General features: G+C 37.7%; 1 protein-coding gene across 4 annotated transcripts; it reads left to right on the forward strand.

Annotated features, from left to right (window-relative positions):
- The first annotated feature begins 9,915 nt into the window (after positions 1-9,915).
- On the forward strand, positions 9,916-110,025 carry SIPA1L2 (signal induced proliferation associated 1 like 2). 4 transcript variants are annotated; one of them, XM_066315721.1, is made up of 22 exons: positions 9,916-10,240; positions 37,567-39,254; positions 45,363-45,496; positions 46,916-47,104; positions 50,903-51,077; positions 54,657-54,760; positions 60,934-61,091; positions 62,615-63,191; positions 68,441-68,715; positions 79,532-79,789; positions 83,394-83,477; positions 84,952-85,055; positions 85,284-85,387; positions 86,814-87,202; positions 88,688-88,912; positions 90,544-90,697; positions 92,689-92,908; positions 99,593-99,724; positions 105,085-105,138; positions 106,087-106,210; positions 107,841-107,922; positions 108,784-110,025. In XM_066315721.1, exons 2-22 carry the CDS (start codon positions 37,790-37,792, stop codon positions 108,928-108,930), a joined length of 5,154 nt encoding a protein of 1,717 aa, XP_066171818.1. In that variant the 5' UTR covers positions 9,916-10,240; positions 37,567-37,789; the 3' UTR covers positions 108,931-110,025. The 4 variants fall into 4 exon arrangements, with proteins under 4 accessions (XP_066171818.1, XP_066171819.1, XP_066171820.1 ...); XM_066315722.1 differs by having other exon boundaries at positions 9,916-10,226; positions 37,550-39,254; XM_066315723.1 differs by lacking the exon at positions 105,085-105,138.
- The last annotated feature ends 34,154 nt before the right edge of the window (positions 110,026-144,179 follow it).

Here is a 144,179-nt window from a genome sequence, read left to right on the forward strand (position 1 = left end):
GTTCGCTGGTGTTATATGTGGCTGTTACTCCAGCTTTTCAAATAGTGAATATCTGTAGCAATACTCCAGTTAAGGGCATTTATGTAAGTTCAGAAGCAGATGGCCTTTTTCAATACACAAACTCAGGGTCTATCCTAATGAAGGAGATAAAACTACTATTTGTGGCGCATGGAGAAGTGAAAACATTAGCTCAGCTAATTATTCAACAATTTAGAAATGTATTTTTTTATTTTCCCTAGGCAGTAAAATCTAAAAAAATCCCTGAAAAACACTGCTTTCACATATTTCTGGTGCAGCAGGCAAGCCTGGTTCTTCACAATTTTTTGTTTTACAGGAGACATGCTATTATCTGTGCCTCTCCTCATCTCTCTTCTCATACAGTAGTGCCTTTGGAGGCTTCTAGTTTGATTGGCAGGCTGGCATATTTAGGCATGTCTGAAATACAAACAGTGTTTTTTGTTCAGAACCATACGAACTGTGCCGTATTTGAAATAAGTTACTGAAGTTTCATCTGCAAGAACAGTGACCTTAAGGATTTAAACTGGAAAATTTGTACAGTCGAAAGTCTCTTGGTAGATTTTTATTTTTTTGTAATAGAAGAGAAAAGATATCTGTCAAACATAAATGGAAAAGGAATCAAAATGAGGTAATCCTGACCAGAGACTGAAGTTTAGTTTGAAGTTGGCTTTGGTTTTGCCATTCAGTAAAGAACAAAGGTCTGCAGAACAGCAGTAGAGGTGTAATTGTAATTGCTCACATTCAAAATGCTTTGTGAAGGAGACTTCTCTGCAGCTGTATCAGGGAGCTGGGGATGGAGAGGAAAAGAAAAAAACCCAAAAACCCAACCAAAACCAACAACTTCCTCTGCCCCCAACAGGTTAAATCAATTATTTATTTAGTAACACTTCAGGAACTTTGGTTGAGTGGAAGGGTGGTGAACAATCTTTTTTCCTTTTTTTTTGGTCAGGCAGAGTATTCCCTACCTAGGCTGTAGTGTTATGTATATTGGGCTCTAGTTGAAATGGGAATCCAAAATGTAGTAAAAATGTTTCCTTAGTCAAAAATAATCCAAGAAGAATTAATTTATAAATTTTTAGAGCATTTAGTAAAGAACTACGGTTCCATTACAACTTCCCAAAAATGTTTATTCAAATCGAAGTTGTTGCATAAAATTTACACTTCAATGGGCTTTAGTTTTTTGTTGTTGTTGTTGTTGTGGTTTTTTTTTTTTTTTTTTTTTTTTTTGTTTTGTTTTGTTTTTTTTGTTACTATGAGGCAGCCACCATATCCTGAAACATCTGGTGTTACAACCTTCAAAAAAGGAAAAAAGGTGTTTTTTTCCGGTTCACTTAATGGGTGAAATGACTGTGGTCTATGGCAAACTTTCTTTGACTTCTGTGAAATTAGAATAAGCATGTGCCCAAAAATCTGTCACCAAATCCTGCTCATCTATGGATATAGACAAATGTTACTTGGGATACTGAAAGTTTTTGGGCTGCTTCCAAATTAGCCCCTCTTGACCAAAGAGGGATAATGTTCTTGTTACAGTATGTTACAGTATACATACCAGGTCTTGGTATAGCTTGAAAGGATCTCTGTTAATTCTTTCTCTTCTGTTGTGTATTTGCCTTGTATATTCCTCTTCATTTTGCGTTGTGTGTGTTTCATCTGGTCTTAAACACCATGTAATGTGTGTTGACTATAAAAAGCAGTGGTAGTAAACAGTAAGACTCATGTTCTTGGAACTTGATGACCAACTATGCTATTTTTGCCTCTGATGCTCTGAGGGAAATGGGAGACTGCATTCAGATGCAGTTCTGGGCATTGTCACTCTTTTCAGTTTTGTTTCAGAGTTAAGGTTGAAAGAGAACTCCAGAATTTTTTAATAGGATTGTCAATCAAATGTGTAAGTTCAGTGTGTAAGGAAAACACTATGAGGCTCTAATTGAACGAAGAATTAATTTCAAAGTTCTGCAAACTACTTGATTTACATTACTGGATATTTCAGTAGGAGGGCTGGATAAAATGTCTTTATGTTTTAACATATTTATGTTAAATATCTACTTTTGTTCCCTGCATTTCAGGAGAGGTGTTGAGAAACTGGAGAGCACCAAGAAGGGTGGAAGGCCCTTGCTTGGAGCAAACGAGATGGCAGGAGAAGCTGACAGAGCTAGGCTTGCTCACTCTGACAAAGAAGCAGCTACTGAGTGACCCAAGAGTATCCCATAGCTGCTTGGGGGTAGTTCCAAAAACCAGTGGTGGTGAATTTTTCCCACTGTTGCCAGATTGGCCGCAAACTTTGTTATGGTGTGTTCGGAAGAGTGCTGCCAGGAGGCCAGCACAGGCCCAGAGCAGACTGCATGGAGACATGGCTGGATTCTCCACCCCTGGAGATCCTGAAGGCTCAGCAAGACCCAGCCATGCCTGACCATTTCCAGTGCTGATGAGAGTCCTGCTCTGAGCAGTAGACTGGACTGGATGACTTCCAGAAGTGTCCCTCAGCCACTCCTAAACTTAAATGGATTAGGTTTTTGTTCATCCTTTAGCCCATTCTATTATTACCTCATTCTAAAATGACTGTCTCACGAGTGTGTTTGAAAAAGCAAGTGACACTTTCTAAAAGCATATCCTACAAACATTAAGGCACTCTTGTTTTTGGGAGAAAATAATAATAAGAAAATTCCTCTCCGCTGATTATCTTTGAAAATCATCTTACTTTTCATTCTTGATGAAAACAGAGTTGATAAAAAATCCTTTGGTTTTTTCCATTGTACTTAATATCTTTCTTTCTACTCAAAAACGAGAAAAAGTATTTTTTCCACCACAGACAAATATCAATGATAAATAAAATATTAAGCAGACCTATGGAAGAAATATAAAAAAGTATTAATCTTATTTCTGTGAGTAGCATTCACAGCACTGTGATTCAGTTATGGAGTTTTTTCACACCCATTTTATGACTTGTGAGTAATTTTTGTATCTTTCCTGCTTTTAAACTGTTGTCTTAAGTCAGTTCCCATGTTCCACTTACCTTTAATTGAAATAGTCAGATACTGCCTCATTATCCAGTTGATTTTTTTAAATCTGCTTTTCTGTGGATGAAGTCAATAATTTATGCCTTGTTTAGTAACTTCAGTTTCAGGCTGATCATTCTCCTTTACTGTTTGTATTTTCAGCATACTGATTTTCCTGAGGTTTCTAATTTTTTATGTTCAGGTGGTATCAAAAGCACTGCAAATGTCTTACTGCCGTACTCTAAAAATGCAAGGAATTTAAGAACCCCTGTCTTTTTCGTTGTGAGGTGTGGTACTCAGCTTTGCTGTGGTTATACCAGACTACTCAAATTTAAGTTCTTTATCTCTTCTGTGAAGAAGTCTGGCATAATACAAAGTTAAAAATAAACAAACAAGAAAAAGAATATTAGGGCTAAATGTTGCGCTATTTCTGAAAATAGCTATACTATTTAATCTCTCTCATCTATTGTATTTTCTATAATTTGTGGTCCAAACTTGGTATTTGGTAGTGCCAGAACTGATACTGTTTTGTGCTTTCTCTTTGTGATCTTGCTTATTACATGCTTTTGCTGCGCTGTCAAAATGAGGTATTGCAAAGGGAGAAAACGATGCCTGGAGCTGAACATTGTTTCATAGGAGAAAAATAAAGGTGGGAATGAAGATGATGTTCAGGTGATGTATTTGAATAGCAATGTGTGGAGTGTCATGTTGAAAATATAAATGATAAAGATTAAGCTTTATGTTTATTACCTTTTATTAAAGATACTTATGTTCCATATTAGTTGCAGATTTATTGCAAGTTAAAAGAGATCTATGGAAATTATGGGCGTTGTGGGGTGTTCTGTTCATTTCTGACAAAATAATTTTGATGTAAAGCACAGATCCTTTCCCATTTAAAAAGCTAGTTCAAAAGGTGAAGCTATCATAAGCTTACCTTTTCTGTGTTTTCATAATAAAATTGTTCTTTACTTGGGGTTATATTCTAAATGTGGTAGAACTCTTTCAGGTTGGAGCAGGGTTAGTTGATTTTCTGTTATATTCAGGATGAAGCTATAGTTGGATTTGAGTGTATGTAAGAAGATTCTGATGGCCTAATGATAGATCTATTTATGGATAGATCTTATATTAGAGAGTGTGTCAGTAGTGTACATTTACTGTTCACCTTACGTGTTTCTTAGCAAGTGCTCTTTGTTATCTTTCTCAGAGAAAGGATCATCCAAAATTGCAGGTTCTATAAACAGTTTTTCTCAGCAGTCAATCTGAGACTTAAGCAGACAAAAGATGAATGGATATTGCTTTTCAAATTAGTGCTGCTGCGTAATTAATTGTGCTTAATTAGCAAATCTTTCTTTAAGTATCCACAATGCAGTGATGCAATTTGTTTTCCCAGGTAACTGATCACAAAGCATGGAAAGCTGCTTTTAGCAAACTCCCAGTAATTGCATGTTTCACTGGAAGTGCTTTGATTGAAGCAGTGGTGGTTTATCTGATGACCTTCAGTCTGTCTCGGGCCCATCCAATCCTTCCAGCTGGCTTACTGTTGCTTTAAGATATGAAATGGGTGTTTGGGCAGTGTGCTCTCTGATAAATTAGTGTTGTTCCCTGTGCTACTCAGCTAGAACAGTTTGGAAGTGTATACACTGGGAAGGCATCCCTCCTTTGCTGCTGGTACAGGCACTGATATGTAGAGCTAGGAATAGGTTTTACTGTGATGGGGTAATATCTGTGATCTGACCTGTAGCTGCTGAGGTTCAGCCAGCCTGGATCAAATAAGGTATCCCTTCCACAGAGAGGCAAATATAACCATGTGATAATATTTCTATATTTTATATGATTTTATATTGTGACAGCATTTGTGATAGGTGTGCTGTGATATTATGTAATAAAGTTCTCAATTTCCTTTAGAACTGGGTGATATGTGTGGCCTACAAGATGATTAGTGCCCTCATGTGCTTAACTTATAGAATTTAATTTTTCAACACACCACTTGGCAATAGAGAATTGCAGATCTTAGAGAGATGAATGTAGTTCTTACTATGATGAATGTTAGTATTTCTGAAACTGAAAAACAAGTGTACAAATGGAGATGCCATGCATCTTGAGCCAACACAAGTTATTTTTCATTGTCCTTGTCACTTTGGTTTAGAATAGGCATTTGAAGAAGGGTCTGTTACTGGGGAATTCCATTTTGGGTTTTAAATGGACATTGTAACATTGCAGGCTGCATTGGTATTAAAATCAACTACCTTGTCAAATGAGGGAGGAGTTTGGTATTGTTGTTGTTTGTGTTATTTTGGAGTTTGAATTTTTTTTGTCAAAGGGATCTGGAATATTATCTCTACACATCTATCTGGGCAGCAAAAAAATAAGGAAGAACTTAGGGATTTAGAAGGAAAACCCAGTTTACAAGTCAATGCGTAAAATAATTGTGGTGTCCAAAGCCAGGGATTTCATGGGTTTTACAGCAGTGGTTATTGTATATCTTTGTTCTGCTTCACAGTAAAGCATGCTGCTACTTCCTTAACTGTATTGTTTTCTTTTTCTCAGTCTGTATTTCAAAAAGAAGCAGCATGTTTGCTCCCTGAAATGAAGAATTAAAATAGATTTCTTGTATGAAACACCTGCACAGTAGGAAGTGAAACAGAACTTTTTAGCTCTCACTGTTTTATGGCAAGATTTCTGTTCCCTTTCCTTCCTGTAAACAAAAGGAGTCACTTAGAGAGTGGGAAACAAGCTATTTACAGGATATTTTCTGTATGAAAGGAAGGAAAAGGCCTTTACAGAGATCAGTCTATTGTGTTGGGAATATGGAAAGTTGTATGGAGTTAAATTGAGTTTAGTACTTAGAGAGGAAATACATGGCAAAATACATGTAATCACTTCTGTCTTGACCCTGTGAAGTGCTAGATGCCCCCATTAGTTGCTGAAATCAAAGCAGGAGCTCAGACCTGGAGCTGTGGTTTGATCCCAAATCCTATGTGTAATCTGTAGTCATTATAAGAACTAGATCAGAGAGAGACTACACGAAGAGCAGTATGGCTTTTGTTTACAAAAAAGCAGTTTTAGATAGATGTTTAGATAGATGTACTTTTAGATAGATGTTCAAGTTACTTTTGCACATCTGGTTTTCATCTGTCTCTTTGAAATACGGTTGTCTTTGCTAGACAAGTGTTGTAATTGGATTTTTCATGGAAGTAATGGTTTCCAGTGTACTTGTAGAGTGTATATATTTTCAAAGTTCTGCTTCACATATGAAATATATTAACTACAATTCTGGTGTGAACAAGGCAATCTTATTCTTGCCTGTGTTTCTGTGAATAGCTATTTTATTTTCATTTACCTTCTGTCGCACCAGCAAGAGTCTTTATCACCAGTAAGAATTGTGGATGAGGTATTTAAACTCTGCTTAAGCATTATGGAAAATTATAGCTTTCTTGAAACCTTGGGTGTATAAGATGATAGGACTGACAATAGCTTTGCCAATAAAATTGAGCAGGTAGAGAAAAATCTTGTCATTAGTTGTATCACTTTTATCTGCAGTCCTTGTACTTAAGTCATACTTGAAAATGGAAATTTATTGTAGCAGTTTTTGTCATTTCTTTTGCTCCATATATTAAGTTCAAGATTCCTAGTACTTGAATATCATGAAACGGCAAATTTAAGTATGGGAAAGAAGAAAGTTAAGAATCTTGTTTGCTTAATAGATACTGAACTCCATTTTTTGACATGGGTACTTAAATACAAAAAGCTTTAATATTTAATAAGCAGTATTAGCTGTTAAAGAAATGATGTTTTTTTTCTTGCATGATGGGTTCAGTTCCTCGCACAGAAATCCTGATGTATGGGTATTTCAGCTTAGTTTGGCAAACAAAGCTGCCATATGTGCACGTGTGTTTGTAAAAGGCAACTGAGAGTGATGTATCTTTTCTGGCATGCACTGGTGAAAGAAGAAGGTGCCCTGTCTTTGTTCCAGCAGAAGAAAAAGAATGATTCCTTTGCTGCCTGTATTTGGGTTTGTGTTTTTCTAGGCCAGAATTGTCAGTCTGCTTGTTTGTTTTTTTTCTCTGTAGTTTTCTAGTTCTTTGTTCTAGGCAGGGTCTTACCAAAAGGGTACTGCAGTCGTGAATGAGACTTGGTCTTGGTGTAGAGGAAAGTGTAAAGTTTCTTCTTGAAAGTTTGGAGTGTTGAAGACACAAATGTTGATAGTATTCCCCTATCTAAGACAAATGACTTGACAAGATGTTAGCCAGCCTTTGTGGACCTTGGTGGAATTTCTGTTTTTTCCTTGGATATCCCATAAAAAATACAGCTCCTACAAAGTAAATTGAGTGTGTCCAGGGTACATCGGACTTACCAGGTGGATTGACTGTGTAAGGCTGATATTCTGGACATACTGAACTTGCTGTGGAACTTAGCAGTGACCCTCTGTAAAGTGTTTTGGAGCACTAAAAAGCTGCTTAGGACTAAGCTTTTCCTGGTGAGGATGCTGTCTCGGCCCATTCTTTCTGGAATCAGTTTCTTCTCAATAGACAAAACTTTTTGGGTAGCAAAAGAAAACTTGCCCAGGGAAAATGAGAGATCTTGTACTGATATTATTCTATCTTTCTGCTTTTCCTCCAACAACAAAATAGGGAAAGAAAATATTAGAAGATTGGGACATAAGTAATACCATATATTCATGAAAAAAATATTTTTTGCAGTTGAAAATGAGGTGCAGTATATGGCAGGCCACAGTTATGAATGTCTGACTTTTTTGCCAAACAGGGCTAGTAACAAGGATTGATATTCCTGTGCAGGAAGTATTTCTACCAGCATTTCAAGTATCTTTTGATGTGAACTCTTCTTTGCATTGTCTTTGGCCAACTTGACTTCCTCTGTGACAATCCCTGTAGAAACAGGGCACTGGTTTTCCATTTCAGTGGACATACAGATAAAGATTAAGAAACCAACAAATGAAACCCATTATTATGTCCTGGAGAATAAAGCAACCCAGATATGACTCCATGAGTAGTAAAAGATGAGATATTCAGGACAAACAGATCTGTGATAATCACCTAATGCACTGCAGTTTTATGATGTCCAGTACTACAAAAAAGTTTTGAAGTACATGAAAGAAAATAGGCATCATTATTTCTGATTTTTAATTTGTTATTTTATGTGAGTTTAAAGGAACATATGTTACTTGAAATTTTGAGTTTGTTTTTTTTTTTTTTTTTCCTATCTGTAGACCTTCATGAATGTAGGGGCAAGATGTTATAAAGAAAACACTTGAATACTGGTGAAATAATGAATTATTCTTAGAATATATAATGTTATTTTTCTTCTCAATTCTTAAGTTCTTTCCCTGATTCAGTATTCTATATAAGAACTTCAGATTAAAGAAAAAAATTAGCATGTGGACAAGGCCTAGTGTTTTCCCATTTGGCTGCCTCACAAAAGAGCAACATAATCCTCTAAATCCTACTTTACTGCGATCATCAATTGATTCTACTTTCTCCTCTCATAAACAGACAATTTATGAATTGTCTTTGAGACGGATACTTGGAAGCTTGCTTTTCCAGTGATTTGAATAAGTGATTACGTATTTTTTGTGAGAACGACAATGCTGATAATTATAGTATTCTCATAACCTTATTTATAGGAAACTGGAAGCAATTTCTATTGGAAAATGGACCAGATTCCATAGCCATTCTAAATAAAATTGTTTTTCATGTCTGCAATTGCTTCCTTCTCAAGTTTTTACTTTTGACTTTCAGTATTTACTGTGGCTTTAGTTTCAGATTTTACTGGAGTGATGTTTACATGTGAAATTTGTCTTCATCAGATGTAATTTTTAGGTTAGGAATGAGAAAATTCTGTTTAATATCTTGGGTTTTTTTAATTGTGCCTTCTGTTGGCAAACAGATTACCTGATGATGCTGGTCAGCACTACTGCTGAAAGAGTTTAGGGCGATTTTTAGCTCTTCCATGAAAACTGCACTGGCCAGGGTGTTAGCTCAAGGTTTAGGTTGTAACTACACCAGGAGTTGATTTGGGGTTTTTTTGCTAGTGTGCACATACTGGTGAAAGTAGACTTAAGTGGTTGCCCTAGTTTTGACTAGACATAGAATGAGGACAGTGGTAAACAGTCCTGCATTCCATCTGTATAGGGTTTCTGTTTGTTTCTGTTTGTGTTACCAATGTCTATAATACCTAGATATGCAGCTGATGTAGGATTTTGAGGCTTTGTGTTCTTTTCCATTGTATGCACTGTTCTGTAAAATACCTATTAGAATTATTTTTGTCCCTATGGTGGTGATTTAGTACAGGAAATAACATCTGTTCCTGCTGTGTGTGTTCTTTTTCCTTTCTTTCAGTATGAATATAACATTGTGTATTTTCAAGCCCGATTTTACTGTCTGAGATCATGGTAAAACAAACTCCTTTTGAAGTTTTGTTAGCTCAGATATAAAATAGCCAAATTGCCTTGCTGGTACTTGATAGTTTTCTCTCTCTCTAATGTTGATCGGAGAGACCTAGCTAAAATATTTTTAATTTACGTATGCTTTTCTTTACCTTTATTCAGAAGCAAATATAAAATTGTTAAATGTAAATTTTGCATTGTTAGATACTTTCTGGGCTGTAAGTTGTCCCACAGAATCTCGGAGCATGTTTCTAAACCTTTTTGATCAACTCACTACTCTTTTCTCCCAAAACGCTTTATGGAACTTCATGACTTTTTCTCCTCCTTGTAATTGAAAATATTATTACACTACTTGCTTTTTGCAATACTGTTCTAGGAATAGCTGTGGACCCTTTATCATGACCTTTGAAGCAGAGCCATAATGAAACTGTCTGTTGGTTCAGCACCTACTGGCTCATGACCTTTTGCCCTAGCAATGCTTTTTTTCAAGTTATTGCCAGGAACTTGCACAGATAACACCTTTAAATTCTGTGTTGCAACACATACATAGAAACTGTGCTGATTTTTAAAGCCAGTGAGTTGCTCTTGATATTTTGTTTGTGTGTAGAAATGAGTAGGTTTTCATTTTACACTAGTGTTTATTTCAGTTTGGTTTTGTTTTTTTTACTCATCTCTTAATATCATAACATGTTCACCTAAAACCAGAAACAATATACCTTTCTCATTTGACTTGCAGGTATCTTCATTTTGTTGATAACAGAAAAAGAGTGACTGAAGTTGGCATCCTTTGTGAACCCTTCTAGCCAAAGGTGAGCATTAGTTAGTGGCAAATATGTTCTTACTGTGTTTGTAATGTTACTCTACCTTTTAAAGAAAAAGGCATCTGTGCTGCTGTCTTTCTTGATGTTTGACATCCCACAGACTGAATTTCCTTGGGGTACCTAAAGCACCCTAAAAAACCCTAAGATAATAATTTGTATGGCTCAGCATAAAAGTGAAAAAGAATCAAAGCATGCTTTGGGTTGGAAGGGACCTTTAAGGTCATCTCATTCCACCCTCCCTGTCATGGGCAGGACACTTTCCACTAGCTCTGTTCAACCTGGTCTTTCACAACTTCTCAGGATGACCTGTTCCAGTGTTTCACCACCCTCACAGTAAAGAATTGCTTTCTTTCAGTTTGAAGCCACCCCCCCCTTCTCCTATTACTGTATGCCCTTTTAAAAGGTCCCTCTGGCACTCTTGTAACCCTTTTGCCTAATGGAAAGCTGCTCTTAGGTGTCCCCAGGTGTCCCCTGTCTTCAGGCTGAACAAAACCTGTCTTCAGAGGAAGTTCAGGCTTTTTTTTAAAATCTGTAACTTGACAGATTGCTTCTCATTAATACTGAAGTGTAGGGTACAATCAACATTACACAGCTGTTACTATACAGAAGGATTATGATATTCTGTAGTGTATCAGACAAGCCAAATATAAAATCATTGTTTTGATGATTTGGAAATTCTTAGCTTGGCTCTCTTCTGGAGAAGAGCTACTATGACCAGAAATAGACACTAGCATTGTAGGACGAAAGAATGTCCTTTGTCAAATGCTAATTTAGCTGTTTGTAGACAATCCTTCCAGTCACCAAAAGCATGACATCTAGATACTTTCTGCACCAGGAAGCAGGAGCTGCAATTACCATTCTGAGCCTCCTATCTCTATGAACTCCTTCATCTAGTTCAGCTGGATTGGTTTTAGTTCCAGGGCTATGGCTCAGGCTTAGAAATCCTTCATGTTAGCAGAACACAATCTGTTATCTGAAGACATTCAATGTCGTAATTCTCTGTTTCTGTCACATTTCTGACACCAATTACATACTGTTTCAAGGAGGAAAAAAAATTCTGAAACAAGAATTTAAAAAAATACTTGTCTTAAATTTATCATGCATTCAGAGATTTGTATGAAGTAAGATAACTGGTTTTTGTCAACCTATTCAAAGAATCATAGATTTAGGATAGTCTGAATAATTGATCCTCCTTGCCATGTTTGCCATTTGCTTTGATGCAGGAGAAAAGATTGAACTTTGTGTCCAGCCACCTGAGCCCTTCAGCCCTCCATGTGCTACAGCAGTTAAACTAGGTGGATGCTCAATAGCTGTGTTGTTGTTTATCAGATTTTAAGTGGCTCCCTTTGCTCACATCAGGCTAATAGTTTTTTTTCCCCCTTCTTATCTGAGACTCCATTTGTTCGATAAATGGTCAGTTCTGTAATACAAAATAAAATCACTAGACTTCTGTGTTACTAAGCCTGATGAAGCTCTGCTTTATTAATGGCAGAATAGAATATATCTCTGAAAATTTTATCTACTACTCTTCATATAAACGATGTGCTTTGTTTATAGGCTGAGAAGCCAGGCTGAGAAGATAATACTGTAGCATTGTGTGTTGTCAGTAATAGCTTTATTTGAATAATGCTAATGTAGTAAAGTGAACTTAACACTAGTATTTCTAGTCTCAAATTGTGTGCTAACCACTTCTAGTATTGCATTTGCTTTATCTTTTGGCTGTACCGTTGACCAATGCATAGTAGATGTTTAAAGAAATCTGAAAGAAGCTGAAAAATATAATTCGTTTTTTTTTCCCTTTTTCTCTGGTTTAGAGTAATAGTAGGTGTAATATAATAATGCTGCAAAAAGAATCATGGTTACAGATGTCTAATCTTTAACAAGGTGCATTGCTTTTCTTTGATAATTTGAAAAGTATTTAGCCCAAGTAATATTGGTATTTAAGCTGGGAAAAGAAACTCATGGTGTGCTCACCTCTGAACTAAATACACAGTGATTTTTTTGGGAGGGGAGTTTGTTCCATATAATCCTGACAAAGCCTTTATGTCAAGATAATTCTTTTGATATAGTTTACAGTTATGGTAGCAGTGGTACTGATTAGCAGGTTTGATATTCCTGACTTTGAAATATGTAATTTTGTAGACCATAAAAGTTTATTTGCTCTTATCATAAATACAGGCATAAGAAGATAGAAGGGAAATTGTCTTAGTTGTAGGAAACTAATAGTGGTTTTATCTCCAAAGTTAAATAGTTAATCGTTTATTAAAGAATGGTAACACTAAAAAATAAAACATGTTTGATGTTTCTCTTTAAGGGTTATTCTAAAATTGGTTGCAGAAAACTAAATGCTTGAAAAGTGTTTACAATTTCAATTACTTTAACAGGAATCTGAATTACCTACATGAGGTTGTTCAGCTGTTGCCAACTGCACAGCTGCCTACATTACACTGTAGATGTACTGTTAAGGCAGAGGAACAGATAATAAAATTGGAGGCAATACACCCATGTAGAATATATACATTTCAGATTCAAGTGATAAACTTATCACATTTGCCTAAGTCATCATCAGCCTCTTGGGTGATGGGTTTTTCTTCATTGAGAGGATGTGTCCAAATATGTGACACCGATAAAGAATCAGTAAATCTAAATGCAGCATTTGGTTTTAATTTTGCATCCCGTGGCATGTTTCCTTTTCAAAATAATAAAGAAATTAAAAACTAAACCCACCCCTTTTCACCTCCAGTTGCTGATAGGCTGAACTACTAGTTACTGAGCCACTATTTCTTTAATAATTTTGATAGTTATTTCATAGGAACACATGTAAATGGGACAAACCAACCCGATCCTATGGTTTGGTATTTTAGAAAATTTTTTGGGATACCAGAATACATATTTTTGGAAGAATTTGTGGGAATGAACCGGCATCTAAAGGCTCATGTATTTATGTGAGTTAATGAAAATGTCATCTATTGACTGTTTGTGTATGTTGGTAGTTCTGATATGGGCATAGATAGGACGATGTAGTTTGGATATAGACATACCATATATTCAGAAACTAATGCAAACCAAAAATGTGTGGCTGTAAATTTGATCTGATAACATATGTATGGCATGATGCAACTTTTTCACAGAAAATATGGTGTGCATTTGGTGCAAAGAAAATTGTTTTCAGAAGCTGAATTATATTGCACAACTTATAGAATTGCTGAAATGGAGAGGCACCTGTTGAGATCACATAGTCAACCATCTCTGCTTACAGGTCAAGGCCAGTTGGATTTTAAATATCTTCAAGTGTGGAAACTCCACAACCTGTCTGGGCAACCTGTTCTGTTGTCTGACTTTCACAGTCAAAGGGTATTTTCCTGTGTTTAGGTGGAGTTCTGTGTGTTTCTTGCTTTATTTCTCTTTATCTTGGCATTGAACACACAAGAGGAGAGTCTTTCATGCCCCAAATTAGGCGCTGGTGAGATCCCCTCTGAGCTTTCTCTTCTTCAGGGTGAGCAGCCCCAGCCCCCTCAGCCATTTCTCATGTGAAAGGTGCTTCAGCCCCTCAACCATTTTAGTGGCACTTCTCTGGATTTGCTCCTATGTCATCCTTGTACTGGGGGAATACAGAACACAACACTCCAGATATGATGAGGGACTGATGATGGAATTTTAGCTCTAACCAGTATGTGAAAAATAACTAGCTAGAAATGCTGATAGGCACATACCATTTTTGTCAATAGCAATGTAATATATTCAGTAATTCTGTATGGTGTTTGATGTCTCAGATATGCCTTTTCAATCTCTAAATTATTACCCTTTATTTCCTCTGTAAGAAGAATTAAAAATATACTTAGATATAAATAAAATAAATAAAAATAAAAATAAAGCTGCTTTATAAAAATAAAGCTGCTTTATATTTCAAGGCATGTGTGCTTCAGTTTGGGAATGGCCCATAGTCTTAATAGTTCTATCACCTGCCACCTGAGTGGAAAGGTTGTGGGGTAAATGAACAAGTGTTTTGCTTAAAACTTATTGGATCACATACTACAAAACAGTAGTAATGCTATGGGTTGTTTGTGTGTATTTGTAAAATCATACCAATCTGCAGAGTTGGTCTTCCCAGTCTGGTTCCCTTCTGACTGTCACAAATCTGGCAGGACCAATCAGTTCAGGGAGAGGGCTATTGTGTTCCTAAAGGCAGTGAGCCAAAGAAATATCTGTGCTGTGTTATGTCTCTCTGCCCTGTGCTACACAAAGTCTTTGGTTCTGGAAAGATTTATTAGTTTGTTTGGATCTTTCCCTTTAGCTTACTGCAGCTTGGAAAGAAGCCTCACCTCTTCAAATGCTCTACCACTCTAAATAATAGAGAGATAACAGTAAGAGGCACAAGTTGACTACTTGTGAAAGCATTAGTGAGGTCCTCCAAAATAGAAGTCAAGGTAAAATATCATGCATGTTTATAAAATGGAAGAGCTTATTAATGTGCATTTTGCATTAGTGGTTTTGGAGAGGGAATAGGGGGGAAAAAAGAGGGAATGTTGGCAGATTGGGTAGGATAGTTAGGATCAAGAACTGGAGAGTGAAGAAAGAGACAGCTAATAAAAAAAAATTGGGAGAAGCTAGTGTTAAACTTTCTTTCTCTAATCCTCAGCTGAAGTAGTATTTATTTTCTCATTGAGGAAAAGGCTGATGCGTCACTGGTGCTAACTAGATGTAAGAAGAAACAACAAATGTCTTAAAAAACAAACAAAAAGAATTTTTATTTCGAAAGAAAGTTGTTGGGAGGGAGGGAAGAAAGGATGCACACCACCCTGATTCCTTAATTAATGCAATCTAATTTATTTCAGTAAAATGATTTGTGTTATTGTTTCATACAAAGTGAAGGATTACAGTAAATCATCTTAATTGAAATCCTTTGTTTCTGGCACATGCAGAAAAAGACTTCTAATAAAATATTTGAAATAATTAAGAATTAATGCAAATACTTTTGAAGATAAACAGCAGAATGGGTCAAAAACATATTCTATGAGCTTGTTTCTGGTTACTACTAGAACTGTACAGGATGAGTGAGAAAGTTGGAAAAAAGAGTTATGCATATATGAAGGAGAGACTTTTCAGAGAAAATTGGAGATACAGAACATGGAACAACATAAAAAAATGAGAAATTAAAAAAATTCAAGAATTTGAAAACAGTTCAAGGAGAGCCAAAACCATTCTGGCATTAAAGCTGGTGAAGGGGAACAAAAAACCTGTTGCAAGTACATAAGGAGGAGAAGGATGCTAGGGAAAATGCGAGCCCAGTGATAGTGGGGTAGAGAATTTGCTGACTACAGACAGAGAAAAGGCTGAAGTGTTCAACAGTTTTCACCTCAGTCTTTCCTGATAAGACCAGCCTTCCAGAATTCCAGACAGTGTGGGGCAAGGAAGACTTACCCTGAGTGAAGAGTGGTTAAATTAAGGGATATTTAACCAAACTGAGCATAAAGAAGTCCATGGGACTTGATAGAATGCACCCATGAATACTGATGGAGCTGACTGATGTCAGTGGGAGGGCACTCTTGATTTTCTTCAAAAGATCATGCGATTTGGAGAGGTTCCTGAGGACTGGAGGAAAGTCTCTCCAAGGATAGTCTGGGGAAGTACAAATAAATAAGCCTTGCTTGTCCCTGGGATGGAGCAAGTGATCCTGGAAGGTATTTCCAGATACTTGAAGGACAAGAATATGACTGGGAGCAGTGAGCATGAATTTAAGTGTGGAAAATCTTTACCCACCTGATACTCTTCTATGATGAAATGGCTGGCATGGTGGATGAGGGGAGATGGCCTTGATAGATGGACAGTGAAATAGACTGAAGGTTCTCTGAAGTGCCAGATTTAGAGGGTTATGATCAGCAGCACTAGCTCCAGTGGGAGGCCACTGGTGTACAGTAGGGACTGATACTGGGTTCAGCACTGTTTAATGTCTTTGTTCAGTGACCCTGTTGCTGGGACTGAGCACACCCACAGCAAGTTTCCTGATGATACAAAACCAGGAGGAGTGTTTTATATCCCAGGTTGTTGGGCTGCCATCCAGAGGGACCTCGACAAGATGAAGAGTGGGCAGAGAAGAACATTCCTAATTCAGAAAAGGACAATGCCAATTCCTGCAGCTGGGGAAAAGTGACCGCAAGAACCAGCACATACTGGAGGTCAGCCACGTGCAAAGAGCATTGCAGAAAAGGACATGGATATCTGGAAGGACAGCAAGCAGAACATGAGCCAGCAAAGTGTCCTTGTGGCAGCACTGCTGCGGCCACACCTGGAATAATGTGTGCAGTTCTGGGTTTCCTGGTACAAGAGAGATAAGGACATATTGGAGAGCATCCAGTGCAGGCCACAAAGAAGGTTAAAGGACTGGAACATTTTTCATAGAGTGAGATGCTGCTGAGTGAGCTGGAGCTGTTTGGCCCAGAGAAGGTGCAGGAGGATCTCATCAGTGTATAGATTCTTGGGGGGAGGGGGAAAAGAGGATGGAGCCAGGCTCTTTTCAGTGGTGCCCGGTGATGGGACAAGAGACCATGAGCATAATTTGAAATGCATGAAATTCCATCTGAACATAAGAAAAGACTTCTACTATGAGAGTGGTTGGGGTCTGGAGCTCTTTTACAGGAGTGACTGTAGATTCTCTGTTCTTGAAGATACTTCAAACCTGACTGGACATGACCATGAGCAGCTAATCTGTCTGACCAGTTTGAGCAGGGGGTTGGGGTAGAAAATCTCCAGCGATCCCTTCCAGCCTCGAAGACTGTGTGATTTTGAGAACATAGGAAAAGGGAAGAAACTGATGTATATTTTGCAAGCAGAATAAAAGCTAGAACATATTGATAAATTCCATTAATTAAAAGATTAACTCAAGGTCACCTGCAGCTCTTTCTTAATCAAATTGTAGGGAAAATGCACAGGTCGTTCATTCCTTGGTTAGTGAGCTTAGGTAGCAGGGCAATAGACATCAGAATATTTTTCAGGCTCAATTAATTAGAAGGGGAAAAGATTTAATGAGGTTTTAGAAGCATTTTTCAGGGTCAAAATTGATTGTCTAAGAAATCTATGAGAGCGTTGAATTTTCTGAAACTGGCTGTGCTGTAATATTTTCTACCCTGTCTATGCAAGGTCTAAGTTTTTGTTTCCAGTAAATTTTAGTCTTAAAATATTGGTAATATGATACAGATGACCTCTTGTTATATTTGATCTTCTCTTGGGTAGCCTGTCACATCCACTCCTATCTAAAAAAATGCAGACAGCTTAAAATAATCTCTTGCAGGCTGACCTGGTCTGGTTATTAACCAGCACACTCTGAGCCCTGTCTGTTTGCAAGGTTGAGGGGGGAGGAGGGGGCAAGAGGCAAGGAAGCATCTAGTTTCAAAAATAGAAACCCCCCAAGTACTCTATCTTTTATAGTCCTCTAAAAAGCTATTCATTTGCTCTGTATATCATTCAAATACTTTGTAGTTCTTAGCTGTTAGGCTTTTTTTTTTTTTTGCAATTTTTTTCTTTTGTTTTGCCATCTCACTTCTGTCATTTAGCATAGTAACCTGATTTGCTGCCTTGTCAAATTCTTCCCTGTGAACAGAGTGTGTACTTTGTCTTGCATGGCAGCCTGTGAGGAGAGAAGAGGAATAAAAACTCTCAGGGCCTCCACTGCATTTAGTGCCCGCTTGTTTACAGGTTTTCTGTTTTATCTTAATGTAAACAGAAAAAAGCAAAATGGATGGAAAGAAATAATACTTTAAAAATAAATAAAAAGGAAAAAAAAATCCTGAAATTTCTTAAGGTTTTTTGGTTGTATTTGGGACTGGTGACGTTAACTGCTTTGGACAGATTCAGAAAGGACAAGGCTACATGCCATCAAATGCTGAAGATCAAAGTCCACTGCAGCAACACAATTTTCTCAAAAATATAAACTAAATCTGTAAACAGTTTTTGAAGTGGTCATTTCTAAGGGCCATGGGAACACATTTTTCCATTTCATGTACTGTTGGTTAAGCATATATGCCAACTCCTTGGAATAAAAGAGAAGCTGAGACTTTCCTGTATGTGACATCCTTCCTTTAGTCATTTGTCTCTTGGGGATTGTAGAAAAGTGGTCTTTGTTATTGTTAATGATGATAACAGTTAATTATGTTTGGGTGACTGACAGATTAGATAGACTATTTCTATTTCGCCTTTCTTTATTTTTCAGTTGGCTCCAAATCACCATTCACAGATATTTACTTCATTTCTCTTACTTAGGGATTGATGTTATTGCTGTATCATTAGAAACCAGATACAAAGAATGTGACTTTGATTTTTGGCTCTATTTTCATCTTTCCCTGAACAGGAAATTTTTTTGTAAGAGGATAATGTTTAGAAATTTCTTCCTGCACGTTTTTTGAATTTAGAATACACCTGTAAATAGAATTCTTTGGGGTTTTTTTGCCTGTTTTGTTCTCTTTGGCAGGCCTTTTTAGAATTTTGAAGGTTGGAGTGGTCTGCAGGTTGAATTCAAAACTATTTTCCAAGGACAGATAAACTGAGGGCATAGTCCAGCCCTTTTGCTTCACATATGCTAATTATTAGATAACATTTGGCAGTTGGCTTTGTCTGAGCAGGAGGAAGAGTGTGGATTATATGACAGCTGAATGCATTTCAGCTAACTTTGTCTCCAGGGCAGCCAGAGTTTACAGTACTTTCAGGCTTAGTATGGTAAACTTAGGTTCTCTCCTACATTTTGACTTAGAAACAGTGTTAGTAAAGGAAAAATAATTGATTGAAATACTTTGTTTTTATTGAATGGGTTAGTATTTGCAACCATGGATTCTAAGCTAGTGTAGTATGATTTTACTGGATGAAGTAGGAAGGAAATTTGCTCTATCATAGGATTATGACCTATGATATTTGCATTGATTATTGACATTTTATCTAGCTAAAAAGTTAAAATTAAGTCAGTTTTTAATTGATTTTTTTTGTGCTAGCAGAGTGTCTCTTTAAAGAAGTAATTGTGAACATTTAAAAATGGACAAACTGCATACTGAAATTATGTTGGAGTTGACAAGTGTGTTTAATTAGGATGATTTTTGCCTTGAACCTCCATGTGTGTATTCCTGTTGCCCTTGTATTTTTTTGTTATTAAGTTCACACAGGAAGCTAAAATAAAAATTCTCCATTGTTTTAGGTGTGTGGGTACTATGAGGTTGTGTGCATAGCTTCTAGAACTGTGTACTAAAGGAATTATTTCATTGTTGGAAGCTTTGAGTTTCCTGATCTCTCATCTCTTTTCTGTGTGAATATCAAGGTGAAGTGAATGATGTATTAATGCTTCACTCCTCTGGTTAATTTGAAATTATTTTGGGGTTTATTCTTTTGTCTTTTACTGTAGTGCTGAGTGAAAAAATCTTAACTAAACTGGGTTGGGTTGTTTATTTATTTGTTCGGTTTTTTGTTTATCTTTCTTTTGTGAGAAAAATCAGTTTCTCATACTAACCCCTCAGCGCTGGCCATAAGATAAATGGATGGGTGATGAAGTGGAGAGGTTTTCTCCACTTTCTACCAGCTCTGTGCCTCAAATGTTAATATATACATCTTAGATTTTCTAAGTGACAGATATAGTTGTTCTTATTACTCTTATTGTCTTCTAAGTGTCAGCTTGGACTAGAATACATACTTCCCTTTCAACCCTTGATAACCATGCTGATTTGCATACAGACAGCAACCTCCATTTCTTAGATTCAGTTATCACCTTGATGCTCTGTCCCTTTGACATGGTGTGTTTTCTTGAAGTGCTCAGCCCACAAACTGCCCAGCTATGTTGGGTATACTGCTTAGCAAAGATCATATTAAAAACCTTTTTTACTTGTCTTCTCTAGGTAGCAGAAGTAGAGCTAAGCATAGTGTAAACAGATGCTTCTATATTTACATTTAAATTACAGAATGTTATCAAATTACCTTGTTTCATACCACTGGAAAGACACAGGCTCTGGAAAGTGGTATCCCATACACTCTGTGAAGAGTGTGGGGGTGAGTGGTTGGGTTTTTTTACGCACTTTTAGTTTGTGTCACCTTATAAAAAAAATCTTTGCAGAAGCAGGACAGAGGAGTCCGCATGTGTTCTGTGTATGAATCTTTGTAGCATATCATTCATACTTGCTTTATTCTGTAACATGGTACCTTCTTCATTCAATTGTTATGAAATCTGCTTTTTAATTGAATCAGAAGACATCTGGTTTTGATACTGATTCATGTTTAAAAAAATCTTTTGGTTGACCACATATGTGGTCTGTCAACTGGTATTCATTCCTTCTCTGGAAGCAAACATTTCCAGTAAAGTGCCTCCTACACATCCATTGCCCAGACTCAGGATCTGCTTCTGTTATCTTGTCTTTAATTATTAGATGCTGATTTTAGCTAGAGCTGTGAAGTTTTCTTTGTTTTACTATTATGTGAATAATTTAGTTTTTAAGTATTTCTGTATTTGGTGAGGGTGGAGGGTGCAAACTTTCCTCTAGATGCCTTCCCACTTCATACTAGCCAGTTGCTTGGTAGTTTCAGTATTTCACTAGCACATTGATTGCTGAAGTTCCATTTTGTAAATCCATGAAAGTTAACTCCACTAAGATTTAATTTACTTTCTGGTATTAAATAGAGGCATGAGATCTTATTTCTGACTAGAACCTAAATGCTATTACATCAAAACCAGGAATGCATAGCTTAAAATGTTACTTAGAAGGCAAGCTATATACTGAACAGACTGTACTCGTTTTTTAATCAATAAAATTACCTTTTTTCTAAAAACAAAAATCAAGCAGCTCTCCCCCCAAAAAAGCAAACCAACCAACCCACAAACTAAAAGACCCCCAAAAAATACAACCTTAACAGTACCAAAAGAAATCAAATTTATATCCTTCTCTGGGTATTTCACGGTAGGAAGGTGTTTGCTGTGTTATACTGTGCAGCAGTATTAGATAATTCTTTCTGTATTTGTAGTTTGGTTCTACAGTTTCCACAAAGCTGCTTTTCTCCAATGGACTCAGAATTTTTATGTTAATGTGTACTCTTTCGCCAGTTACTTCACACTGTCGCTGGGGTTCTGTAGAGTTCAGTGGAAATAATGCCTGTCTTGTTTAGCTTAAGCACAATATGCTACTATAGTAGTTTCACCCAACCTTTTTTTTTAATGTGCAAAGCAGTTTGCATCATGCATTGAATCCTGTCTCACTCAAAAGTAGAGTCGTTGTGTGTGTAGGAACAATTAATTGTATATCTGGAAATTGAATTCAATTTTTGTGTGTTTTTTGAATAACGTGCGTTTGTCTTAGCTACAAATGTTGCTGATACCTGCTTGGAAAGCTAGCTTTATTAAAATTTATTTAAAATTAAGAGATTTGGCAAATACTTCTTAGTCTTATAACTTGTTTGAGAACCAAATGTAGAAAGAACGCTGAGATTCTTCCTCCAGCCTTTCTGGTAGTAGGGGGAAACAGTGACAAAGGATGAGGGAAAAGCTGAGGTACTCAATGTCTTCTTTGCGTCAATAGGAAGACCAGTTGTTCTTCGGGTACCCTGAAGAACAGGGTTAACCTTGGAGACATAGATGGGGACCAGAATGAAGTCCCTGTAATCCAAGGGAAAATGGTCAGTTTTGCAGGAAGATGTGGCAAAATAATCTGGCATTTTTGTTTTAGTTTCAGAATGAGTTCTGGCATTCATGGAATACTTTGATTAAAACTACGTATTTCTTATCCTTGATACAAGTGTTTTTGGGTTTTTTTTTCCTCATACATGTTCCCTTTGTTTGAGTTATTTCATGGGTTTGATATATATCTTCACAATTTTTAAGTGGCAAGTGGTGCTTAAACATAAATATTAATTGGACACTTTCAAGTAGCTTTAATGAGTTTATGAGGGTATTTAATAATTAGGAGTTTCTAAAGCAAAGGCTATATATTTCTGTTATATTTCCTCTAAAAATAATAGCTGAAATAGGAAAAAGATTATTTTAAAAAGTATGATACAGGACCACAAAGGCTACTGTATATTCTGTTTTCCTTTTTTTGGTCTTGTCTAAGTTTATTTATACTAAAAATACATAATTTGTGATCTTTAGTGTCTTATCTGTTTACTTATTTTTGTAATTGACAGGGTTGATGACAGAGTATTCTCTGAAGGGTTTTGTTTGTTGGAATCTTCTCTAGGCTATTGTTTGAACTAGATTTTAAGAACATATTGAAGTACGTATTTGTTTTGCCTTGGTTTTGACAGGAGGTGGAGGAATGGATTATCACCTAAGAGTAACACATGGTATTAACTGTTGAGTGTAGGTACAAACCCTTCTTATTCAGAGGAAAAGAAGCATTTAAATAGTCACACAGCATAGTGAACATATAAAAAGAAATCTCATAGCTTTCCTAGTTTCCTGGGAAGGATAAAGGAAACCGAAGTAACTGATACAGGTACTGTTCAACAGTGTCTCAACTATACAACTCACTGACTTGGTTACCAAAAAGATATGTCCTGGGAGAAAAGAAAGGATTGATGATACTTTAAGAAGATACAAAGGAGGAGGGAAAATATTGAGATAAAGGAAGTGACAGTTGAGGAGTAATAATGATGTCAAAGAGGACAGAGCATTCAGAGAGGGAATGAATAGTAAAATGGCAGAATTAAATATAAGCCAAAGTGAATATTTCTAGATAAGGCTACAAGCATGCTTTTAAAGTCAGATGAACTTAAATGCTGTGTTGGAAAGCCGGAGTTTGGTCAGACTAATAGACATTGGAAAGGACAAGGAAAAGGATATTTATATAGGAGGAAGAAATGGGCTTGCATGAAGACAATGATATAGGATGTTTCTTTTCCTTTTTATGATCGTTTAAGGGTCTGAACTTACCAGGACCAAAGAGATCACTCCTTGATAACAGACTATTTAGAGCAAGGGTTTGGATTCCAGATGGTTTTAGGAGTCAGTGAGCAGAAACCAATTGTTTGGGGTGGAAAACAGAAAGAAGATGGAGTGGGAGCTTTTGAGTGGTGATTAGCAAAGCTGCTGGCTTTTGCCATCTCTGTAAGTGCCTACAAATTCAATAAATGGTTGATGACAACCATTACCATCCAGACTTTGCCTAGCATCATAGTTTACCTTATTGGCCCGTTTTCATTCTGCCTAGCTAGTCCTGGATAAGGGTCATCTGTGAGCATTCTCATTCCAAACCAAAGGGTATCATGAGCCTAACACTCACTTGTCCTCATTTAATGGAGGATGATATTGAGATGGAAAATATTGCATGAAGTGGGTATGATTTGGTGAATATGTGGTGCCAAGTATATGGAAATAGAGAAAAGTAGAAGTGAAGAAGCACTCTGGAATAAATATGGATGAGAACCACATCATGAGAGGCAAAGAATTCCTGGTGTTATGCACCAGACATGGCATGCAGATGTATGCTGTCCTTGAATGGAAAGAAAACTGTACCTATGCTATTTGTTTTTGATATATAAATATGCATTAAAAAGATCTTCCCAGTGAAATAGGGACAGCCTGGTTAATGGAGCTAGGTGCTGAAATAGCAATTCATGAGACTTCTTTGGCATTGGGGTTTCTTTTGCTCAAGACCTGTCCCTTTTTTTTTTTTTTTTTTTTTTTCTCTTTTTTTCTTTTTTAAATACGCATGTACATTAATTAAGTTTAGAAAACCTAGCTGGGCAGATTCCATAGAATATTATTTAAAATCAATCACATTATGGATTGCCCTAGGTAAGGATATTTTTGTTAAAGGATCATACATAATGTTGACATGAGTAGCTGAGACCCTTTGTAAGCAATTCATAATCTGTTGACAAATATGCAGTCAGTTATAAAGGTTATTTAGGTTATGAAGACTATAATATTTGTTTGATAATGATCTGTATTTTGGGGAAAAATAATGGATTTCATTGGTAAGTAGTTAAATGTGTATGGGGAAGGAGAGGAATGCCTGCCATTCAGATAGTTTATATATCAAATGTGTAGTTTCTTTTGTAATCTAATATGAGCTTTCTAACAGTCAGAAACATAGCAAATGTGATTGTTCCTTTCTAAATTTGGATTTTGAAATCGATCTGTAGTTTCTATAATGCAAATGTACTTCAAAAATGAGGGAGATAGGCACTGACAGCAAGTAAAAACACAGTTCCAGAAATGTGTGGTCTGTATAAATGATATACAGTTTGTTGGCTGACCTGAAACTTTGTGCTAAATCAAAGCCAATAATGAAATTCAGAGGCAGATTTTTTACAATGCCTACACTGCATTACTGTGCCTGTGTGTGAACACTTTGGATCAGTTAATTATACCCTCCTATTTGAACACTTTCATTTACATAAGGAGCAGAACTTGATAAATCAAATATAAAATTCAGTGTCTGATTTATTGGATGGGGTGTTATGTAATCAGAATTTTAAAAGCGAAAGTTAAAACAAAATTGGCCCTATAAAAGCAGACTGTTCCAGATGAATATGCATTTAAAATTAACATTCCCCATGCTTCCCAAAAGTGGACCAGTTATGTTTTTCATGGCTGCTAATAATGCTATTTCTTAGTGTGCTCAGAGATCTATTTAAAGGTAGATCATTGATTATTGAACATTTCAGTAAGTCACCTTAAAGCTTGACTTAATTTTCAAAAATTTATGCCTTTTAGCTCTTCATCGTAAGGCAGCAAAATTAGGAAGATGTTGGCGTGCTTATGGTGGCTTGCAGCTAAGAATCAAGAAGGGCTTATAGACGTTTTCTCTATGTATCTCTAACATAAAGGAATACAATTTTGAATCTGCATTCCTTAACCCCAGTCATGATGATGGCTTTGTCTGGAAAATACATATATACAACAAGGTGTCTTCTTTCCAATCTAGAAAAATGAGATCTTGGTCTCTGACTCATAATATTTGCAAGATGTGTTTCCACACTGTATTTTTGAAGACAGATTTTTTTTTTCTGTTTCAAATGAAAATATATTGCATACTTTCTCAGCAGGACAGCTCCAGAAAATTCTCAGATATGTTTTTTCACTTAAACTAAAGCAAACCTGTAGAGCAATGATAATGCAGTCTTTTTGTTTTGGGTGGGTTTGATTGTTTTTGTGTTTTGTTGTTTTTTTCATTCGAGAGGGAAGCAGAAGGAGGTGTTCCATAAAGTTGACATAAAGCTTTAACAAAATTATTTTCAATTATAGCCCTCTTAAGTCTCATTGAGAGGATTTTTTTTAGCTTTACAGCAATTTGTTTCGAGATAGATATCAAATGATCACCGAACAGATGGCAGTGACATTTTATTGCTGTCAAGTTGTGCCGCATTTGAGTGGACTGCTGAAGAATGAGGAACAATATTCTGCTAACAACTCCCTCACTCCAGCTACGGTTCTTCTCTTTATATCTGGAATTATGTAAAAAGATTGTATTCATCAGAGAAAGAACTGTTACTGTACTAAGCTGTGGAGAAACCAGCCTAGAGGGCTGGTTTACCCAAGCTGAATTGTTGAGTGCCAGGCCCAATTGCATATGCTTGGAAAGGTCATGTGGACGCAAGCTACAAACTTATTTGGTAAGTGCCAAAATATTTAATGGATACTGTCAATATTATTAAGTCTGTTTTCCAAATTTACAGTGCAAAATTAAGAACAAAATTGTTTTTATGTAGTAAGACTGCGTGAATCAAGTGCATTATGGCCACCATAGATTTCAGCATATTTTCTTTTTATATGGGACTCCTGCTCTTTTGTTTCAGAGAGAAAGGATAGAAAAAAAGTGAGACCTCTGCTCTCAAAATATAAGTTTTAAAAAAAGATCTTGATGCACAGTGATGCAAAGTGACATTTTACAGCTCCACAGTGATGCAGAAGTACCTGAGAAATTACTTGATGATATCTGAAACTGCAGATCCTCAGTGAGCTTGAAGCTAAGGTTCCAAATCCTGGCCAGTAATATTATCAGTTTGTACTACCTAACAATTCCTGCCAGTTGATAAGGAATCAAGGTCAAACTAAACCAGTTTCCATAAAAAACAATAATGAGTCATGGTCACGTTTCCTTTTCCTTTAAAACTTATTTTACTTTAATCAACCACTTCCTTCATTAATACTAAAAATAATTCAGAATTGTGATATCAGAGCCACTCTACTGCCAAATGGCATGGCAGAAAACCTATTTTCTGTTTTACTTTCTTGAAAACATAAGAAAGAGAAATATTAGCTTTGTTTCTCTTTTTTCCCTTAGAATGTGCTTCTGGACCTCATAATGAACAGTTAAGACTTCTTAACTAGAAGTCATAGGCGGTGTTTCTCTTGTCATAGAAAGTGATTTGGGGGTGTTTTTCTTTGCTCTGAACTTTTGCAGGGGGAGAGGTTGTTCAAATTCTCCTTTGCTTTAGCAGTGGACTCAAGAACTTTTTTTCCTCTAGAAATGAACTAACTTGAACTTCTAAAACTGTATTTGTCCACTTTCTGATTCCCTCTTGGCCCAGATGTTGCAGTGTGTTAGAAAGAGTGGTGTTAGCTTTGTGTGACCCTTTCTAATAGAAAGACTACAACAGAAATTGAAGCCCTTTGTAGACAAACTCAGGAAAGTGTATACACTTCTAGTGCATTGTAAGTGCTATTACAGGAAAACTCAAGAAGAACATGGACATATATTTCACTCCAAATATATAACCAAAATGTGTGTTTAGCAAAGTTTCTTAAATCTTATTTTAATCAATGCAGTTTTCGCTCTAATTTCTATGTACAGCAGAAAATTGGATAAAATATTATATATAAGTAAATACTGCAATTTTGTAGGCACTGAGTATTAGTATCCTATCTGTATATTGCCTGGTACCAAAAGTTTTATGCAATTGATAGATTTTTGAAAGGTTATCTGTAATATATATATATATTACATATGGTTTAAGTGCAAAAATCTGGTTATTTTGAGGCAGTAAGGTCTGCTGTAAGTATATGGAAACCTGCTGGATGACATACACATATCTCACGAACATGAGCAGAATGACAGTTTAACCTTTTATCACTTATCATTTAGAGTCCTTTCCTTTTATACCACTAAAACCCCTTTGGTATGCTGGTTCCCATTGGGTAATAGAAGTCTTATTGATGGTAATGTGTCAAAGCAGATGATTTTTGGAATGAAATAGTGCGTTTTCAAGCTGTTGTGTACCCATGACTAAAATCCATTTCTCATTCATTGACGAATGTACTGAGTGGGTCTTTGCTTTAGGGAGGCTCTTCCTTTCTGCTGCAAAAAATTAGATGCCTTTAAAGCTGTACAATTTCTGGTAGAAGTAGCATTATTGTTGTAGGAGGTTTGCTGTTTGGAGGAGTTTGGTGATCTCTGGATTTAGGGCCAGTGTTTGGGATTGCAAGGTCATACCATGGGATTTGAGTGAGTGCTGAGGTCTGACATCAGCGATGTGAGCGTGGAAGGCCTTGTCAGTGCTCCTGCCTGAACAGCATTTTTACTGTGAAACACAATTATAATGGAAATATGTAAAAGGACTTTCTTGTTCTGGCTAAAAATGGCTTTTTACATTTCAAAAGCTTTCTTGAGTAGTGTCAGCATCTGAAATCTCCTTCATGGAATAGACAGTCTCAGCTGTTTAATAGATGTATTGTTTTATCTTCTGAATAAATGGATGAAAAATCTTTCTTTTGGGCCTCACTGTGCTAGACTTATGGAAAGTGGAATTGCCTCATGAATTTTTGTGACATACTGACTCTGAAAAGCCAAAGCTTGCAGTCTTGTTCTCTCTTTCTAAACAATATCTCCTTTTGCAGTACTAGACTCCTTATCCAACCTCAGTGCAGCATCTGAACCTGCTCCCAAGTTCAACCTCGAAATGTGAAATGCCAGTCAAAAAGTTGGCACATCTCTACTTTCCTATCAACCTTTAATTAAAACCCATTTGTTCAGATAGCTAAAGAGGTACCAACTCCAGTATTCCTATTTTTTCAAAATACTCAACAGCAATTATATGCTGGGAACAGCCAGCATGTGGGAACAGCCTTACGTAGATATCCCAAAAATACCTGCTTTCTGTAGAAAATACACTTCTAGTGCATTGTCAAAAGTTTATCTGAGCATATTTTTCAGTTAAAAATCTGTCTCCATTAATGAAATTTTAAATTTTGAAGATTGATAATTCAGATATTGATGTTACTCAACTACTCATAGTTTTTCAATCCCATCATTCCATCTGTACCAATATTGTAAGGACAAAAATTCTTCCAGTGTGTCTGGTTTTTTTAAACAAAATGTACGTTTCTTAGTATTAAGTCACTTGCTGCTTCTGGATTTTTTTCCTCTGGTTTTCTCTATACCTTCTCTTGGGCAGAGTGCTTTTTCAATTGGAATTTCAATTCTGCTTTTGGGCAGAGTGCTTTTTCAACTGGAATTTCAATGCTGTGCAATGAGCTAGAATTAGAAGAAATAATTTCTGATGTGACTAATTATGGGAAAAGGTAGAATATGTTCTTTTCTTTGTTTTAAAATAAGCACTGCTCTTCTAAATCGCTGCGTTTTTGTTTCTGGCAGTATTTTATAAGAACTGCATAAAAGACAGCATTTGTTGTACTTAATGTTATTTTAATGTTTATTAACAACTGTTAATATTTATTGACAACTTGAAGATAAAAAGTTTGTTTTGAAATGGAGCACGTATATGTTCCTTTCTCAACATATCATCTGAGTATGCTCCTTTCTGTATTCTCTGGTGCTAGTTGATTTACAGGTGCTGTATTTCTCTTTTGGTGTTGTTATTTGGATGCAGATATAGTTGGTTTTCTTTTTCTTTGTCTTTGAATAATGTGAATGGGCTGCATGAGTCCTGTCTTTATCTTCCTAAGCTTTGCCTCTGACAGTGACTTGGTCCACTTGTTGTTTACCAAGTGGGTTATCACAGTGTTTGGCATCCCATGCAGTGGGCAAAGGAATAGTCCCTTCCTTGTGGATTATGCAGTTTAAATGAGAATAGATACATTCATGCAGGAAGGGGCAATTCAACAACTTTTTGACAATTTGACTTTTGACAATTTCTCAGCCTGGAGACTACTGTTTCTACTGAGGTTTCAGATGTTGTCCAGCTTGCTTGAGAAGACCACTTTATTTTTTGTTGTTTTTTGAGTGGAACTTGCTTCAATGCAGTGTTTCTCTATTATAACTGAAAATGAGTCATCTTTACCCTTTCAGAATAATTCATGCTTTGTCTAATGTGAACTCCCTTATTGAATTGGTTCTACTGGCTGAGGAAAAGTACATGTCATGCAAACAGATTTTTGCTCCCTTCATTCTAACATCTTGAACTACACTGAATATATAAAGTATTGTGCAAAATTTATTTGTATTTATCTCCTGACTGCTATTTTTTGTCTGAATCTTGTTTATGACATACCTGTATCATTGCATGTTGAAGACTCTTCATTTTCAAAGGTAAAACTAGAATTAAAATTCCACTTTACTAGTATTTTAAGGATAACTCCGTTTATTAGGAAATACTGTGAAAGGCTGGAGGAACAAGCATAAGTATCTCTAAATTCTTTAAAGTAGGGAAATGTCTTAGTATGTCAAACTGGATGATTAGATGTAAATTACACTTTGGGTGTCTTTTTAGTCTCCCTGTAGAAACCAGATTATTTAATACACAGTGAGCTGGGTTCTTATTTGTTATTCCTGCCCTTTGACATCTAGGTTGTTGAATGAAAAGAATGAAAGGAAAAAAGAGGGTTTGGAATATGTGGGATTTTTTTTTTAGATTTTCACTGATACCAGAATTTGACTGACAGGTCAGTTTTAAATTTTTATTTTCAGCTATAAAAGACTGTAAAAAATTTGCATCAGCTAATAATCTATCAGGAGTTTGATTGAATGTCCCCTCCCCCTAGAATAATAGGTGATTAATTTTTATAAATGTATGTATATATATATATGTAAAATAAGATATTTTTATATCTTTTCAATCCTTTCCTGCAACAATTCTTTGGTCTAAGACTACCTGTTACAAAGTTTCCTTTTACTTAATTATTTTATGTTGTCGGCTTTACTGTATTTTAAGTTTCGTAATTCATTTTAAAATAACTGAATTGGAAGAACATAAATGAAATATTCTCAGTGTTTTTGTTTTGTTTTTGTCAGTGGCAGTATTGCTATTGTTTAAACTCTGCCACTTTACATGGTTCAGTCTGAGTAAGGTGCAGCTTCATTTCCAGTTCTGTAGCTGAGCTCTGCGTAAGGGCTGTAAGAATAGGAGGATATCCAGTTGGTTCTGGAAATCAAATTAGCCTTAATGCATCTCTGTCAAATCTTGCATTAATGGAACAATAGAATATTGGTATAAATATTCTAAAAAATGCAATGCTGAAACAGTCACAAATTTATCTGAGCATATTTTTCATTAACAGGTGATTTCTAACATAAGGTTTAAAATTAATGATGGTAAGGCTACGGTCAGTAATAGCTCTGTATGAAACACTGATGTTCACTGAGAGAGAACCTAGGTTGCTTGATGAAAAGCTTAAATAATGTTTTTTAACTAAACAAAGCATGAATTGAGATAAAATGTGTAAGACCACATATTCAGGAAAAGTAGTAGAAGATAAGCTAACGGGAAGCTGCTGAAACTTTGTGATAGATATTCTTTGGTATAATGACTTATATCGAGGAAAGTGTATCTTTTATAATGGTCTTTTTTGGGTTTTTTACTGAATGGATGCAGTATATTTAAAAATGACCAAACTGATGCATAGTGTTGAGTTTTGTATTTAGCAGTTGGAAGGTGAGATTTGTTAAAATATTTTCTCTGGAAATGCCAAGATGGCAGGTGGAGGGATCCTGACCATAGGATAAACAAGTCTAGCATTTTAAAGGGTCTGTTTGCTATTACATCTTACACAATTATTTCTGTAGATGGTAATGAGATTTTTCTCAGCCTGTTGATGAAGGAGAACATTTATGGTTAGAGAGATCTCACCCTTAAAAGTGAAATATCTTTCACTGAGCAGCACCAAGCCGATGTGGAATGCAAAGTTCTGCTGCATCTCTTTATCAATATTTACGTTCATCTGCCATTTTCTTTGTTGGAGAAGGGAACTATGTTTGAAGAACAGAGCATGGTTTTTAATTTTTATTTCTTTTTTACCTAAAATCTTGTAGCAGTCCAAAACTAGTGCAATTCCACTGTTTTTCTACGAGAAGTGATGGTCTTATAGCAATGCTGAGAATCATGTAGGCTGTTGTCATTCTTAGCTGTAGATCCATCCCTCCCTCCCACTCCCCTTGATTGTTTGTGAATACATTTCTGTAAGTATGTTATTTCAACAAAGGGTTTTTTTCAGTTTCTACTCTGAAATTTCATTCACAGCAGCCATAAATGTAAAGAAATGCAGCACAGCTAAGGAAGTGTGCAACAAATATTCACTTAAGAGAATCTCATCTGTATTTCCATTTGTCAAATGAGGATCTTCCCATCCTACTTCTCCGTCTTTTTTATGTCTGCATATTAATCAAGTATCTAAAATATACATATCTGAAATAACCATTTATACTGTAGTAGTTACAGCTTTAGTTGTAAATTTGATGTAAAATAATTTGAACCATTTTTTTCATGAGCTCTGCTCATAATTTGTTCGTTGTATTATTTCCATTCCATTTTCCACAGCTGCAATCTGAATAAGTGGCTCAATTATAGTTTAGTGTTATTCTTTAATATTCACTGAGCCCTATGGAAAACTTTGAAAGAAATATTCTATTTAAAGACAATTATGCTTAAATATCATCGTTTTCTAAAGACATTTGCATAAAAAAAGGCAAAACCATGAAGAACTAATTTTTCTTTTTCATACTGCTATCTGCAGTAATAATTCTCCTGTGTGACATCACAATCAACTGTCATGTGATATGATATCAGAGTTTAGTGTGATCAGAATTCTCTTACTTGAGCACACAAATAGCATTGCATGAAAACCTGACATAGCTGCCGCTTTGCTTCTGAAAATTGTGTAGTTCTTTTAGGAACTATTAAGAATATTTAAAGAATCATTAAGAAATAGATGCTGTTAACAGATATATTAAAATGTGTAAATCTAAGAACACTTGCTAATGTTTTTAAAAAAACCCGAAGAAGTTTCAGCTTCAATTAAAAAACTTTTTTCTACTATTTTGTCATTTTTCAAGAAAAAATACTGATTTTTTTTTTATAGTGACGATCATAGTTTTGCGACAGATCTTCATGACAGATCTTGTGACAGATTTGTTCAGTGAGTTATCTCTTCTAGAACTTGTAAAAACACAAGCAGCTCAGAAACCATGTTAATTTGTCCCTTGCACTCCTCTTTTTCATTGCACTTGAAAGCATGTGCAGAAATTTTCTTGCAAACTTTAGATTCCCATGAAGTGGCCGTTGTGTAGCTGCTGCTCTGCTGTACTGGCCAAATACATAACACTACTAACCCACTATGTGTTTCTTTGAAAACTGGAAACTAACTGGAGGGAGACACAGAAAAATGCTGTGTAGAACCAATTGAATGCAAATTAAATGTTGGATCTTCAGCTTTTGGCATGTTATTACTGCCTATACTCCTGTTTTATCAAATTGCACTTCCCATTTTTTTAAGATTAGTGGAGCTTGAGAGTCATGGTGTATAGAATTGTCATCTTGATAAATAGTAGAGATTAATGCTTTCATCCAAATTATGCATTCTTTTTTAGGATGATAGCATTACATAATAATAGGGGCAAATTTCCAAAGTCTTGATCAACAAAATGATCACAGGAAGACTTCTTAAATAATTCATTTCCATCTATCAAGGCTGACATGAGGCAGCGTTACCAAACAACCTCCTTTTGACAGGATAGTCCAATAGCACAGTTCTTATTCATTGCGCTGCTACTGGCACAGGAACATTTGTGGGCACGTATCCAGGTCCCCAGGAAACTTGGAATCATTCCATGTTAAAGAACTGTAACTGTAGCTAACAAACCAGCTGCTGTATTGAGCTCAGAAGGAAGTCTTTGTAGCTGTGTGGAAGGAACTTAAGTTATTTGCATAACATCCAGCAGTCTTAGTGGCAAGGGTTGGCAGGAGCACAACAGCAGGGTAGGCATCCAGCTTTTCTTTTTTGACCTTATCTGTCACTGATTCCATTCTTCAGTGCTAGGGTGAGATGAAAAGAGAGGGAAGTGAAGAACTTTACCAAAAGAGCTGTACAGGTCTGAAGAGAAGAGTACTCATGATCATATTGATATTGTTCTTTGTGGAAGTGATATTTTATTAAATTCAACAACAACAACAACGTAATCAGTTTACAATAAATAGTTATCAACATCACTGCAATGTTTGTGAGTGTGTAAATTCTTACTGTGGAGAAGAAAATCCTTAACAACAGATCACATGCGACTGTAGTGCTATCCATCACCAAAAGTCAACTTTCAGCCAGAGCGTGTTGTTGTACTGAGTTACAGGAATTTACAGAAAGGGTCAGCCATGTTAAAAACAGGCAGATTTTTTTCAATTAGGCCAATTTCAGATTAGGGAAAGAAAATAACAGTATATCTTAAATATTTTGCATCTTTTCTTCAACCATTACTATTTCCAATAAAATATCGATCTGCATTTCCAAACTGGCATTTCTTTTATCTTCTGTCATACCAGCTTTGCATTGTAAAGAAATGAATTCTTGATGTGGTTTGAAAGTAAAACAAGTGAGAGGCTCCAAGTCAGAAATACAATTTAATAAGAAGAAAAGGAGGGAAAAGATAAAATAAAATAAATGCAATAATACAAGAAGATCACTGACAGAGTCAGAATACAACCTGAGCAGGGTGATGGAAGCAGTCTAGGTGAGGTGGTCTTCCTGAAGCAGTGATCCTGTAGAAAGATCTGGTAGCCCTGGTCCTCTGGGAATCCAGTGGGCGAGGGCTGCCTGTACTGTCCCAAATCCCAGCTTATATCCAGGTGAGAATGCTTGGCTCCCCCCACTGGGCAGAGCATCTCACAATGGGATGATGAGTCATGCAGTGGGTCCTTGATGGCCCATTAAAGAGAGAGAGCCCCAGAGAGAGTTATCTATGAATCACGGGCAAGGCATTGATGGGCCCTTAACAGAAGGCACCCCAGAGGGAGGGGGGCCTGGGAAGAGCACTGCTCCAACAATTGGATTCATTAGTTCATGAAGATGGTGATAGAATACATCCTATACTACAACCCAGGACAATTCTCTATTAAGTACTGTTTTTTCAGTGTGCCTCTGTTAAAATACTTAGGCTATACTTCATCAAGTATTTAAACTACCACCAACACCAGGGAAAAAAAGTCTTGCTTTCCTGTGGTCTTCAGCCTCTCTGCTGCCTTCCACAAATGCAAATGTTTGTGAGCCCAAACAGTAAATCACATTATGGATTCGGATTGAGAGTAAATGGGGAGGAAGTGTCCATCTATTGCTCTTTCCTTCTGCCTCCCACACCACCACTCATCTCCAGTTTCATTTCAAACTTCATTATGTTTCTGGTCCAATTCACTGCTTTTGCAGAAATGCTTATGATAAAAAAAGGGCTAACACAAGAGAAGAAAAAAAATGGAATTTTTGCAAGATAGCCTTTTCTTACCTTGAATTTTTTCCCCTATTTTTAAGAGATTAATTTTTATTTAAAAGTTCATAAACCAATAACTTCTGTGAATTATTTTTATGTAGGAAAGGGCAGGAAGGCTAGAAGATGTAATTCACCATAATTTCAAAGAAAATTGAATTAACCTTTAGTAAGAAGTTAAATATCTTTCCCAGTGTGTAAAATTAAACTTACTGTGTTCTCACTCTTCTATATTCTGGCAGGAACAGAAAAGATGATTGTGGAATAGTTTAGTTTTGCTTCAGAGTTTTTATTTAGCAAAGATTTTTTCCACCTCTATGTTTCTATGAAGAATAGTCTAAGAGATTATTAAAAAGCTGTCAGTTGTTCATGTTAATTCTCAAAGAACTTTCTTCTATTTCAACTTTGCAGTATTACTTGTGCTCCAAAAATACTGAGCATATTGACATATGTGAGAGCAGTCCTGCAAGGAAGTCTTTGGGTTACTGGTGAAGGAAAAGCTGGATGTGACTCATCCGTGAGCACTCGCAGCTCAGAAAGCCAAACGTGTCCTGGACTGCCTGCAAAGCAGCGTGGGCAGCAGGACCAGGGGGGAGATTTTGTCCCTCTGGTGGGACCCCAGCTGCAGGGCTGCATGCAGCTCTGGGGTCCCAGCACAGGAAGGACATGAGCATGCTGGAGTGAGTCCAGAGGAGGCCATGGACATGACCAGGGGAGTAGAACATCTCCTATGAGGAAAGGGTGAGAGAGTTGGGATTGTTCTGCCTGGAGAAGAGATGGCTCCAAGGAAAGCTAATTCTGGCCTTCTAGTACCTAAAAGTGGCCTTCAAGACAGCTAGAAAGGGACTTTCTACAGGGCCTGTGGTGACTGGATGAGGATTAACTGTCTTAAACTGAAAGAGATCCAATATTAGGAAGAAATTCTTCATTATGAAGGTGGTGAGGCACTGGAACAGGTTGTCCAGGGAAGCTGTGGATGTCCCATCCCTGGAAGTGTTTAAGGCCAGGTTGGGTGTGGCTCTGAGCAATCTGGTCTAGTGGAAGGTGTTTCTGTCTGTGCCAGGGGAGTTGGAGCTAGATGATCTTTAAGTTCTCTTGCAACCCAAACCGTTCTATGATTCTGTGATAAATATTTTTCTTTTTTATGTGGTATTTTCATAAGTCAGTGTTTAAAAATCCTACTTGCCACTTTTCAAGTGCTATTTCTCTGAATATGTCAGTTGTTTAAATAATCTTTTGGACTTCTCTAAGGAACCCATTTAATTGTCTTGTTTGGCCATCGAGGAATTTGTATGGAGTGAAAGTAAGCTACAGAGATAGATTGTTAGTGAAATTGTCAGCAATTTCTACTACCAGTCACCTAGAAACCATAGCCATTATGAGAGTGCTGAAATCTAACTTGTGTTTGTTACCTCATTACTGCAGAGGTCTTCTAAAGTTCGCTGTATCAAACACAATTTCTGTTGATTTCTGACAAGCAGAATAAAATAAGGTGTCACATTTTAATTTATATTATTCCCTTGGCCCTTATCTCATCCTTCCTCCCTGTCCTCCAAGGGATTTTTATCACAATAAATGTAGGAGAAAAAACACTCGTCTTCTGAACTCCTCTTACTACCTCAACTCTTCATTGAAATCAAGGGAGAATTCATATTCCAAGCTAATTTGACCTGACTTCTTTTTAGTTTCTGGTAAATGCATATTGTCTTTTTTTGCAGCATCTTAAAAGATCATTATGTTGGCATTTTTGTTCAAGGAATAAAATCTGAAGAAGTACACAGCATTCTGTCTCGTCTTTTGTTTTAATCTGCTTTTATGCAGTGGATTAATGGATGGCCTCTGGTTGCAAATGAATCCTCGTAGCATGAGTCATGGTCATTCTTAAGACTATTGAGGAGTATTTTTATATCCTAGCAGTTCCTATTTTATAATCAACTGAGGCTTATCAATAGAGCTACTAACTTTCTTTTTTACAAAAGAAAACAGATAGGTTCTTTATCACAATAACTGAGTTAACAGTCTGGGTTTCCAACCAGAGGAATATAATACAACAGAAACAACTATGGCTGTTTTACACAGCTAAATGATAGCTTGCACTCCAGAGAAAGGAATGTGAGTAAATCTCCCTTCGGGAAGAGAGAAGGGGAAGGAAACAAAATACATTAATTCACTGAATTAATCATAGTGGCACAATTACTTATCTTTAAAATGTTATTTTAAATGGGGCAAAACACATCTCTCTGTAAAAGGTCTTGTCTACTCAATATATTTTACTTACTAGTTTTCTACTAGTCTTGCCCCAACTCTCCTGTGTCCATTACCCATTTTTCAAGAAAGCTTGGAAACAAGTGTCTTAGGTGTTATGTAAACAAACCCCAGTGATTAGATGGAGAGGAGGCATCTAAGTTTCTGTCAGCATTGCAGGGAATGTAGAGAGAATTCTCTGTGGCTATTCTGCTTATGCATGTACTGGGGAGCCAATGAGAGATGCAGGTTCAAGCTGGTCACATCCTGTGGAATCACATGAAAAACTCGAATTATTACATTTGCTGGGTTTTAAGGGGCCCAAGGATAGAGAATGATACAAAGCAAGTCACTTTAGGTCCATCCAGTTTCATGGGGTGTTACATATATCCAAGCAACAGTGGGAATTTACTAGTATTGAACATAAACATTTTAACACTTCTCCTTTTTTCTGCTTATGAACAGATTTAAGAAATTTGGAGTCTGGATTAATACTGAACTGAATGCATCTGAAGGAAATGTTTTGAGATTGCTCTCCTGACAGAAATTTTACAAAAATGGTACACTGAGGTTCCTACCTGCACCTGTGGGAAGACTGTAACAGTATTTTTATATCGCAGTTTATTGGCCCATAAAAGACGATGTAATAACAAATGTAACAGTAAATTTATGCAACGGTAGTGGTTCTCCTCCCACTGACTGGACATGAGTGATCAAAGGTCTTTGCAAGAAGATAAGCACAAGGTTAGCAGAACTTCCTCCAAGTTCAGAGAGTCTTCAAGAAGCATGCAATCGGACGATTATTTCGCTAGAAAACTTAAAGCCTTGAATGGTAGCATGGGTCCTCCTGTTTCTTCAAATGCCTCTAGCAAAGCTGAAAATAATCAAACAAATGGTACACCAGCCGTGCCTAAAATGGGTGTTCGAGCAAGGGTATCTGAATGGCCTCCTAAAAAGGATTGCTCTAAGGAACTGAGTAAAGCTGCTTGGGAAAACAGACCTCCAGCCAGTTATGAAGGTGTTGGCTCAGTACTTCCAAATGGACAAAACGACCAAAGTGATGAACAGCAAGAAGAGCTAGAACTGGAATTTACAGAGGGAAAATATTCAATTGGAGATCTTTTTGTTCATTCACCTCAAAGGGGACTTCATCCCATAAGGCAAAGAAGCAACAGTGACGTGACGATAAGTGATATTGATGCTGAAGATGTGTTAGACCAAAATGCTGTCAACCCAAATACTGGAGCAGCTCTTCACAGAGAATATGGCAGTACTTCTTCAATTGATAGACAAGGCTTGTCTGGAGAAAATTTTTTTGCAATGCTGAGAGGGTACAGAGTGGAAAATTTTGAACATAAAACCCTTGCTCCTTTTGGATTGCCTGAGTTTTTCCACTGTGATCCTACGGTTTCTCCGAGTCTACATGCTGCTGCACAGATTTCCAGGGGAGAATTTGTCAGGATTTCTGGGTTGGATTATATGGATAGTGCTCTACTTATTGGTCGAGACAGGGAGAAATCTTTCAAGAGGAGACTTAAATCAGAAGCAGTAGAAACATCTCTCTTCAGAAAATTGCGAACAGTTAAAAGTGAGCACGAAACTTTTAAGTTTTCATCAGACCTGGATGATAGACTTGACAGAAATGTTCGTTCTTGGAACTGTCAGAAATGTTTTGCACATTATGATGTTCAGAGCGTTTTGTTTAACATAAATGAAGCAATGGCTACCAGAGTAAATGTAGGAAAAAGAAAAAATATCACCACTGGGGCTTCAGCTGCATCACAGACTCAGATGCCAGCCGGCCAGACTGGAAACTGTGAATCTCCTTTGGGAAGCAAAGAGGACCTCAATTCAAAAGAGAATTTAGATGCTGATGAGGGCGATGGGAAAAGCAATGATTTAGTATTGAGTTGCCCTTACTTCAGGAATGAAACTGGTGGGGAAGGAGATAGACGGATTGCACTTTCTAGGGCAAATTCAGCATCTTTTTCTTCAGGTGAAAGTTGTTCTTTTGAGTCCTCTCTGAGTTCCCATTGCACAAATGCTGGTGTTTCAGTACTGGAAGTGCCAAGAGAAAACCAGTCCATTCACAGAGAGAAAGTGAAGCGTTACATCATAGAACACATTGATCTTGGAGCATATTATTACCGCAAGTTCTTCTATGGAAAAGGTAAATTTTTCTCATGCAGCTGTTCTGAGGTATCCATGCATTAGATTTAAGTTGTTTAGTAACTATTGTTTTTTATTTTTCTTCTTCTCTATAGAGAGACCTAGGTATTCCAGAGAATCCTGAAACTCTTTCTTGAAATTAAGCCTGTTATTTTTGCTCTCTCAGGGCAAGGTGATGGGTTCTCTATGGTTATGCAATACCTGTGAGTTCATTATGTGGTTTAATGAAAGGTCATATAAAATAGCGTGTAAGCTAACTTCTCCAACCCAAACTTTCTTGATCAGCAGGAAGAAAAGGTGTCTTTTGTATCTAGTAAGTGCATTGGAAATACTGATACTCAGAGTGGAAATAATTATTTCCTAAAACGTGACTCCAAAAGACAAAGTTTTATTATTGAAGCTTCTAATTCTAACTCTCTTCTAAGTTCAACTGTCTTCAAGTGTGTCTTGAGGCCTTTCATAATATATGCACATGCACAATATTCCTTAAATAGAGAGCTTCTGATGTTATTTATTTAGTTTTTTAGCTTAAGGAAGGATGTCTTATGCCTTTCTCCTAGCCTTATACCCCTTTCTTTTAGGATGTGTTCAGTCTGCAAACATGCCAGGATACTCTTGTCAGCAGAGTAATTATGTTGTTTTTAATCTTTATTCAGATAAGCTATTTCCACTTTGTGATCAACTTTGATGGTCTGCATTCAGTACTGGCTTGTGCAATGTGGATGAAATCCCTGTCAAATACCTGTCTCTGTCCTATCTATATTACGAATTACAGCTAGACCTTCATGCTCCTATTAAAAGAGAAGTCTGCTTCTGTTCTTAAAAAACTATTACAGCCCAATTTTTCTTGTTCTTCTTGAAATCATACTTCCTGTGCTTTCTAACTATGTTTGAACATCAGGAAATAAGCACAGTACTGTTACTTTTTCCTCTTGTAACCCTTTAAAAGGGACTCAAGAGAGAATCCAGTACAGTGCTGTCACAATACAATAGACACTGAGAACATATTAGCTGTCAAAAAACTATTTAAAAGGCAAGGAAGAGAAAAATCTGGATCTGTAATGAAAGAGGAAGAAAACGACCCATAGCTAAGATGGGCAGTAAATCCACAGGTTCAAAATGGATTTTAAGCTAGACAGGTTGTAAATTACATTGAAGGTGTTTAGAGAGCCAGAGTACAAGAGAATAAATGGAAACTTTTAACAAAAGGCTGGCATGTTTTTTGAGGGGCAGAAAGAAGAAAAGATTGGCATTCAAAAAATGAAAGGAGGACTGTCAGTAGACAAAGGTGGTGACAAGATGGACAGGAGAAAGGGGGACAAGAATTACGCCAGACGAAAGAGGACTTGTTTGTAAAGTGCTTTTGTCTTGGATGGGTTATAAGTGCTAAAGTGTGGAACACTTGTGTGAAGAAAAATCTTGTCAGAGAAATTATAAAAAGAAAATGCAGATGCATACTCAAAGCCACTTTAAATACTATATTATAAACAAATCTAATGACCTTTCTGGAAAATTGATGTGAATGTAATTAGTTTTTATTGACTTCTGTTCTGAAATAGTATCAGAGTTCCTCAGAGTTTTATCCCACTTAGTATAACACTAGGAAACTTGAATTGTTATTAAATGTTCTCTAGATAGAGTTCTTTCAAAGTAAATATGGTGTGATTCATTTCATATCCAGTAATAAATTGTTACTTTCTCACCTTTACAATGGTATGTAAGCCATGGTCTGTTGTGCATTATCTTTTTATAGAGCTGTAACAGAAGCTACATGAGAGAAATCTCTATTGAATGTATTGAATGGCTTTTATGATGCAGCAAGTCAGGGCAAACAAGCTGATGAAACTAAAATCTTAATTTTTAATATCTACTGTCTTAAGGGGTCATGCACATAAGGAATCACCACATTAATTCCAATTGAATGCAGTTCTAACTTAAGCAAAACTTACTGTGGACAGAGGAAATAATCCAGACACTTTGCATTGGGCAACAAGATGTTGTACTGCTGGCCTGAACTTCCATATTGAAAATAAAAATTGCCATTTTTGTTCATACTGGCACTATGTGATATTCTTCTATGACAGTGAGCTCTCCTAGCTGATTTTTTGATTTAGTTGTGGAGTTTATTTTTACCAAAAGCATTGTGGAAGGATGAAATAAAAACTTCATGAAGAGTAGTTACTTGTACATACTATCACTGATTTCTGTTGCCTTTAAGAAAATATATATGAAAAAGAAATAGCTTTTTGAACATTTGATTTTGTTCACAGTTTTATAATTGGCACTTGTCAGCATACCATTTTATTTCTGTTTTAAGATGCATGGAAGAAACACCCTGGCATGTGTAGCACTAATTATTCCATTCCCTTTCAAGAAATAAGAGATTTGGGATTCAGTGTTTTCTGAAATGAGTTGTGGTTTTATTTATAAGCTTTGTAACTATTGTTAAAATAAATCTAATGCAACCGATATAAAATATGTTTATTGAATATATCTTCTCAGTTTTCAGTTGAGAATTGTAAAAGCTAGAATATATTATTTTATCTCATTTTTTGATTATTGATTTGTCCATTTCCCCTTGTGCAATTATCCTCAGAATTCCTTTAGATTTGTTACTTATTACCATGCCTTTTATTTGAGGAATGCTTGCAACCATTTGATGTTACTGTCTCTATCTGCTGATATGGGATTGAAAAAAAGTCCTAAAAGAAATGTACAAGCTTAGCAAGCTATTGGTGTTAACTCAGGTTTTTACAGTTAAGACTTTTGTGTTAAAAGAAAAATTGACAACTATTCCTCAAAATGAAAAAGTAAAAACTTACAAATATTTTAGCATCTCTCTAGATCTCAGTTAGAAAATAACACTTATTTAATAGCACTTTTCTTCTTTTCTCCCCAGCTGGTTCTTTTAAACCAACATAAACACATTTAAATGAGCTCAATGCGTTTGTACTTTCTGAAATTAAAAAAAAAAAAAAAGGAAGATGCCTTGAATTAAAAATATTTTCCCCAAATCCCAGAATATCAGTAGCTATACTATTTAATTTACTTCAGCTTCATTACTTTTCTTCTCTGAAACTGGTTTATGTATTTTATTTTTAATGTATATAGTGTGTTTGGGTTTGTGTCTTTCACATTGTACAAGAAGTTAGTAGGTATCTGCACTCACTTGTATTTTTCTGCTCAGTAATACTGCAGCCAAGAAATCTAGTTACTGTGTAATACCCTTTTCTAGATTTACATCAAAATGGAAAGCTCTAGACTTCTAACGGAGGAGTTTGCCATGTGTCAAAGCCTGTATATGCAGCTATGGGGATGTTTTATATTACTGGAAGTGTTAGACCTCTGAACTTTTCTCTCTTTCTCTCCCCTCTCTCTGTCTTCTCTGTGAAGTCCTGTTCCATTTGATAAAATTGCCCACTTAGACTCAAAGTTTTAATTTAACACTGGGAAGTCCATGAGGTACATTATTTATCCATGCAGGTAGAATTCTCAGACTGGGAAAGGAATGTAGTTGGAGAGCATGAGCAGATAATTTGACTCCTGTGCATCTGATTCCAGGTGTTCCTTTCAAAAAAAGTTGTAGTGTGCCGATGCTCATTTTCCTTCCACTGGGAGGTGGATTGGAACCACCTACAGACTTCATAGATAGATTTTGAAAGACTACTGGAAACCTAATTTAAACTTGATTTGAGAAATAAGACTGTCTTTTATGTAGAGATGACTTCATTCTTTTGTATTAATTCTGAGAGTATGGATAGCTTCTTAGTGGAAGACATTTTGCAGAAATCTTCTTTACACATTTCTATAAATACATTACTTTAAAAATGTATCAAATTCGCCCAAAAATGCTAGCAATTTTTTTTTAATCCAGACGTTTTTTAAGGAGAAATTAGTCAATTAATTTTTTTTTTGAAATATGGGATTATAGCATAAATTGTATTGGAAGACATTTCTGCAGGCCATCCAGTGTAATTCACTCTTTAAAGTTCCCTTAAATGTAGATTCTGAATAGGTTGCTCAAAACCTGTTTCCCTTTAGCTGTCCCTTTGGCTTTTGTACAGTATCTAAGGATGGAGATTTCACAATCTATCTTGGAAAGCTGTTTGTGTTGGATTCCCCCCAATCAGAGGCTGCATGTTGTGGTGGTTGCATCTTGTTCTTTCACTTTGTCCCTTTGAGAAGAGTCTGCTTCTCCTTTCTCTGCAACCTTGCATCAGTTTGTGGAATCCAGCAGTTACTTCTCCCGTTAATCTACTCTTCTCCAGCTGCACAAGCCCATTTCTTTTAGCCTTTCCTCATCTGTTGCATTCTCCAGCCCTCCAATTGTCTTCATAGTTGTCTGCTGGCCTTGTCTCACTCTGTCCAAAACCAGACACTGCTTCTTATGTGGCCTCAGAAGTTCCAAACTGAAAGGCATGATGTTCTCCTGAGCTGCTGCAATGCTCTTTCCTGGAGTGTGGTTGCCTTCCATCTCTGTTGGAGGGTTCTGCTGGCTGCTGGGCAGCCTGTGCTCACAAGGTCCCCAGTCCATTTCCACAGAGAGGCTCCTGAGGCAGTACATTCCTACCTTGTTGTATGGGCTTGCTTTGTTTTATATGCAGGTCTGTGTCTGTCGTGGCTCTTTCAGTCAGTTTTCTTGGATTGTCCAAATGAGAGTTTGTTTTAAAGTGTCAGGTTGAGGCTTCAAGTGGTTTAGGAGTTGCTTCACATGCAGCTCAGCTCAGCAGTAGCTGCCTCCAGGGAGAGTGGGAGGTGAAACAGCTGTAGGACTGTACTTGTGTGGCTTTGCCCTTGCTTGCTTTTGTTAAAATTGTAAGGATTATACAATTCAATGTCTGCCCTGTGCACATATTCCTGATTTGTTAAAAGCCTGCCAGTTATTCCCCTTCATCTGTTGCACCCATCTGCAGTCCTGACCTCCAATACATGACCTATTCTTTTAGAGCTTGGTCATGGGCAACAACTTGTTGAAGATGCACTCCATTCCATCATTTAGATAATGTAAAACCCTATTAAGCAATAACACCTCCACTATGAAATTCTGATAAACATTTTAGTAACTGGCCACTAATTGTAATTTGTATTACTGATCACAGTCCTTCAAGGTCAGCTGTCCAGCTGGTTTCTATCCACCTTGTAATTTGCATGTCCAAACCATGTCTTTTCAGTTTAGCTACACAGATATACTATAGGAGACTGTGTGAAAAGCGTTGCTGAAGTAAAAGTGGGTGACATTCATTGCTCCTTCCTCATCCAGAAAGCCAGTCACATCACTGCAGAAAACAACTGGATTGGTCATGCATGATTTGCGTTTTTTAAATCTATGCCGGCTGTTTCCAAGAATCTCTTTGTTCTTCATGTGCCTGGAAATGTCTTCCATGAGAATTTGTTTCCCTAATCTCCCTGGGAACTAAGATTTATCGTGATTGTTCTATGGCTTCCTAGACCCTCTTGCCCTTTTTTAAAGGTGACTGTAACCACTCACTGTGACCTTTCAAAGGTGGTGAGGAGGAACTTCAACACAGGTCTTGTCTGGTCACATTGATTTGAGTGTGTCTAGTATCTTTAAATGGTCTCTAATGTGATCTTTCTCTTCATCTGATAGTGCTTTACTCTCCCAGACTGGACTAGTTGCCTCAAGGATGAATTTAACTATTCATCAAACACTGAAGAATTACCAGACGTAGTTTTCCCTTGTTGAGACTGAGTTGCTGCTTTGAATGTAAAGTTGTAAATAAGAATTTGTTTGAAGACTCTTAGCTTTTATTCAAGATTATATGTAGATACAGTTTCACCAAACTGGTTTCCTATGAAAGCAAAAAGATTTATTTCGTAGTAAAAAAGTGAAAAAAAAAATCATAGTAGCAACAGTTGCAGTAATTTATTTGATATAAGTGACCATTTTGCTCATCAAAATTAGCATTTGTGATTTATGTATTTATTGTACAGTTCAGAAGATCACCAGCTGGTATATTCACAGACCTCATAGTTCAATTAAAAAAAAATCTTTCTTTCTTGCTGCAGAAATTTTTTTCTGAGATTTGATGAAATTTCTCTAGGAGATTCATGCTTTACTCTTATCTCTTCATTCATTCCTGTGCAAAAGAGCATCAGAACTACTTTGGAATAGATGAAAATCTTGGACCTGTAGCAGTGAGCATCCGGAGGGAAAAGGTTGAAGATGCTAAAGAGAAAGAAGGATCTCAGTTCAACTACCGTATAGTTTTCAGGACAAGTGAGGTAATGTTCATTCTGTAATTCTGCAAAGCAATGGAAGAGTCGACTTACAGCTTAGGATGCTAGCTGTTTGTCTGGGGGTACGTTGTTAACTTTGAAAGTAAATCTCTTAACGGGAAAGGATGTTTCCTGTACCATTGGTAAATGTAGTTGCTCCTGAAGAAAGCTTTCCTTTCCTGTAATTTTTGTCTTTTTGGGTGACCACCCGAAAGGAGGTAAGTTGGCTGAAGAGAACTGCAAGGTGCAAGCAAGGGAACAGATGTTAACACAGTTAAAGGTAAGCGTGGATCAGGCTGCTTGATGTTATGTTTCTCATTATAGAAATGAAAGATTAAGAACTACAGGAATAAAGGGAGCTGTAAAATATGAAAAGTATATAATAAAATATATGAATGAAATATAATGGCATTTTTGCGTTTTTTTCATTTTTTTTCAAAATACTTTCTTAGAAGCTTTTTTGTGACATGTTTATATGTACTTCTATACAGATTATTTGCAGAAGTAGTATTAACATATTCATAAAATAATAGTCTTATTTGAAAGAAGATTTTTATTGTGGTTATTGTGTATGAAGTCTCATAACTTCTGTTTCAAGCAATTTAATATTTCTTGCTAAATAATTTCTTTATCACAGCAGCTACCTTAGATTTACATGAAAACATACAATGTTATTATTGCAGCAAACAACTGTAAATTTTCAGAATCCTTAGGATATAGAGAAGTGTTAGCTAGACCTCCTGTTATCACTAAGCTCTTGTGCTTTTGCAAACAGATGTAAAAACAGATACAGATATAATTTTTGTTTTCAGTCTGGGTTTTCCTCAGTCAAAAAAGGGGTGTCCATGTATGTATGTCCATGTATGTGTGGAGAGGTCATCCAGGTGACCCAGTTCTGAGAAATTACTCTCTTTTTGTCAAATCCAATGAAGATAAAGCAACATGGATTAAGTAATAGGTGAATAGGTTAAATAAAATTGTAATTGGCTATAGCCTATCTCACGTGTCCAGCCTCACATTTGACTACTGTGTTTGCTATGTTAGTATGGCAAAATTAACTATTTTTAGTTTACTGGTGTCTTTAGTACTTTCCCCTCCCCCAGAAAAGGAATATTCTTAGTAATTGTAATAAATTGTTGACATACTTCTTGAATTTCTTTAAGCAAAAAAATGTATTTGTCACTTAGACAGTGAAAACTTGTCTGCTTTTTAAAAGTTACTTGGCAATTTTTTTACTGGTTAAAAAAAAACCCTAAAATGATGCTGTTTTTCTTTCCATGTCTTTTTTCCATGCTTATGCTAAAACCTGAAGTTTTTATCACTAGGGTTTAGAGATAAAAATGTTTTTAGACATTTGGACATTTAGACAGTTTTTTTAAAAAAAATAGAGCTAAAAATGTTTTTTGTGTTTTACCTTCACTGCAGCTTACTACACTTAGAGGAGCAATTTTAGAAGATGCTATACCATCCACTGCTCGTCATGGCACAGCAAGAGGTCTCCCTCTCAAAGAGGTGCTGGAGTATGTAATACCAGAGCTGAGCATCCAGTGCCTGAGACAGGCTTCCAACTCACCCAAAGTACCTGAGCAGCTGCTTAAACTAGATGAACAAGGGGTATGTAGCACATGGTCTTCTTTTTAAAGACTGTTCCTTAGATAAACAGAAGAAAAAAGTAATTAAATGTTTTGCAGACAGTGCTGATTAACATGGATCTGTAATGCAAACCATTCAGTTTCTTGGTTTTAGAGAAACTTGTCTGTTTTCACTGACAAAATGAGGTTTGCTTTTCTGAGCAAATTCTTCTTAAAATACATTTCAACTGAAGGAAGTAAATATTGGTCTATGAAGATTGCCTTTCAATGGCTGAGTGAGAGAAAGATTATTAAGTTTTAATATCACTGAGAGGGGATTTTCACAACTTGTATTTGTACTTTAATGTGTACAAATGTTGAATGCAAATAAAAATACATCTACCACTTTATTAGTATTGTCTGCGGGTAAGGAGGCAAAAGCATGTTGTGTCTTAAGTCTCTGCATCTAAAATTTATGTTTATTTCTTACAGTACCATTTTATTATATGCTTGCTGTATTCTTACTTGAATAGATTACTTATGTATTCATAGAACTGAAGTTGTGATTGAGACTAATGAATCAACTGCATGGCAATAAAATACTCAAATAGCTTAAATTTTGAGTGAAAATGGGGAGGTTTATTAGGTTCAGTAAGAGTCAAGCTGCTTCATTCAAAGCTAGGAGTTAAATTTATGGTTTCTGAATATTTTGTGAAGGACACACTTGTGATGGTTTTTAAATCATGCTTTTTTTTAAAAAATGTTCATTTTAAGTGAAGATTTTACTTTCTAGGTGAAAGTCAGTATCTATCAGTTGAAGTCCAATCCCAGGACTGAACCAGCTGATTATGATGGTGCTGTAGTTAATTTTTTATTCCTAACTCAGTTTTGAATGTAGCAATTACATCTAACATCAGTGATGTTAGGCGTCTGGTAGACGCCTCTTTCCTTGTGCCTGTAACAATTGCTTGAAACAGAGCACATGCAGAGGAGTAGAATTGGCGCTTTTTTTTTTTTCATGGATCATTAAGCTATCTTTTCTATGTTAGTTTTAGTGCTTTTGTTCACATTGGTGTTTGAGGGTGATGTTAAATTTGTTAAATTTTGTTAGTCAGTTTTTTGGTAAAAGAGTACAGGGAAATCTGAGGCACTGAATTCTGAATCCAAGAGTTCCTTATGGGCTCTTGCTCTCTGCTGTTTGAGTTTAAGAGTGAGTTTAGGTTAATATATAAGTAATATTCACTCTCAGAGGGGCAGTATGTTCAAGGCAGTATTGATTATGACTGTGTTTGATCTGATCTGAATATTTCCCAAACTCACTAACAGTATTTCTCAAAAAATGGAAATGGAGATTGTTCATTAAACTGACCAAAGTGATTCTTTAATCATCATCTCCTTATTATTAGAAACAGCAGTATAAAGCTCTTCCTTTTATTTTGTGTGATCAGTTCTGAAATTCAGTACTATTATTAAATGGGCTGTAACCTGACAAAATGTTATATTAATATATCTTATGTACCCCTTATTACAAGGTAATTACTTGAACATAGACAGAAAGCTGTGCAAAGAACTGGCATGAGATCCATTTTTGGTTTTAATCCTCTTAGGTACTTAATGCTTTCAGTTAATTAATCAAGTAAATATACAAAGAGTTATGCTTGGCAATTGAAGGTGATAACTTGTGGAAATACCATTAATTTAAAAATATGAATTATGATCTAGAAGATTAGTACTGTCACCAGCATGATATGAATTTTGTCTAACGGGGTATTAAATGTTTACATTGTTCCATAGCCAACTGAAGACTACTTTGATGTTTTGATTTCATTCTCTACCTGTTTGATAATTTTCCTGTGAAATCTAATACAGATTATGGAGGAAACATGTGGCTAAATTTTGTCTCTAAAAATGACAATAGAAACTAGATGTAAATGGGATGTTAACCTAATTTGAATACATAAGGAAATTTCCTCTTCCCAATTTATTCTGCCATATGATGCTCATCATTAAATTCATCTGTAAATTTGCAAGAAAAGTCAACATTTTATCTGCCACTGTTGTGTTTTTAAGCTTTCTCCAACTTCCCCTAGTTTCCCTTCCTAATTTCTGCTAATGGTTGTTTATTCTATATGCTTTTTTGGTTTCCCACACATTGTCCTAGGGATGCTCACTTCTCTCTAAGCCATAGGATGAAGTTCAAAAAAGGCCAAAGAAATTAAGATTGGTTGCTGTGATATTTAGTGGCTATTTGTGTGCTTAATCTCTTGATGCTCCTTGACAATAAAAGAATGTAAAATCTTCCCATGATGTAAGTCAACAAGTTGTTGTTATATGATAAATATAAGAGCAAAAATTTGACAAGACTCGGTAGTGAGTGATTCTGACAAGAACAAAATAATTTTGAGTCAGGAAGGTGCTATGCACCTTCAATAGATATTACATACCCAAGCAGCTAAATGGGTTTAGAAGCTTTTTTGTGATGTCATGTTATTAAATTGTTCTCAGTGTAAAATATGTGTAAAATTTCTGAATTGGAAATAATGAAATTGGAACCACGTCTGAAATAATTTACTTAAAAATGCTTGAATAAGCATGTGGTACCATTTCAAAACTGGCAGACTTTAACAGTTTTAAATATTGTGATGGTTCTTCATGCCGGTTAAATGCATGACATAAGAAGATCCTGCCAAAGCTCGTTGAGTTATTTCTCTTTTAGGCACTGACATTTTAACTATGCCTTGATCTCTGCTTCTGCACAGCCACTGTGATCTTGGCTAAGAGTTATTTTACTCAAGTCTTCCAATTTCATAGTTGTGAAGGGTTCTAGTACAGGAGCAGGAGGCTCAGATTACTGCAAATGAGCTTGCAGCTTGTTTAGTAATAGTGGGTTTTTTTATAGTATTGACTTTGTTCAAAATTCAGTAGTGTTCATATTGCTTGTGTGCCCACTACTTGGGTGTGACTGATGGTCTCTGTCAGTTTGTGAAGCTCTAGAAGGTGTCAGTGAAGAATATTAGGACTAATTCATCATGGAGGTTTCCTCTTTGTCAGCTAAAGTGTGCATAAAAGCTGAGAAGAAAACAGTCTGCTCAAGAAGTAATGATCTCTCTTTAAACCTAATGTTCTACAGTTTTTGTACATTATTTTTGAATAGATGGGATTTATCTCTTTAATGTTCCATTTCTGAGAATCTGTTTAACAAAGCTGTTTGACTGCAATCTAATTTCTTGTTTTAAGTATATTTTTTAAAATGGCAAATAGCTTTTTACAGTGCATGACTTTATGAGGAAGGCAAAAGATCGCCTATAATAGAAGTTACTGTTCTGAGGGCCTGGTTTAACTGAACTACAGTGAACTTTAAAGGGTAAAAATGAGGGATGATAAACTCACCTCCTTTTAAATATGAGAAAAAAGACCAAGATCCAAATATTGCCAATTAAATTTTTCATATAAATTTCATATAAATACTTCAGCATGACATAGAGTGTGCTTTTATAGATAACAACATGAAAAGCCTGGCTTTTTATCTGTGTTTGAATGCTGCCAATCCAGTTTTCTTTCAAGAGTTGGAGAGTGTCTTTTGTGGGGGGTTGGGGTGGTTTTGTTGTTTGTTTGCTTTGGTTTTGTTGGGGTGTTTTGTTGGTTTGGGGGGATTTTTTTGTTTGTTTTCATACTGTGTTGACTTAATCCCCCAAATCAGAGTACTTATTTTTTTTCACTTTCAGATGTCTTCTGTCAGGGGTTGTAACAGTGTTACATTTTAATTGCTAATATTTATTCTAGTACTGACTTTCCTTTACTTCTGCAAATTTTCCTTTTTTTATTTAATTTTTCATTTCAGCTGAGTTTTCAACATAAGATTGGTATCCTTTACTGCAAAGCAGGCCAAAGCACGGAAGAAGAAATGTATAACAACGAGATGGCAGGACCAGCTTTTGAAGAGTTCCTTGATCTGCTGGGCCAGAGAGTACGGCTAAAGGGATTCAGTAAATACAGGGCTCAGCTAGATAATAAAAGTAAGTTATGTTTCACGCTATGGGAGAAAGGGTAATTATCCAGCTGATCTTCTGTAAATTGTGTTGTCTATTCATGCTCGTGACTTTGGGTTTTGAATAGTAAGATTATATGGCAAATGAAGATGAAGCATGGTAAGAGTATGTAGCAAACCTTTTCTGCAAGGTTATTTACTTTTTTGGTGGCAATAGTAAAACTGAGAATCAAGGCAATTTATTTAATTTGTTTTCATTTAGTCAGAATTATACTACGTGAGTAATATTTCCCCAGGTGCACTTTAACATCTTATTCTTTCAAAGGCAATAAAAATATATGTATTTCAAAATATCGAGTAATTTCCCTTATTTCAGCTCAACATAAATGCTTACTTTTACCCAAGACACACAAGCAATAGAGTTTCCTGGTTTCTCACACATGCACAGTAACCATGTCATCATTTGTCAGCCGATAATTATTAATCTACCTCAGGTCTTTCAATTTTTCTAAGGGTAGTAGTATAAAAAATTAAATGTACAAATTGGTTGGATTTTGTAGCAAAATAGGAACTGAAGTATTGCTGTTAAAAAACAATGATATGTTAAGGCACTTCTTTATTAGCACTGTTTTCACTGCCCTCAAATTTAACTTAAAGTCATTCTTTGATTAATGATGTTTTAGCAGGATTTTGACAGCTGATCATATGAGCTGTGATCTAAGGATATCTAGTTATTAATCTCCTTCATTTTAACATAGTGTCAACCTAGTATAAGCACCACATCTATTTCCAATAATGTTATTGGCTTTTTGCTTAAATCCATGCTTGTTTCCCTTTAATAACTCAAGCCTTTTAGATACTATTGCGTCCTATTTCAGTACAGAATAATAACAAATCATTTTTCAAATTAATTTGTGGAAATACATATTAACATGCTGTGGATGCCACACTTCTGGAATGAATTGATAAATACGGATGAAAAATTGAAAGGAGTAAGGGGTGTTTGGATTTTCCTTTTTTTCCCCAGTCAGAGCATGACTTAATGTCACCTAGTAAATTGTACATATGAAAATAAATGCTGGTCTGTCAGCGAATTCAGTTTCTGTATTTGCTGTGCTTCAGTACAAACTTGCATTGCTGATCAGCATTGTGTATGTTTCAGTCAGTAACATGGTTTTAATGTTTTACAATGTCTGTCTGCCATTAACTATATTGTCCTGTCATGGTGTGTGCTCATTGTTAGCAACAGGCAGAATGGCATTAAGAATTCAAAAAGATACAGTCTTTAGTATTATATTAAATGTAAAGTACTGGCTCAAGTATCACATTTTTTTATACTTGTTTTAAATATAATAATGCAAGAAGTGTTACTGTGTGTCGTAGTTCGACTTAGATAATACATTGTTCTGACTGCCTGCAGGTTCAGAGGAGTGTAATAATTTAGTCTCTGAGAGCTGTATTTTTGGTAAACACCATTCAGTAATAAATCTTGCTTAGTTCTTGTAGGAGTCAAATTTATTATGTTTTTATATTCTCAAATGCTTGACTAGCTGCGAAGTTTTTTCTCTAAAAAGTTCCTTTTAAAAAAATTGTTTATCTTTTAAAATCTTTTATTTAATATTTGGATAAGTTATTGGTCCATTTCTTATGTAACAGAGACAGTGGAATGTTGTGATGAGTTGCCCTGTCTGGCAAATAAGCCCCACCTCTTGCATGCTCACCCACCCTTCAGTTTGTCATTTGAGATGAAGAGAGTTCAATGAGTGAAGGGAATAAAGGAAATAAAAAACACTCTCAAATAAAACCTCCCAAACAAAGAAAAACTCCAAAACAAAGATCAAAAAAACCATAACCCACCACTACATCAGTCATGCAAAAGCAATCACTTGCCGCCTGCCATTAACTGACTGATGCCCAGCCTATTCTTTGGGCCGCAGTGAAAAACTCCCCCTGCTCCAGTTTTCCTGCAGAACGTGACTTGATAGGGTATGGGGTATGTTTTTGGTCCATTTGTTTGGCTGTGCTGTCTGTCTCCTCCCAGAGCCTTGGGCCCCCAGCAGGCTCCCTGGGGCAGGGGACAGTGTGAGGGGCAGAGCAGCAGTGCTGGTGCTTTCTGGGCACTGTTTGGCCCCAGCTGAAACCTCTGTGTGTTACCAGCACTGCTTTGATCACACAGAGAACACACAGCACCATATGGGCTGCTGTGAAGAATTTTAGCTGCATCCAAGCCAGACCCGGTGCAAATGTCAAGAACATATGGAGTATATTAGCTATAAAAACATCTTTTCTGCCCTTCTTTAGTGCAGTTTTAGTGGCATGCAGTTCCAAAGCCCAAGATAAAGAAATGAGAAAATGAAATGAAATTTTACCAATTCAATACTATATAATTTGTTTTGTATATGTTTTAAAACATATCAGTCTACTAGAAATGGAAAAAAAGTTTTATTGTTGGAACATTTTTTTCCCTATCTCTTCAAAACTGTCTTTCAAAAATGCCACTGAAAGGTTATAATGGAATTAGATTTTCAGCTAAGATTTTGAAATACAATAGTGCAATAAGGTTTCTCTTTTTTTAGCAACATTTAACTAACAAACTTCAAGTTGAAATTACACTTTTTATTTCTTATTCAACTGTAATCTGTGTTTAATAAATGAAGTTAATTTAATTATTATCCAGACAGAACTGATGCACCCAATTATAATATGAATGTGCTCCTAATTGTATACACACAAATATTTTTAGATTTAGGGCTGCAGATAAAGAAGTGTATGTTTAAATACTTTTATGTACTTTTAACTGGAGAACCGACATGGCTAATTGATTTCGTTTTGGAATGTAGTTACTATTCAAAACAAATCAAAACTCCAAAACAGTGTCTTAAAGAGTGTACTGGAGAATATTTATTGCTGTAGATAACATAAAATTGTGTTAAAAAATAAGTGAACATGGAAAAAGAGAAGAAAATTTGGTACTTGTCTTGACTGAATAGGGTGTTCAATGGAGTTAAACCTTAAACTTTAAAAAAGTTCATTGTACTTCCTGAAATAGTCTTTACAAATTGAAGAAAAGGAATTAAAAAGATTAAAACATGGCTACAGTGCAAAACTCATTTACTGTAAACATCACAAAATGCTAACCATTCATAAACTTTCTAAATAAAAGAAAATGTTAATTCATATCATACATGGAATTTATTTTAATAATTTTCAAATATATGTATTATGCACATGTTTTATGTTTTAAAAATGTCTGATCTGCAACATGTGTTTTAATGTTAGATTTGAAATAGTCAATTCACTTTTGGTAAAGTATGGGTTTAGTCAATTGTGCTTATTAATGTTTAAATAATGAAAATACATGTTATATAAAACTACCCTCAAGTAGCTAAGTGTTTGTTTTTTTGTGATATGCCAATATATTTTAAATTAGTTTATTTAGGTCTCAGAGACAGCAAACTCTTCGGGTTTTAGCTGATGGTTTTGTTGAATTGTAAAAAAGATATACGTTACTTAAACAGATTTAAATCACAGCATGCAGAGAGGTGTCCTAAAAAGTAGTATCAATGTTCTAATTTACTGACCTTCTTGCGATTAAATTAATTTTCAGCTGATTCAACAGGAACTCATTCCCTCTATACTACCTATAAAGATTATGAATTAATGTTTCATGTATCAACAATGCTTCCATACATGCCCAGTAACAGGCAACAGGTATGTTTTTTTAGCTTTTCATTGTCATTTTACATTATAACTATTTGACATTGAGTGTTGAGGTTTTTTAATAGTATTGGTTGAAAACAGAATTGTTTTAAAAGAAGTATGACTTAATTATATTTATTTTGTTGAAATCTTGTAAGACACTAGAAATCTTGTAAGATTTTTATTCTATATAATTCAGGAACTTGTCCTGGGTACCCTATTTCATTATATTATTAAAAGGCAGTATTGCCTCTGGTGAATGAGTTATTTTCAGTTTGGACTGAATTCACATCTTATGTATGTTTTAAACATTGAATGGAATGAATCTTGAAAATAGTCTTATGGTTAAAATATGCATGTAATAAGACTTTTTAAAAATTATTCCACTTAATCCTTGCATTACAGATCTTGAAATGTTCATTAGTGTATGAGCTTAGTAATAATTTTAAACTGTATCCTTCAAGGTGTCTGTGAAAACAGGAAATTGCAGTGTATTTTTTCTTATTTCTAGAGAGTTCCCTTTGCTTATATAGTAATTCAGAATGTCTTCAAAGCATTAAGGATGGCTAAAAAACCAGCACAGCATCGAAAGTGTGCGGTGCACCAGTAAGGTTACTCTGTCTTGCCTGTCTAAGATATTACTTGGGAGTTAATTAAAACGTATACAAGCACATTTGGTATAATATATCAGTACTATTGCTTAAAAGAAAGGCACTAGAATTGCGCACAGATGAGACTGATGGTACTTTGTAACATTCTGTGCCACTACTCCGTGTTCCTTCAAGTACGCAGAAGTGAGTGTTGATTTATTTAGTTAGTTTTGGAATAGTCTCACCTTACCATGCAAGTTACAATCATTGTGGAAGGTTGTCATGAAATAAGGATGCTATCTCATTTTGGTTTTCAACAGCACACAAAAGATGCTTACTAATTGATTGTTGAACCATATGTGAGTTAGATCTTTCATGTCTGTCCTACCAGTAGGTCTTGTGTGAGCAGAAGGGCATGTGTCATGGCAGCAAGAAAAAGATAAAATAGAAGTACTGAAATTCCTCAGAAGAGATAAATAAAAAATGGAAGAAAGTTTATGTTAAATGTTTTAAATAATCAGTGCATAGAGCTCTGAACAGTTTGAAAAGCTGTTTCAAGTGAACAGTTAAGACATTACACTTAATATTTAGATGTGATTTAAAGAAACTAAATTAGGAATCAGAAGACAAACTTTTCACCATATGAGTAACACAAAGTTTAGATGACTCACTTCCTAAAATGTGTGGCTTTTAGGAGACAGAATGTTCAGCTACATCAGACACTCCATGGTTGTGTAGCTATTAATGAAGGGGTTGGATCTTCATGACTGATTTCAGATTGTTCTCCTTCTCTAAGCTTTCAGTTGCATCTTACTACAAAACAGGATTAATTTAGTAGACACACTAGGAGTTGTTCTGTCTGTAATCAATCTAACAATCTTTGACTAGAAATACATGTAAATAGGGAAAACTGTACCCCATTAAGATGATATAGTACACTGAATGAGCTTGCCTTAAAAGAATAAATTCAGTATTTTCATAGCAAATCACAGGCACTGACAGTAAATATGGCCTTACTTGGAGTTTATTACTTTTGTTGTCTTTTGTGAATTTTCCTTGTTTGTGAGAACAGGATATCCTCTTGCTATGATCCACTTATTTCCATAGTTTTTTGCTTTTTGTCTATTGGTTTCACTGCTGTGTTGCTCAGCCACTCTGTTACTGTCCTTTCACTTCTTCCTGTGCCTTCCTTTCATTCTTACCATTTCCTTATGTGTCTTACTTTATAGTCAGGTGCTGATTCTTGTGTACAGCAAAATCTTTCAATTTTAACTCCATGGTTTTCCCTAGCAACAAGCACTCCTTTCCACAGTGTTTTAGTAAGCTCTCATCATTGTCCCTTTAAAAAGTTCAATATTTAGCAGAAGCACTATGTTGTTATTCATGACTTTCTTGGGATCAAAATAATGTGGCAATTTTCCGAGTTCAAGCAGAATGCCTTTCTGAAGACCCACCACATTATTTTTCAGGTGATGAGATCTATCAGTGTTTGCACAGCATGTACACTGTCTTAATCAAATGTGACAAGTGCACCCAAACTACTAGAATTTAGCCAGCCTTAATGTGCAAAACCGATCTATAATAACTGTTTCTGTTTTTCTTCTCTTACTGTTTAGTTTCAAAATACATAATGAAGTCTCTTCAAGGTTTGGCTCACTGCATACCCAAGTAAGGGGAAGTTAGAGACCACAGTAAATTTCCTGTCAGGTTATGTTAGGAATGAAGCCCCCCATTCCATAGTTATTTTCTGCTAGCATATTATGTACATACTTGCTGAGGTTTTTGCATCCTTTCCCTATGTCCCTTGTTTGGTAATGACTGGGCAGGATATTCAGTCACTCCTCATAATCTAAAACAGTGACCTTCAGTGAGCAAGCACTGAGCACTGCTTGTGTTCCAAATACCTGTGAGCCAAAACCAGGCCGCACCAGAACTGTTTGTTGCTTCTTCCAGGATATAACTACGCCCTGCTTGGTCCCTGATCAGGACATCCCTCTAGTTTTAGAACCAGCAGGAGATCCAAAGAGCAAGGTAATTTTTATTTTGGCTGCAACATAGGCTGGGAACTGTCAAGTCAGCTGCTCCTTCCCTAGGACGGAGAAGACAACCAGCCCTGGTGTGGCCAGTTCCTTTTCCTTTACTGGCCTTTTCTTCAAAGCAGTTCAAGGCTTTCCCCTTTAAACTTTACCTTTGCAATGTCCCTTTCCAAATCATTCCCTTGCAAGTTTCCTATTCACGCATTTGCAGTCTGCTTGTATACACATGGTCAGACCTGATTAATCCAAATCTGTTTAAATTATCAGTTTTCACCTGGTTTTATGAAAACTTAAAAATGAAACAGATATGCAATAATGAAATAAGCTTGTTGCATTTCACTACTGTTAAAATAGTTGAGTAACAAGACCTGTGGTTATACCACACTCAGTTGATCAGATCTGTTGAGAACACAGATGGAAAATAAAACTTTTGAAACCACTTATTTTAGAAATATACTAAAATAAGTTTGGAGTTTTTCTTATTTAACTCTTAACACTTCATCATTTAATTGAATGAAGAGTGTATTTCACTGCTATTTCAGCAAGAAATTCTTGTTGTTTTGCAGTTTGACAAAGCAGTTATTCCTGTGGAAGTAAGTAGATTTTTAAGGCTGAGCACAAGCTGTTAATATGCTAAGTTTTAAGACAGTTTTTTCCTTCAGAAATGCATATCTGAAAATTAAGAATTGAGTCACTAAAATCTGAGAATTAATATAATAGCTATCATTTAGTCCCAATAATTTTAATCTAATGAATTCTGCTTTTCTAACATATTTTCCTGACTAGACTTGCCTTTTTACGTCTTGTATTCTTACATAACACTTCACTGATTTCCTTTTGGCTGCCTATCATACTTGATTAGGTTTATTTTCAAATTCTAACATGACAATGATGCCTCCTTACTGCAAGTAATTTCTGTAATCTCTGCACCCACTTGAGAGTTCCTATTGTGCTCAACATTGGCATGAGATTCTTTAGAGTATGTTAGAAAGGCAGATGAAAAAAAAATAATTGTAGAACATTCAAAAACCCCCAAACCTGAGCAGAACTCAAAATGGGAGAGGAAGGGGAAACTGAGAACCTGAAAAGAACATGCAAGCAAACTAGGAGGTAAATTTGGGAGAAAAATCTAGGCTATGGAATGTAAAGTAGAAAGGGGTTTCCTATAGATAATTTTGCTAAGTTCCGGTTTCCTTCCATTCCTTTTTCATTTTCAGTATGCTATCCTTATCTCACATTTCCCAGAGAGGTATGTGTTCCCTCCTTCTTCTCCATTCAATACTTTATTCTTTTCCTGTTCCTTTATCCTATCCAGAGCACCTCTTTCCATGTTCCAGATCACCCCAGTTTAATTCTCCCCCCTTTAAAGTTCTTTGCATTATGATCCTCTGTGCACAGCCACAACTGTGCTTTGCCTTTTGCATTGTGTTGAAATTGACTGACCACTTATGCATGACAACTATTTATAAGTGTTAAACTGGTTTTATTTTAAATTGAAGCAGTCACTAAGAGCTCTACAGTCTTGGTAAGGTTCTTAAAAATAACGACCTGTCTTCCTGTTCCTATTTTTGTGCCTTGTAGAGGTTTCCGCTCTTGAAAAAATATTGCCGTGCTTTTAAAAACTTCTGCTAGTAAAATTTCAAACATTTCTAAAACTTACCTCCAATTAAGTGAATGCTGTTCTTGCTTATGCTATATATGATGCCAAGCAGAACCTCCTAAAGGGGTCTACAAAAGCATAAAATACTCTTGAAAACAGTGATTGTCTTGAAAAAATAAATATACCTTTAAAGAAGATTGCGTTCTCATTTTATAATTTACTCTACGGAAATGTATAGGCATGAACCACTGTAGCAAGAACAAGTAATTGAGCACTTGGTAGTATAACAAGGGCAGAAATTAATCACCTTGTACCTCATAATTGGAAGGTTGCTTACAAATTTAACTGAGATGTAAATTCCAACTTGTGAGATAGTAGTAACTTCAAAACATTAACTTGTGCTGCCCTACTATTATCTAATTGTATGGCTCACTAGATGGGCAAATTAAAGTATACCTGATGCACTTAGTTCTGTGATCAGTTCCTCATAGTGCACTTGTGTATGCAGGAGTCTCTGTATCTCACATGGCTCAAATAACCAGTTATTTTCATTTTAGTCTTAAAAACCTGAAAACCTGACTGAGCCATATGGCTTACCAAGTACTGTTTTCTGTTCCTATGTCTGTTCTAAAGTTTCATAAGAAGTCTTTATTTCTTTATCTGTATTTGGGATTTTGATTACATTTAAAATAATACAGAAATACTTCATGCTTTAAAATTGTGGCTTTGGCCCTTCTGACTACCTTCAGAATATCATAATTTATGTTATTTTAAGGGCTGTAATGAAACATACTTATGCGTTCTAGGCTTTAGCATGTGCAACTTTGCTTTATATTGTTGGGAGCTGAAATACTATCTTTTAGTGGAACTGGAAAAATGCAACAAAATACTCCTATTAGAAAGATTCCGTTCTGTGAAATCACCTTGAAAGAGAAATTTTTACTTGCTCTGTCATAAAGTTTTTAAGTAAACTTATTCTTGAATCCTTTTTGGTTACACATGAGCCAAGGTACAGCTTTAACTGTCTTTGTGCTAGTAGTTGACAATGCAAGATCTTTGGCAGAATTTGGGTAAATATTTTAAATGTAGCAGCTGATAGACTGTTTTTTTTTTTGTCTGTTACTATAGAAAATTTGAAAGTTACAATGTTCTTCCATGAAGAAAATGAGTATCATTTTACCGTGTCATTTTGTTGGGTTTTTTGGGTAGAAAGAGTAGTTGTCCCTTATTGCTGGATATGTTTTGCAATTTTTACTAAATTTTAGCCTGCAGCAATGATTTAGTAATTTGAATTAGTCCTCAAATATATTTTGATGATAAAAGCTACCAATTGCAAGAACAAATTTTTAATTAAAGAGTTCCTAATAGCTGTTGTTTCTCTGTGAGTCTTGGTCCTGTTCCTCAGATATGCAGTTGTTAACAGTGGTGATGGATGTTCACAATAATATTTTTTCTTTAACTGCGACCATAATATTAAGGACAATATTTAATAGTATTGTACATGGCAAAGGAAGTTTTGAGACATAGAAGCTATATGGTATTTTTAATGTAGAGACAAATATTACACTGTAAAGAGGGAACGAATGTACAGTTTTCTGGATAGCAAGGAATGTCAAGTGATGCAACACTTTTTTATTACTGAAGTGATGCATTAGTAAGAATAAGAGAAATACTTTTTTCTCATAGAATAATATATAACTGAGGAGAAACTATGGAGAGCTAGGGTGGGGATGTGAGAAAATTCACTAGTATTTTTGTGAACCCAGCCCAATTTCCTTTCCCTATATTTTTGCAGTTCTGATATCTTTTACATGTTATCCATGATGCCGTAAAAGTTATTTCTGAAAAATTATGCATAATTTGTATTTGCTTGACTTGTTAGGGTTTTTTTTTCCTAAGATGATGAATTTTTGATTTTTTTTTTAATAATTAATATTTCAATGCATGTTTCTTGTCTAGCTGCTAAGGAAAAGGCATATAGGAAATGACATAGTTACCATTGTCTTCCAAGAGCCAGGAGCACTTCCTTTTACTCCAAAAAATATTCGTTCCCACTTTCAACATGTATTTGTCATTGTCAAAGTGCATAATCCTTGCACTGAAAATGTGTGTTATAGGTGAGTAGAGCCTTATAACTATTTAATTTTGTTACTAAGACTACAATGCAACCGTGTTTTCTAGATGCTTTTTATTTCTCATAGATATTATGTGCTCAGTCTTAAAATTCCTGCTGTACTTCTGTGAATTTGAAACCCCACTGTCTCCTTTGCACAAATCTGCAGTTATGGAGTTCAGTTTGTATGTGCAGAACTCTATATTGCTGATTTTTGGCCACAAAAGGGGGATATACCAAGTTAGTGAAAATGAGATTTGCAGACACACCAATAGAAATCAATTTAGAATTTGTATTTCTTTAAAGAAAGTGATTTAAATTATTTCACAAGGTCCTTTAACCAGTATGAATCCCTGAGTATGAAAATATGACACCAGGATGAGACATAGCCTTTAAGCACATGAATGAGGACTTTCAGAGAATGAAAAAAAAAAAATCATAAATTTCAGATGACTTTATCAAGTCTCCCATTTAAGTCACTGCATCATGAATTTTAACAAGGTAACCAAGGTGGAAGCACATTTGTAAATTGATTGGTAATTGTGCAAATAGTGATAAAGATATGAAGCATAATTGCACAGGTTTATTTATAAATGTTATTTATTCATTGTTTAGAATGAAATTAAAATACATCATGAGAGTGGGTCATATTACTGTCTTTTAGCTGTCTACTGAAACTTAAACTGTCTTTCAGGACTTGATTTTGTTTCAGTAACTCTTTTGTGTTGATTAATATGTGACACTTCCTGTGTTATATTTTTCTTACTGTTAAACTCTGTCATTCCAAATATGACTGTATTTCAGTCAAACAAATAGTAGTTGTACCTAATGTGTAGGTTATTTTGAAATTCTTTTTCAGTTGAAATATATTATGTATGTATCAAGTAGAGGTATAATTGTATCAGTTAGGAAATATTCCTATTTTTCTTACATTTTGCTTCAAACTGTCTAGATCAAGAATAGTAAATGTTTTCCAATTTTATGACCAGTGGGCAGCTTAAACAGGTGGAGAGTTCTCCATAATAGTCACATTTGCCACCAATATTTTTTCATTGAATTCACGCTTCATTGCAGAAGAAGATTTAGGGATAAAAATTAATTCTGTTTCAATTTTTTACATTTCTGAGTTTGAAGATGATGCACCTGAGTGACAGCTGAAAATGATAGATTTGCATAAAAATAATTTTTAAAAATACTTCTCTCATTTCTTGCAATTCACCTTAATATTTATTACATTAAGGAAAGGAGACATTGACACTCTTAAGAAGTTATCTTTGATATTTTTTGTTTTAGTAAGATACTTCCATAATGTCCTTTATAAATTGAAAAGAAGAAAGCCTTTCTAAAACAGGCAACCAAATCAGATTTCTTTGATGTGTCTGAAATGTCTGCAAACTGGCACGTCAAAGCGGTACTTAATTGTGTAAATGGATTGCAGAGGTCACAGTTTTGCTTATCATGTGATTTTTTTGTTTGTTTAGGGAATTAATAATTTTTTTGTTTATTTGGCTTTTTTTCTATTTCCAGTGTTGGTGTTTCACGATCAAAAGATGTTCCCTCATTTGGTCCACCCATTCCCAAAGGAGTAACTTTCCCCAAGTCTGCCGTCTTTAGGGACTTCCTTTTAGCCAAAGTTATTAATGCTGAAAATGCAGCACATAAGTCGGAAAAATTTCGAGCCATGGCCACAAGGACACGTCAAGAATACCTGAAAGATCTGGCAGAAAACTTTGTTACCACAGCTACAGTGGATACTTCTGCCAAGTTCAGCTTTATTACTTTGGGGGCAAAAAAGAAGGAAAAAGTGAAACCAAGGAAAGATGCACATCTATTCAGTGTTGGAGCAATTATGTGGAATGTGATTGCCCGAGACTTTGGCCAGTCTGCTGACATTGACTGTCTCCTCGGAATCTCCAATGAGTTTATCATGTTGATTGAAAAGGAATCAAAAAATGTTGTGTTTAACTGCTCCTGCAGAGATGTTATTGGCTGGACATCTGGATTAATGAGCATCAAAATATTTTATGAAAGAGGAGAATGTATTCTTCTGTCTGCAGCAGATAATTGTACTGAAGACATCAGAGAAGTTGTTCAAAGACTTGAAGTAAGTACAGTTTCTAAACTGGAATTCCAGTTTTTTGGGTTTTTTTATGACCAGTTATTTGTCTACATCTCCTTTGAGATATAATTAAAAAATGTTCTATGTTCATAGTTCAGGAGTGTTTTTGGTCTTCAGAGAGCATTACAAATAGTAATCCTCACAACAGCTTGTGAGATAAATCAACCTGTTTTTCAGGGGTAAGGTTTCAGATAGCATTAATCTGATTACTTGCCCAAGGCCATGGATAGTTCCAGTGTTGAAATCAGGACTGAAAAGCTTTTGCTACCTTTTACTGCAGCCTGTTCTCAAATCACACCCTTGTAGGTAGAAGTATCATTAATACTAATATAGAAATATATAAAATCTTAATGTGTAAAATATGCTTTGAGTTTTTGTAATAATCCGTTAGAATATTAGCAGAAAATTTTCTGTAAATGGTTCTGCTGTTTTGTTCCTGTGTACTGAGAAAGTGCAGAAAGTAAAGAAAACTACACCAACTAATGCCAGTTTTAATAGCTGACTGGATAAAGTTTTTCAGACACTAGATGACCATGTCAGTAACTATTGATGACCACTGTCCTGTGCCTATTTCAGTCAGTCCAAATGAAATGACAGTAATTCCAAGATAAAAGCGCTGATGCATCTAGTGGTTGCACTTCACTCTTAGATCTTAGTTTAAGTGATTTAAATGGTCTTAGGGTTTTCTCCTATTGGAAAGCTTGGCACTGGAAGGACATCAGTCTGCTTACAGTTTTCACACTGGAACAGCTGGATTGCAGCTGATGATTTAGGCCCTCTCTAGTGCTGCAGTCTCATTTAGCATTGCTCAATATCATGCTCTAAATAACAACTTTCTTCTAAAGTACAATTACTATTTCAATAGTTGAATGTCTTTAAACTCTTCTTGCCACTGTTGAAATTGAGGTCTTCATTTTCAATTCCCTTCGACAGACGTTTTCCTTCTAGAAAATAGTGCTGCCATTAAGTCTTGTTACCAGACAATATAAATTTCTTAACACAAATGAAAAACCAGATGTAAAGTTCTAGAGAAAATTTCTGCTGTCATCACTGACAGTGTTTTTGTGATATTTTTCACTTACTCTGTTTTGCAAAACCTGGAAATAACCCATGTTGCTGAAGACAGATCTTTAAGTTTTGGTAATTAAAAACACAAAATGAAGTGTTTATCTGTGTTTACTACTTCCTCTTTATTATTGCCAGATTTGGGGTTAAATAATGAAAAATTGGTTTTAAGCCTCAAATTTATCATCATTTATTACTAAGGTTACCTGAATATTTGCTTCAGGTATCTATTCCAGTAAGTTCTGACTGCCTTTCCTTTCCCTGCTACCTATCCAACTTTCATACCAATTAAAAGAGTTAACTATCATTACTTGTTTTAAAGCATTTTTCATCCCTGTTTCTTGCCTCATATTTTTCTCATTTTCCCCTGCTTCTTCCTCTCTTTTGAAAGCTGCATATTGATGTTATTTCCTGGTTGGTTTATAACATTGAATGTTTTCTACATCCTTGCATACATTTGGTATAGAACCATTAGAACCACTAAAAAGTATTTAAAACTCTGATGCTACACTTAATGTGCATACTTTGAAAACCTTTCAAGTGACTCAGAGCACAGCTAAGGTTGACAGCCATATGTGCCAGCAGATGCTAAACATGAAAGCTCAAACTGTGATGTAATGTCAGTCTTCAGTGACCAGATGATTAACCCTTTTCAGTCATGAGTTAAAGCACTTTTTAAAACGGCTGAGTAGAACACTGCAATTACTAAATGAGAGTGTCAAAGAAATAACTAGACTTTATTGCCTGGATTTAAATCATGCAGGTAGAAATGACACCTATCTGGATATCCAGATTAAGAAAAGGTGTAAAAAGCTGGCTGAGACCATGATTTAGTTTGAACTGAAACAATTGGTCCAGGACTGAAAAAAGAGCTGTGACTTGTCAGTCTAGACAAATTTGTATTTGTAGGGTATCTAGTTATAGAAAGTAGAAAGAGCAGCAAGCTATAGATTAACTTGGAGGGTTGTGTTGGAAGGTAGGAAAAGCAGTGGTTTTGAGCTTTAGGAAAACAGAGAATGGCAAGATGATAAAAAAAAACCAACTAAATGGAAACACTCACTGAAGGGTTCTTTAAATAAGATTCTGAGTTGACAAAATTTCCTTAATATCCTGTATATTAAAAAAATCCCTCTTCACCTTCTTCATGGCATGTAGAGGGTGTCTGTCTTTTAACTTTATCTGTTTAAAGTGCATTCAGAGAAACCAACTCTTAGTTCATTTGTGGCCACAAGATCAGTGAAGCTGCAACCGAGTGAGCAGAATGCCATGTTTTCAAGTGGAGCAGCACTATGTTTAATGGGACTTTACTGTGTAATATGCAGTGTTACCTTTTAGGGAATACACTCGGGGAGGACTAAATCTCTTGGAATACTTCCCATTGGGAATAGATGAGTCTTTGGCAGGAATCTTCATCTTTCTTATCTTTTAACTTTTGAATATTTAACCAACTTGAAGAAGAGATTTTGAGTCTTCTGAGTTGGGGAAATCTATATGCTTTGACTGGTGCATTCATTTTGCAGTAGTCTACATTTGTGACATAATGATAAAGCAGTGTCAGCCCCCAAAAAAGAATATTATGTAGCTTAATAAGGAATAACTCCCTGGACTCCTGATTGTGAGAGCATGTTCTTTTCAATGCATGACTAAATGTGTATTTTAGAAACTTGTGATGGAAGTGTAGCTAACAAAGAGCTGAAAATTTCCTTTTCACTTATCTAGTTCACAAATTATGAGAGGTTTTTTTTTTTACTTATTGAAATTTAGTCATAAAAGAGCTAGGTTAACAGTATGTTAAAATTTCCAGTAAGCTATATAGTTCTAATACTATATGCACAGTTACAAGCACAATAGAAAGTTCTGTTTGAAAAAGGAAAGTTTCTAAAATACACTAAAACCTCAGAGCTGAAAAATGACAAAGGAAATAGCTGTTTCATTTTTGTTATGAAAATCCAGAACCTGACTTTGTAAACGAAGCCTCCGGAGTACATTTTATACATCTCAATAATGACATTCACATTTTAACTTTGAAACCTACATCTTCAAAAGTAACTGGAAAGATTATGAATCAAAATTTCCAGGCAATAATTCTCAGAATATCTGATTCTTGCAATATCTTCAATATTTCACAGTTCACAGGAGATTATCCCTTAATGTATGAGGGATATTTGTATTTCTTCACCTCACAGGTTAAAAGCATGAGCATAAAACAGATCAGCAAAGTTAAAATAATTCATGGGATTGTGGCACTTTGTTCTCATGTGTGCAAGTTTTAATTTTTTTTCTGCTGAGTGACAGATACCCAATAGAAATATTCTATAATGAAAATAGTGCTTTAAAACTTACTAAGGTACCAAATCTCATGAGCTGCACAGTCCCACTCCCTCCTCATGCTCCTCTGAATCAGGTTGGGCCATTCTGCTGTGGCAAGCACACAGTAAACTAGTAAACTAGCCTGCCTGGATTCTGACTCAAGCAGGCAATGGAGAGCAAGATTGACTTTTCCAAAATTGTCCAATTATACCTTTTTCTGACCCAAGGATGGGGCAACTGAGAGGCATTTTTAAACTTTTATTCCCTTTTTAGTCTCATCTGAAGGGTGAGACAGTACAGATTTTATAATTCACACCATCACAATCAGAAGCCAACTATTTCAATGTAAGCATTTCTTGGCCTATCAGCCTTTGCCACACAATGCTGTTAATGCCTTAAAGTCAATCATCGAAAATTACCCTTCATGAGTCTTACAACAATGCATCTTTTATAGTTTTATTTCTCCAGAGTATCTAGTCTTATTTGCAACACCATCATTTGAAACTTGTTTCTAGTTCCATTTCTCTCTCGACAATGTCTGTCCTATTCCGTGGCATTTCTAAGTCAGCATTTTCTATCTGAAAGTTTGCATACAGATGCATACTTTGTGAGCCTTCTGTTAGGCTTTGAGAATGCTCAAAAATCCATTTGCCACATTAAATAGCCTCCTGAATTAAAATGAAGCCATAAAACAAGCTTTGCAGAGATCTGTCCTGCACAGCTGACAGTAAAGAACATTAGTCTCTTATGTATTTTTGTGATGCACACTAAACCCACCCCTAAGCGGTATAAACACCTTTGTGGAACAAGGTAAGGTGTGCTGTGGAACTCCTTAGTGAGGATCTTTGGGAGGTTCCCTTGGTCTGTACTGTAACATATGCATCTCTAAAAGGCAGTTATTTGCCTTGGTGGAGTGCTTATAGGAGATCTTTGATACACATTATAGAGATCTTTGATAATGTTTCATAGTGGTTAAGTTTTTGTTCTGATTGAACTAGCGAAGCCTGGGACTGGTTTTGTGACACTCACAAAAGGGAAGGCTGGGGTAACTCAAACTTCCTTGTAATGTGGGCTAGAATTTTGTCTTCTGAGTGTGGTGCAGTATCCCTGCTTACAGGCCGTTGTATGATTATGATTTATATGGCAAAACTGTTGAGAACTTGTTTCACAGTATATAGAAATTGACCTGCTTAGCAAAATCTGAATTTGAAGGATTTTGACTGCTCTGTATAATGATAGTTACTTTTCATTGAATATGAGGAAAGTAATTTTTTTTGTTTCTAAGTTTCCTAGTGACATGGAAACTCTCATCCCATTTTAGTGATATCCTCATCTAGAGATGATGGTAGTTAAGAATCTGCCTAAGAAGCAAAATAAATTAATATTTTCTTCATTGCTATTTTCATGAGGAAAACAAGCTGCTAGTACTGAGGCAGTTCAGTTGACTCATGTTGTATCTTGTGTTTTATACTGTTTAATGCTGAATAAAAAATGCCTGTACACCTGCAGTCAGCCAAAAAAGAATGAAGTAATTGACAGGGCAGCATTTTCTTGCTTTCTGTTTTGAAACTAAACCAGCTGTAAAGTTTTCAGTTAGATATAAATGGCGTTGTGTTAATGTTAGGCAAGGGGGAAGAATTTGACATGGGTCAGTTGCCTGCCCTGGAGATGTAAGATTTTTAGTGTTATGAAATGTTTTGTTCATTTTATTTTATGCAGAAGCCTTCAAACCTTCATTTAAAGGTAAATGTTAAGATAATTCAATGTTAGTATATGAATGATACTTAGAATGAAGGCTTACATGACTTTAGAATGCTTGTGAGCCCTGATAATCGTGTAACAATCTGGTCCTTCCTCAGATAGTGACCAGAGGATGTGAAACCACGGAAATGACCCTGCGGAGAAATGGGCTGGGCCAGCTTGGATTCCACGTGAACTTTGAGGGGATAGTGGCAGACGTGGAGCCCTTTGGCTTTGCATGGAAGGCCGGCCTACGGCAAGGGAGCCGCCTGGTCGAGATCTGCAAAGTGGCCGTGGCAACTCTGACCCATGAGCAAATGATCGACCTGTTGCGCACCTCGGTGACAGTAAAAGTGGTCATTATTCAACCACACGAGGATGGAGCGCCCAGAAGGTAAGGAGCCCAGTTCTCAGTGTAACATTTGTATCTGTTTGGGTTGGTTTTTTCCCTCTGCTCCAGCCTAAAGGATGACTCTTCTATTGAAGGCCTTCAGTAAATGGATATTGTCTGTCATGTTGGGTGATAATATTGTTGAGGCTCTTGAAGCAGTCATTTCCTCAAAACCCATATTGACTTGTTATAGAAGATAAAATAAGATCCCACAAGAAATTCAATGGAAAATTTACTTTTATATGACTTGAAAAGGGTAGGAAATAAACTTTAGTGTATCCTGACTGAGCTCTCCTGAAAGCTGATGTTACTTCTTTTATTCCATAGGAGAGATTTATGCTTTAATGCTGAATTTAAAAATGTGGAATCCTTTTCATGAAATTGAACCTTGTACATCTTTGAGATTTCTTCACCTCCTGGCCATTGGAAAATATTTATTTTTTTCTTATGTTGAAATTTAATGAAAATAGTAAATTACTGGGTTCTGGATATACATGGTAACAAGTCTTAGAGTTCTACTCACTTTCTACAGGTATCTAATTTATTAAATGGTGAATGAGCTTATCATTTAAAGAAGAGAAATCTTACTGCAGCATGAAATACATGCTCTCATGCTCAGGGAAAGACTGTAATAACAATCATTATAGTGACTGTACCAGTGTTTTCAGGGATGAAATGCAGTTTTGTTTCATCAGTGTTCCTTTTTTGCTGAAAAAAGACACTTTTCCCCATTTTTTAATATCATGAGGCAGGGAAGTAGGAAAAAAAAATTGAAACTTTGTAACGGTGTGACTATTTCTCACACACCTTGTCTAGTCAGTGTTAATTTGGCTCATTCTAAATGAGAACTGTACCAGGGTAAATTTAATTACTTCTCTTCTTGTAGCAGGCCAACTTTTAAATCTCTTGCTGATTTTTAATTCAACAGAAAAAACATTAGATGTGTTGCTTTTGGCAAGACAACAAGCAATAAAATTTTACGTAGCGTGCAGCACTGTGAAGTGGATGCCAACTGTATACGAATGCTGTTTAATTGGTGGCAATTCTCCAAGTAGTCCTTGGCCTGATGTATGACACACAAGGGCTGTCCCCTGCCTCAACCTGCATGGTGATGCCTCCCTTTCTGAACAAAATGCCTGTGAATGTAGGATACCACCGTTTTGCTTAGTTGGATAGAAATTTGCAATTAAGCCTCTCTTTGCTTAGCTTTGCTATTCTCACCATCTGCTTCTGGGTATGAATTTTCACTGGCTTGTTTGGTATACATTTCCAAGCTGTTTACAGAGTATGAGCCTAATGAGCTGATCCTTTTATATTGAAGGTAAAAATGTGTATTTTATAGGCCCTGATAGAAAAATACATACTGTATGAACTGTTTATACTGTCTTTGATATAAATCTTCTTCTCGAGATAAAATGTTTAAATCCCAGATCAGTGTGATACATAGCACACAACTCTGTGTGTAGGTGGAGTTTGAACTGAGTGTTACCACGCTGAGAAAAATCTGCAAAAGCTGCTTCTCTTTATAATTTTTCGCATTTTAAAAATTGTGACTAATTACTAAGAAAAAAAGAATTTTTTAAAACTGTGTATTCCAAAAATTTTAAAAGCATTTAAAAGTTTAAGTTCTTTTTAGCTTCACCTTTCTTGTATGTACATATAAAAGAAGTGTCTCTTTCTCTCAAATATCAATTTCCCACAGAAAACTACTCATTTTCCCTTGTATATCCCCAAAAATATGATTAGTGATTCGACTGCCCAGTCTCTGGAGGGTTTTGAGCTTGCCTATTCGCAATGTTTATAATCTAAACAGAGCAGACAGAAAGCAGTTATAGATACTGCATGACAAGTCTGAGAATTTCAGTCGACAAATATGATCTTTGAATTTGTAAAATATATTAATGAGTGAGGGAAAAGGGGAGAGGGCAGAAAGAGATAAATTATCAGAGTTTTGGGGAAAAGAGATAGCCTATCACTACTAGTTAAAACTTGTGCAAACCCATCTCTCTGTCTCCTCCTCAGTTGCTTCTCTTAGCTGTCTGCAGGTTCTTGTCACAGAAATAGAGAATAGGTGAGGTTGGAAAGGACCTCTGCAGGTTGTTAAGCCCAACCTCATTTCTTTTAAGCAAGGTCAGCCAGAGCAGGTTGCTCATGAACATGTTTTGTATATCTCCATGGATGGAGAGTCAAAAATTCAGTATTTCAATTTCAATATGCAATCATCCATTCAGTCAGAAAAGTTTTTATGTGTACTTAAATGGAATTTCCTGTACTTCAGTTTTGCACCTTGCCTCCTGTGTTTTCACTGGATAATATTCTTAGTTTGTCATCTTTTTCCCTTAATCCTCCCATAAGACATTTTGTACACATTGATAAAATCCCTCCTGGGCCTTCTCTTTCCCTGGCTGAATGATACCCAGAACTCTCAGCCCCTCCTTGTTCTTCAGGTGCTCTTATCCCTTAATCGTCTTTGATCCTTTGCTGCACTTGCTCCATATGTTCATGTCTCTCTTGTACTCTGGTATCAGGTTTACTCAGAATTTACAGGTAGTAGTTTTGGATGTAAAACAGGAATATCTGGAGAACTAAATCCATTTCACCTTGGTTTGACAAGAAATGTCCCTGTCCTTGGAGAGTCCTGCATGGCTAAACAGGATAGAATCAAGCCTCTGTGAGTGATTGCTGACACATACTTGTGATAAACATCTAAGGCAGGTGTGACAGCTTGTCAGGAGGGAACTTTTTTGTATCAAGTAGTTGTAATGATTATCAAATAACACTCAAAGCAGACATACAGATATTTTTGTCATATTTGAGGGTCCATCCATCCTTGACCCACACATTACAAGTGTCCAGGAGAATGATAGTTAAAAAGCAGGAGAAAACTTTACACCTATGCTCCAGTACTTACTGCTTTTATTCACAGCTGGTTTTAGATGTTTTCTGCTAAGAAATAATGCATCAGTCTAGATGACATATATAGGAAGATACATTTGGAGGCTGAAATTAGTCCCTTGAAAGTTTGACTCATCCTACAGAGTATATGATCTGGCAGTTGGGTAGGCTTTTCTTCTCTGTATTTCAGCCTGATTTCTCAGAGTACATGCTGGGGGTTTGTTCTTTTGATTTTGGTGTGGTGAGTTTGATTTTTCTTGTGTTTTTGTTTGCTTATTTGTTTGTTTGTTTGTTTAACTTAGGTGCCATAATCTATGGTTTCAAGTTCAGCCACTAAGATTTTGCCCACCATGCATAGATATAAAAATACATTCATCTTTGTTTCTAAAAAGATCAGTTGCATTAAAGATTCACACACTTTTGCAAGAATATAAATAAAATTTTAGAAAAAAAATCCAGAGTTTCATGAAAAAATCCTAAATGTATAATTTTATTAATGCCTGTCTTTCAATTTCTGAGATAATCAGCTGATTTCCACTTCTTGAAAGACTAGTTTCTGCTTAGCTTTGTCTGCTGGGTTTTATGAATACAAAGCAATGAGGAATTTCTCTTTGGGTTGCTTACTAGTACTGGTTCCTTGCTGGGATCAAATTCTGAAGTGAGTTTACACAGATTGGACATGAGTACCGTGGAATGTCTTGGGAATTGTATCCTTCAAGTGCAAATGAGTTTCAACTGTGCAGGGATGTTTCCAAAGCAGTCTCTTGAAAAAACATCAGCCAAGCAGAGCCTTTTAATCAAGTTCTTGACTTTTTTAGTCTGTTAGCTTACCCACAAATTAATCTTCAATCCATCATTTTAAAAGAAAACTAACAAAATATAAGTGTGCACCCACTGAGAATAAACTATTCGCAATAAACAATTAACAAGGAATTTTTTTCCTGCAAACTGTCTTGTATTCATTTATTTCAGCATGAAAATAAACTGTTTGAATGTTGAAGGTGCTTACAAAGGAATGTTACAGGGTGATTAGGAAATTACAGAGGAAAATTCTGCTCGATAAATGTCTTCCATTACTTAATGCAGATTCTTCTACCGAAGTCTTGACAGTAGTGTATGCAAAAGCAATCACGGAATGAGGCCTTTCATTTACTATCCTGTAAAATTAATGAATTTGAGACAAAGCTCCTGCTGTTTTCAGTTTGCTCCAGCAATTAAATAATCACGCACAAATTGATGCAGAAATCTAAGTTATTTGTGTGGCAGCAGGCTGATATTTAGATAGAAAGTAGAAATTTCTATTTAAAACATAAATTCTTTAAATGATAAAGCACTATTAGAACAAATATGTTGGTCATTGTTTTCAGATCTGAATAAGTATTCTTGTGTCTTATTGGTTTCTGTGCTAGGTTTGTCCCTTCAGAATTGTTGATTTGGGATTGTGTGCATTTGAACAGGAGAATAACGATGTTCATTCTGATTTGCTTTTGCTGGTGGTGTTATAGTAGTGTTCAAGGACACCATACCCTTAATCAGCCAAATCCAATCAAGGAATTCACTTCTAAATCTATTCTAAACTGTAGATTTTGTTAGATTCTTTTTTATTACATCTTACCTATGTGTTTGTCTTAGTTCAGCTACCATTTTATATAAAAAAGAAATTGCTTAACAACTGATTAAGGAACAATTTCTAGGAAATTTAGAAAGCAAACAAAACTTTAAGCAAAATTTCCAGGCCTGGCTATAAACAGAAGCTGCAGGGCTGTAGGAGCAGTACACTTGCTCCTACACTGTTTTCACTGTTGGTCTGAACAAGCTAGAGACTCTTTTTCTGCTGTTGTAAGTAGTTTTGAAAATGGAAATGCTTTAGTAACTATGAATGAAGTTGCCTGTGGTCCATTTTTAAGTATTACTGCAATTCTTCTGAGGTTGCTTTATTCTTTTGAACCTTGCAAACTCCTTCTTACAAATAAAATAGATGTAATGACTTACTTTCCGGTCCTGATGCTTGTTCCCCTTAAATGATTATAATTTCTTTGAAAGAATTGTTTTTCTGGGGCTTTTAAAAGTAACAGATAACCAACAGAGTATAGAATGTTTGGAAAATGCTTTTAGGAAGAGGGAGAGGCTACTGTGTGGTGGAGTTCAGTTATTGTTGCAGAGGTGTTTGCCATAAGCTGGTGAGATAGTTCATACAGCCTTCAGATTCTTTATATTTATTTGCTTATTTATATCATTAACCCACCTGAGCTAGAAAGAGGCCAAGTCTAACATCACCTGAGGCAGGATGAAGCAGCAAAACCTGAATGTTTGGTTGTGAAAATAGAATTTGGATGTACCAGACCTTTTAATTATCACCCCTGCTACTACTCTAAGAAAAGCTGAAAATATCTGAAATTTCTAGATAGTGATGTTTCATATATGTAACTGAAAGAACTATCACTAAGAAAATGTAATTATACTAATTGGAAGCTGTACTACTTGCAAAAGCCTAATCCTCTCTACTCAACAAAAAATAAAATGGTAGAAAATGCGTAACTGTGTTTCTCATACAAAAAAAAGTCTTTGATTTTTATTCTTACTGAGTTATTAATGAACTTATAATAGGGGTTAATTGTCAATTGCTAAAGTTAATTATGTGTACAGTTGTTACAGTTGAGCAGGGGAAAAAAAAAAAAAACCAAACTAAATGCCTGGCAAAGCACTGTTTGTCTCTATAGATAGATGCAAAGAAGAGTTCCAGACTGGTTTTTTCCATTTTTTCTTCTCTTCTTTTTTCTCTCTATTAATGCAATCATATCAGAATCAGAATGTTATGGGTTGGAAAGGAGCTTAAAGATCATCTGGTTCCTGTCTGTATTTCTCTTTTCCATGTAACAATATGGATGTAGATGCTCTTTAGGAGGCCTCTGAATTGCTTGTCAGCTCACCCAACACAGAGTTTCTTTTTAAAACTGAATAGTAATTAAGATCAGAAGGACAATAATTTTATCTTCAAGAAGAAGGGGTTCAACTTCAGCAGCTTCAACTCTTTAGCTCCATGGAGGAACTTCTAGAGAGTCATCACTTCCCTTAAATCAAAGTGATAGGGTGGACAGCAGCCTTTCTGAGATTGTTGTGAGCAATCTCACACATCTCTTGTGTTACGAAATTATTAAGTATAAAGTTGATTCAATTTTTAAGAAGTTTTTGAATTATGTATGATTACTGTTAATAGGTTTCTGAGATGTTGGAACTTGGAATCTTTGCCTTGACTTTTAGACCAAAATTCTCTTAGACCATTTCTGTATTACACAGTGTCTTGGACTTGTGCTGTAACTGATATAGGGGGTCGGTCGAACTGAGGTATTACCTGCAGGAGGTGCTTCACAGTGTCAGGGAAGGGAAAATCTGTGAATGTCTTAACTAACTACATCCTGAGTCTCAGCAAAACTAAGCTACTAAATTCTGCTTTTCAATTCAATCCCTATAATTATATGAAACGAATCTGTGTTTTATTGTGTGGATTTAATAGATTTCACAATGAGTCCTCAGGCTCCTTGTGTCACACTCGTTGTGTTACTGTAGTGTAAGAACAAACATGAACTCTAATAAAAGTGAGTGTTTTCAAAAACAGAGTTTGAGTTAGCAGAATGCAGTTACTGTACTGCTGGATAAAGACTCTTTCATGAGCAGGATTAGATGTTTGGTATTGAAATGCTGATAGTAAGGGACAAATTACCAGTGTAATGAACTGATGCACACCAGTGATTCCTTCTCTATCCCGAGATCTCCTTGCAATACATTGAACTGGAGTTAAATTGTAACCAGGTATTCTGGTTACGTTGATACCCCAACAAATTTTTCATGCTTGAAATCTGTAGATAGCTGGGTTCCAAATAGTGAAGTTGTACCCAGTAGCTGATAGTCATAGGGTTTAGCAGAAAAGAAGGCTTCTGTGCAGCTATCAAGGTGACAGGGTGCTGATCATGGTGCCTCTGTCTTTTCCACGGAGATGGATATTTATTGAGTTTAACTAGACTCCCTGCATAATGCAGGCCCTTCACAGATCCTACAGCCCTTTACAGAACCTTTATATAGAATCTGAAACTAATATTAAAAGGATTGGTTAATGTAGTTTGAAAAAATTAATGGAGTGCTTGATAATTCTTTCAGAACATAATGCTCCTTGCAGGAACAGTTGGATATTGCAGATTTTTATAGTGGACTCTTAAATTTTATTATGTTGTCATGACCTTCTAGCTGTATCATAGGGTCATTCTCTCTTTAATTGCAGAGTACTGTTTATTAACCAAATTTTTAATAGGATAATATGGCTCTTGAACCAAAGGTATTAGTAGGAATCTGTGCTTTATGTTGAAGCATTGATTTAATTAATACCAAACTATGGTGAAGGGCAGGAAGTGCTATGATTTCTGATCTGTGGTTAAGATATGGTCACATTTGCCTGTTAAATATCGTGAATCTGTGGTTCAAATGTTATATTGGATGTAATTGTGAAAGACATTTGATATCCTATACTTTTTAACATGAATTCAAGTATCTTTTTAAAACCATAAAAATAAAGATTTGTCCTTATGTATCATTTAAAGTGAATTTAGAAGAAATAGATGAAATTTAAATTTAAAAACTATCATTTAATACCAGTGCCAATGCATATTCTTGCACTGGTGGAGTAAGTAACAGAATAATAAGTAAAAGTTACATAAAGGTCAAATTACATATTTAAGAGAGAATTGCATTTATTTTTGTGGGTTTTTTTTCATGCAAGATATAGCTTGATCCATGGCAAGGGGTGGAGGTGGGGATTGCAGGCATGAAGTAATTCCTTCTTTGTCTTCCTGCTATAGGAGGTAGCTGCAATTATGACTTTACCTATCTCAGTATACTGCAGTATCTGTTTTTTAGGCAGTGCTTGTGAAGCAGTGAAACATATTTTTTCTTGTAAATGTTGATGTGATTGGTGTGGTACTTTTAAATTAAGATTTAAAAGTCTTATGTGACAAAAGAAGCTATCTGAAACCATGGAAATTCTTTTTAGAGCCAGTTAAAACAAGCATTCTAGGTCTCTGTTTTGAATTCATAAGCAATGCTTGAATTTTTATAGTGATTTGAAACAAGGTTGTTTTGTAAGCCTTTTTTGGCAGGAACTGTGTCCTCAATTTTTTTTTTCATTGTAGGAAGAATATGTTTTCCTGATGCAAACAAGCACAAAAGTTTTTAAAATTTTCAGTTCTTACTCATTGTGGGAAAGCTTATTGTTTACTATTATTATACCATGTTTTTTTTTTTTCAATTAGTCAGCAGGCTAAATAAAACTAAATAAAAGTAACAGTCCCTTTTGCTTTTAAAACCCATGGCTATTTTTACAGCATTTATAGAGTACTTTATGGGGAGTATCTAATGAGGGGTACAATCACAATTACATGTTATAACTTTCTCAATTACCAAGATGAACTGTAAAATTGATACCTTAATAACAAAAGTTGGGGAAGGGGTGGTTTGTTTCTAATGCCTAAAGCCTATAGCAATGAAGAAGGGAGTAAAACAATACTAAGAAATTAGCAGAAGGGAGATTGAAATTTTAACCTACATAGTTGTTCAACTTCTTCATCAAATAATGGAAAATTGTGTATATATGGTCACATGAAAAGCTGTGCAGTGCACCTAGCTAATATTACCCTTGCTTTGTCATTTCTGCATTCTTTGATCTGTTTGCTTTGTATGTAAAACTTCTTACTTAAAAACAAAAAAAAAGAAAAAAAAAAGATCACGGTTGCACTGCTGGAGGCTGTTGTCTCCTACACCTTCTGTGTTGCAGGCAGTGAATGAGGCAGGATCTTGCATGAAGGGAAGAATGATCTTGGAACATAAGCAGTTGAAAATCACACTGGAGAAATATATTCTATATGTGCTTCAGCAGCAGAAGAGTTTGCAATTCGCTCAACTTCACTTTTTTTTCATGCTGTTCATCATTCTAAGAGCCCAACATCTGATTCTCAGAAGTGTGAAAAGAGTTTTAAAAATCGATATGTGGACTGAGGCAGTTTGAAGCGGTGTTCTGAATAACTGTGGCATTTCAAGGTGAGGGCAAGACTAGAGATACACCAAGTTGACCCTCTGAAATTATGTGATAATTTTATAACAGAGATTTCTCTGTAAGCACGATTCCTTGTCTGTGAGAAGAGATTATTAGGGTGGTTTTACTTCCTTGGGGAAGCTCAAACCAGAAAATCATGATTGGAAAATTCTGTGGTGCCTTCAGCATGTCCAACTGGGATTTGTCAGCAGAGGTTGCACATACCTGATTTTATTGGTGTGTCTTACAATGATATTTCTGATAAAATAATAACATTGAAAACCCAGGAATTCTGAGTTCTGCTTTGGAGCATTCTAGGTCTTCAGCTCATCTTGATCAAGATGTCTTCCACCCTGTATTGGCTATCAATCTCCATTCTCCATTCTCAATACTTTCATCATCTATATTTTTAAGTTCTTTTTCATATGTTTGAGTGCCACCAGGGACAGAGATTTAGTGCTTCAGGATAAACTTGCCTATTTGCTACTGAAAAATTCTGCAGAGTGAAATATTTGACTAGATTAGACTATGCATATACAGAGTATGTAGAATGTAATTGCTACAGTTGCTCATGGGTATTCCCTTCAACAACCTGGAATAATACAGTTTGCTTTTTGCCTAGTATTTTTTCTTTTAATCTGTTTACCAGACACAGATAATGAAAATATTCTTTCGGGGGGTTGATTCGGAAGCTTTAATGCACAGTGATTTCATGTGTGAGAATTTACACATACTGCTTGCATTGCACATTTGTGCTAAGCCACTTAGGCCAAGATATTTTCAGGATTAAGACTGTAAACTCTTTACACTCTATTGCACTTTCTCCAGGCAATTTTAATTTAGTTGCAAATGGTAAGTGTTGGTTTTTCAACAAAAACAAAGCTTGATCAAGACAGAGGAGCAAATTTTCACTACTGTTTACTTAAACTTACTTGTTGCTTTGCAAGTATTTAGTGTGTTCTCTTCATAGATATTGATTTAGTGCACACTGCCTATCAGAAAAATAATGGACATGGAATGTTGAGAATATAAAAAATCTCCAGTGATAATCAGTGTTGACCTAAAGGGTGTGTGAAGCTTCTATTAACCATTTTCTGAAACAGTAAAGCTCATTTATTGAATGCAGCAAATATCCTACCAGCACACTGATCTTTTGTGGGACACTACCAGTACTTTTACCTGCGTTTGTCTGTGAATACTGTTAGTATTTAACCACAGTGTAAACTTCAAGCAGAGGCTTTTTCCTGATCTGTTTCTTCCTTCCACTACCCCATTTCTCTTCCAGGTTTACAGATCCCTGGGAAAACAGACATTCGAAAGTACACTTTGAAAACACAGGGAAAAATATTTTGTGCCAGTTAATAATTTGCATTATGGTCTGTGCACTCTGTCATTTGCTGGGGACAAGGTGGGATTCTGAAAGAGAGTTCTCAACCCCCCTAAGAAACATTTAGTTTGCTGCAAAGCAACAAACCTAGTTCTGACATTTAAACAAATCAATGCCGTTTTAGAAAAAACTTGATGCTTTATGACTTCTAAATGCCTTGTCTTTATAAGTTTTTATTATGCAAAATCCAAGCTGCAAATTAATTTATAGTGGTTTAATCTGTTATCCATTTTGAAGGGTGAGGAGAGAGTTCAAAAATCTTTGAGCATGTGACAGCAAATCTTGTGTTTTGAAAAGTTTTCTACCTACTTGACGTGACAATTTTGAAGTGTTCAAAGTACCATGCTGTATGAATACCTTGGGCACCTGAAATCAAAATATGTATATACTCCTGAATGCAAGATTTCTCTCTCTGTTCTCTCCTCTGAGGCTGATGAGTGTTTTTATTTGTCCCACAGGGGTTGTTCAGAACTTTGTCGTATACCCATGGTGGAGTACAAACTTGACAGTGAAGGCACCCCATGTGAGTATAAAACCCCTTTCAGAAGGAATACCACTTGGCATCGGGTGCCGACTCCCGCCGGGCAGCCTCTCTCTCGTGCCTCTCCAATCCTAGGAACATCTGACAGACTGCAGTGCCAGCAGCTTCTCCAGCAGGCTCAGACAGCCATTCCTCGTAGCACTTCCTTTGATAGAAAACTGCCAGATGGTGCAAGGTAATACGCTCACTGGGTAATGCCTGCCATTTTCCTAATCCCTGTCCATTTCCTGTTTGAAATCTCTGCTTTCTAGAACTTTAGGGTCCTGTTTTTGAAACCTTATTTTACAGAGTTGTGACAGTAATTTTAATTCTGAGGTTGTGTTAAGTAGCATTCATTGCACCAGTCTGCCTGAAACAAGTGACTTTTGATGTTTGTGGTGGAGGTGGGCTGTGCTGAGGATCCTACTGCTGAGGACAGCTGACCTTTCCCTTTAGTCCCAAATCAGTGAAGTGGGAAACTGCCTTACAACTTCTTCATCTCAGCAATGTCCTGTTCCACACCTTTTGGAAGGCTATTTTAACAAATACTGAATGTAAATAAACCAAACTCATTCCTTTAAAAATTAATTATTTAATCTCGTTACCGAGGTATTGGCATAGTTTCAAAGGGTTCTGTAACTCATTACCAGCCCTTATGCTTTGCTTTGCTTTTAATTAAATAAAGAAGAGCTTGTGATTTGAATATGTAACACCTCTTAGATGATGGGATGGTATCCTTAAATGTTAGCTCTGTTCTAATTTAATCATAATTCTTCGTAAGATGAAACTTCATTTTTAAATATAAAAATTTGCAAATACGTTTGACCTTTGAATTATTTAGGAAAACCATATGTCTTGAGCAGAACTCTGTCTTTTGTTGTTTATAATTATTTTTGCTTATGCCCTTATCTATGGGGTGATGTAGTTTTAATTTCCAAGGAAATAATTACTGCATGTTGAGAATAACTGAGTGATGCAAAAATCTGAAATATTAGTCCTAAATGAGTTTAAATCAATTTTAGATTAAATCATTAAATGCCACTATGGCTACATCGACTACCTTACTTAGTAGAAAATAATGAATGACTTTTTACATTGAAATGTACACAAGTAAGAGTAGTACATGTCTCTTTGATTATCTGGGGAAGGAAGACTCCCAGTTATGACCATTTGATCATTTTTGTTCTCCTTCTCCCCTATCCCCCTCTCCACCCCCTGAAAAATTGAGAGGTGCATTTCTGTAAGCATTTAAATACCATCATAGAACTTGAGCTTTTCCTAATGTCTTGTTAACAAAATCCTCTATAACATCTAACATAAGGAGACAATGTATTAAATATCTAGAAATACTTCATCATTTATGAAGCTTTATTAAGCATACTGTATGTCGATAGAGAAAAGAAATGAAAGTTTTCTGACATGCCACTCAGTTCCAAAAAGGCTTCACAAGCATAAGCTGCACTTCTCATAACACTCAGCAAAGCACGTGAAAAAAATGCTTAGACTGAGTCATCTCTTATCATTAAGAGATTCCTGTATCACTTAAGCAAAACATGTGCAGTGCAGAAGTACTGTTCTGGGGATGACAGAGTATTAAAAATGAAAACAGAGGGAAATTGTGGATTCTGGCATGTAGGTCTTGAAAGGTTTCTAATTGGCAAGGTCTTTCCACATGGGAAGAGGCATCGTTGATGATTTGGCAGAGAGATGAGCTTAAAACAGAAGAGTTTGAAGTAAGGTGGGTTAGTGCTTATAAGTAGTCTGGCAAGGATAAAAGTGTATTCTCAGGCTAGGAAAACGATGAAGAAATTTTAGAGGGTCGGAAACCCAGTATCGGTTTAAGAGTGCAAGCAGGTTGATAAAACAGGAAAGATTTAACAGCTGATCTGAAAATGAGCTAAGAGTGAAGTCAGCAATAAAACTGTTCAGTTTAGAAATAAAAAGAGGAAGAAGCAGAAGACATGTGGACTAGATTATAGTAAGAGACTTAAGCAGCAAAAATTCACCTAATGTGGCATATAATATTTATGTCGTATATGTCATATGTCACATATATGTCACCCCAGTCCTTGGGGGGAAATTAGAAACTGAGAGCTGAGCACTTAATGCTCCTAATACAATTCTTGAGAATTAAGTGCTTTGAGAAGGCAATCCAAGTATTCTGGTACTATTCAAGGAACTTCCTCTGCTTAGTCACTTAGAAATACAAGGATATCCTTAAGCTCTACTCCAATTTTCACAAAGTGGCAAATTCTGTGACAGCTGCTCATAGCATGTGCCTAAGTGAAGCTTTAGGTGGACTCACTCTTCTGATTTTTGCACCAAGAATTCTCTGTGTACTTTCGTCCCTGAATTGTCTACACTTGCAGGCAATGCATCCTGTCACCTAGAGTCTGGAATCCATTCTTGAGAGCAGATGGTTGGAATTTTTGTGTGAAGGAGCTATGTGAGGCAGTCATTGATGGGATTTCTGTGTTCTCCTTTTGTAGCCACTCATTGTTTACTAGGCTAAAGGCTTCACGCTAGTCCAGCAAATGGGAGGCAGACATGTTTCAGCCTTGGAACAATAATATCCTGACTTTAAAGACAATGTCCCAAACATCAGACTGGAGGGTGGAAACACATGAGATCATAATTTATCCATTCCTTAATGCTGGGTCACTTAATGCATAATTCTTGGTGGTAGTAGCAAGTTCATGGAACTGAAATAGGCACTACCCTACTGACTACTTCACTTAATTGAGAGAGGTTCAGTCCTGCAAATACTTCTCAGAGAAAGACATGCTGAAAAATAAGGTACTACACTATTTATTGTACATTGGCTATTAGACAAAGTATAACACCTAATGTCTTAAAAAAAAAATATATATATATATATATAGCAGCTACTGTCTAAAATTTTCAAGCTGAACAGTAAAGATGCTTATTAAAAGGTCATATTCTTTGGAAAGTGTTTTGCATAAATCAAAAAAACACTTCTTCATTTCCTCCCTGAGTACACACATTCATTTCCATGTGGAAAAGAAAAAGGGGGGGAGAAAAGAAAAAAAGATAAACACAGGGAATTGAATTCAAGATAATGTAAAGATACATATTATCATTTTCCTTGAAGGAAATTGTGTTGTAGTTATGGAATGATGTGCGCAGAAGTGAAGAAAAGGATGTGATCAAACCCAAATTTAACCATTAATTTCAGCTGTCTGGAAATCTAACAAAACTGCTTAGAGACATTGTTAAGACATGAGGCTTAAAAGTTTAAATAATAAGTACAAAATAATGCTCTTCGTGAAAATGCTTTTTTGTTGCTTTTCTATGTCAAAGGATTAATGAAATAAAACTTTTAAAAGTATTAGAATTGCCACTTCCAATTTTACTATCTTTAAAATTTGAATAAGTGCCAAGGAACTAAAAATCATTTCTGATCCACTGTGGGAGCTTCCCACATATGAATTTAGAGACCTAATCCAGCTGCTCTGACTCCTGAGTAATCCCACTTACTCAGAACTAAAGCCAGATCTAAGGAAAATAGGATTGGCACTTAGTCTTTCTCTTTTTGTGCCTTTTTATATATTCAGTTGGAAATACTTTATTCGTGAACAAATGCTGTACTTTTAAAATTCTTGTTAAAGTATTATGAAACCTTTTAAATTCCCCAAATGGATGTAACTAAGTGTTCACACTGCATGTGTGTTATTTGTGAAAATGAATGTATTTGATAAAAGAAGGCACAGCCCAGTTCAAATCTGAAACCCCACAAATGCCTCAGTACACTGTTAATGACTGTAAAATCAACATTACAGAAGTTCTCCAAGCAACCAGTCCTCATCCAGTGACCCAGGACCGAGTGGGAGCAGCCACTGGAGGCAGCAAGTGGGATATGACGGGTATTAGTGATTTTTAAAAATTTTTATTTAAATCTTGCAATAGCTCCCATGCGTGTTCTTTCTTAAGCAAAATTTGTATGGGTATTATAGATTTTATTTTCAAGCACTGTTAGTATCTTTTAAGATGTACAGGTTTACTCATATTTGATATAACTTGCGTGCAACTGCAATTTTAAAGTCATCCTAATTTAACTCTCTAGGATCATATTTTTAAATTCAGGTAAATGAGAAATAGTTCTTAGGTTTATTTTCCCAGTAGCAGGCGAGAAATCAGCTAGTAACTCAGAACTAGAATAAAATAATAATGCTTTCTCCTCCTGCATCAGGAGGAAGGTGTTTGATTAAAAAAAAATCTTCATGGTCTTTGAAGGTTTTATTTCCTGCTGTGTTTGTTTCGGTGACACCCATTCCCAGCATATTCCTCAAAAAAGTAGGAATTTCAGAGGTCTCTTCTCCCTAAAAGGCTGTGTGTAGATGGTCCTTTTGCATCCCTGTTAATCCATTGGTACTGAAATTTCAGAAGTGAGCTGTCTGTATATAAAAGACCACCCCAATATAATTCATAAAGATATTATGTGAGGCATCTGTTCTAAACTACTTTAAAGTTATGACTGTTGTGTATATACAGCTGCTGAAAACACTCCTGTTACAAAACGTTGTGCTATGGCAGTATCTACAGTAGAGTAATATAAAAACATTCCAGACTTGCCAAATGGCTTTCAGAAGCTACCTTTCAGAAAAAAAATGTGAATATTGAGTGCATCAGCTTGACTCTTTGAAGCTTATTAATGCTTTGGCATGATTGATTTCGGATAAGATATTCCATGTAGCAGATACATATGCAGTATCTTGTAGACTCTTCAAGGAATTTCACATAACTCAGTGAAATCTCTGGCAGCTAAATAGATGCTAATAATTCAAAGAAAATTGTAGCTTTTTTTTTTGCCTTTTTTTTTTTTTTTGACAGTCAACTCATCAAAATGCATCTTGTGTCATTTTTTCCAGCGCAGTTATTTCTAACAGCAATGTAGGTTTTAATTTGTTGCTTTGTGAAATGTTTAAACTTTTGCAGTACAATACAAAGCATTGGATCTGGTTCTAACTTACATATTCTCAGTGTGATACCCCTCAAAACTACGATTACTTTCTGTGGGGCTTAGATCACAAAGAGGTTAAGCATATATTACCATGATTCATCACTGCAAAAGCCTTTGGGTGTACAGCCCCAAGAATACATTTCTTCGTAAAGCTCAGTGTCGTCTTGGCATGTTCACACTTCAGATATAACAGTGTGCTGTTGAAAATATTGCATGTAAATATTTCTGTGAAGAGTTTGGAAATGTTTGGGAATAATGATTATTTTAAAAAGTCACAAAATGCTTTCTTTGAAGAGTAAAAAGGGGTGCAGTTCATCATATAACTAATCTTACAGGATAAAAACCTTAACAGCTTTATTTTCTGCTTACATTAAAAGATGCCAGTCCCCTTTACTCCATGAACATCACCAAGGTTCAGGCTCACTGGAATGTGAAGGAAGCAGAGAACGAGAGGAAACGTTGGAAGGAACTAGACATTCTGGTAATAAAACCCACTGTATCTTTCAAGTACATGTTCTTTGCAATGCAGTGCCTGTTGAAATGCAGCCACCTCCCCATGGGAGGTTTCACTCACAAAGAGCATGTGATGTGACAGTGAAAACAGAGACTGTTATGACATTCTGAGAGGACACCTGTGTCTGATTGCAAAGAGTGTGCAGGTTTGAAAGGTGATGCTGAGTCGTGTGCCTTTCTCCATTATTTTTGGCAGAAGCCAAGTGGCATGCACCATCAACCAAAGTCCTGAGCTCCTACAAAGACCGAGCTTTACAGAAAGAGGGCAGTGGAAAGGAGTCACCAAACAAGCTTTCACATGTAAGTCTTTTCCTTGGATGCCATTCAGAACCCTAAAAACAAACAAACCCCAAAACAGCAAGAACAAAGCACTACTCTGGACTTCTAGAAATAAATCCTAAAATTGTATTTTAGGTAATTTAGGAAGATCACTGTGTGTTTTGGGAGGCAAAGATTATGCTCACCCAGATGCGAGTTGAATCATATGCCTTATCGGTGTTTACAAACTCAGAATTCCGAGAGGGCTTGGATCTGGGGCATTGAGGAGAAAAAACTAGTATAGTCTCCACTCAGCTGTGAATTTACAGCTTCATTTATACTGGCTTGTATAATCTGTGGAGTATTTAATTACCCTTTAAAAGAAAATAAAATTATATTTACCATACCGTTTTTCATCTTATGTGAAATACCCATGGAGTGTAATTATCAATAAGCACTATAAAAATGCAGCTTGTATGTTAGGAATGCTGAACAGATTTTCTACTCTACCTTGTTTAGTAGCTTGTCTTCAGTAATGGCAAAATCCTCAACAGCCTAGTGATAGAAAATACATAATGATAATGTTTGTTACATGGAAAAATCCTGCTAGATGTAGTAGGAATCTGTACACTGTTTGAAAACTTATATTTTATATGTGAGCAACAGCATCTCCTAGAATCTGCTAGGAGAGGGATCTCATGAAAAAGTTAATCACCCTTCCCATTTATATCCTTCCTAATAGAAGTCCGTTTGCCCTAGTAGAACTATCTACCTTTATTCTGGCTACTGTCACAGACATAAGTTAATCCAACTCTCTGTAAGATTTATTTTAAAAGGTAAATAACAAAACCACTGGCACAAAAGTCTGACGTAATTATTCCACTTCAATAGCCATGCTTAGTGTAGGGTCTTACGACTTAAGTTACTTTCATCTGGTACACATACATCACAATTGGCTTCGATTTAACTAGCCACACATCCAATTGGATTTGATCCAATGAGCTGCATATTTCAGCCACACTGAGAAAAAGCCAACAATGATTCAGTCTTTGGTGTTTTTCAGATTTGCAGTAGAGCTTGTTTAAACAAATAATTACCAAGACTTCTAGCTTTAACAAATGCTTATTTTAACTGTTCAGAAATGCAATTTTATGGATGTTAAGCAGGTCCTATAATCAGAAAATTCAATTCTGGTTTTAAGATTTGTGGTAGAAGATGGAACTAGAGCCTTTTTATTTGCAGTGACATCAACCTTTAATGTGTCTAGCCAGCTGTGCAATTCATTTCACAGAAACTGGTGGTATAATTGGCTCTTTTCATACTTTGCAGTTATGTGATAGCATGCTGTAAAAAAAAAAAAAAATAAAATGATCTTTGAATGGCACAAATGCAGTAATTTATATGAAAATAGATCTCTTACTATTTAATTTGAGGGGGGTCTTTTTTGGTTTGTTTTCCTGTTGTTAAGATTGGGGATAAAAGCTGTTCAAGCCACTCCAGCAGCAACACCTTATCCAGCAATACATCCAGCAACAGCGATGAGAAGCACTTTGGTTCTGGAGACCTGATGGATCCCGAGCTGCTTGGACTGACCTATATAAAGGGGGCTTCCACGGACAGCGGGATCGACACGGCTCCCTGCATGCCAACTCCTCTGCTGGCCCCTCTGCACCTGGCTGGCAGCAGGGCTGGAGTGCACTGCCACACAGAGCAGTGGGCAGAGGCTGCAGAGGCTCCCGGGCCAGAGGATGATCCAGCTAAAATCTACGCTGTTCACAGCTATGCCTCTGCCATCTCAGCCGGTCATACGGCTGAAGGCAGCATGGGAGACCTGAGTGAAATCTCCTCTCATTCCAGGTATGCCCTTCTTTACAAATTAGGCATCATGGGTTAGAGGTTAAAGTGCAGATAACTCACCCGTGTTTGTTTAATCCTGTTTATCCTTCTTTGAAACTGAACTTAGAAGGTTTTGAGGTTTCTGTTGTATTCAAATGCTTGTATGAGCAGTTTTCGAGTTATTTTTGATGAGTCTGCCTGGAAAGCATAGCCAGACCTTCTCCTAGATCTGATGGAGGCTTATACGTGACCCTTGCAAATTGTTTAGGTTTTAAAATTAGAAAACATCCCTGAGTAAAAGAGAAGTTTGCAGCTAGAACTTATTTCACATACTTTGGGGGTTTTTAGTACAGTACACCAAATTGCCTTGGAGTTAATGCTGAGGGAAATCAGAAAAATTGGACAATGGACAATTTTTACATATTGAGAAATTGCATTGCATACCATCCCCCCTAATTTACATTATTCTGATGTATGCTTTGCAGTTTTGCTTGTTGAGCAGCATTTATGATTGATTTTCAGCTTTCCTTCTGGTTAGCAATGAAGTGTGTACATGGTGTATCTGTTGTAAAGCTTGTTGAAAGTACACTTTTATAGCTGGTTGCCTTTATCTTCCAGTTCCCATTTTATGGTGACTTTGAAGCTGAAGCTTTGGTCTATGTGTTAAGGTTTTTATTCTGTAACAGATAGAAGGAAATAGTTTGTTCTTTTTTCCCTCTGATTTTCCTGTTTTTAGTGTCAATCAGTATAGGAAAATAACCAAATAATACTTTGTATACTGATTTCCTTACGTGCTTGACATGAGTGAATTTATCTTGTATTGGTATTCTGAAGAAATTTATTCTTCAAGGAAGTGTTTGCTTTAGTTTATTTGAAATAGATTTTAGAGTCTTCACTAAAAGTATGTCTTAGTGCCTACTAGGGCTTTTATTCGTAATAAAAGAGACTGTAAAAATTATCCAGAGGACTTTGTTGAACCGAAGTTTACTTCTCTTAATATTGCAGATAATTTAGTATTAGTGTGTCTGATTGAAAGGCACAGCCTAATCTTGTGTCAACTGGCAAAATTATTGTGAAATGGAAAAGCACATAGGTTTTATGATTAGGGAGATATTTGAGTCATTCCCTATGTAGTCTTTTATGTAAATGTGTGTGTACATATTTACTTAAAATTGCACACACAAATTGAATATATATATATAGATATAGATATGTTGAATTTAGGCTTTTAGTTTTGATTCACATCAGTTTGCATTGGCATTGTAGCAATCTGAATTCCATGCATTGTTTGTTCTAGAAACTCATCACAATTCTGCTCTCAAAGAGCTTTAATGTGTACACAGTTGGTGTGTAGAAAATTACTGTGCCAATTTTGCTTCATTGATTTTAACCTTGAGAAAAACTTAACAGTGGGAATTATTGCTGCATACCAGGCGAAGTGTTTCTGATTTGTCGTTGCACAGCATATTTAATTTTTCCTTTTGTGTGTTTCCTTCACTTTTCCAGTGGGTCACATCATTCAGGAAGCCCATCAACCCACTGCTCTAAAAAGAGTGGCTCCCTAGATACCTCCAAAGTTTATATAGTGTCGCAGAATAGTAGTCAACAGATGTCTGGGTCGATTTCAAAACCGTACCACAGACAAGGAGCAGTGAGTAAATATGTCATTGGATGGAAAAAATCAGAAGGAAGTCCTACTCCTGAAGAATCTGAAGTTTCAGAATGTCATGAGTAAGCACTCTGTTTTACTTCGTTGGGGGAGAAGGGTAATGAAAATAATTTATAAAATAGGATAGAAAAAGATTATAAATTCTGTTTTGTCTTTAAATGTTTGGGAGGGGGGCCGTGTTCTGTACCTTTATGTAGCTAATGAAGCTTGACAGTGGAATAGTCAATGAGAAATGTGTTGTTCTTAGCTGGAAGAAAAAGGCTTGAACTCAAAGGAAAACATGCAGAATCTCAAATATAATACTTTCACAAAGAAAGATAAGATTCTTTTCACAAAGAAAGATACTTTCACAAAATTCCCAATTTTCAAAAGTAGATATTACTACCCTCCTGTCCTGGTTATTTGTGTTTCTTTGTGCTAACACAGAGGTGATTTCATTTCTCCCCCTCAATGTTTTAATTACATAAATTGTTCGATCATGATGGTATTTAAATTAAAATGTGGTAACTTCAGGGTTTCCCACAAAGTTTTGGATTTTGGTATCAATGAGCGACTAGAACAACGTCTCCTTATTTTGAATGGCAGCCTTAAAATAAAATTGCATAATGAATTAGGGTATTTAGACTGAAACAATGACAATTTAGAAAATTATCTTCAAGAGATAGTTCTGTTCAAGAACTATTAATTGAATATGACAACTCTTTCTATATCAGAAAATATTTTCAGATTTTTCCGTGGCATACAGTGTTGCCTCACCTCTTTCTTTCTTTCTAGGAAAGCTCTCTGTATCACAGGGAGGAAATATCTCTCTGAGGATAATTATGTTGAAATAAAATAGCATCTCTAATTAGCAGTGATGATGAATACCAGGTCAATTGCTGAATGTTGTGCCACTGTAGGTTATAATTCACTGAGAATTGCACTTTACCATAGCAAAGCTTATTTTGTCTCTGCTGAAGACAGTCACTGATGAGGCTGCACTTGGCAGTGAGCAGTGGCTTCTAGTGTGTGTTCTCTGTGAGTCACAATCTCCAGTTTCTTTGATTACATTCTCAGAGTAAACCTGTTAAAATCCTGTCTCTCTTTTCTTCCTGGAAGGAGCTGAAGATTAATAATTCAGTTTGACAGTCTTTTGTTGACTGTAACTAGGTTGTTATGTGCTGGTAATTGAAGAAGACACCTGTTTAATTTATCTAAATAGCTTTATGAAATTGCTGATAATAAAATATACTTACACTGGGCAGTTGATTGCCAATACACTTCAAACATTGCTGTGATGACCGTAGTAATTTTGCCAGATTGTGAGGCCGGATGCAATATTCTACTACAAAATAATGATTTTTTTATTTGCTATGGAAGTAAAGTATTTTGTGATGAACCTTTGGAAATGTTGAAATTAATATAACTTTTGTATTGATAGAGAAGCGTGGTCTGTAAAAAAGAGAGAGGCAAGCTAGGAGAAATAAGAATTATGGTTTTTTAATTGTTCTTTAGAATTCCTAAACTCCATTTCTCAGTGGGTAAAGAATTTCATTTTGTATCCACAGGCAGTTTCATAAAGATAAAGTGGTCAAAAAAAATTTTAAATTGTTTGCTGTGTCAGGAGATAATTCTAACAATTTTTACTTTGACAGTAAATGATTGCAGTCTTTCAAATCCAATTTCTTGCTAAAAACACCCATTTTCTCAACAGAGTGTATGATGATATTGATGCTGTGTCTGCATCAAGTCCAATCCAAACTTCTGTCAGGAATGCTATTGTTGAAAGCCAGCAAGTCTTGTCCAAAGAAGACTTTCTGAAGCTGATGCTGCCAGACAGCCTCTCTATGGAGGAAGGGAGAAGAAAGGTTGGCTACTTTCTTTGGCTCTATGTGTTTCAGTCCTTCAGTAACCTTAGAAATGGGTTTCTGGTATGCCCAAAATTGTTATACAGGATGCTGTATTGTTTTGTACAAGCTAAGTTTATTCTATGAGGATGACCATAAGTCCCAAAATATCATTTCCCAAGAGGATGGGAAATGTTTGTTTGATGATTATTTATAAAATCCAGTATTTGTTTAAGTATGTCTTTACTTAGCTTGACCAGAGCTGGGTGCAGGTTGAACAACTTCATTATAATTTGAAAGGTTAAAGTGACATTTTCAAGGAAGGAGGCCTAAATTTGTACATCTTGTATGATATTAAAACACATGAATAGAAGTAACCCACTTTCCTCTGCCCTGTAATAGTCAGTACCAACAATTCTGCTAGAAATCCAAATCAGTTTCATGTAGGTATCAGTGGCAGCTGCTCAGAAGGCATAATTGTCAGTGCTACTGGAGAGACTGGATCTAATTTTTATAGTACGAAGACAGTTGGTAATGCTTACTAGTTCACAATAAGTGGATAGTGATCTTAAAATTTGCTGCTCCTCAAAGTAAATGGTTCTGAATTCTGTGCTTAACATGGAATAAAGAACAAAGTGATTAAATTACTTGAGATAATTGTCACACTTCCATATTGACTCAATGCTCTCCTAACCCACTGTGTTTATACAATATGCTGAATAGCATAATCACCATGTCTGAACAAAAGTAACGCATGGGATTCTTCTAAGTGCATTTTAAATTTAAAATTCAGATCATATATATTTTATAATATGTGGTATATTGAGTGTGCATTATATATGCTTGGATTTTTGTGGGTCATGTCCTAGAGGTTTTTTATGATTTATGATTGATACAATAATTGGAGGGGTTTTGTGAAGATTCCAAGAACTTTTGTGAAGATTCCAGAACAGTGTTTCTGGCTGCTTAAATAAGAGTCAACAAAGAGAGAGGAGGTGTGGCTGAGATAAATGACTGCTATTGCCTTCCTCTCCAAGGCACCTAAACAAAGGTTATGTAAGTGAGACCGTGGGCTCTGGCTCACAAGGAACCCCAGCCACAGGAGTTGGCAGCGCCTTCATAGAGGGTAGAAATCTTGATATTGGTGAGCCATTTACTTTTGACAGTGAAGTCAGAAATGTATTTCCTGAATATGGAAGATTCTATCCTATATTCACTGTTTGCAAAAGCTATTCCTCTTAAGCATTTTTTCTGCATAGGGAACAAACACAATTAATTACAAAGGAAGCATGTACTTGTTGTATGCAGGACAAACCAGTAAAAACATTAATGCATTAACTGTGCTTTGCAGATGTAAAGAAAACTGTTTGCAGTACTGAGAAATTACTTTAAAAATGTAATGGTCCAGCTTTACAATACAGTAACATCTTGTTTTACTGTAGATATTTGGGTTGTGGTCTAAGTAACGTTTTGAAATGCGTAAGCAGTTTTCACTGAACCTTATTACCTTCTTTTCTAAGACTGTTTTGTGATATCCAGAGAGATGCAGTGTCTCAAGTGACTTTTATCATCCTGTGAATTTAGTGGCAGCATATATCAGTTCAGAATGTTTAACATTAAAGCATGATCATTTCAAATTAAAATCAAGCAATTCTATGTATAATCTTGCAAACATGTTGCCAGAGTTGGTAACCTTATATGCATTTCTGTAAAACAGTGCTGTCATATGGCTCTGAAGTTCTCATTTAACATTTCATGATTAATAAAACTGCACAGTATCTGATTAATTTATGATGATATGTTCCAAAATACTGAGAGGAAGTCTGAATATCCAGTTCAGTAACTTTTGAGGCCCCAGTAGATCTGATAGGGTGGAAGAAATCCCTGATCTTCTGTATGAGTTCAAGAATTCCAGAGTGCCTGTCCAGAAAAACACTCCCAACCACTGATCATGGGATATGATAGTATGAATCACTTCAACCAGCAAGATTTGTTCTTATTTTTATCCTTAGTTTTCATTCTATGGGAACCTTTCCCCACGGAGGACACTTTACCGCACCCTCTCTGATGAAAGCATATGTAGCAATCGAAGGGGATCTTCCTATGCCAGCTCCCGAAGCTCCATGATAGACCAGGCCTTGCCAAATGATATCTTGTTCAGCACTACTCCACCATATCACAGCACATTGCCTCCCAGAATGAGCCTGACTCCTGGAATGGGAAATCTGAGAAGTAAGTCATTGTCGCTGTCATTGCTGAGCTTGGAGTATTTGTAGTAAGCTCAAATGAATCACCATGTATAAAGTGAGATTAAGAAATGTCAAATCACTGCTCTAGTTACCCTAGTAAAAAAAATATTTGGTCAGCAGAACATGCTCATGCTTGCCATTAGTTCAATTCATATTTATCATGTTTGGAGACAATAGTCACTTTACTTCCTGAAGTATTTTCATGAGACCACTGATAGGCAAAAAACATCTGAAGATATTTGTAGTTATTTTATTTCTAGTTATTTTATTTTCCAGCGGTGACTTAATTAAGCCAAGCTGGCCTGTTTGTTTCTTTTTTTATTATTATTTTATGTGCATTCAAAATATTGAAATATTCACAAATATATTTGAAATAATAGCTAAATGGAACAGCGTTTGTTTAGATGATCCTTTTATATTTAACATATTAGTAAAACCTTTACAAATGACATTTCATTTTTAATGCCAGCAGAAGAGTAGTCTGAGGTGCTAAGTTAAAACTATTTTATGAATGTGGTTTTTTACTTGTGAAATTTTCTTAAGCGAAGCCTTTATTATCTGCTTAGCTTGCAGTAATTCCAGGATGAGCTATGAAGTTTGTAGTAATTTCTAAAAAAAAAAAAAATCTAATTGAAAGCCCAAATCTACACAGACAGATATGTATATTTAGATTAAATATCTATATTTGCTTACTTAATGAGAGTGAATAGTTTATTCAAAAATACTGAATATATATATATACTTCTCAGTTGGTTTAGTTAGTATGGTGGACACCTGGAGTTGATGTGCAATCTGGACAAAAAAAGCCTCTTTTCTTTAGCTATGCTAATATTGCATCACAGCTGACTGCAATTTTAAAAATGGACTCTGAAGTCCATAGTTAAGAAGCTGTGGGTGAAATTCTTGAAAGCATTAAGGACATTTTAGGCCCATATCCAGGGAGAATGCAGCCAGTTGTTTTAAAAGAAGTAGCAATAAAAAGGGCTCTGTCATTCATAATGTCCTTCAGGAACTAGCAGTCATCTCCTAAGTTTGAGAAATAACCTTTATATAAAAAACACTTTTCTAGTTAGAGTGGCCTCTGCCGTGAGACTGAGTTTTGTTCAGTAACCACTGATTAATTTTGAATTGGTATCTCAAATAAGTGCTAAATTCCTGCCTCAGTTGGGAATGCATGCTTGTACCTTTTACTGTTCTAAAAATATTCTTCTGTCAGAGTGAAACTCTTCACTATAAATTTATTGGGAGAGGATCCTATTCTTCTGCGGACAGCAAGCGGAGATCCATTCTGTTTCACTGGAGATTAATTCAGTAGATTTTTGTAGTCTGTGAAGGAACTGTATAGTATGCAGTTAGGCATCCTGATTGTATTTTCTTTTTTTGTTTTCCTCTGTATTAGGCCTTGTTTTTTAGAGCCATTTCTTGTGCATGTAAACATGCAATGGGATCAAACCCTCAGCTTGCTTTTCTTCAGGAGATTGGCACAAGGCTGCGTACATCGAAGCTTTATACTGCTCCTCCAGCAGTGATATTTTAATGGGATTTATATTAGTTCTGTCTTAGACACCTAATATTTCATTCTTGCTGCTTCTTAGATACAAAAAAGTTATATATACATATATATATAACTGGAAGAAAACCCCACGAAATCAGTATTCTGTCAGTCAAAAACTGATCCAAGGCAATTCATGCTGTTTTCATATTCAACCTCTATTTTCTGCTTCTGGTTTTGTGTTTTAAATGTGCTTATCAATGCCAGCTATATAGAATCTTTTGTGGTGTTTTTTCAAGGAAGATTTAATTTGTTATATGTAATTACACTCTGGAAAAAAAAAAGAAAACACATCATGGCTTGCCCGCCTATGTTTGAAAAATAGCATTAGTCAGTGTCTCCATATGAGAAATTCACTTTGGCTCATTTTAGGTAGGTTTTTTTTGTAGGCAGTACCTAGTAGGTATTTACATTCTACAGCACTGCTGTGAGAGGTTTCTTTTTTATTTATAATTTTCACATGAGGTTGCAGTTTCAGAAATCAGGAATCATATCTTGTCTTAGTAATGTCTTTTGTACGTGATCTCAAAGCGTTTTAATTTTACTGATACTAATGTTTATAGATATCAGTGGAAATGGCATGGTTTTGGCTGAAATCAATTTTAGAAAGGTATATTCTTGCAGTTTATTATCCAGCATGAAATAGTGTGGCACCACCAAATCTCATGAGACCCCTCTAGCAAGGAAGAGAGTGTGATTGATAGATAAGCAAGGCAGCACCAAAACCAAAGAGTAATAGGTGACCCTGAAGGCTTTCAGTTTACTGGGAAATCAGAATTATGAAACAGAATGACCACACAAATAAAGAAACAGAAACTTCATTTCTGTGTGAAGTTGACTGTAAGAAGATGATGGGAAAAGTGAATCTATAGGACTTCTTAATTATTGTTTTATCACTGGGGAAGTGATGTGAAAGGAAGAATTGCTTTCAGTAAAGCCTGAATTGCAAAGTCGGTGAGTCCAGTGCTGTTGATGCAAACAGCACACAAATTTAGAAATATTCACCTAATTTTATCTTATTTTCACTTAAACCAGAAAGGAGAATTTGTATAGGAAAGAACTCTGGAATTTTACCTTGGGGACATCAAGAATTCCCTGACTGAGACCATGCTGTTCATACTGAGTGATTCTAACATGCAGTTGCAGGTACAAATCAATGCCCTTCTTGTAAATTTGTGGCAGGTGAATGAGCAGGGAAAGAATTAAAACAGTGAGAACCACTGATACTGAAGTAGTGTAATAACCTCTAAGTTGTGATTCCAGGGAGACACACCGAGTCTGATTTACAGTGCAGGCACCGTGGTCCACTCTATGATGAAGCACTAAATAAGAGGGGAAAGAAAATGTCCTAAGGGATAAACTGACAGGACGTTCCTGTGCTGTGAGGAAAGGAGCAAGGTGCAAGGTCATTGCAGTGAAGAGGGTCATAAAGAAGGGAATATTTTACAGTGATACACTGACAAATTCTGAAAGTTCTCAGTTTATACATGCCATAGGGAAAAGGCTGTCAGAAGAGCAGGAACTGTCTCTGCAGCTGTGTTCATAGATGAAAATCTTATCTTCAAACTGCTTTATTACCCATGTTAGCTTCAGTCCAAAACTAAACTTGTTGATAAGAAGCAATATGAAAATGAAAGAGCATCACTGTATATTGGTGATGTGCAGTGGTAGCAGTTTGGAAATCAGTTTGTCAGCAAGCAGATAAAGGCCATTGATTAATTTACAACCAAATTTACAACCAATTTACAACCAAAGGAGAACATGTTTGGTATTACCTGTTCTCACACAGTGAATGGTTCACCTTATTAGAACATGAGACTATCTTCAGTAAGAGAAGGGAAAGAAAAAATGGTTGTCAGAAGCACATGTGCATGAGAGCCTTTGAGCAGGCTGGCGTCTTTGAAGAGAGACTTTGGGCAACCCTAGGCAATACTAAAGAAGGGAAGGGTTCAGCAGGCAGAAGTTGTTGCTTAAGAGGACTATAGAGATATAATTACTGATTGCAGGAAAAAAAAAAAAAAAAACCAGACATCCCACAGAGAGTGGGATTTACATTTACATGAGATTTGATATATTTCTTCACCTGCAGCTGCTTTGGAGAGAATCTGCCTGTTAAATGACATGTCTAGTTTGAAGTGAGGAGTACTTAGCAGATAGGTTTTTTTGTGATCTGCAAACTCTGCATAAAAGTAGCAGTTCCAACTGAAGGATAATTGTTCTTGGAAGTAAAATAGGTTAAGTCAGGTAAATCTTTCTTTCTGCATAGCTAGTTATTCTTTGAATATGGATGTATGTGGGACCAATAACCAGGAATTTCAGGAGCTATGTTGGAAACTGAACTGACCATGTAATTTTGATGGAAATAAGGACTCTTGATAATGCTTTATACCTTCATGCATCAATAATAAAAATAAATAAAATTCCTAAGTGTAGAAAGTAACACAACTGAAAAGAGCAGAAACTACAAGATCAGTAATTTTATGCCAATAGCAGTACAGCAAATAAAATAATCTTTAATACTGAAGATAATACTGAATGTGTTTCCTCAGAGGAAATTGTGTTGCTTCTACCAATCTCTGTTACAGTGAAGTAGTGGCCTACTAGATTAGGCATATTCTCCTGGACACACAGAGGTAGGCATGCTTAAGCATCGCTTGCCACTTTGCACAGATCAAAACGGGAAACAGGCAACAGCTGCTGATGTGGCAGTCCTACACAGACAGAGTGAGGCAACAACAAGGTAAGAGGATCAGGGAAGAAATGCAAATACAGGAGGCTAGAAAGAATTCATCTCACCGAGAGCATTCCTGGAATACAAACAATAGTCTCTAAAATTCAAAAGCACCAAGGCCTATGTCATTAGAGCTCATGTTTGGTATTTTTATTCTTTTTCTTCTTCCTCCTCTTTTCACTCTCCCATTGCAGAAGAACACAGTTTATGTCTTGAAAATGAATTATTCTGTGGTGGTGTACTCATGCCTCTTCAGTTATTCCACTTAAAATTTCAGCCATCAGCATGAGCACTTGTATTTTCAGAGCTATCAATATTCAAATCTCTACTCTGGCAGGCTTTCTGCAGTTGAGTGACTCTGTCAGGGCTTATGCAGTACTGAATAAGATCCACCCTAAGGTGAAGTGAGGTTCTCACAGAGACAATGCATAATGAAGGATGACTACTGGTGAATATATCACTCCTACACTTTAATTTGGAGAGCTGGCAGAATTGCACTGGGAGCAGGCTTCTTCCTGACAGGTTTCGCAATCAGCCTCTCTAGGCTGATCACACAAAAGCAAGGGCTGTCCCTTAGGGCCTGCCTGCTGGTCTAGAACCAAAAGCTGGTTTGCCAGTCTTTCAAATAAAGTATTCTGTCTGTTTTCCACAACAGGGCTGTATGAAACATTTGTACTTGCACAAACAAGGTTCTTACCATTCCCAAGTCATATACAGAAGTTCAGAGACTGCTCTTTCAGCTTTCAGTGTATTTGCACAAAGATAGCCTTAGTTAAGGTTTTATGTATGTTTATACAGAACTGAAAATAAACCCTTAGTACAGATATATGAGTAGAATATATGTCTGTATTACATTTTCCGTTTCATATAACATCCACTTTTGCATACTGAGAGTAGGACGTTTCTACAGCATTTTGTAAAGTCACTTCCAAGTGTAACATAGCAATGCTGCATCTTTCATGAAAGTGTAGAACAAGATGAATTCCACAGTAAAGAGAATTTATACTTCTTCTGCAGGGACTCCTAATTTTTGAGAGAGGATTGCAAGCCTCCCTTCGCTTTCTTTTCCCTCATATTTTGATTATTTTTAAGGAATGTTTCTGCAAAGAATAGAGCATATCATATGCTTCAGTCATTGCTCTGTGCAGTAGAATGCTTTGTAACAGCCTACTGTCTTTGGATTTTTAGGTCAGAGTCTTTATTTCAAACGGACATTAATATCAGGACAATGACAGCATGCAATTTCCTTAAATGATAATGTATCTTCCACTTGTATGAATGCATTTCTTGCTTCATTGTTTTTTGTGTTTGGTCTTTTCCTGGGAAAAAATACGCATCTTATATGTAATAGTTTAAATCACTGGAATAACTAGATGGAAATTTCCTCCTGAAATATTTGAGGAAAAATTACTATTTTGACCTTTTTTTTTAATTGTAGTGTTTATGTTTGAAGCAAAAATTGTCTTTGCCTGACTATACTGTGTAATAAAATTATTTTATTCCATTGCTGGCTTTATGGTTGAGATGAAATGTGATTGCAAATAATAGATTTGGTTTATGATCAGTTTTAAGAAACTGTGTGACTATTCAGTATTCTTTTTAATATGTTCACATTGATCAGAGTGAAGATTGCTAGGAGCAGATTGGGAACATGTAAAGATATTCAAGTAAATTATGAAAATTAGCACCTCCTCTACTAAAATGTATGTTTGTGGTGCATTCTAGAATCTGCATAACTGAAAGGTTTGTTTGAACAGTTTATAGTGTATACATTTCATTTAATATATGATCTGTGTACCTTTTACAGTGTTACAGCTCACTCTGAAATCTCACCCAAGTCTTACATCCTCAGAGATAGCTACAAATGTTGAACTAATAGGGTGGTATTTTCAATGTGAAAGGGAGATTCGGATATGAGCTAGAATTTACAAATATATTAAAAGAAAAGCAGGTGGGTTTTTTAATTGCTTCTGGAACAGGAATATTTTCAGTTTCAGAATAAAACTCTGCATATAAATACCTTTTGTGTTGCTTCACAAATATGACTTGTGTATCTAGCAACTTTTCTGCTCAGTGCTCAGGTTTAATGTGCTATTATTCTAGCTTTGGAATGGATGTTGCCTACTCACACAGTGTTCATATGAAAATGTGAGGGACACATCATGTGCAGTGGCACCAAAACATGCTCTTTAAAACCTTCCCGTCTCTGTAGACATTTAGAAACTGTTCCACCCATACTGAGTATTGAACAGGAAAAGACAGACACAAGAGAAATTAAGATAAGCACTTTCTGCTTATACATTTTTTACAGATCATTATAGTAGCTTCAAAATTAATTGTACATAGTTGTTGTAGGAAGACTAATTATTGTGTTTATTGTTTAGATGAATTCTGGTTCTCAGATGGGTCCTTATCTGATAAAGCCAAATTCAATGATCCTGGCCTGATGCCCCTGCCAGACACTGCCACAGGGCTAGACTGGTCTCACCTGGTAGATGCTGCACGAGCGTTTGAAGGTAACAGGAAAATTCGAATAAAGATCAATGTTCAGTACACCTTTTTTTTTTCAAATATATATTGTATAGCCACATTTTGAATTACAAAAATCTGGTGTTCACCTCTATAGCCTCAGTTCTTTTGGCAGTATCAATTCTCAGTGTGGAAGATTGTCACTGAAAATTTGGGTTCTTCATGATACTCTGTATCCCATTTAGATGCAATACCTCCACATTAGTGCCTAAGTTTCTTATGTAATGAATTGAAAAATCAGAATTTTGAAGGAGAGATTCAAAACATTTAAGTTAGATATATAAAGTGAAATTGGGAGTAATGCTTCCCTGAGTTTGTGTTGTGTGTATAAACTGGCATGTGTAGCCCAAATGATATTGTAGTCCCTCTCAGTTTTCATAAGCCTTTGAAGACCGGGAGAAATGTACAGTATATTTTCCAGTAGTGGGAATTGGGATGCAGGATGTAGATCAGGTTTGCTTTATTAAATTATGGAACCAAATTAACCAAGAAAATCCTCATCCACCTCTCAGAGCTAAACCTACACCTAGTGTCTAAATAGAGAAAACAAATGTTGGTTTGAGTGTTCTTATGAATATGCACAGTTAAGTGTTTGTGTTTTGTTGTTTGGGAGGTGTTGTTTTTAGTGCTGTCTTGAAATGTCTGACATTTATTAAAACTGGTGTTGCTTGTGGTACTGAATGTAATCTGTGGATAAATACAATGTTACCACAGTCGTTGTCATATAAGATATGGCTTATGAAGGCTTTAACTTCATGAAAACAGTCTGTGAAGTTAGTGATTTGGGTCCTTTTAAACTTTTTTAAGCCATGGCAATCAGTTACCTGGTTCCTGATTCTTCCCCAAAGTCTGAAGTAATTACAGTTCACTTCGACCAAGAGCTCTTCAGAGCTGCTTGTTACACTAATTTGAATGGCATTGTGAAAACCCAAACCAACATGATTAAGAATTTGAAGAACTGTATTATTTCTTGACCTGAAGAGCATTCATTACTATTCAATACTACTAAAACATGACTGTGGTAGCTGGCAGGAAATACTGTGACACTGAGAATCTTGACAGCTCTTCCCAGGCATTCCTATGTTCAGTTTCTCAGGGAACACCCTGCTATTTGTTACTGACATCTTAAACTACTGCAGAAAGGTTTGCGTCAGTAAATGACTAGCTCTGTAACTTTGTACTTGACGAATATTTTTAAATGCTAATAAAAATGTTGAGTTCGGCTGAGTGAAAGATCATTCTGTACCAGCTATGCTTCTGTATTTTTAGCTTTCTTTGAAAACTAAGAGATTTTCATTCTTTTTGCTACCTAGTATCATGATTAAAATAATTTCACTTTGGTATAAGTTATGTAAGCGTAATTACATTTGAATTTCAGAATGAGAAGTAGAACAATACAGGTAACCCAGAGTGCTCTATCCTAGGGAGGAAGGGTATTCACTTGTTGGGGTTTTATTCAAATAACTTAGATATATCTGTAGATAATGCTGAAGAACTGGTGGTCTGAGTTGGAAGAAAGAAGCTATTTATTAGATGGTTTTTGAATTATTGTAAGAATTCAAGTAGTAAATAATCTATTTTTGTATGAAGGAATATATATTTTTTCTATTTAGGACTCTACAGTAGAGACATTTGTGTATATGTTAGATGATTTATTCAATGTTTTAATTAAATTCATAGTGCTGCAACTAGAAACTTTTTGCAAGGAATTGAATTTTTAAACCCTTCATCCTATGTCTTGCAATTTGAAACTATTTTAAAAAAGAATAACTGATAGACATGTCATAAAAGATCACTGGAAAGGAATGTGTTGCATGTGAATTAACAGTGCAGTTTCCATATGTATTTTAATGTTGTTGACTTAGAAGCTGCCTCAACTTTCTATTTAAAAATAGCTTGGAACTACTGTTCTGCATTCCATCAGTTTGAAAAAGTGTGGATGATTCTAAAGTTTGTCCAATTCTGAACATAAAACTGCTTCGATTTTTTTTTTTTTAATCTGGATGAAAACAGGATCACATTTCATATAGGACCATGTGGAAAAAAAAAAAAAAAAAGTAAACAAATACCTGCCTCCCCCCTTGCAATGGAAAGGATCACTAAAAAGATAAGGATTTTTAATACTGAATCTATGAAATTAGAGTTTTTCTCTCATTTGGCTTTGCTAGCGTGATATTTTGAAGTTATGTTCTCTTCTAGGACCTAGATACTGACTGGACTTAATTTTTATTTTTTCTTTATGCAGTGTCTTTTCTTACTATCAGTTTATCAGGATTATCAAACTGATTCGAAGGTTAAAGTTTTTCTGTTATGATCTCTCCAGATTAAGTGTTGACAATTTGTATAATTTGATCAGTTCACCCCTAATGTGGGCCTCTTGATCTTTCATCTCTTTCTTAAAAAGCAATTGTCTTGATTAATGCTAGATGTAGACTTTTTCAATACTTATAATGTTGCCCTCAATTGAATTAAGAATTAAATTTAGTAGCAAGATTTTTGCTGCCATCATCCATACTTGAGAGTTTACTTATGGGTGTAAGAACAGTAGTCTCATTTTTCACTTTCTTCCTCTCCTCAGATGAAGAGTGGACAAGGTTGTTTATTAGTATAAGCTTTTTATTCAGCTGCAGCCTTGGTCCTGTGTAGAACAGCAGTTTTTGTACTGTGATCCATGAGGGTGGAAGAAGCTATTACTTTTGTTTTGTTTTTAACTGAAAGTGTGGTGATAATACTTCGTCAGGATTTAGTTTTCACTGCATTTGCTGGACACGAACCTGCATATTTACTTCAAACTTTTTCTGAAAATCTTCTGTTATTCCTGAGACAGGTCTTCACAGTGTAACAGAGAGCTGTGCATGCATTCACTCCACAAGCTCCAGAAGCTGCATCAGGGAAGGGTTTTTGCTTGAGCTGCCTCTGTGGAGGGTCAGTGCCCATAAGCTGGGGTACAGTGGAGCATTATTTTTAACACTCTGCGCTGTCTTCCTTCACAAGACATAGTTTGGCTCTGATATTTCTCCAGAGATGGTACTTTGCCTGCATGCTAACGTCAGTCCAGTCAGTAGCAAGGGAATCCTTCCATTTCTGTCGTACATAGATAGGCTACTTCCAGTTCCCTTATTTCACTGGGAATTGCAGAGAAACATAACCAGGGGGCAGTTCACATGATGGAAATACTCTGTTGTAATGTTTTTGTATCCATCCCTGAAGCAAACAGTAAAAAATAGATGAGTCTATGTGACTGTACAGCAAAGAGGGAGGGCAGTTGGGGTGAAAAAGAAGTTAAAGAACCAAAAAGAAAGCAAGCATGTTCAACTGAGTAAAGATGGGGGGATTCTAGAATAAAATGGAAAGCCAAATTTGGAAAAGGAGGAGTCCTAGAAAAGACTAAAAGAAAATAGGAGAAGTAATTTTTTAGTTCTCTTTTTGTATTATCCTTCCATTAGATCTTAAAGTTAGAGAAGAAGGACTGGCCTTCAGCATTTATGTTTCTGCTTCGTTTTATATTTCTGTTATGTTTCCGATGACTTTTTAGATATTTTCCATGTTTTGGGGACAAAAAAGAGAAGCATTTTTGGATGTCCATACTTGCTAATTATAAAAGAGAACTGATACAAATATTGAGTATTGTTATTAATAGAACTTTTTAATATTTGTTCTACTTCAAACTGGGTTTATTGTGTTTTTAAAAAAGCTGTTTAGTGTTTGATAAGTCATATTCTGAGCATTAAAAGCCTAAGATAGTCCTTCTAATGTCCCTGTTCATTAAAGTCGGTGGTTTCAACTTCTGATTTTTTTCCAGGTGATTTTTATGAATGTCTACTAGTGCTAATCAAAATGCAGTGTTTCTTAATGCAAATTTATCTTTGCAGAAACATCTGTGCTATTATAATTAATGTTATTTTAATACTTTGATTTAAAATTTTCATAGCTAAATGTAATGCTACACATAATATAATGAGAAAGAGGTGAATCATTTAGCATGACAGATAATTATTCTAACCAAAGTACTGCATTAAACTGTTAGAAAAAGAAAAAATGACAATATTTAGTTAACATTTGGTGATTTCTAGGGCATGCATGTGTAACTCTTTTTGCTTCAATGCATATGTCAGTGTATGTTTGTGGGTAGAACTTTACCTTAACAATGAGAGAGTGGCTTCGTGCACTATACTCATTTTAGTCTTTTCTGCTTCCAGTACATCAAAATTGCCTGGAGTTTTTTTCTGGCCTCTCTTAGTGGTCTGGAACAATGAAAGTTCAAACTCTCAGTGGTTACAGCTATATGACTCTTCTGTAAATTTAAACATTAATTTTTGTCTCATCTTTGGTCTTCCTAAGTCAATTGTTTAAACTTTTGATATAATGACCAATACATTTTTTACAAATAGTTTTCTGTGGGTGGACTCTCTTTGGAGTTTGGCAGGGACATCTCAGTTAAAAATAAGAGCTCTAAGATTTACATGTGTTTTCTTCTGTTCAGTATGTACATTTTGTTTCCGTTGAATAGGAGAGGCCCCTGTAATTTGGAGAAGGCAGAATCTAGATCTACAGCATCATACCCAGAAATATACTTAAATTTTCTTTATAAAAACTAGTTGTTGTAATAAAAATGTTAATAGTATGAAGGTGAAATCAATAATTATCTGTGTACTTGAGACTGCTTCCTTACACTGTCTCGTTTCTGGGCTACATGCTGTATTTGATCTGGGAAACTAATTTTAATTTATCTGTACAAAGTAAACCTATTTGTCTTACTAGGTTTAAAATCTGCATATGATGTCACTGATTATGCATTTAAAATTATATTTTACCTTATTGTCAGCACGTACGGAATAGTCATGTTCATATTTGCTGAGATCCATCAGTAGTCAGAAATAAGGCTAAAACCAGGGGAAATGTGCTGCAGTCTGTGAAATTGGACAAAATCAGACATGCAGCTTTTGTTTGTTGTATTATAAAATGAATTGGCGATCTATGGTATGCTGAAGGGATCTTTTAAACAGACAAAGAGCTTTTTAGTGACTTCCTATTTTTGTTTGACTAGAACTTGTCCTTCCTATCTGAAGAGGTCTGGCCTGTATTCACTGTTTGTGTCCTTAAGAGTTTGAAGGATTGTCCTCTTATGTATGCTGCCACGTAGCCATGCTGTGTCACACTACTGGGTGTTGCTGTTGGAGACGTGGGGTGTGACTCCTCGTGCTTACTGTGATGTTGGTGTTGTGTAGGAATGGCCTGGCAAGGCTGGGAGTGAGCTCCAGCAGGAACTGCATGGGGAACATCCCACTGCGTGCTCCAGTGGAGATGGACTGTCTTGTTTATAGGAACATTCTAAATCTTATTCCAGGTTTTGACTCAGATGAAGAATTTGGGCCGTTCTGTCATCAGACGCCGTTTCTAGGTGATGGTCTGGGATTGACGACTTTTGCCTTTTGTTAACTTTTTTTTAATACTTCCTATGTTTGCACGTTTGCATGATGATGCAAGCTTCGGGCCTGGTGGGGTGGTAGAGCGAGGGGAGAAAGGGCAAGGCAGGCATGTTGTCACCAGAATTCATACAAGCCTACAGACATGGATTTTGTTTGGCAGAAATAAGCTAAATCAATCTCCACAGAATATGGATTTTGGTTGGTTTTTTTCTTTTAAAAAAAAAGACAAATTAAATCCTAATGAATGCATCATTTACTCCTGTTCTGTGCAATGATGATCTGCATGGCATACTTCTATTATGTGGTGACTGATGTATTTTGGCAACCACACTGTATATCCATAGGTAATTGCATCTGTGCTTGTTAGATTATGTTCTAGTGAAATTCAATGCAGATAATAGTGCCTTAGTAATACCTGTAATAAAAACTCAATTGATAAAAATAGTGTGAATTTATTATTGGTTTTCAAGTATGCAGATTACCATCAGCCTTTCCAGTTGCTTGAGACAGTAAAGCAGTACGAAAAGAACGGTGAAGATTTCTGAGGAGTCTGAGGGCTTTAAGTCCATGGAAAAAATGCAAACCTTTTTGCTGAATTATTATTGTCGTTGGTTGTGGCCCTGAATTCTGTAATGGTTTTCTGCATATTTCATCAAGACCAATTTACTGTTCATATCAGCATTAAGTGGTCCAGATATATGCTGATAGATGCTGATAGACATTATAAAATTGCTTTGGGGTTGCCTTTGGATGCAGGTGTGGGGAAGCCAACTAGTTGGTATACATACATCTGCTGATTATCTTCAAAGCTGGGATGTAGAAGCCTACATCCATTTTGCTAACTGAACCAGGATAATGGCTGTAATACAGCCTTTTATTTTGTCCAGTTTTAGAGGTATCCTTATGTTACTTTTTTACAGATCAGAGAGTAGCGTCGTTTTGCACCTTGAATGATATGCAGCGAGCTCAGGGCTTGGAAGGAGCACAAGAGTTACCTTTGGATGAGAGTCCCCCAGATGGAAAAGATTTTCTTGAGGATGCTGGGTATGTCAGAATTAAAGCATATTTCTTACACAAGTATTTTAGGGAAAGATTTTCTCTTAATGTTGCATGTCAGATTGCCTGTATGCATGTTTCATGGCTGTTTGATGGCAGACTTGTTGCCTTGACTTATAATTTCTTTAATTTTGAAAAATGTTTCTGCAAATCAACTTCTCTCTCACTGCAGGACAAGGTTAGATGTAGAGTTTCAGATAAGCAAATTTCTCACTATATTCCTCCTTTACAATAATAATTTATATTATATTTATTTCTGTTCTCATTTTAATAGAACTAGTAACAGGAGCTTAACTCTGTAGGATGCAATTAGCTGATTGGCAGCAAATGTCTCGAACCTTGGAACAAGCTCCATCCTATCTTTGCAACTATTTGCTATTTGCAAACCCATAATTTTTCTTTTATACAGGGGTAAATTAATCAAGAGAATCTGTAACAGAGTCTGTAACAGAGGACTGCAGAATTTATTCCAAACTACCCAATTCTTCAAATTCTTCCCAGGGCTCTGGGAAAAATGATTCCTTTTTTTCCTCCTGCTTCTCCACCTATCCTGCTCTAAGGAGTACAGTTGTTAAATTAAAGATTATTCTTGTTATACAGATTCAGCAGTATAATCTGTCAACCACCACTTTAAAAGACAAACACATCTTTGATTAGTTTTGGTCTTCAGTCGTAGGAATGGAAGAATGGGAAATGGAGGGAAAAGTCTCCTTGCTTGTTAGACTATCACATTTTAATTTGAACCAATTTTACACAAATTAGCTTGCTTACGTGGTAAAGCACATTTATTGTAATGACTTCTAAGTCCATATCTTTCTCCAGGCTAATGATCAGTAAGGATTGCAAAAGACTGTTAAATGCTGTTCCCCTTTTAGCCATAGCCAACCTGTCAGATTTGTGCAATTGCATGAAGCAGCTGATTCAGCTTTGCATGTAAAGCCTCTCTCTTCACCTGCTCTCTTTTAGACACAATTACTCACATGATGGCTAATTGCATCTATAATGTACATGAAACTGTCTCAGTGCTCATTTTCATTCAGAAAACAGAAGCTGTTCTCAGTATTTTACTTCGGTCATGCATTTGATTAACCTGTAGCAATATTTTATGTATTTTGACCTTTAAACAAAATATTTGTCTCCATTAAGCCTTAGGTTTATCCTTTACTGAAAATGACGCTACTGCACAGCAGACAAAAGAACTCTTTACAGCTCTTTTGGTTTGCAGTAATTGCTGCTGCATCTTGCTTGAGATTAGTACAGTCTTTATCAGAAAGCAGCTTTTTAACCAATGTGCCTGCACACCATGGAGCAGTGAGTGTGACTTGTGCTGTGGGGGTATGTGCAAGTCATTCCTAAAACATTCCTTAAAATCATTGTTACTTCTGCCTGATTTGCACGGGAAGCAGTGTCATACTTCACATACTGCAGGACTGGATTTATGTTCTAGTATTCTTATGTTCTTTAACTGATGCTATATCAGTTAAAGGTTTTGTCTGTGTTTTCCTAACTATGCCTGAACTGATTGGTTTCCTTTGCTATTAATAACGTATAACTCTGCTGAATTGGGAAGAAAATGTTTTTCACTAACTCAGCGTGAAGGTAGTGGTTTACTTTACAGGGAACATGCTCCGAGTACTCTGACTGGAAAAGTCAACCAGCTGGAAGTCATCCTCCGGCAGCTACAAACTGACCTGAGAAAGGTATGAGACCATTAGCACCGTAACTGCTCCCCAGTTTTGGTAGCTTTATTTTTACAGAGTTCATCAAGGGCTTGAAAGAAGTACATCAGTTAAACTAGACAGTAGAGCTCAGTGGTTGTTCAGGACACTGAGGTGCAGAAGGTCCTGTGGGAATGGTTACGTGAGGAAATTTGCCCAAGGCTCCGTAGTTTATGGGTCTTTACTCCAGAACAACTGTCCTACAAATAGTCACACCCCAGAAAAAAGGAAACACTTAATTTATGGTACTTTGAATTTAACAAAGGATGGGGATATGGACACAGCACCATTGCTAAGTAGCACTCCAGTTTTGTCATCCTTGTTGCCTTGTGTTACCTTGGTCATGTAGCAACGACTTGATTTGTGCCTCATTTGCTGTCAGAATTCTGAGCTGGAGATAATGCTAGGGTAATAGAAATGAGGCTGCTTTTGGTAAGAAAATAATCATGTAAGGAAAAATACTGAAATTAGATATTTTTCTTCCTTAAACATATGTTTGAAATCAATTACTTACAACTTGGGCTCTCACATATGATTTATTATAGCTAAAAGCTTCTTATGCTTTTAATGCTTGGTTTTTTGTTGTTGTTAAATGGTGTAAACTCCTTTAATTTTTCTATTAAAGTAACATCTAGTTTTCTTTTTAGCTTGCAGTATTTTCTTGGAATGAATGGGGTAGTTGGAGCATTTTGGGGGAATTAACTTACAGTTAACAGTTGTCAGAATGAATTAGGGAGCTCAACAAAATATAGCTGTTACGATTTGCATAGAAATATTAACAACAACAAAAAATTTTGTCATCACAACTGCTCTCTTTGCTCAACTTGTATCTTTGTTAACCAGGAAAAACAGGACAAAGCAGTTCTCCAAGCAGAGGTACAGCACCTGAGACAAGATAACATGAGGCTTCAGGAAGAGTCTCAAACGGCAGCCGCTCAACTGAGGAAATTCACAGAATGGTTTTTTAATACGATAGACAAAAAATCCTAATGGCTGGGGCCCTGCAAAATACTTATTTGAACAATGTAACAGCTGTATCTTTTGAATTAGCAGGGTAAAAATTTCACTGTGTTCACAATCCATTTTAGGTGTTTCTGCTACATTTTCTGTCCAGCTTTATTCATCTGAAAGGGAGAGAGAACTGTGGCAACCCGTCTTTAAATTCATATGAAGAAAGCAGAGGATAGCAGATACTTGTTTGTGTGCAGATGAATGTAAAAAATCCTTAGTGTCATTTTAGACATTTTTAGAAGTTGCTCTGGCTGGGGCTTGCCTGAAGAGGAATATTTGGGGTTTTAGTTCCTGCATTTCAGGTGCGCTGGTGAAGATGTTAAAGCAATTTAAATTAGCTTGGGCTTGAGTATTGTAAGATAAAAAAGAATAACCAGACATATACTTTAATGTTTAAAAGGTGCTCTATTTTTTTGTATGTACAGTAGTTTTATTTCCACAGTCCACATTGTCATAGCAATAAGAATGGAGGTATAGTGAATAGTCACAGAGCTGTGTTTATAAAATGTTAGCACTGATGTGTTTAACACTAGTTTGGATGCAGATACATTAGAGATTATTTATTTGCAGGAACAAATGGTGCCTGAATATAAACAGTGTTCTGATTTTCTAAAAATACACATGCCTTGTAAATGGCTCACTGGGGTTAGCCCACTCCCAACTTCAGTTACTTTTGTATAGTTGATGTTCAGCTAAACAGTTACACTGCTTAACTATTGAAATCATGTATGGTGTGAGCCAGCCAATCAGTTGTACAATGCCAAATTTGTTTATCTTTGTACAGAAGCTTTGATCAAGTGTCTTGTATTTAACACCTTTATTTAAGCTTATTTAACCTTAAATTGTTGTTTTTATAAAGTTTGTTTTATCTGCACTATGGTGAGGTCAGTTGGTTGCAAGTTGGAATATTTTGAGCTTGCCAAGACTGTACTGAGGAGTTATAGAAAATTCTAACAATTGGATGCTGCTAGTACACAATTGATTTGTTTGTATGCTTTAACATTTTTAACTGTTTAATTTGAAATGAACATACATCCTGCTTTTTTAATAAATGTTAAAAATCTAAACCTGAAATATCTTATCTTGTATTACCTGTAATCATTGTTACCAGTATGCAGGTTTCTGTTCAGCTCAGTCGCTGGGCTCTCCATCCAGAGACAGTTCAGCCCCAGTGCTGTCAGGATCCATTGTCACTGTTAATTTCTTTGGTGCATCCTGTCCTGGAATCCAGGATATGGCTTCAGACCAAAAGCTGTTTGGGCTGTTCATAGGCATTGATTAGTGGCCTCAGAGAAAAAAATCTCTGAGAGAGATTCCACAAACACATGCTGGAGAAAATGTTCAAAAGCGGTTCAGTTTCTTTACATTACCTTATGTGTTGGTTGTAGCAGGAAGTAACTTGCCATCTTCTTGTGCCAGCAATCGAGGATTTGGTTGCAGTGTTAGCATATGTGAGATGCTTTGTGTACAGTACTGAGCTTAAAGTTTACACCAAAAAGGACACCTTTGGAAAATGAACTGAAGCTGACAAGCGCATTTGAGTTACCCTGAGGAAAAAATAAAAAGTACAAGATCATGTTTTTATCCCAGTTTCCTCTTGGCTGCTGAATCCATTTAGGCAAACCTATGGAAAACTGTGAAATAATGAAAAAATATATTCAACTTGTGCAACTAAAATTCCATGTCCACTGTTAGTGCACATTGGCTGAGAAATGTTTTATAAATTGAACAAATGTCTGTCACTGCTGTAACAACTGTTTTGAGAGACTCTTCTTAGGAAAGGTTGTATATGGGCAGATAATCATGCCTTTGGTATTCTTACACTGAAATTTAAAAGACCATTTTGTATTGTATTTTTCATCAAAAACTCTGACTTTTGCATACCAAACAAGATCCATTAAGCTGTATTAACAGGGTAATTAAACATGGCAGTCATGTGTTACAGTAGCTTCTGATTTAAGCACCTTACAGAAGTCATTAGCAAACCCATCTGGCTGGAGACCTTGCCAAATAACAGTGCTGAACAACTTTGGCAATTTGTCTGTGAGCACGTTTCTGTGAGGATTGGTCTGTTCCCTTCGTAAAGCTGTGCTAACTGAAATGAACTGGAGGGTAAGCTGGCTCTGAAGGTTTGTATTAGATTTGTATAAGAGTTTATAGTCCAATATTCATTTTAGTTCTTTATCTCAGTTATTGAAAACCAGCAGTTAGAACTATGTGCGCAAAAAGGAATTGCAGTAGTTATTTTTTTTCCATTTTTCCCATCCAACTGAAAATGTTTGATTTCTAAAAGTAGCAGCTTTGTCTATAGATCTCCTATTTAATTTGCTGACAAAAGCAATTGTGTTGGGCATACATCTTTCTTCCTTAATTAACCTTCACCATGGGGAAAAGTTTTTAGACTGGCTGTTAGTGTTTTAATGACATGGGAATACAATATTTATCAGAGACCATAATATGGTTTTGGCATAGGTAAAGGACATTTAATTGGACATTTTAATTAACTGGGTTTTTTAAGAATAATCCTCTTGGAAGCATTGTGCTCACAAAAAAATGCCTGGTTTAGACACATAAAGGCAAAGACTGTGTTTGCACAAGCAACAAGTGTGGAGCACTAGGAAAATTTAGGGTGTTACTAACCCAGGTTTTGGAGATCTTTCAGTCTCTTCCAATAACCATGGCTATTGAAAGGCTTCATTGCTGTACAGCATCACAGAATTACTCTAGTAGTGGTAATTGTTAAGGAAACATCCCAGTCAGCCCATTCATGAGATACCCTGGCAGCCACACTCCAAAGGCCAGTCACTGCCCCTTTGGTCACTTCTGGGACCGAAGTTCCTTCAAAAGGGTGGCTCCAGGGGAAGCTGACAGGTGCCTCACTTGGCTCCCACACATCCCCCTCAGACAGTCAGACCAGGTTTCCTTACCAGTTTGACCCTGGGTTTCCCATGGCAGAGTCCCAGATGTCTCATTCCATGAAGCCATTTATTCACAGTGCAGAAAAACAGTCACAGCTTAAGCTGCTGCCAAAAAGCAGCAGACGAGCATTTTCTGAACAAAGTCATTAAATTTTTTTAAAAATTAAAAATTACTGAATATGCTGTTGATACCAATTCAGGTGCCCATGTGCCAACATCAGCTGGAGGTGTTTAACATAATTCTGAGGAGTGATTATGGGAAAGTAAGGACACAAAACCATTCTATGTCAAAAAGTGGGATATGTGAAGTGCAGCAGTAGTAATCATGGGCTATATATTGACTGATGACTCTGTGTCCAAAGACTAGAACTTTAAAGAATAGGAAATTTTCACAACCACAGTCTGGAACCCAGAAAATAATTGTGTGCTTACCTTGAGAAAACCCATGTATTAGCCCTGACCAGAAACCTGGGACAAGGTCTGCAAAACTTTGATAGTTATGACTGAATTTAAGCTGTGGGGCTTGGTTATACTGAACACAAATTTAAAGTATTAGAGACTCATTTCTTTTTTTTTTTTTTTCTTTGATTCTATTTTGAAATGTATGAAAATGCATGATTATTTGACTGACAAGAGTTGTTAATAAAAGAATAAATAAATGACCCCAGGATGGTCCAGTAGTAAATAGGAATCTGGTCATCTGAGATTCTTGTTAGCACCAAATTGTAGTCTTGCTTTCAGCTCAGACATAACTGTGATAGATAATAGTTTTTGAAGGTTTGTTTTTTAGGGTTTTTTTATGGAAACCTGAGGTATCTGCATTTTTGTGAGTGCTGTGTTTCTGCCTCTGCATAGACATTCTATTCAAGATGATGATATTTCTTGCACAAATCCAAGACAATGTTTCTTTCCAAGGAGCAATGTTTCTTCTGTGTGTAAGATCAGAGCTCCAGGAAGTAAATTCTAGCACTAGTGGAACTTTAAGCTCTTTGTGCTCAAGGCTGACTGTCTGTCTTCTGCCACACAGCTTCTGGATTCTTGGTCTTCCTTTCGTTTGTGAAGAACTGAGTTTCTCAGTTGGAGGATTCAGTAAAAATAAGCACAAAACAAAAAGCTCCTTCAGACTTGCAGTGCCTTTTTTTTTTTAGGAAATACATGGGGTTTTGTAAAGGGACAATCATCCTTTGATGTTCCTTTCTGTGTCTTTTCCTGTCAGAAAGCTTAGCAAGGAACTTCAGGATGGCTCAATACTTGAACAATTCTGAGCCTGTTTGAAATACTTAAATACTTGTGTATGAGTAGAGATCTTCAACATAAGCTCTAATTAATTTATAAATATGTTCAGCTTGCTTTCAGCCTGTATGCAGACCAGAGGCAACCTTGTTTCCAGTGGGGAAAATGCTATTCCATTAGTTGCAGTATACACAGTTTGGACGATGAGGAATGAGTTTTCTGCTGCTCAAAGGAGAAGGCAAACAATGCGCTCATTCCTACCAATTTTTATGTCACATAGCCAACAGAAGCTGTATATCATGTAGCCAGAAAAGGTCCAAGTGGTACCATTAAGTCGAGCTGTGCTTTGTAAACTGGGCAGCTGATTTCCTTTAAAAATATCAGAAAATGTATTCAGTTCCTCTAGTGTAAATCAGACTTAATATAATAGAAATTACTGAAGAGAGTAAAATCGGGAAAATAATCAGTCTCTTTTTGTGGAATGGGGAATTACATCCAGACCATATTTTAAAATGAGGTCAAGTGATTAGACCAAAAGCAGGATATGAAAATAAAATTGAAGTTGTTCTTTATTAACCGTGACCTCAGTAGTCCACTGTGGTTTGGCTTATTGATTTCTAATGTTAATGTGGTTTAAACATCTTACTAAGCCCTGAACAATGTTCTTTCAACAGAACCATATCTATTAAATGAGTCATTTGCTCTTTAAAACTAGATAGCTTTACAGCACAGCATGCCATAAGCCTCCTAATGTCTCGCCAATTGTCCAGCAGGATTGTTGATGTTTATACAGAGAAACTTTAAAGGGATGCTGACAGGAGAGTTTCATCATCTTAAAGAGCCTTATTAAGGCTCAAGCATGAAATCCTCTTGGATTTTTAAAGTGTGAATTCTTGCTACGACTGCGTGGCAGTACCTTCCCTTCCAGTCTGTCCTAGTTTGTTATTGCAGAACATCCTAGCATTGTTCAGCTGCTGATTATTTTTAGTTGGTTTGATTTGTTCTTTTTTTTTTAATAAATCAAACATGATCTAGAAGAGAGTCTGAAAAAAACCTAAGGAGAGAGAGTGAAATCAATCTGTAGAATAATGAAGAGGAGCATCCTTTTTAAATGTTTTTATAATGTCACAGAGATGCTTTCATAATCCTCTTAGAATGAAGAAGAGAAAAATGACTAGGCTTGCATTTGTAACAGGCTAGTCTATAATTCCTGAATGCACCACAGTTTCCCTGTCACACCGTGTGTACAGCAAACCCCATTGCAGTGAATGGGTACAATATGGTAATAACGATTTGTCCACGTTTTAAAAGAAATGCTACAAATTCCCTTCATAAAAATCACTGTTTTTCATCTCTAGGGAGGTGCTCAGAAATATCCAACCTGCACTTCTTAGAATGATATGGAAATACTCAGTTACTGTTGATGGCATGAATCCATTAGTTGGTGTTGTGAACGAGAGTGAGCATTCTAAGCTCCTTCTAAGCTGTGCTGACACCAAATGCAAATGCTCAGAGGCATCAGAGTTGCAGATACACCTGCAGCTTCTCCTCGAAGAGAATATGCCAGAAATACCAAAAGGCTGTCTAGGGTCTAATACTTGATCCGAATACAGATGAGAGCAAGGTAATTGCTGACAGAGATACTCTGGTCTTCTGATGGAAGCAGGTTGTTTTTACCCAATGTTCACAATCAAATCTTTCCTCCCCACCCATGAGGGCTGTTTTTTTCCTCTGCCTCCTGTTGTGGAGCTCTGAGCACCTCTCTAAATTGCATGGTCCCATCTGGCACCTGAGGAAAGTGTCATTTTCCCTAGCATCTTGCAGATTATTTTGTGAATGCTGCTGTTACAGACAAGACTCCCATTCCTGTTATGAGGCCCAGCTGTCCTGCAGGCTCCCTGCTCTCTTTTTTGTCCCCTTCCTCCTCCGGCTTCCTCTGCCCCACATGCTGCAGCTGCTTCCTTGCATGCTGGAGTAAAGCAGACAGCCCCTGTGCTGTGCTCCTGTAGCCTTGCAAACTGCCCCCAACACACAGCACACATACAGTGGGCAGACACTGGGTGCCACGTCCAGACCGTGCTTTTGCCAAGAAAGGTTGGACCAGATGATCCTTGAGGTCACTTCCAACCTAATATTCTGTGAAATACAAGAGATTTTGTCCTTCCCGCTTACCTAAGTGTTTTTGTAACATTTGCCTGTGGTCATATAATGGTAACTCTGGACAATCTGGTGTTACCAGTACTGAGCATAAACTGTAGATCACAGCTGGAAATGCAAGAAATCAAGTGGGTTTGAAAAAACGTAAACAGCTTTGTCTCATTAAAGTAATCTAAAGGGAAAAGTGGCACAGGAAACTTCACATACTTTGAGGAAAGGCTTATATCTTGGCCACATGATCTTCACTGGCTAAATATGAATTTATTTTGTTTTTATATATATATATGGTTTTAGTTTTAAACAAGTGTTTGTAGAAGCCATGAGATTATTCAAACTTTATTGTAGAACTTTTTCTAGTGGCAGACAAATAAATTCAGTGTTCCTAGGTTATTTTGGAAGTAACCATAGGAGCTATATCTATATTTAAGGTGCATGAAGTATTTTTTGTAATGTCCAAAGCAGTGGCCTGTACAGCTGAATAGCTGTCCCTTTGAAAGTATATTTAACTCCCAGTGTGTATTAGGTATTGTACTGTCTAAAAACGCCCTTCTCTATGAACCTTTTACAACTGGGGCTTTATGTTCCAACTCTGAGCAGGAAGTATGGAGAATTCTGGTTTTTAATGAAGCTGCTTTTTGTTCTCTTAAAATAATCTGATGATCTTACTACTTGCTAAGACAATGTTTCCAGAAAAGTAAAAGCTGTCTTTCATCTCTAAGTGCATTTACATCATTTGGTCTGTATGGATTTGGAAGCTTGAGAGTCCATTTTTCATACAGGCAGAGACGTTTTTTCCTCCCCTGTGAGGAACCACATTTCCTTTTGAAGCTGTTGCACTTACTGTCAATTAATAGGACTTATGATTTGTGACAGAAATTTTGGCTGGAAGGAGTGTCTGGAGGTCAGCATGTCCAAGCTCCTGAAGCAGCACTGCCATTTTACCAGGTTGGTTATGGCTTTGTCTAGCTAAATCTCACAAACCTCCAAGGACAGAGGTTCCATAACCTCCCTGAGTACCCTGTATTATCTGCAACTCAAGCTGGAAGTTTTTTGTAACATCCATCCCAGCCACAATCTGTGGATGTTCTCCCTTGCTATCAGCTGGCAATACCAAATTTTTGGCTTGTTTCATTTGTGTAAATACGCCAAAAATAGTTGTAGATTATTATTAAATCATCCCTTAGTCTCTTCTTTATCAGATTAAACAAGATTAAACAATTCAATTCTTTCAACTGCCACTTTTTTGCCTTAAGGCTCCTGACTATCTTAGCAGTTCTCTGCTGATCTCTCTCCAGTTTATTATCATCCATCTCATACTGAGAGTCCAAAACTTAATGCAATGTTCCAGTTGAAGCTTTACCAGACAGTTATTTACCCAATTTTCCAGTGACATGCACATAACTGTAGCTTCGGCCCTGTTCTTTCTTTTTCCCACCAACCCGAATGCCCTCTGGAGGTGCAAGGTTTTTTTTGTTTTGGTTTTTTGGGTGGTTTTTTTTGCTGTTTGTTTGTTTGGGTTTTTTTTTTTTTTTTTTTTTTTTTTTTCTTTCTTTCTTTTGTTATATCTGAGATTTTTGTCTGGCTACACTTTGGGGAAAGGAGATGCGTTGATGCTTTGCTGTTGATGTCATTTGTGGAGGTGGCCACAAGGTCACCTCTGCAGAGGCACACATACTCCTGATAGACACAGTCAAAAATATTGGTGTTGGGCAGAAGTTGAAGTAATAAAATGCATGTGTACACTTTGTGTGAAATGCACATTTGCTGAAACTCCCCAGAGGAGTGTGGTTACTGAAAGAAAATAAACTTCCCTAGTTTAAGGTTGTTTCCAAACATGCTGTTGCTATTTGTTGCAAATTCAAGAAGGGTACTTGGTAGGAATCCTCTCCCTTGTGTTTCTGCTACAGATTCTCAAAGAAAATCTGTCCAGATGAAGCCTCCTGTATCTGAACTCACCATGTACATTTTCTTAATAGCTGGAGAGGGAAAACAAGGGTTTGCAGAAGGTGGTTCAGCTGGATGATATCCCAGAGCTCTGAAGTGAGTCACCCAGTTCCTTTCTCTCTCCCTTCAGTACAAGAGGAGCACCAGAAAAGGAGCACAGGTGTGGAGTTCAGCACTATGGCATGTTTGCTGGAGTATTTCATTGTTCATTGCTTTTGTTGCCTTTGATGTTTAAATGGATGTTATTAAGATCTTGTACGAAATGCAAAACACCCTGACCTGCTTTAGCTACAAGCTAGATCAGTGTTTGGATTATTTGAAGTCAGCTCTGTTTTGTGTTTGACACAAGGTATTATCCCTTGAAGGTAATTTTTCATTTTGAATAAATGAAAAAGGAGATGTGAGATGCACTCACCCAATTTATCCTAGCTGAAACAAGTTTGAAGCATTGTTGGATGCCTCAGCAAATGATATATGATCACCTGGAAACAGATTTTACAAACCATGTTTTCTATCCTATTTGGGCACATTGTTCTGAGGAGCAGAGTTCAGCTGGATTCAAGCTGATATTAAAGTAAAATCTAGTTGAGGCCCTAACAGAGTATCTAATAAGAAAGTGACTTTGAGCCTGACCTACTAGTGTGTTACTCCAATTTGCTTCTAGAGTAACTCACTTCGCTTAACCCTACTGTACTTTATATTAGCTTCAAACTAGCTTCAAACTACAGCTACTCATTGTTGAATCAAGTTCCGTGTTTTGATGAAGATACAGGGAGCTGTATTTTTAAAAGTGCTGAAGTCTTTGTTTTGGAAGATGTTAAAACATGTTAAAGAAAATTAGTTCTAGGCTGAATATTTGTATGACAGGGTCTGCCTACAGCAAATCTCTATGACTGAGCTGCAGATCTCTCAAAATAAGATTTCAAATTGGCAATGTTTATGCAAGTCTTAACACTTGTGGTACCAGAGGATGTTGCTGTAATAAGTGGAATAACAGACTGTTGCCACACTGCACTGAATTTCTGACCTCTGTTTCATCTTGTGAGACAAACCAATCCTCAAATGCTAAGGCCATAAAGGATTATCTAAGGAAAAATATTTTCTGGATACTTGTAATGAAACTCAATATACTACATGATTCAAGTAAACAGTAAATTAATTCATTGTTGTGACCAGTTTGTAAATGACAGTGCAAAAGCAAAGTGCAAAGCAGAAAGCACCACCAAAAAAAAAAAAGGGAGTAAGAGGGATTTTTACCTATGCGTTTGTTTTGCACGCCACAGATAAAACTTCCCAAAGAGCAAAAAACTACATAACTCAACAACCCTGTGTTGAGTTGAATTAAATCCTCTGGTTATTTCTAATGCACGCAATGTGAAACAATGGAGCATTTCTGGGTTTGCCCTCTCCAAAAGGAGCCATCAGCAGCCAAATACAGCAGTTGGAGAAAATATGTTAAGGGGAGTTGTGCTGTGTTTGTTTCTGCAAGGCAGGCTGGTGCTCAGGGTCCCTCCGGCTGTGCAGGAGCTGGAGAGAAGAGGAACACCTGAGATACATTTGTGCCTCCATAGCACCAACATACTGAATCATCTCTACATCTTTTTCGTACTTGATTGATCAGGTTACTGAAGTTGTTTGGATCATTCTTCAAGGTAATGAAAATTATGTTAGGGAACAGAGCCGGGATCACAAGAACCAGAGTAGCTGAAAGAGCAACAGGCCTGCTTGCCTCCCCCTCTTCATGCCCTGGGCTTCCTTATTGCAGCCTGGGATATGTGCCATGGATTGGAATCCCTGCAGGCTGGAGTGACTCACCCACCAACATGTTGAGAGGTTAAAGCTCACCCTCCCTCCCATTTATACCTATGGAAGATTTTGGCTGGGAATGTAGTTGTTTTGACTTACTGAAATGGGGCTGTGCTTAGGGCAGGCCAGGCTGCTGCAGTTCAGTCTCTTTTCAGCCTGGAGAGAAGTACATGCATTCCCTAAACAGAAACAGGCAGTGGAAAAGCACTGCCTTCAATCTGGCAGGAAACAGCATCATGCCTTTGATGTAAACTGGTGCTGTGGCAGGAAATCGTGCCCAGCTCTGTGGAGCCTGAGTTCTGTCACTCCCTCCAGAAAACAGAGGGCAGAGCATCTTTGTTTTCGCTGATAGAGCCCATTACCCCACAGGTGAATGCAATGTGCCAGGCAGAAATGATCCATCATATCCAACAGCGATTATGGAAACAATGTGTATGAAATGTGTACAGTCCTGTGAAAGGACTGTATTGGTTTCTCCAAAATGAGTTACTTTTTGCAGAACTACTTTTAGCCTATAAAGTATTCTTTCTTTTAGGAGTATTTCTCCAGTAGCAGAGGCAGGTTTATGAGGGGATGCATCAATATAAATGTCAAACCTCACAGGAGAATCTCCTTTTGGCACTATCCTGTATTTCATATAATTTCACCTTTCTCTCATGTTCTCCACCATTTCAGAGATGAAGGCCCTTTTAACTTAGAGATCTCAGTGCCTAGGTCTGATAACCAATGTAGGGAAGGTATCCTAGTATTAGGTGAATGTCTTAAGGGAAAACTTACATAATTTTAAGCAACTACAACACAATGAGCTGCTAAAAGAACCAGAGGTTCTTTTGCTCTTGGTTTTCTCCAAGAATGTCCAGAGCAGAGTTGAGGGTTTCAAAACTGGAGGAGTCTTTCTTTGCTTTTTCTGGTCACCACTTCACGGAAAAACTTTCACCTTTTGTCCTTAGCCCTCAAATGAAATCCCAGAACTCTTGGTCAGGTGATCTACTTTGATTCACTTGCAAAATGAAATCAATAATCTCATTTAAAAGACTTGCTGAAGGCAGGGAATCTCCCTCATATTGGACATGCTATCAGAGAAGAATCTTCCATTCTGGATGCAAGCTGACCTCCAGCCTTCTAAGGATAACTAGCCTGAGAGAGCATGAGGGATTTAGTGGCAAAATCAAATGCGTGAAGAGATTGTGATAAGAGCTCTGTGCTGTTGCCGAGGAGTTATTAGGATTATACCACATTGCAGCTTTTCGGTCACACAACTTTTCCACAGATTTTCAAAATAATTGCATTTGAGCCAATATACACAGGATGATGTAAGGTGCAGATGGGTGAATGTGTTGACACACTGAAAGCATAAGTAGCAAAAGACATGGTGTTTGTCTTGCTTGCCTCATTGCACACAGATGACAGCCACAGTCACAGTGTCTCTGTGAAATCATGAGTTTCTTTGATTATGACTGAGAAAACATCCATTTCCCATTTTCAGAAAGCTGTTTCAGGCACTGCTGCTGGAGAAACCCAAACCATCTGAAGCCTGAATGTGATATTTTGGGTTCCTAGTGCAGAAACCTGCATAGTCCTCCCCAGCCCCCACCCATTTTGTTGTTAAGTACAAATACACACTGCAAGTCTCATGGTAGAGGAGACCTGTTTTGAGAATGGGGAGCCACACTGTACCTGACTTCTGGTCTATATCAGGTTCCAATCTTTTAGGGAAGTAATAAAAGATTTTTCCAAGGCTAGATTCGGGACCATGTATATTTTATAATAATCCCTAGCAATATATCAAATGTTCTTTTAGATTTAGAGAGTGTAGGATTTCACAGTGACTTCATCTCCTGAGGCCTTAAGAAGAGCTCATTGACAGTCTTGGCGTAAGCTGCACCACTGGTGAGGGAAATACGACACTCAAAGATAAAGGAGAGTGCAAGTAAGGAGAAAAAACCCAACTCTGTTGTGTGAATTTGTAAGTGATTGGATTTACTGAGATGCCATCTCCACCTCTCCAATTACTATCTTGTGGGAGGGTGTGGGGTCCTATCCAGTCCCCATGCTGCATTTGCAGCCACACAGTCCAAGTGGCCCCACACAGGTAACTTGTTCACATTTGTCAGCTTACAGATCTGAGGAGCCCTGTGCTGATCCTGAGGAGTTGCATGAAGTCTCATTGCACCTAATCCAGCAGGAGTATTACAACACTGTGCTCCTCCTTATCAAACCCCCACTGACTGTAGTGGAGTTGAGTAACTCCGTGTTTGCCGTGACTTTCAGGTCCTTCATAAATAACACCAGTTCTTTAGACAGCAGGTGAAGCTGGCAGCTGATGTAAAACCCATAGAGCCACTGATGGGCGATGAAAGCAGATTCCTCAGCACAGTCATGGTTACCTGTTCTCTGGAGGTTCTGCAGTGCAAACAATCTGCCTCCATTTTGCCTCCTTGTAGGGTGTTCATGGGGTTTTCTACTGAGCTGATGTTGACTTCATCGTTTAAGGCACCAGCAAGAGTTGTGGACACATGGGAATGTCAGGGGAGCTCCAAAGGCAGCTGACTGTGAATGTCTAGAACTTTTTTAAAATAGAATGTAAAGGCTAGGGGAATGCAAGTACAGCTACACAACAGGGAGGCAGTGGAGAGCATGGGAGTGACAGGGTCTGCTCAGTTTTTCCTCCTGGGGTTCTGGTCTGATGTGTTTTTGCACAACAAGCTCCCTGTTGGGGGACCCATGAGGCTTCCCATCCCAGTGGAGCAGGCTGTGGCGCCTCCCAGGAGCACCCAAAATGCAGATTGCCTTAGCCAGATGTGACACAAGCACCATCACTGTGCATAAAGGCATACCAATTTTTCTTTTAAGAATGAAAAAGCAATGACACGACTCATTAGTACCAGACATCCAGCTTGTTTGTAGAGCTATACCTCTTTCCTCAACAGCTGATTTCTGCTTCTTGAAGCTGCAGAGAGCTAGGGTAGTGATGGTCTTTAAATGAGTGTTGTCTCAGGGTTTCCTCTGCTTGTGCCAGGGCCCCCTGCACAGCCAGGCCTGGGAGGGGAAATTGGATTAAACTGAGCAGGAGGTGGAGAGGCCGTCCTGCAGGCCAGAGACACTGCCATCCCCACCACATGTTCTGTTGACAGCCTGCTCCAAACCTGAGCCTTAGGGATCTCTCTTGACCATGGAGAAGCCCTGGGTCAGATTTGGAGGGTTCCATTGGTCCATCATTGAACCTCAACCCATTAACAGGATCAATAGCACTTTGATATGAATTGGAGCTAGGCAAAACTTATTTGGAAATCTGTTTATTTTTTTTCCATGATGATAAAAGATGAACAATGCATAAAGCTTTGTTCCCTCTCTAGTGCAGGAGGTGAACAACAAACTCAATTTCACCTGAAATCAGCCAAGAAGCAGAAGCTGATTTTTGCCTTTGAAGCTTAAACATTGATCATGAAATAAATGACGCTATTACTTCCTTCAGGTGCATAGAAGGAACCTTTGCAGCCACAACATAAGAAATGCTCTGTTGTTTCTTGGTTATTTCATGTTGTACAAGGCAGCTTCTCCTTTTTCTATTGTGTGGAATGTTATAGCCACTGGAGTTTTCTGCCTGGCTGATTCTGCATTAATTTACAGTGAACATTAATCTTGTGATTTATGGACTGCCAGATTCCCTGAGTAGAATAACTTCCTTGAAGAAAACTTCTCACCCACAGGATGGCTCAGACAGAGAGTTTCACTTGTCTCTGCCAGCTCGAGCCTGGGGTCTTGAAAGAAGAAAAGGGCAGGCAGGATGTGGCAGGTGAAACAGCAATTTTGGCACAGCAGACAGCATTTGCTTTGGGTGAAAAGTCTAACATGGGCTCACCCTTCTCTCTTGTTACTTCCAGGTGCCTCCCTTGGACACATGGGACCTGTCCAGCCCCAAAGGGAAGTAACAGGTCTGTATTTATGTCTTCTGAAAGTTTTGTATGGGAAAATTCATCAAATGGTTTGCACTTTTATAGCTCAAGGGTTTGTGCCTACTCTTCTTAGGAGCTGGGATGTTTCCACTTGGGAGCTGGGATCTAAGGTCACACAGACATTGCCATTGATTTACACAATGCAAAAGGGATGCAGGGATGCGAAAGGAGAGTCAGATTCCACAACCTGCAAATCCTTGGGAACGAGTTCTCTTATTTGGTTACTTGGTGTGGTGTCAGCATTGTGCTTTGAGGAGACAGTAGCTTCAGAGGAGCTTCACCCAAAGGAACTCCCTCTTCAGTGAACAATTTGGCAAGCACAACACCTTTGATGACTTAATATTGTGCTCAGAAAGACAGTAACTACTCCTGGCTTGAGAATAAAGTAAAGAACAGGGAAAGAGAAGGATTTCAAGGAGTTTGGTTGGGCATTACATTCTTAGAGCAAGAGTCCTGCCTCCTCCTCCCTGCCCCACTCCTTGCACTCCTCCCTGAGCTGCGGGGAGCAAAAAAGCAGCACGGGGTTTGGTAGCCTAGATATGGTGAGGCAATATTTTCATTCCCCAGCTAGGTATTAGAAATGCCTCTACCAGGTATCAATATCACAATTCATGCCAGTGGGCACTTGTCAGTCTTGAGAGGCTAAAAGCTGAGTTTACAGACAGGCCCCAACTCAAATGTGCTTGGACACAACCCAGATGTTCATGTCCGGTTCAGACATGAAATGTGGTCGTTGTCCAGAGTGAGGGAATTCCTGCTCTGGCTGCTCAAGCTCCACATGTCCTGTGAGACCGTGCAGTGCTGCTGTGTCAGGGCTGGCACTGGGGAGGCTCTCACAAGCTCTGGGTCCATGTCAGTAACTAACAGCAAAAATGAAGGTTGCTGGTGAGTTTACCAGCCTGAATTCCCATAGCAGTGAGAACTGGAGGCTCTAATAAGATGTTTATAGTAGTTCATTGTGAGTGCATGTGGAGAGGTGAACATCACATGTGGCAGGAGAGATTATCTGGGGTAGCTTCTCTTACTAATCCTGCTGGATGCAATCAGCTCATGAAAGCAAAGCAAATTCCAAAGCAAATTGCCAAGGCTCACAGGATTACTTTGTGAATGAAGAGACCTTGCCATTTAAACACTTCAGGAAATGATCTCACTTCCTCCTGGAAATTTTCAAAGACTGAAGAGCAGTTATATATTTTTCCACTTACTTCTCCCCTAATTCCAGGTGTTTGAACATCACACAAGACTCAGCAGTACAGCTTGTCCAGCTCCTTCTTGGGAAAAAACTGTTCATGATGGTCTTTTGCCAGGTTCTTTAAAACTCAAGGTCTGAGAAAACATGGTTATAGACCTGGATGCTGATCAGGGAGAGGCTAAAATGGAGGGACACCAAAATGGGAGGCAGAGAAATTGAGAATATTCTTACTGTTCTATTATTAGTGTTTTATTATTCAAATCAGGCAAAAAATGTTGTGAATCTTGAAGAAAACTTTATTTACAGCACTTTTTCTAAACCAAGGTGGTTTAGAAAGAATACTTTGAAAGAATTTAGTGGCCAAATTCCTGTCACCTCTAGGAATTACACCCATTGCTTTAGCTTGTGCTTTAACTGTGTTTCATTGCCTGGTCAAGTTTTCGTATCCCAGAAACTAGGACTTATTAGAGTAACTGGCTCATTCATATAAATAATCTCTTGTCCATGGATTGGGCTTTGATAAAAATAAGAAATACACTGTTTTATAGGAGAAGCCCAAAGACACTTCTCCTGTTGCCTATTGCTAGATTTTTTTTTTTCCAAGGGCAAATTATGAATTTATTTTCATTAGCATAAGAACGTCTTGGTTAAAAAACAGTTTTCAGACTGGACTCTTCTCCTGGCTGAGGGAGCACCAAATGAAGAGGTCTGTGCCAAATGCCCTTTTTTGAGCCTGTTTGTATAAAGTATCCAGAGGTTTGAAACAAAGCAATCAGTCACACACATAAGACTGTTCTGGTGGACTTCAGCCAGGCCATTAACATAACAAAGAACATATTTGCTTATTCAGATTCTATTTATTATCCACATTTCATAACTTCTAAAGAGGGAATTGCTTGAATAATGGCAGTTATAATATATTAGTAAAGACACTTGTTCTAATCTTCAGTGTGATCTGGCAAAAGAAAAATACTGTCCAGTGTCTTAAAGTGTGTGTTTGTATGTGTTGTGGGGGATATGAAGAAAGGTATATCTGTCCCAAATGTCATAGGAACCCTTACTCAAAATACTGTTAAGTGCTCAGTGATATAGAGTTCACAAGAATTATTTTTTTTTCTTTATTTTGCTTCTCCTTTCTTTTTTTTGGCCTTTTTCACTGTCAGCCTGAAGAGCTCCTCTTGAGTTTTCTAGTTCAGCACTGTGTTCATCACTGGCCTCAGACATCTCTGCAACAGTGAAAGCCCTTAGAGCACTTGAGGTATTTGCCTGCACCTATATATGAGTGCTGCCTCTATTTTTTGGATTGTTTGTGTGGATTGCTATCCAGCAGTTAATGCATAGGCATGCAGGTAACTTAAAAAAAAAAAGGCTATTGAGAAAAGCCAGTGGGCTGCAGTAAGAAAGATTCAAATCTACATGGCAAAGCCCTGGAATAATGTCTGTATGCCAGCAAAGATAACACCTTTGGTAGCTTGAATTGCATTTCTTTAAAAATAAATATCCAAGTAACTTCTTACTGACAGGTTTTCATATCATTTGTCTATTAGTACTGGAAACACAGGAACTCGAGTAAAGCAGGAGGTCTGTGTGGTGCTTTCCTCTTCATTTTCCTAAGTTCTCTATAAATAGTACACCTTGGGATTTGCTGATACCTAACTATATAGCTGGGCTGCTCCAGTTTTCCTATACAAGAGGTTGTGTTTGTTAAGGTTTTCTTTTTCTCTTATTGCCCATAGCAGATGGTTAGACTTTGGCATCTGGAGAGATGTTGTTCTACAGATATACTTTGTCTTCACTCACAACAGTCTGTTCTAGAATTAGCTCACTTATAAACAGTTACAGATGTTATTTTCTTTCATTAACCTTCTCCAAAGTTGGCAGTATCCCAAAATAATAAGGGAACATGGCCATTGCTAGGTGCAGGTTTCATCACCTGCAGGTGTAAGGGGTGGTGAAGGATGGAGAGAGAGCTCAACCCTGCCCACACCTCCCAAACTTTCCAGGCAGCTGGGTTGTGGTTCCATCTGGGCTGATTCCCAGAGGAAGCAGCCCTTGCTGCAGGGGGGCACTGCTGTCTGTGGGCTGGTCTGGAGAGCACCACTCTGCTCACTCTGCCCAGCCCCACAGAGGCACATAAGGGAGTGCAGGAGAGAAGGCTCACTGCTGTCTAGTGGAAAAAATTGCTTGAACCCTTTTCTGCTTGAAAATGTTGGTTCTGCCCTCTTGAAGATGGGGGTAGATTGCAGTCTGGTCACACATGGTTTGTCCCAGGACCTTTGCCTCGTGCAGTACAGAGGATGGCCAGATAAAAGTGCAGAAACAACATAGCTAAGGACAGGATCTGTATTTTTGTTTGATTTTTAATGACTTTGTGGTACAACACAAACAATTGTCTTTAAGATGACTAGACAAGGTGCAGTATGGTAAAGTGGATGACACTAGCAGGATAACTTCAGAAATAATCATCCCTCGAGTAACTTCCTATGCAATACCTGAAGAGATAGCAGTGAGATAATAGCAATAATTGATGTGAGTACTTTACAGATACAATTTATCATGGACCTTAATAAATTTAAAGGCCTTATTTTTGTTCTTTCACTGATTCAGAACATTGCTTTCTTTATCTGTGGGGAGCTATTCACCTTCTCACCCTGTGCTTCTTCTCAGATTGGCCAGGATCCAAGGATCCAAGGTCTTTTGCTGTACCAGGAATCCTTCCCCAGGAAACTTAATGTGTTTTAGTCTGCACAGGATCTTCTCAATTGTCCCTTTGTAAGAGAGGGAAGGGCAGAGTGTAAGAGAGGGAAGGGAAGTGGGGTGGTGTTTGAAACAAGGGTCCAAGTAGGGATTATTAAGATTCAGATTAATTCAAAACCACCCCCTTCGAAACACCCCAAAATAAAATGCAAAAGACTGTTTTCAGGCACTGGTCGCCATGCTGCTTTGCCACCTGGTGTAATGGACACACAAAATTGGGCATGTGAGAAAAATGCCTGGCTAAGGGATCCTTTCTTTATTTTCAGGAGGGAAGTGGTAAACACAACATAAACAGGTACAAGATCAGCTGTGCTTTGTCTCTGATCCAATCCTACCCTGGATTAGAGAGGCAGAAAACACTCTAGATATAGATGCACTGTAAAGTCAGGCGTTTCTCTTTAGAAGCATCCTGACAACAACCTCTGGTGAGCTAAGGGCTTTCCACAGTACAGCACTTGCAGCATCTCCACCAGGACATCTGTATTCTCAGCAGGAGTGAATCATCTCTTATGAGTCACTTGTGTTGCTCTTCCTTTGCAGGCTGACCAGGTCTGGCTCTCCTTAGGGAAAGGGCTGATTCATAAGTGGTGAGACTCAAATAGAGCCCAGCAGCTGCCACATTTGACCTCTGGTGTCAAACAGGGCCAAAGATTTTCTCCTGCCTTGGGTCCAGTGAGTTGTGGTTAGTTTAAACCTCTGCTGTGCTTACAGGCTGAAGTGATATGTCTTTCAAATTTGTACAGACATCTTCAATTTCTGATTGTGGTATGACAAAGCAAGTTGATGTATGATGAGGCTTGCAAAGTGGGAAGAAGTGCTCCAAGCACGATGCTTGAAGGCGTGCTCCATCCACAACAATTACTTAATTACTAGGTAGATATGTACCAAATCTGTGTAATTCACATTGAAAACTGTCTGGATTTGAGCCATAAATAATATGATCAAGGCCATTTGATGAGACATAAAAAAAGTAATGGAAAAAAATAGAGTCATATATTAAAAATGTTACTTTGGGAGCAACAAATTCATCAGAAAACACAGAGCACAGATGATAACCATTGCTGCTCTTGAAAGACCAGCAAATTCCTGTTCACTCAGGTATTGATAAAAAGAACTCAAAACTCATAAGGCCATGTTCTGGGCTCCTATTTTGGAGCAAGCCAAAAGAATTTCTTTTTGGTCCTACCTGAATTTAATGAACAACATGTTCAAAAACACAATTTAGATCACCCTTCCACTACATAGTTTCTATTAGGGTTATACATTGCTGCTCAGTTCTCTGAATATTGCAGTTGAGTGAGCACATTAGAGCATGAGAAGCATTGGGTTCCAGGAGCACATTGCTGCTATCCAAATTAAAACAGATTATGGAATATTACAACATTCTCCAGGGCAAAGATAATGGGAAGTATTAAAATGCTTAGTTACTGCAGCCTCAGTTGTGAGGCACCAGGACACAAAAATAACCAGGTTTTTCTATCTTCTAGGATGTTCCTAGGGTCATCAGCTCTGGAGCTGACAATCCTGTGCAGGTGAGAAAGCGAGCACTTGGCGGTGATCAACTTCACTTTGCCAAACTCCTGCTGATGGAAAATGAAGAAGTTCTGGCGTCCTTTTGCCAAGATAATGAGAAATAAAGGGCTGGGCCCGACTTTTCCAGAAGGAAAATGGTATCCAGTTTGCATAGGAAAAACAGACTTATGTCTAAACGAAGTATCTCCTCAAAGAAAAGGTTTGGATTGGTTCAACCATTCCCAAAAGGCAGAACAGCTGGTCACACAGGTATACAGCAGTCTCTAAACCTGATCTTTGCTGAGGTCAGCAGTCAACAGAGTGGGTTCAAGGTTTTCTGGTGGTATCTTTCTAGTGGTATTGGGTAAATATGTCTTCACATGAGGACTGGTGACCAAAAGACAATAGCTAAGTGTATATTTTTATTGACTAACTAATTAAGTACGTGGTTCTCACTCAGAGGAGCTCTCAGACTGAGTATGTGAGCAGACTGGCATGTGTATTTGAGCTGGCTGAGGTTTGCACTGTGGCAGCTGCAGCAACATGCTGACACTTTCGTTCCTTTCCTCACATCCCTGCACGTACCTTCTCCTGATCCAAGTACTTTGATACTCCAGTGTGCTGCCTCAAAGCCAGCCAAGCAGGCACCATTGATGAGATGGTTGTGTTCCACCCCACTGGCTGCAGAATGTGCACCACCCCAGGCATTGGGAGGTTTTGTTCCCATACTCCTGCATTCCTCTTTGCATACCCATGGTGAGGGCCTGGCATAAGAGCCTTTGTTCAATCAGAACTGAATTCAGAGCACAGTGTGGACTTAAAATTAATTCCTTGAAGTCTCTGATTTTAACCCAATAAAAATCAAGTTTATTTTTTATAAGAAGATAATTATGGAAATAACAAAATGTTTGTGCTTGGTACCAGCATGCTTTGCACTTCATAAGCAAAGACACGTTAAGTGTATATGGTAAAGAGCTGCCATACACAAATGGTGTTTTATCTCTCTGTTAACCTTCTGGATTTACCATGATGGTGTCCTTGTCACTTTTTGCTGACCTAGGGAGTCAGAGGTATAGTATCTGACCCATCAGCCCAGGCTGTGGCTGTATATCTGACAGCAGACAGCTCGGATTGCCGCCAGCCCCAGTGGTGCACCCGGCAAGATGTGTTGTGTGAACGCGTAAAATGAGTCAAATTTTTAAGCAGGCAAGCAGGAATGGAGCCCTAGTCCCTGTAGTGGTGGGCAGGAACTTGCATCCCACCTAGCACTAATTGGCAGTTTTTATCTTCCACTGTCTCTCCTCAATCTGCCCCACTTCACCATGATAGGGAGGCACTGATTACCAACCCCATTGGACGTGTGGGACTCTATGTCATGTGGAGCTGAATGCTTTGGAGAGCCCCTGGGCTTCAGAGCTGAGGCAGTGTTGAAGGTGGTTTTCTCCTGCCCTTGGACCCATGATAAACAAAAATGTTGTTCTTTGAGTCTCTTGAGTGGGATGTCTGTGCATCTATATGCAAATAAGTTGATAAGAATTAATGATCAGCCACGTTTTGGCTTTAGCAATAGAGGACAGTATGTGGATTGCATGTGAGGTTGGTACCTGCTGGGACAACTGTCTTGGTTTTTGTGTTGCTTAGGAATTTTTGATGTCTCCTGCTGATAGTGTTAATAAATCAGAAGGGAATTGCACAGGCAGTGCTGCCAGACATACAAATGGAGATGCTACTTTGCAGGAAAAATGTGTGATGCTGGGATACATTTGCACATTCTGTCAGTCATTTTGTCCAGCTTCACATGCAATACTAACCAAATAAAAGACTACACATGGAGGAAAATAGAAATTGGAAGAGACATGAATGACAGAAAATTATGGTGGTGGGGAGAGATCACCTGCTCGGACTTTAGGACTGTCATTCAGAGGGACTTCAACTATCAGAGAAAATGGACTGAAAAAGCCTTATGAAGACAAACACAGACCTGCACATAGAACAGAAAAAAGCTCATGTAACAGGCTGGGGACCAACTGGTTCAGGAGCCTCTCTATGAAAAACGACTGGGGACCCTGTGAGCACAGGCTCCCCTGTAGCCAGCAGAACCTCTCGGCAGAGATGGAGGGCAACCACACTCAGAGAAAGCATTGCAGCAGCTCAAGAGATCATTATGCCTTTCTGTTTGGCACTTTTGAGGCCACGTAAGAAGCAGTGTCTGGGTTTGGAGAGAGTGGGACAAAGCCAGAAGATGACTATTGAGACAATTAGGGGGATGAAGAACATAACAAATGAGGAGAGGCTAGAAGAGATGGAGAATAGGCTTGTGCAGCCTGCATAAGAGCAATTAATATGGAGATGTAGATACAGGGTCCCATGGGTTGATGGGGGTTATAGAGAAGGAAGAGCCAGACTCTTCTACAAGGTACAGAAAGAAGAAGATGCAACCATCACAAGATGCAACAAGAGACATTTGGGTTTAGAGTCATGAAAAAAAAATTGCAGTGACACTATTTCATCACTGCAACATGCTGCCCCTTGAGGTGGCTGGACCTCTTCTTCTGATGGAATTCATAGAATGGCTTGGGTTGGAAGAGACCTTTGTCATCATCTTCATGGCCCTCCTCTGGACCTCTGAACCCCTTCCAACAGGTCCATGTTCTTTTTTGTGCTGCAGACCCCAGAGCTTTATGCAGCACTTCACTTCTCACCAGAGCAGAGAATTTCCTCCCTCAACCTGCTGTCCATGCTGCTTTTGTTTCAATCCAGGATGGACTGTGAGTGCACACTCTTGGCTCATGTCCAGCTCTTCATCCACAAGAGCCCCCAAGTCCTTCTTCACAGGGCTTCTCTCAGTGGGTTTTTGTCCCCCTCTGTACTAGCATCTGGGGCTGTGCCTACCCCACACAGGGTACCTTGCCCTTGGACTGGTGGAGTCTCATTAGATTCATGTGGGACCACTTCTCAAGCTTGTCCCCTGGATGGCATCCCTTCCTTCTGTTGTGCCAGCTGCTACATTGAACTGAGATGTTCACAAGTAAGCTTGTCATGGCCCTAAGCAACCTTTTCTTAATTTGAAGTTGAGCCTCTGTGAGAGATGGGTGAACTCCAGAGGCTCCTTCCACAAAAAAATCTTCCATGGCTATGTTGTTTGGACTGTCACTTCCCATTGAAGCCTGCATAACTTAGTCTTTTCTCCTTCCTCTAGCTCACCCTTCATGTGCCAGGAATACCTTCTTGTATGCCTTGGGATGAAAAATTCTGTTTAGACTTCAGTCGGGTCTTCATCTTCACAATACTGTACGTCTGGCCAGACGTTGTGTGGAGAGGTCATATGATTCTATCCATTTGCCACTATGACTGCAAGCATAACTTGAATTAAGAAGCTGTTTCTGACAGCTGGATTGCAGCCATTGATGGAAACTTGGTACTAGTAGGGCAGCTGGATCTTCGAGTTGCTTACAGAAACTGCTGTGTGTTATAAAATATGATTGATTTCAATCACTTCGCCCCTCAGAAAGTGTCAACGGCTCTTCTCAAAGCCCAAGTTTTCATTTCAAGTAGATTAATATGGTTTTCTGTCATCTTCAAGATAATATCAATAAATCAGGACTGGGCCACTCTGGCAGAAAAGATAACAAATATTCCTGCTGTCTTTCCAAACAGAATGCCAGCTCCTGTTAAAATTGTTATTGTTTTTCTTCAAAATTGTTATTGCCTATCCTTCTTGTCTAACAGTGCTTTCTTCTCTCTCAGCATCTGCATAAACCCCCTCTTGGTAACCACATGCATCTCAATGATATCCACTATGGGACAAAGATACATATAAATATACATATAAAAGCATGCACAAAGAGGGGAATATTATCCCCTGGCTGCTGCAGCTGCTGTCAAGCCTTGACCTTCAACTGGGTCACAAAACTGTTGGGTTCTGGAAGAAAAAAGCAGTGACACAGCAGCCTTAAGTGTGTCTCAGGCCTCCTTTGAACAAGCTTTGAGTCTCTCCTAACAAAAGGAGAGCTATCAGTGCAGGAGGGTCAAGGACGGCAAACCTGAAATTTGCCCCACTGCTCTGTGATGGTGACACCACACAGGTGTTGCCATTTACTCTGGCCCAACCCGCCCCAGGCAGCCGACACAGCTTCCAGCTTCCCTCACCACTGTCCTCAGGAGTGCTCAGAAGTGCACTCAGTGCCCACTCCGAAAGGTGCTTCTTCAGCTCTAGGAGAAGGCTGCAATTAACAGCTCATTAACAGAGGGCAAAGATATCAACATTAATAGAGACCTGAATGTTTCAAATACAGTGCTACAGAGGTACCAAACACCATTTAAACACAGTGTGAGAAAATGTCTGCTTTTCCCAAGCTCTTCTCAGGGTATTCTCCTCTCTCCTTCCCAGCAATCCAGCCCCTGCAGAGGTGCCAGGCACCTTCTGGGTCAGTGCTTCTGCTCTCCACTTGGTCTTTTCTCAGCTATTTCTTTGAAGCAAGACCCAGAGGGACCTCCCTCCTCAGGTCTGATGGCTGGACTGTCACTCACAGCTTTGCTTTCTTGTCTGCCTCTCCTCTGTGAAACAAGACTCTTGTCCCCTGAGAGCTTTCAGGCGCAGCTTGTTGCTCTCCCCTGGAAAGCACGGCAGCTGTTAGTGCTCAGAAGGAAACAGCAGTTTTAATGCAGCAAAGATTGTCCTCGGGAAAGGGATGAGGCAGAGTGCTGGAGACATGGCAGGCTCTCTGCTTTAACCCCTGCACCAAGGGCAAGGAGTGGGTGAACAGGACTGCGGCTCTTCGGGGGATCCTTGAAACATTTGAGGGAGCTGCCATCATCCAGAACTGGAGGTACAGGCAGAGATCTGTTAGATCTGTCCTTGGGCAGATCTAACACCACCATGGCAAGTCAGGCTCTAGCTCTGTGATCGTGGATGTCCTGGAAGCAGCAAAAAAAGGGCAAAGCATTCCCCAGTTACTTTCTTTGAAATAATCTTTAACAGACTGCTCCACCCAAGAAGCTGTTTACTCAGTTTTCCTTTACTCATCCCGGGGACAAAGAAGCCCTGCTGGGAGTCAGAGCTGTCTGCTCACAGCTGCAGCCTGCCTGCACCTTCCTGCGTGGGGCGAGTGGGGAAACACTGCACCTGTCCTCTGGAATGGGGCCCCTGCCCTGCCATCCTCCCCTCCAGGGACATTCCCACAGCCAGCACTTACCCCAAGCTCTGTTGTGGCGGGCTCACCTTTGATTTATGGTGTTAAAAGCTTTCTAAATCTGGGTGAGGTTTTTTTTTCCTTGCAGTTTCCCCTAAGGTAAGCACCTCCATTTCAGTCTGAGTCATTTCTCCTTGCATCACCTGTTCTGACATGTGGAGGTAAGTGATGTGTAGTACCTGTCTCTGGCTGGATGTTGCAGCCCAGCATCCCACAAGTGTGAGACCCATAAAAGTGATGTAACAGCTCAGGAGCTGAAGACATCCAGTATTTTTAAGACTGAGATGCAGACAACAGCTCATCATTAGAGAAGGGAAGGCTCTGGGGAGAACATACTCCAGCCTTTCACAAAGAAAGATGGAGACAAACTTTTTGGCAGGGCCTGTTGTGATAGGAAAGGGATAATGGTTTTAAACTGAAGGAAGGCTGATTGAAATTCAATTTAAAGAGGAACGGTTTTACAATGAAGGTGGTAAAACACTGGAACAAGTTGCTCAGAGAAATTGTGGATTCCTCATCCCTGGAAACATTTAAGGTGATGCTGGACAAGGCTCTGAGCAACATAATCTGGTTGAAGATATTCCTGCTCATTACAGTAGGATTGGACTAGATGACCTCTAAAAGTCCCTTTCAAACCAAATTATTCTATGATTAGCGTTGTAGTGGTGGAGAAATGTCACAGTGGTTTCCACAATGCCATAGAGCAAGGACAGGTCTCTCCCTACTCTTTCTGCCTGAGAGCGAGGACATCAATCACAGAGTTTCCTTTTTGTTTTTCGGTAATACCTGCTGTAGCTGCTTTATGGGAATAGTGGCAGCTCACACTAAGTTATAGCAGCCTTCAGGTAGCTGTGACTTTTGCCAGGGTATTGCTTTTGTCTTGGCAGCGTGGGATCAAGGGTGCACAAGTCAGCCAGCTTCTGTCTGTGGCATAAACTTTTCTTGCTCGTCTCATTTCACTGTTTTTTCACTACCATCAGCTGTTCCTGCCCTATTTTCCCTTGTTTCAACCTATCTGTCTTAGTCAAATAGCTGTTCTCTGCAAAATCACCCTCTAACTGTGTTGCACTGCCGAGGAGAAGTGCCCTGAGTGCAGTTGCACCGAGGATGTCCAGGCACAGCACTTGCTCCTCCCATTGGAGGAAAAGCCCAAGTGTCCTGCACCACTTACCCTAAAGAAGGGAACAGAAGAGGGGAACTCCCAGTGAGAGCAAAGCCAAGGGGCGGGAAGGCCATGTCACCAAGAAAAGCAGGTGGCCTTTTGTGCGTAGATGTTTACACTCAGTGATGGTCCAGTGAGAGAAAAACTTGGTATAACTGAACTGTGATATAAAAAAATATTAGGAGTTCAAAGTCAGAGAGGAATGTTAAGGAGAATCTTTTTGTGCCTTGCCACCTTCCAGATGACAAGAATTTACTTGTCACAAAGTGACAAAGCCTTTATTTTCTCATCTCCAATTCTGGAACCAGCCCTTCCCAGGAGCACCTTGGTGGTGTGCTGGCCAGGAGCTGGTTCCACGCTCTGCCTTGTCACAGCTGTGGGTTCACATCAGCTCTTTCCAGTCCCATGCAGAGCCATCTCTGGCTATAGGCTCAGGAAAAGCAATAGTATTACATTAGATCAGTATCATAGAGATTAACTCTGTTCCAAAGTTATTATTTAGAGAAGGATTGAGAACCTGGCTTGTGTTTCTCATGGCTGATCCCTCACAGTCTGGTGTCTCTCTTGATTTTTTTTGCTTTCCTTGTGCAGCTGCCAGGTTTTCTGAGCTACCTCAGAGGCTAATTGGCCTGGATTTTGCCTTTCTCCCCTTAAGTAGAATTACTGATGACTTTCTTCTCCCGTGCATGCCAGTATCACTGCAGTGGCAATGCTAAGCTCCCACATGTTGCTCTTAAAAGTTTGTCTGCTGTGTGCTGCTGTTTTCCTAAGGCAAATAGAGAACATTTTGGTCTGTCACTAATGCAACAAGCATCCCTGAGGTTTCTAGTGAGCAAAACAAATGGAAACCTCTTCTCTTTCCTTTGATATTTATTTTATTTTTTTCAGTCACTTAATTGCTCTTCCTTAATTTAGAGGATGTGAAGGAGACAGTCCAGTAGAGAGAGCTTCTTTTGTTGCTGTGTACTCACATTCCCATGATACTGTTGGTGGCCAGTGACAAACTGAAGGTCTGAAAGATACAGTTCATGTTTGACCTTCTTTTATCTACAGAGGTAATTTAGCTTTTTGGATGAATTTTCTGAAGCTTATTCTCTCACCAGCCCACCCAGAGTCATGTGCATAAAATAGGTTGTCAAAATAGGTGACATATATTGACTTTTACAAGTAATTGTCTGTTGTTCTCCCACAGCTGTTAAGGGCACCCTTCCAGACTGGGCCATAAACCCCTGAAGCATAGAGGTTAATTGTAACCTTAAGTGCTGAAACCCAAATGTTACTCCTGGCCCAAGGAGAGGTGGCTGTGATACCACCAAGGCACTGGGGGAAATGCAGAACTGGGAAGAGCTCGTGGGGTTCTGATGTCTTCCCCCCTCTAGCCCTTTTGTCCCCATTTGGTGACCCTACCACTCCTTCCTTTGCTGTTCTACTGAATATGTAGCCTCAGGGGAGCCATAGCTTAGAAGCTGGATGCTTGGAGGGGGCCCAAGGGGCCTGCATTCCTGTCAGGAGTCACATGGCAGAAATCCTAAATAACACCTAATTAAAGGAGCTATAGGCTGCAGTACTGTGTCCTTCCAGCCTTCCAGCAATCTTGGATCTTTTTGTAGCTGGGCACTAGAAAAACTAGACAGTAATTTGATTCTGTGAGACTTCAGTGGTGTTTTGTCTGAGACACAAGGAAAAGCATCATTACCCAAACAGCGGCTTTACAGCCTGTTTATTGAATTATGCACATCAGATACTTGCTGAGCCACTATTTTGCTTGTTAAACACTTGGCCTTGGGCTTGTCCTGGGCCACAACTTAACTCAGTTCCCACACCCCCAGAAGGAAACTTGGTGGTCCCATGCGATGCTCAGTGGCCAGCTGTGTGTCCCAGGAGCCCTGTGCAAGTGTGGGGCCATGGAGACTGGTTGTGGGTGCTGGAAGTGTGATCCCTGCAGCAGAGAGGCACTGCTGGAGCCACACAGCAGGTGTAAAATGAAAACAAAATCTGGATAGTGAAAAATAAATAAGGAAAATAAAAAAGAAATCTCATCCTAAGGAGGTGTCCTGATAGCAGTGATTTTACTTGTAAGTTTTTCTCTTACACTTTTCTATGTAATAGTTCAATTCCTTTGTCCTTTACATGTCAGGACTGAAAGAGATGCATTTTCCATGCAGTGGTTCCCGTGGGGATTGGAAACATACCCTGTTTCTCTGCTCCCTCCCTGCCTCTCAACACTCCCCATGATCCTGTACCATGCTGTGCATCTGGGATGAAAGACAGGGTCCCTTCCTGAGTAGCAGCAAGGCGTGCAGGAACACTGATGTGTACCTTTCATGAGACAGAAGTAGCATTTGCTAAGAATAGCCTTGTGTTGCAGATTTCTGGTGTGTATTTGGTTCATACTTGCTACAGTCCTTGTTCCTTGAGGGTCTCTGTAATGGCTGTACATGTAAGCATAGTGCTGTCTGGCCATTGCCCTAGCAAAACTGAAAAGATAAGGGGAAGAGGTGCAGAATCTCATTACACTGTGCTGTGCAAGGCAAATCTTCCTACAAACACAGAGGAAAGCACAACACCCTTTTCTCCCTTCACTTTGGTGTTAAAGGGTCTCACTTGCCCTGCCTGATGTCTGCCTGTCTCTCTGTTGGCTTAAAGGCACGTAGTTTTCCTGGTTAAAAACCTTACTCTAGGAGTACATCTTGGAGGATCAGCAAGCACAGCTGGATCCTGACAGTGTTTTATGCACAGGCAAATATAGACATGCACACACACATTTGCCTGGTTGTGTTTGGGGATATGGTCTCCTCTTGAGACTTTCTGCCGTGTAATCTTTGTCACCACCCTCTCACATGAGACATGTGACATGAGAGGACCACTTAATTACATGATGAAAACCCCCTCACATCAGCTCCCCTTCTGCTGTTTTAACTTTAAAACTCTTAAAATACTGAGTTGGGCGAAGGGGGGATGTGATGTCGTTTTTGTATGAGACACATTAATTTCAGTCTGTGACTAAAAGACCAATCACACATGTGGCATTTGCACATGACCTACACTAGAGTTTCTCTGTGTTGCCAAAACAGGCTTTGTTGTGACTGATGTTCTCAGCTGCTGTTTTGTTTCCTTAAAAATCTCAGTCCAGGCAAGGCATTTCAGTCCATTTGGGAGCTGCCAAGGGTCAGTTGGAGAAATGTGTGGAAGCTAGTTAGCGTGGGGGGGTGAGGAGGGGTTGAGTAGGTTGTTTAAACATCTCTGGGCCAATATTTCCAAAGCATTTAGAAACCTCAGGCTTTAGAGCAGGTAGGTGCCTAGCGGGTTTTCAAGAAAACCTTTACTGCTTATCTGCAAGTTGCAATATTTAAGTATTTCTGAAAATCCATCCTTAAGTCATGAGCTGGGTGAAAACAGCACCATTTATGTAAGGCATTGTCAGAGTTCTTGGTGATGCCTGGGTGCAGCACTGGGACGAATGCCAGCAGATTTTTTTCCCTGTGGAATCGCACAGCTGACTGTGCTTTGGCTTGCCAGGACAAAACACCACACCAAGGCAGGCAGAGAGTGAGAAACTGCAAGGGAAGGGCTTTTTGTTGATAATCTCTGGGTCAGGTCAGAGCTGTTGTGTTCCTTGACATCAGGCTGCATGGGAAGGGCAACTGTGTATTTTTAAAGATAAACAGCCGTGTCACCAATTAAGCTGGTGCCTCAGCAGAGCAAGCACAGCTGTCTGTAGGTGGTTGCTTGAGAGCATTGAGATCCCTGCAAGGGGAGGGAGGACCCACTGCTGTTTTCCTGGTTTGTGGAGGGAAGGGGGATCTCTCTGCCTGACAGTCTCATTCCTCCCGAAATTGCAATTGCTCACTGTATGCAACCCAAAAACTATGGGAGCCTCTCTCATTGCTGTGTCCATGCATTGCTACTGAAGGCATGACACTTGGCAGGCTCTCTCCCCTTCTTCTTCTTGCAGTATTCAAGGCTATACTACCCTTGCCTGTGTTGTGGTATTCCCAAATCCCATCCTGCCTGCTGTGTCCTGCTAAGGTGTAGCTCCTGGTGGTGTGTTTCCTTTCTGTTTTTTGTGGGAAGGGCCAACAGCTCTTTGTGTGTCCCAACTTACTCTCCTCTTCAGTGTGATAGTTCTCGCATGCTGAACCTCTGGGAACTGCAGAGGAAATGTAATTTCCACTTCGAAGCATGCTCAGGCTCATGGAAAGCCTCCCTGGCTGTTTCTCTGGGACTTTGGAGAGGCTCTTGGGATGAGAACAGAAGAAAATTATGGCCTCAGATGTTACATGAGGAGCCCTGAGCCGGGCTGCACGCTCAGGATGTACTCCACTAAATAGAAGATTATTTAGATATTATTGTCCTTCCTGGTGCCAGAATCCTGGACTTGTCCTCTCCTCACCTCTCAGAAGATGCAGAGGGATTGCAAGGCACTTGTTGCCCTGGCTTGGATCTTTCTGGCATGAATATGCTCCTGTTTTAGGTGTTCTGAGCAAGGGGAGGGAGCTGCCCTCCACAGCCCGAGTTCTGCAGGAGGGCAGACAGGCTGCAGGAAACCAGGGAGAACAATGAGGTTCTGCTTTGCTGCTGCAACAGCTTGAGAGTGGTGGAGAGGAAATGCTTCCATGACAAGGGCAGGGTAAGCCAGAGGCCAAAGGGCACGTTTTTCATGCTGTGAGGCCTTTTTGGTGTCAGCACTGCTCCCACATAATAAAACTCAGCACAGGGCAATGCTTGGCAGGGGGGTCAGTGCACCTCAGTGTGGGGGGAGCCAGGAGGGTTCCCAGTTTGAGAACGGGGAAAGGCTGAAAGGAAACAAAGCCTTGGGAGTTGTCCCTGAGAAGGGACAAGCTGTCTCTGTGAGAGGTGGCAGTGCTGCCTCCTTGTGCAAATCTGATCTGGAGACAAATAGTCCCAGAAGTGTCTTCCAGAAGAGCCAAGGTATGTTGTGGCTTTGGGCTCGAATGGGATGGGACTACTGCTAGATGTTCCTCCAGCTTTTATTGTGGCATCAGACTCATAACAGGGTTTTAGACAATTGAAGGATGGCAACAGCTCACATCTGCCAGCAGCAGCCAAAGATTTCTTTGTTACAGGGCATTTTAAAAGTTTTCCAGCCAATAGCATATTGCTAAAGCTTACAGACAATTGTTCTGGCCAAGCACTGGAAGCACTCGTACACCTGCTTTAAACAATGCTTGCCTGTATGCTTTCTATTAACAACACACAATACTCCATTATCAAGCTTAAAACTTTCTACTCTCTTGCTAAGCATATTTTTCTGTAGCCTTAAGATCTATCCTAGCCAAACCTAAGATTCAGACTATTGTTTCATGTCCTTGCTTGCTGTACTATTGTAACTTTTCCTATTTTCAAACTTTGCAATTGCAGCTAATTCTAAATTCTCCTGGTCTTTCTGTTTCTGGGGCCTGCTTGCACAGCTTTCTGAAAGCCTCCTTACCTTTAATACTTCCCACAGGAAGGTGGCAATGCTGCAGCCCTGGTGCGGGTCTGCAGCTGCAGTCAGTGCCCATCTCAAAATCTGACTCTTGGTGAAACACTTCAGAGGAACTAAAGTATTTAGAAACTCTAGCAATCTGGTACAAGCACCCAGCTCCTTCATCTCTGTCCTTACTGAGCCTTTAACCTCCTCACCCTGCTCAGAGTAGTATTATGATGGTGTAATGGTTGATGTTTATGAAGTGCTTTAAACATAAAAAGTGATGTTAAGTTTTACTAGGCCAAGATCTGAGGCTCTCATTTAATCTTCCTCAAGATATCAGACTCAAATCTCACTCCAGGGGTTTCCTGCATGCTGCTTGCAAGCAGCACAGGGAGCTGCCCCCATTCCCATGCCCACCCTGCCCTGCTGCAGCCTCATGCCCTGTCATCTCTCCCATCACAATTCTTTCCCTGTCTGGCTGTAAGCCAGAGTGCTGAGATGATCCACGTTATTGCATTGCAGGACTGCAGGTTCACTGAAACAAAGGAAGAAAACAGGAGGGAAAGAGGGAACTGCACATGAGAGAGAAGACTGGCATGAGGTTTGTATACATGCTTATATTATCTCAGTCATTTGAGATTTGCATGGAATCATAGAATCATAGACTATTCTGAGTTGGAAAGAACTCACGAGGACCACAGAAGTCTAATTTCTGGCCATACACAGGACAGACCCATGAATCACACCAGAAGTATTCTTTGAAACTTGTTTCAAAGCTTGTTTTAGCTGGGGCTCCCATTGGGCTCAGAGCATCCCCTCCCCATCCCTACCCCAAAGTAGTAGAAAAGGCAAACGATGGATCTGAATATGAGAGGAAGAAGCGGAAAGCTTGGCAAGCAAGCCAGGATCCTAGAAAACAAGTCTCCTTATCATTGTCAAATTTCCTGCAGGCATTGCAAGGAAGAGAAATTTTAAATTGCTTTTACACACCCCTGCCTGCTTGAGTGCACAGAAAAGACAGGAGTGGTCTCAGAAGGAAGACTGCTATTTTGTGCAGTACATGGCCCGGTGCCTTATTTGCAGTTTGCTGTGTAAGCACTGTTGTCAAATGGGAGCTATTTGCTTCCTTCGGGCTTTTCTATGGGACTCATAAGTATGACATGGGAGGACTTCAGACATCAATTAAATTCTTTCCAGAACAGCTCTGTGAGACTGAGGAACAGGAAACAAAAGGAAATCTTTGTGGCTCTGAAGGCTCATCTTTGCTGCAAACCGGGCCCAAATTTGAAGTTAGGCACATTGAAAATAAGAAAGTATGATGACCTTTGCTTTGTGTGGGAACCTTGTGACAAGGGCAGTGTTAACATCTGGTGCTCCTGGGCAACATTCAGAGCAGTTAACCACCATGAAATTGCTCCTTCTCCTCTTTCAGCGCCTTCCCTCACTCGTTCACTACACAACTTCTTCACCAAAGGTGACTCCCTGTCTATCTGGCCATGAGGCTTCCACAAGATGTCCATATGCTGTGTGTGCTGCAGAGGCCAAATCAATGGCTCTGAAGATTGTATGCGATTAAGGAGCACACAGAACCAAAAAACTGGATTCCTACAGGCATCTTCTAGTCTCTGAGTACCTGGAATTTTGTTCTGAATCCCCTTTTCTGCGCTGAGGGATGTATGTGGGTGTGTGGTGGGGAAAAAGTATGGTGAATTGTTCAGCCTTTCTCATTCTCCTGCCTTTCTTGCTCCTCCAAAGTAACTCTCCTTGCCCATTTTTCCAGGAGCTGGGCAGCACCCTCACAATTGCCCAATTCAGCAGCGGCAACACTAAAGTTTCAGCTGTGCTTCCTGAGGTCATTCCCCCGTGCTTGGGGCTGGGACATAGAGCACAGCTTGCACTGCCCACCCCAGCTTTTCATACTGCCGCCAGGAAGGTTTGAAAGGGTCATCAAGCCCAGCCATCTGCTTTCCCTCGCAGCACCAAGGGTGCGCTGAGGTCCGTGAGGCACCACAGGGCCTCGCAAGCTCTCGCAGAGCCTCAGAGGCGCAGAGGTTGTGCCCCAGAGGTGCAGGAGCTGTGCCCCCTCAGCCCCTCTGAGGCCACATGGAGCGGCGCAGGGGACTCGGGCAGGACACTGGTGTAAGGCAGCCAGATGTGCTGGGGGAGCCAGATGTGCTGGGGGAGGGCAGGGCTCTGCTGCTGCCGCAGCTGCTGTGGGCACAGAACAGCCGCTCTGGGAATGTCACGCTCTCCCCGGGCCAGACTGTCCCACAGCTAACCAAGGCCCAGCAGTCTTTAATGAGCTTCATCAAACTGGCATTATGGTCAGACTGAGGCAGCTTTGGAGGGGAATGATAAAATGAAAATTGTCCCTCACAAAAGGCAACTCCTGCTGCACGTTTCCGGCTCTGACTTTGAACTAGGATGCTGTGGGCTCTTTAAACCAAACCCCAAACAGGTAATTTTTAGAGGAAGGTATTTGCTTGGCTATGCTCTTTTTGGTTTTGGATGTTTTTTTTAAAAAAGCAGAGAAGATTATTTTTGCTGAATCTTTCCTTCATTGTGGCAAGGATACTGGAGCATGGAAAATTTCATGACCTAAAGAATTTATCAGTTTTAAGCAGCAGACAGAAAGGGCTTATACCATGAAGCATAAGTGGTCTCAATAATAAATAATTCTACCAGTTCAGCTTAAAACACATCTAAAATATATTTTTAAGGCCTCATATACTCTGCTAGATTAATGTACTAATAATTTAGTACTAATTAGTACTGAAGTACTAATAGTACTGAAGTACTAGTGTACTTTACTTCTCAAGGAAGTGTGTGGCAGCAGAGGAAGCAAGAGTTAGCAGGAGAGGATGTGAAAGAAAACTCCTTGCTTTTCAGGCAGCCAGCTCTCCATAGTCCCTGCAACTGCCAAGAACTCTTTTTATGACAATAGCTATAGCACAAAACCTGTTAAATATAGATTCAACTGAATTTAAAATGAGGAAAAGCATCTATAGTAATCAAGGCTTTCTGGATGTGTCTTGAATATTGGTGTTGTTCCTAATTATTGAGCTCTGCACATTGGCTGCAAACACATTGAAAAAAGTTTTTCAGCCTGCTGCTGTTTACTAAGTGAAATGAAGGCATGACAGTGTGATTTTGCCTTTAAAAACTCAAGACAGTGAAACTTCATCAGTTCTGTCACTTGCCTTTTTCTTTCCAAGTCCACAGGTCTCCAGTGTTTTCCAGACTTTTGCATTTTGTCTTTAAAAATCCTTTATGAGGAGGAGCACCACAGCTTATCAAGATGCTCATGAGCTGGCATCATATGGGCTGAAAACTAGAACCAAATAGGTCTGAGGAAAGCCAGACTTTGTGTGATTTGGCAAAGAGTAACTACAGACAATACTCCTGCCAGGGCTGTGTGCACATTTGAAACCTTTTCCTGGTGCCTTTTAAAGACCCCCACAATGTGCTGAAGAGCTCTGGCTCTGTGGTGTTGGGTCTCCTCACAAGGGGCAGCTCATGGATGTGCTGGAGGATGGAGGGATGGAAGTCTGCATTATGGTATGCCTCTTCCACTTGTCTCATGGTTGCATCATAAGCTCTTCCTTCCCTCAGAGAGGGGAAAGGTGACCACACCTGGCCACCATGGGCACATCAATAGAGATAACCCAGCTCTCACCTTTGATATCAGGAGTCTGCTGTGGGGGTGCACCCAGTGCATTCCTGCAATACCTGGGGCAGGCAGCACAGTTTAGGGTGCAATTCCTGAGCCAGGACTGGTTTAAGCAGCTTATAGCAGTGGTAATTGTGTAGGTGCAGCAGCACAGTGCTTGGTGCTGGTCAGATCAGACCACAAGGACATCTGTTGCCTGACAGCAGTGCAGATGCACTCTTCAGGAGTAACCCATAAATACATTTAAGGAAAAAAAAAAAAAAAAAAAAAAAAAAAAAAAAAAAAAAAAAAAAAA

This window comes from Sylvia atricapilla, chromosome 3, assembly GCF_009819655.1.
Source record: "Sylvia atricapilla isolate bSylAtr1 chromosome 3, bSylAtr1.pri, whole genome shotgun sequence".
NCBI classification, from domain to species: domain Eukaryota; kingdom Metazoa; phylum Chordata; class Aves; order Passeriformes; family Sylviidae; genus Sylvia; species Sylvia atricapilla.

Bases quoted from the DNA above. Each gene is read 5' to 3' on its own strand.
- SIPA1L2 (XM_066315721.1), top strand. From the start codon at position 37,790: ATGAGTGATCAAAGGTCTTTGCAAGAAGATAAGCACAAGGTTAGCAGA. The intron at 45,497-46,915 runs GTAATGTTCATT...CCTTCACTGCAG, and splicing joins TAGTTTTCAGGACAAGTGAG to CTTACTACACTTAGAGGAGC. The intron at 85,056-85,283 runs GTAATAAAACCC...TATTTTTGGCAG, and splicing joins GGAAGGAACTAGACATTCTG to AAGCCAAGTGGCATGCACCA.